The sequence below is a fragment of the Cydia amplana genome, chromosome Z (genome assembly GCF_948474715.1).
Source record: "Cydia amplana chromosome Z, ilCydAmpl1.1, whole genome shotgun sequence".
Taxonomy (NCBI): Eukaryota; Metazoa; Arthropoda; class Insecta; order Lepidoptera; family Tortricidae; genus Cydia; species Cydia amplana.
The window spans coordinates 29,485,477-29,629,655 of record NC_086096.1 but is presented as its reverse complement, the minus strand read 5'-3'; the positions used below and the strand labels follow the sequence as shown (position 1 = coordinate 29,629,655).

Below are 144,179 nucleotides of genomic sequence, written 5' to 3'. Positions count from 1 at the left end.
AAATACTACTACCTACATAAAATATTAATCATCAGGCCTTTAACATCTTGACAGATCATTTATGCAGCGTCTGTAAGCGAGGAACAACTTCTCTCGTGGCTGTATGAGCCAATGCGGGACCGACATTTGCGACCGCATTGGTGGCAGCTGAAGTAGGGAGTGTAGGGAGCCATGTCGGCAGTATTATCTGGATAACCCGGGAAAACTTATTACAATTACTTGCTTCACCCAAGCCAATACAACTCTGCGTTTAAAGAGCATTTTTATGTTACATATTTAGGGGAAAGAGACACTTGTATTAAGGTTAAAGCCAGACTAGCGTAATTTTTTGAGTTGTTAGTCGCATGTTTATGTGTATTAGCACTTGCGGTTCATGAAAAAACGCTGCAAATGGTGTTAAAGGTATGAAAATCGGTACGATTGATCTTTAGGACATCTGAAACAATTTGACCAGAAGCACCAACATATAAAAAAACGAGAGGAGTTATGACGTTATCTTTTTTTTTTGTATGGAATTAAAAAAAAATGTTTAGAAACCTACCGTGTGGGGTATTAAACGAAAGGGCTTTCTAAGCCAATTCTAAAAACATATCACATCATTACATTTCAGTCTTTTTTTTTAATTATAATAAAAATAATTTTCAAAACATACCAAGTTTGGGCTTCTCCAGATACAATACCGTTCAATATTTTTTATAAAATATACCTCAAATTATAGCTAATATCCTCATATCTAACCCTAATAAAGCAATTTTGAAAATATTTACATTTAGTATTTTTTTTTAATTTTTAAAATTTTACATGGTGGTTCAAATGTCCTAAAGATCTATCGTACTGATTTTCATACCTTTAACACCATTTGCAGCATTTGTGTGCTATATCGCGGCTAATTGTTAGTTACACAAGTATGTCCATTTTCCACATCTACATTAGACATAGGGACCAACTTCTGATCAAAGTCGAAGCTTATATCTAGCTTGATATGTTTTGGTGTTGAATACAATATCCGTAGGCAGTCAAATTAACCTAGTACATTCAGGTACGTGTACGTACCGTCAATGATGAATGCATTAATAGACTGAGTCCAAAGATTGAAGATAGGCCTCATAACGTTGTGTAAAATAATGTTACAACCTTACAACCATATCGACTTTGTTTGAACAGCCTTGAGGAGTACTTAGTTGATTGTAGGTACTTAAACTATATATATATATATATATATACTTGCAAGTTCATCACATCCATCATATCGTCGTCATGTTTTGTAAAATATTTTTGTAAATTTTACTTTCCTCGTATTCGCAATGAAAAGTAGAATGTTTAACTCTGATGAAAGGCACCTCATTCAGACTCGGACTATTGGCGTTTTTCATCTTCTAGTTAATAATCTACTATTAGTTGAACTTCAGAATTATATTACACATGTAGGTACTTAGATATATTGTGGTATTAATGTATGTTGCGCACAAGTCTGGTGTCCGTAGTAACAGGAATTTTATTGGGTAGCCTACGTCACGGGAACGTCTACCATTAAGAAACAATAATACTATTGAGTTAGCTTCCGGTTAATTCTTCGCTTCTAGTAATTAACTTTTGGTAAATCCCACAACCACACGTGATAAACACTTGTAACCACTAATTCCACTCGAATGTGGTTAATCTCAACATCTGGCTTGTTCTATGCCTGATCATAGTTAATTAAATAATTAACAATGTTTCCGTTTTAGTTTATTCATCCTTATAAAATTTGGGGTGGCATATTTAATGGTCTATACAGTTTCTTAGTCTATTAGTATCTATGTAGTTGTATCTTTGCCGGCATTCTGCCATCCTAATTACAAGAATTGGAATTAGTGTTTATATTTTTGATAAACCTAAATAAAATGTTACCCTAGATGTAGGTTTTAGTGCACTGAAAATAATTAGAAAATGCTGAATCCGTGGGGCCCAAACACTCGTCGGCTCTACGAAGTATTACCTACTAGACAAACTTCAAAATGATGCTGTCGTCACAAGACGACATCCGGCGTGTAAATATGTACTCGTAATTAAATTTTAAAATAAAATAAGCCCACATTTAAGCTCAAAGTGTAGGTGATTATTCATATTTTAGGGCGAAAATAATTAAACAAATCTAGGTATTTATTTTTAGCCCTCTACCAGCTACCTAATAAAAAAGCTTTATATCAATTTTTTTACTTTTATTCTTAACATTTATGACGTTCCACGGCAAAAGGTACCTTATGGCACTTGGCGCTTACGTCGCATAGTGCCGCAATAATAATAGCGCGCGGCGGCGGAGCGGCGTTAATAATAGCGTAAGCGCCAACGGCCATAAGGTACCTTTACTCGTAGGAGGTCACATTTAAGCTTTTTGCACTTTCTAAATTTTATTGATTATTGAACCTTGAACTATAAATAAGTTTTTTTAATATAAACTGGGGGCCGATTTTTAGGGTTCCGTAGCCAAATGGCAAAAAACGTAACCCTTATGGATTCGTCATGTCTGTCTGTCTGTCCGTCCATATGTCACAGCCACTTTTTTCCGAAATTATAAGAACTATACTGCTGAAACTTGGTAAGTAGATGTATTCTGTGAACCACATTAAGATTTTCACACAAAAATAGAAAAAAAAAAAGAATAAATTTTGGGGGTTCCCCATACCTAGAACTGAAACTCAAAAAAATTTTTTTTTTCATCGAACCCATACGTGTGGGGTATATGATAGGCCTTCAAAAATGATATTGAGGTTTCTAATATCATTTTTTTTTAACTGAATAGTTTGCGCGAAATCGAATGGTCGAGATTGCCCGAGAGGCCCCTGGGGGCCGATTTTCGAATTTCGATCGCTCGATTTCGTCCCTCGAAAATCGGTGGAAAACGGCGAAATGCTGATTTTTGAAATACGAGTGATAGAAATTGGGAATCTATTGGTATTGACCACTCGTTTTCAATTCTATTAGTAGAATTTACATTTACACTTCAAAATTATAATTTTTAAAGCAAATCTATATCTATCTATATATATCTATATATATAAATGCAAGTGTCCTGACTGACTGACTGACTGACTGACTGACTGATTCATCAACGCAGAGCCGAAACTACAAAAGCTAGAAAGTTGAAATTTGCACACTAGGTTGCATTTGTAAAGTGTACAAGAGATAAGAAGCGATTTTGAAAAATTCAACCCCTAAGGGGGTTAAAAAGGGGATGAAAGGTTGTATGGGGTTCAAGTTTTAGTTTAAGTTAGAAATGTGAAACTTTGTGAAAATGTATTATATTAAAAAACAAGAAAACTAATTTCAGCGATTTCGAAAATTCATCCCCCAAGGTGGTGAAAAAGGGGTTGAAAGTTTGTATGGAGATCAAATATTTTTGTGAGTGTGTGACTTTAAACTTTGTATATGGGTATATTATTATAAGACAGGAAAAGTAATTTCAGCGTTTTTGAAAATTCATCCCCTAACAGGGTTAAAAAGGGGTTGAAAGTTTGAATCCATTACAAATGCTTTAAAACTTCTTAGAAAGGCATAATAGCCGATTACAAAAAAAGTAATTGCGACGTTTTAGGAAATTCAACCCCTAAGGGGGTAAAAAAGGGGATGAAACTTTGTCTTGGGGTGCAAATTTTATTTTAAGCTAGGACCTTGAAACTTTGCAAAAAGGTATTAAATTAAAAAACAAGAAAACTAATTTCAGCGTTTTTAAAAATTCATCCCCCGAGGTGGTGAAAAAGGGGTTGAAAGTTTGTACGGAGATCAAATATTATTGAGAGTGCGGGATTTGAATCTTTGTATAAAGCCATATTATTAGAAATCAAGAAAAGTAATATCAGCGTTTTTAAAAATTCAACCCCTAACGGGGTTAAAAAGGGGATGAAAGGTTGTATGGGGTACAAGTTTTATTTTAAGCTAGAAATTTGAAACTTTGTAAAAATGTATTATATTAAAAAATAAGAAAACTAATTTCAGCGTTTTCGAAAATTCATCCCCCAAGGTGGTGAAAAAGGGGTTGAAAGTTTGTATGGAGATCAAATATTTTTGTGAGTGTGTGACTTTAAACTTTGTATATGGGTATATTATTATAAGACAGGAAAAGTAATTTCAGCGTTTTTAAAAATTCATCCCCTAACAGGGTTAAAAAGGGGTTGAAAATTTGAATCCATTACAAATGCTTTGAAACTTTTTAGAAAGGCATAATAGCCGATTGCAAATGACATATTATTAGAATACGAAAAAAGTGATTTCAGCGTTTTTAAAAATTCATACCCTATAAGGGTCCAAAAGGGGTTGAAAGTTTGTATAGGGTTCAAATTTTATTTAAAGCTAGGAACTTGAAACTTCGTAAAAAGGTATTTTATTAAAAAACAAAAAACCTATTCAGCGTTTTTAAAAATTCATCCCCCGAGGAGGTGAAAAAGGGGTTGAAATTTTGTATGGAGATCAAATATTTTTGAGAGTGCGAGACTTAAATCTTTGTATAAAGCCATAGTATTAGAACACAAGAAAACTTATTTCAGCGTTTTTAAAAATTCATCCCATAACAGGGTTAAAAAGGGGTTGAAAGATTGTATAGGTTATAATTTTATTTAAAGCTAGGAACTTGAAGCTTCGTAAAAAGGTATTTTATTAAGAGAAAAGAAAACTAATTTCAGAGTTTTTGATAATTCATCCCCCAAGGTGGTGAAGGGGGTCGAAAATTTGTATGGAACCCAAATATTTATCGGAGTGCGGGACTTGAATCGTTGTATAAAGGCATATTATTACAATACAAGAAAAGTAATTTCAGCGTTTTTAAAAATTCATCCCCTAAAAGTTTAAACAGGGGTTGAGAGTTGGTAGAGGGTTCAAATTTTATTTAAAGCTAGGAACTTCAAACTTCGTAAATAGGTAGTTAGGTAGTAGGTTTTATTAAATAGTGGACTTGAAAATCTTCTGGGGGTTGAGAGAGATTATATCGAGATTATCGAGAACAATTTTATACAGTTAGGGGCTTGAAACTTCGTAGCCAGGTTGTGAAAGACAAATCTCATGCGTTGTATAATAATTAACAAATGATTAACCGTCCCTACTGCTATCTTTTGCTGCATAATGTTCTAAGCTAATGTAGAATTTATAACCACCAATATACAAATCCACGCGTACGAAGTCGCGGGCAACAGCTAGTATATATATAAATGCAAGTGTCCTGACTGACTCATCAACGCAGAGCCCAAACTACAAATGTTAGAAAGTTGAAGTTTGGACACTAGGGGCCCGATTCGGATTTTGTAATAGACATCTGTTAGATATCTTTTAGACATCGCCAAGATACGATAACGATATGTTTAAGATCTAAACTGTCAAATTTGACATTTCCGCGATTCTGGAGATACTCTTGAACGATTTCCACAAGGTATTACTTAGAGATCTAATTCACATCTAATAGATATCTAACACGATCTATCGTACAAGTGACATTGGTTGCCCGAATTGCGCTGCAAAAGAGAACTAGTTGAAATCTAAACTATAACGTAACTAGAATGGATCTAGTACGTGTCGTCCTTTGTGAATATCTTGAAGTTCGAATAGGGCAGTACGTTGCATTTATAAAATGTATAAGAGCTAAGAAGCGATTTTGAGAAATTCAACCCCTAAGGGGTTTAAAAAGGGGATGAAAGTTTGTATGGGGTTCTAGTTTTATTTTAAGATAGGAATTTGAAACTTTGTAAAAAGGTATATTATTAAAAAACAAGGAAACTAATTTCAGCGTATTTGAAAATTCATCCCCCAAGGTGGTGAAAAAGGGGTTGAAATTTTGTATGGAGACCAAATATTTTTATGAGTGTGGGACTTGAATCTTTGCATAAGGGCATATTACTAAAATACAAGAAAAGTAATTTCAGCGTTTTTAAAAATTCATCCCCTAACAGGGTTAAAAAGGGGTTAAAAAATGGAATCCATTACAAATTCTTTGAAACTTCTGACATAAAATAAAAAAATAACATTAATTGAACATTATTAAAAATTCAACCACTAAGGGGGTTAAAAAGGGGATGAAAGTTTGTCTTAGGGTTCAAATTTTATTGTAAGCTAGGAACTTGAAACTTTGTACAAAGGTATTATAATAAAAGAAAAGAAAATAAATTTAAGCGTTTTTGAAAATTCATCCCCCAAGGTGGTGAAAAAGGGGTTGAAAGTTTGTATGCACCTCAAATATATTTTTGAGTGCGGGATTTGAATCTTTGTATAAGGGCACATTATAAGAATACAAGAAAAGTAATTTCAGCGTTTTTAAAAATTCATTCCCCAAGGTGGTGAAAAGGGGGTTGAAAGTTTGTATACACATTAAATATTTTTTTGAGTGCGGGACTTGAATCTTTGTATAAGGGCATATTATAAGGGCATATTATTCATCTCTTAAAAGGGTTAAATAGGGGTTGAAAGTTTGTATGGAGATCAATTTTTTTTTGTGTGCGGGACTTGAATCTTTGTATAAAGGCATATTATTAGAATACAAGAAAAGTAATTTCGGCATTTTTGAAAATTCATCCCTCAAGTTGGTAAAAAAGGGGTTGAAAATTAGTATTGAGGTCAAACATTTATTTTAGTGCGGGACTTGAATCGTTGTATAAAGGCATATTACATATTAGAATACATGGAAAGTAATTAAAGCTTTTTTAAAAATTCATTCCCTAAAAGGTTTAAGAAGGGGTTGAAAGTTGTTAGAGAGTTCAAATTTATTTAAAGCTAGGAACTTCAAACTTCGTAAATATTAGGTAGTTAGGTAGTAGGTTTTACTAAATAGTGGACTTGAAAATATGCTGGGGGCTGAGAGGGATTATATCGAGAACAATTTTATTCAGTTAGGGGCTTGAAACTTCGTAGCCAGGTTGTGTATAATAATTAACAAATGATTAACAGTCCCTACTGCTGTCTTTTGCCGCATAATGTTCTAAGCTAATGTAGAATATATAACCACCAATATACAAATCCACGCGTACGAAGTCGCGGGCAACAGCTAGTAAGTAATATGTGTAAAATCTCTATAAATATTCTCCAAAGTCTGCAAATTTCACCATGCATAATTAGTTAAATATTGATGATAGCCCTTTCCTTTAATTGATAACACACATCCAAAAAATATTTACAGGACAGAATTCATAACAACCAAATAAATTTTAAAAGCTAGGAAATGAAAAGGGGACAATAGATATTGCGCGCCGCATGAAACTCGCGACGGAAGAATGGCCATTTATTTAATAGATATTATTGGGTGGAAATATTCACCTAGTTATTTGAATTTCTGTCTGTCCGTGGACGAAAAGTAATTATTTTATGTTCTTGTCCATTAAATTTCTCTAAGGTTTCTACACAACTTCATGAAACTAATAATTTTTGGTTTAATTACACTTCATGAAGTTTTATTCGGCGCCGAGACCCCTATATATTTAGTTCAATTTCTCCGCTACCTTATTATACAGTAGAACCTCGATAGCACGATTCGTCTTAATTTTTAAGGTTTTTGTCCATCTTAAAGATGTTTCGAAGAAGTAAAATGAATGAAAAATTCATAATTTTACAAACACGTAAATCACAATCTTATTTCTTTTTGTGAGTTACCTATGTTATGAAATTACTTCGAGATTTAGAGATGATAAAAGAATGCATTTTTTTTTTTTCATTAATCCTATTAATTTGGCCCATATTCATTTTTCGAGTTATGGGCGTAATCATTGTACTGAATAGCCATGAAAGAAATTGTTGATTACTCATCTTAATGGGGTTAATAATTATTTATTTCGAGCTATGTATGCTTTGGGCTTTGAAGGGAAGCGATAGCATTTTATTTCGTGCTAAGAAGGATTTTGATTAATCTGTGTTCGAGTTATCGAGGTTCCACTGTATGCGAAAGTTCACCATAATCCTTTACTTTGACCATAGAGAAAAAGATACATAGAGTGCTCACTCCATACATCAGTTTTAGTACCAAAAAGACTATTAGCATCTAGTATCGAGTAGCGGAACTATCAGTACTGCTACTTGACAATAGATGTAGCACCGACCGGAAAGTCTTATGCTGTTGAGATAAGACTTTCCGGTCGGTGCTACATCTATTGTCAAGTAGCAGTACTGACAGTTCCGCTACTCGATGCTAGATGTAGACACTGAAATTAATAGTCCTAACTGATGTATGGAGTGAGCACTCTTGTCTTACTATATTTCTCTATGCTTTGACGGCGTGGAGGGCTAAAAGTAACTTTATTATTTTAAATCACCTTCAGAATCTACATGTCCAAACGGATGTCTTATGCTGTTGAGATAAGACTTTCCGGTCGGTGCTACATCTATTGTCAAGTAGCAGTACTGACAGTTCCGCTACTCGATGCTAGATGTAGACACTGAAATTAATAGTCCTAACTGATGTATGGAGTGAGCACTCTTGTCTTACTATATTTCTCTATGCTTTGACGGCGTGGAGGGCTAAAAGTAACTTTATTATTTTAAATCACCTTCAGAATCTACATGTCCAAACGGATTTTTTTTGCGATGTGAAATAAAACCCTTTCTATTTCTAACCATTGATCTCTATGCCGAAGCAAAGGTCTTAACGATGACTTACGCTGGACCGGGCCGTGGCCGGACCGGAGCTTCCAGCACTTCGTTTTCTATGGAAATTTAATCAATTTCTAAGTTTTTATATTAAAACCAAGCATTTGCATTTAAATAGTGCTAGTGGTGCAATTAAACTATTCATGAAGACCAAAATGGAACTCCTCTAAGACAAAAGACTTTTAAAAGTCAGGCTAATTATAATTATTATGAGATGCTCCATGATTGTGAATAAACTGTTTTGCGATTTCAGTTTTTTCTTTTAAAATTATTGTGTATAAATAAGTGTCCCATATGGTTTTTTATTTATTTTAGTGATCCATAATCTCATTGGACTGGACGGCAATTGGACGATACAGGTCCGGTCTAAAAATAATAGGTAGGTACTAAATGTTTAAAGCTTAGCACACATGGGGGATGGGGCACAAAGACCCTCTTACCAAAAACACCTACAACTCGTACTAAGACTTTTCGAGGATATTTTCGAGGCTGCCGTTGTTCTGTTTTCCTCAGAAACAAAAGAGCTTGTACATATTACGCTTTGAGTGGCGTTAACTGTAAATCTAATAACAGTTGCATAAATGCCAAAGCCCGACTGTGGGCCACTCGGTGACTAACTCGAACCGTTAATACAATCTGGAACAGCCTATAGATTAACGCCACACTACAGGAGCGATTGTAATCCTTAAGTAATTTAAGTTTTCTATAAACTGTGTCAATCCAATTCATAGTTCTTTCTTGCAATATTATTAGTTAGGTAGTGAATTGGGTTTGCGGTCAGCGCGTCAGACAGCGTACCCTACATCCATGTCACCCACATGCATGCGTCAATGTACTTATACAGTGAAAAGCTCTTAAATTCAACTGGCTATGATTCAGACATGAGTCATTGCACCAATTACTGACCGCGGCGTCGCTATGGGACTCCGGCTCGGGCTCGGGACGCTTCTTGGAACTTCAACTAGACCACTACTTGCGTACGCTCATCTGGGAATAACCCATTTCCTGCATCTGTAGATTCAGACGGAATACCAGGAATAACTATATTATAGATAGATGTTAAAAGTATGTATATTCAATTACTTGTTAACTCGAATTTGAGGATTTAAATTAAAGCTACAACAAATACATATAGGTACTCGTACCTAAAAAAAATAAACGAAAGCAGCGGTTTAAGTCGGACGACCATATACAGGGTGTTGCCTGTAATACGAGCAAATAATTAAAACATATATTATACTCCTCAAACTATAAAACATTTGTTAAACAACTTTTAAAATTATTAATCCTTTAGACTTCCTCTTTTTCATACAAATTAAATATTGCCTTCATTATACGCTGACATCAGTGTGTTTGACGTTGCTTAACAAAATTTGCAATAAAATTAAAAATAAAAATATTTTCAAAAAATATTTATTTTTAAAATACGTTTATAGGTGCCGAATCCTCCTTTTAAAGTTAAAAACTTGTGTAAGGGGGTATTCGCTCTTTTATACAGGGTTCAGCGGTAAAAATAAAAATAACATATAATTAAATATGATCTTAAAATGCTATTCTTAACTATTACATATATATTATGTAATAGGTAATTCATTTATTTAACTTAAAAACTAATAATAAAAAAAAAAACATTAAAACTAACTATGAATTTAAGACTTAAAAACGAAACTAAAATTAAAATAAACCTACTTAAAGTTAAACTAATACTTATAATATTATATAAAAACTAAAATACTTATAATATTATATACTAATAAAATAGATGAAAATAAAAAGAAGTTATAAAAAGAACACTCCTTCTAAGACCTCCGCCTGCGGCATTGAGCCCATAACGCTGGCTGCGTTACCTTTCTGTATTGCCAGCGATATGCGCTGGGAGAGGTAAGCGCCAGCCACAGACTTATTTAAGTCTGTGGCGCCAGCCCTATGGTCTCCCGAGGCGTCGACCAGCCGTGTCGACAGGTCCCCCATAGGTAATTTGCAACGCTAAGAAAATACATTGCGTCTTAAAATAAACTTTAATGTGTAATAAAAATCAAAACATGAGTTATTTTCAAAAGTTGTTGAATGTTGGTCAATTTGAGGAGTACAGCCTACATCTACAGTTTAATAATGTATTGCTCCTGTTACAGGAAACACCCTGTATATAGTTTAAATACTTTAAATTGATACTTCTTAACATAAGTCAAAGTTTTCCAAGTAGGCATATTACAATTTGCCACTTTTGAACATCAAATAAAGCTACACCGCTTTCACCCTACACCTCTGCTCGAGAAGATTTAAGTCCCTCCTAAATTGGAGGACGGTCTCCCAATATGGAACAGGCAAGAAACTCGACGGGACACATTTTTCAAAACATTACATCTTATAATTAACGAATGCATCGTTTACGTAATTTACCTGAACTGTGTCACAGAGTGTCAGGATTATTTAACAAAATAGTTGACGATTATTCACCTGCGTATATTATACGTATTAAAAACTATTTCCATACTAAATTTTATCTAAATAAATTCAGCGGTTTAAGCGTGAAGAGGAAATAGACAGATAAACAGATTATGTTACTTTCGCATTTATAATATTATACTATACTTATAGAGATATGGGGATAAATAGGAATATGTACATACATTTTTTACGTACCACTAGGGGATCGGACTGACTCGTCACTTTAGTTACTTTTTTCCAAATATGAAAACGGTCCGTTAATACTTTTTTCTACTCCCGTACTTTTATTTGTCATTTAAAGGGTTGTGCACACACGCTTTAACCTTATAGTTGTTAAGACAAGTTTTTAGTCTATTCCCCAAAAAAGAATTTGTGCATACACGCAGTATCTTTTTGGCGATTTTACGATACTACTTATATTGAATGAAATACAGTGTTGCCAACCTTATTTTAAATGTCATCTCTGACAAATAAGTGAACCATAGAAATGTTTTTTTTAATAATTTCATTCATCCATTCATTCTTTACCCGCCCATACCCTACTGCTACTTCTTGAATTAAAAAGATTTGTTAAAATTTCAATTTTATTTCAATGCTTGATCGTAGAAAAAGTATTGTATGCAACGTTGTTTAACAGAGTCAAAAAATACTCGTGGCGTCTTTATTAACAATTTTCGGCTTCGCCTCAAATTGTTACTCACGCCACTCGCCTTTTTTGACCTCTCTTACACAACGGTTGCATAAAATACTATTATGGATGACCTGCGTACCTACCTATTTTGTATGTCATATAAAAGTATGTTTCATGTGTAGGTAGGTATATTTTAGGGAGTGTATGTTAATGGTAAATTTATTTATTTTGATAACATACTGATGCCCTATGCTATAATCATATCTACTAAATCACAAAGAATATCTTGACATACCCGTTAGCATTTCCTGGGAAGGTAATGTAATTATCGTGACATGACGCATCCTTTCAATACTTAAACCATAAACTGATTATTTATCGACGCGCGGAACAAAGCCTACGGTGAAGAAGGATGAGTCGGTGCGTGGGCCTTTGGCAAGTGTACCCTACTGTAGGTACTTATATTGTAATAGAAGATGCATATTTGCATCCATTTGGTATCATTCCATCTAAAACATCAAACAAGAAATCATCTAAATCAAACATTTTATTTTTGGTAACTCGTGTTGATCATGTCCCCCGCGATACAGGCCTTGCCTTGTGCGGCGTTCACCGTAACGTTCCTGCTAAACTTTTATTATGAATAAAAATATTGTTATTGTTATTGTTAAACAAAAAACGAGAATACCTATTATGTTAAAATGTTCACATTTAGAAATCTGCGATTGTAATGTTTTTTAAAGTAATGAATTTTAATTCTAAGACGTATTACTTAACGTAACTCTTCACGAAGAAAATGAAAAACAAAACTCGAGAAGTTCAGCCTACCTACAATTCATGTTTCGTAACTGTTCAAAGTTTTGTAAGGCAATCGTCGTCAACATGTTGACTCCTAAAATCATAACCATTCAAAAGGGATTAATAATAATAATAAGCAGAGCTCCGACATGTTGTCGCAAAACCAAATACTGTTACAATTTTTTAATATTATTAATAATATAATATAACACTTCAATAGGAACCTCGTATGTTAGAACTGTGTTTTGCTGATGATCTCTCGCATCTGGTAAATAATAAGGTGCGATTGTACCATACAAAGGTTTTTCGAGAAAGTACTTATTAACATTTAACCTTTTGGACGCCAATGACCGATATATACGCGCCGCAGGTCCAACGCCAGACGTATTAATCGGTCATAGACCACAGAGCAACATAGACCTAGGTGCATATGCATGAAGTTCAATTTCAGTTTTGACACTTCGATGACGTGGCGTCTGAGAGACAGCTTTTGTTTGACACGGCGTCGAAAAGGTTAATTTGTCTGGTAAAGTAAAGTATGTAATCCAGACTTTCCGTAGACTGAGTGTATGCCTACACTAAAAAGCGCTGGTGGCCTAGCGGTAAGAGCGTGCGACTTGCAATCCGGAGGTCGCGGGTTCAAACCCCGGCTCGATCCAATGAGTTTTTTGGAACTTATGTACGAAATATCATTTGATATCTACCCGTCGCTTTTAGGTGAAGGAAAACATCGTGAGGAAACCGGACTAATCCCAATAAGGGCCTAGTTTACCCTCTGGGTTGGAAGGTCAGATAGCAGTCGCTTTCGTAAAAACTAGTGCCCACGCCAATTCCTGGGATTAGGTGCCAAGCGGACCCCAGGCTCCCATGAGCCGTGGCAAAATGCCGGCACAACGCGAGGAAGATGATGATGAGTGTATGCCTACACTACATGCAGTACCCTATTTCGAGTACTTACCTATAGGTAATTGTTAAGTATAGTTGAGGTAAAACACTGACTAGAGTACCTAATTGAGATTGCCTGTGGAAATATCAGCGACATCACGCAATCTGTTTGAAGTAAGTAATTATAAACACGACCATTATTTCTAACAGTCATGGGTAAACATTTGATATATCTGAGATAACCTTTTCGTTTGTTTTGAATTCACAGAAACCTAAATTTAACTTAATGGTTAGATAGGTTTTCTTATTTAAATAAACTAAGTTTGTATAATCACTTTACATGTGTTAACATTGTCGAAACTGAAACGATCGACTACTGAAACACCTTTAATTACATATTATAATTATAAAGACATTAAAACAAAGCTTTACAAAGTGTGTGCCATACTTGGCAATAGATGATAAGTTAATAAAATAATTAGCTGGACGAATGCCAGCCAAGGGAAGGCACCGGCCCAGCGCTTCCTAGTTACTGACAATATCAGATATCCTACCTCTACATTACGTTTGCAAATGCTTGATAATAAATAAACATCAAAGCAACACTTATTACCTAACCTACCTAACCTTAACCACTTTTCTTGCGTGACCACCTGATGCGTGACCTTCAATAACTTCACGCTTATGCCTCTTCTCTTTTTTGAGTTTCTTGAAAGTTCCCTGATAGCTATTTTTAAGACAAATAAATGGAATTTATTTTTCTCTGATAGTTCCCAGTGATATATGTAGACCTAGAACAATTTCTGGACCCGGGTATGTCCTTAAACTACGTCCAAAAGAGAGGTATGGGCATGGTGAGTGTCATCTCGCTTTGTGTGGTAGGGCGCAGCACAGCGGATGTTATTCCAGATCTAGAGCAGAGCCCAACTGGGGAAGTACCTCCACCTTACAGAAAACCGCAGCCAAATAACACTAGACCCTACTCTTGTGTTGTGTTCCTGCTGGTGAGTAAGGTTACCAGAGCTCAACGAGGGTGCCGTGTGTTGACGACGGGGGACCTACGGAACCCACGGTACTGTCATTGGTCTGTGTGGACGCGGGGTACAGGTGCGGCTATCAGGGAGACCCGGTGAAACGGCTGTCCGCTGGCCGCCCGCAGGTCAGTAGGGTTCCCGAACCCAGGGATTACTTAATCTCCGCCCTGGGAGGCTGAACCACCAACCTCGCGTAAAATCCTTGATGTAGTAGTCGTGCCGGAGAAGGAGACCGGAGTGGACCCGGCTGCTACACCAGGGGGGGACCGGGGGCCCTTCCGTACGCCGTGCCTGTAAACCGCACTACCCTACATATCCCTTTGGCTGATCTGTTCCGTTCTATTGTCCCTTAAGCCGTCAACACCCCGAACCCTCTTTGTACACTCAACAACACATGGCAAATAATAGTAGAGAAAGAAATGGTTTCTCGGCGGCATCCCCTTCCACGCAAGTGGACTTCTGCAATATCAGGGGACTGCACTCAAATTTGAGTGCAGTGCATTACCACCTGGAATCTGCGCAGCCGACCATCCTATTTCTAACGGAGACGCAGATATCCTGCCCGGCGGACACTGCATACCTACTATATCCCGGCTATACACTTGAACACAAGTTCATGAGACACGCTGGTGTATGCATGTATGCGCGGCAGGAGGTCTGCTGTCGCCGCCTCCATGCCTTTGAAGACAGGGACCTATCAGTTCTGTGGGTGCGTGTGGACTACAGCGGCCACACTCGTGTCTACGCGTGCCTATACAGGTCTCATAGCGGAAACACGGAGACAACCCGGCTTTTCGAGCACCTACAATTGACGGCTGACAAACTTCTAGAGCAGTACCCTTCCGCAGAGCTGGTGATTTTAGGGGACTTCAACGCCCACCACGTTGAGTGGCTTGGTTCCCGGTCCACCGACCACGCGGGGAGGTCTGCTCATGAATTTTCTCTGGCCTATGGACTCTCGCAACTGGTACATTCTCCCACGAGAATACCAGACATTGAGGATCATACGAGCTCTTTACTGGACCTCCTGCTGACCACACGTCCGGACGGATATTCCGTTTCAGTGAATGCTCCTCTCGGTTCGTCCGATCACTGTCTCGTCCGGACTCAGGCACCATGCGCGCGGCCCGATCCACCACGGCCAACTAGCTCGCGACGCGTGTGGCAATATAAGTCAGCAGATTGGGACGGACTGCGTGAATTCTACGCTTCGTACCCGTGGAGGCAGCTCTGCTTCGCATCAGAAGATCCTGATCCCTGCGCAGCGAATGTTGCCGAGACAATACTGCTGGGAATGGATTGTTTCATTCCCAACTCGGTAATAGCTGCGGGAGCAAAGCGACGTCCTTGGTTTAATCGGCCCTGTAAAGAAGCTACGATTCGTAAGCAAGCCGCTTACAGGGCTTGGACCAAGGCCGTAGCTAATAACGATCCGGAAGTTTCTGATGTGAAACGCAAATTAAACGCTGCCTCGAGGTTCAGTAAAAAAGCCATTGCCAGGGCCAAATACGATTTCGTCGGTAGAATTGGTGAGAAACTAGCGGGTTACCCCACTGGGAGTCGCGCGTTCTGGTCGCTCGCCAAAGCTGCCGAGGGAAATTTTTGTCAGTCGTCTCTACCACCACTGCGGAAAGCTGATGGTGATCTGGCCCACAGTGCAAAAGAGAAAGCCGATCTGCTTGGTACTCTTTTTGCCTCGAACTCGACCCTGAACGACGACGGTAGCGCCGTGCCGCCCACCACCCCGCGGTGCGCATACTCCATGCCAGAAATCTCATTCACGCAGAGGGATATTCGGCGGGAGTTGCTATCTCTGAACGTCCATAAGTCGAGCGGGCCAGACGGCATACCAGCTCTTGTGCTTAAGCGGTGTGCTCCTGAGTTGTGTCCCGTGTTGGCGCGTCTTTTCACACTCTCTAGCGACAAACGGCATGTTCCATCTTCGTGGAGGACGGCCCTTGTGCACCCTGTGCCTAAAAAGGGCGATAGATCGGACCCATCGAATTACAGGCCTATCGCTATTACCTCCCTTCTCTCCAAGGTCATGGAGCGTATAATTAACGCAAAGCTCCTGAGATACCTAGAAGAACACGATCTGATCAGCGACCGCCAGTATGGTTTTCGCCACGGTCGCTCGACTGGTGATCTTCTAGTGTATCTCACACACCGCTGGGCTTCGGCCATTGAGAGTCAAGGCGAGGCATTGGCAGTCAGCCTAGATATAGCGAAGGCATTCGATCGGGTCTGGCATCGGGGTCTCCTCTCGAAGTTACCATGTTATGGATTGCCGGAGGGACTGTGCAAGTGGATCGCTAGCTTTTTGTCCGGCAGACGCATACGAGCTGTAGTAGACGGAAGCTGCTCCGATAGCATGGGCATTAACGCTGGCGTCCCGCAAGGTTCTGTGCTATCCCCAACGCTGTTCTTGCTGCACATCAATGACATGTTGTCTATCGACGACATTCATTGCTATGCGGACGACAGTACTGGGGATGCCTTTTACACAGGCCGTGCCAACATCCCTCGTTCTGTGGTGCTTGAGAGTCGTGAAAAGCTTGTGTCGGATATTGAGAACACTCTATCCAGAGTTTCGGTGTGGGGTCGGGACAATTTAGTCCGATTCAACCCCACCAAGACACAAGTTTGCGCCTTCACCGCTAAGAAAACCCCATTTACTGTGGTCCCACAGTTCCAAGGCACAGCCCTTACCATGTCAGGGAGTATTGGGATCCTTGGTGTCGACATCTCCAGTGACGTCCAATTCCGTAGCCACCTGGAAGGTAAGGCTAAGCTGGCATCGAAAAAACTCGGTGTGCTCAATAAAGCGAGGCGATACTTTACTCCGGGGCAAAGACTGCTGCTTTATAAATCGCAAGTCAGACCCCATATGGAGTACTGCTGTCACCTTTGGGCAGGAGCACCTGGATGCCAGCTTGGACCCTTCGACTCAATCCAAAGGCGCGCTGTACGAATCGTCGATGATCCCAAACTCACAAGCGGTATTGAACCTTTAAGTCTGAGGAGAGACCTTGCCTCCTTATGTGTGTTCTACCGCTTGTACAATGGGCTGTGCTCTGAAGAATTGTTTGACATGATGCCAACGGCAGCTTTCTATCACCGCACCGCTCGCCATCGGCAGGGTGTTCATCCACACACCCTAGAACCTAAATGGTCGCGTACTGTGCGGTTTAAGAGGAATTTCCTCCCGCGGACGCTCCGGCTGTGGAATGAGCTCCCTTCCGAGGTTTTCCCGAGGGTCTACGATATGGGGTTCTTCAAAAAAGGAGTGTACAGGTTTTTAAAAAAAGGTCGGCAACGCGCATGTAACACCTCTGGAGTTGCAGGCGTCCATAGGCTACGGTGACTGCTTACCATCAGGCGGCCCGTATGCTTGTTTGCCACCTATGTGGTATAAAAAAAAAAAAAAAAAAAAATTCTAGAAAAAACGAGAGATTGACAAAATAAGTCATCAACAAACTTGTTATCGATACGCAATTTGCAACAATTTCGTAACGCAAAGCAAGTTAAAGACAAATGGGTTAAAAACCTTGAGTAGGTTATATAAAAAAAGTAAACTACTAGTTGTTCGCCAGCAAATGAAAAGCGGTTGAAATGTCGCGTTTCGCCAAATATTATAATTCATAATATTGAAGTAGATTCAAAGACAGACTTCTATTTATAGTATTTTCGATGCGATTGAATAAAAAATGTGCAAATCACAGACAGAAATTTTCACAGACGTATTTCCGTCGCCGCTAATTATAGCAACTATAATATTAATAACTATAACAACAAATAGGTACTAAAAAGTACGGAACCCTCGGTGGGCGAGTCCGACTCGCACTTGTTTTTTTTATAGCTTCGACTACGGATTTATGTTAAAGGGCCTTTCAGATCCTTATACTTACTAGTACATCAATTTTCATTACAGATCATCAGTTACCAATTTTCGTCATCATGATCAGACCAATGAATTCAAAAAAGGAGAAAATCAAAATTGTTGAGGTACCTACCGCGTATCGATAACGATATTTCATTTTGTTAATCCCTCGTATTACCTAGAAAGGGTAGCGGTCTATATATAGCCGAAAGCAAATGAAAACAATATCAACTGTTACCAGTGTCAATAATATGATCTTTTTTTTTATGTCATGAATAACTCCTTACCATGAAAAATGTAACTAGCTGAAACCTTGAAAAATGTAACTAGCTGGGAGTAACCCTCAATGCGCAATTTCAAGGAATCATGCTGCCTTGAAATTGCGCCTATAAGTGACCTCCCAAATTATATTTTTTTTTTTTTTTTACCTACTTATATATGGTAAACACCCCGATAATGGGCTTGGCACCGTGGACCTAAACGGGTGCCATTTTCGCCACGACTGGACAAACAAAAAACATAGTTTTAATATGAAACCAATTGCAATATATATTTATAGAAAATATTTGTATATAATATTTGTAGTTAATAATTGTTATCGACTATTTAACATCATCCTAGTTTGTCAAGTACTAGCATTTGTAAAGTTAATGTAATGTGCCAGACTGCCAGTACTCATATACTTAACAATAAGTTTAAGTTTACTGCACGTTCACTATTGTTCACAGGTACAAGACACTATAGTTATTTGTACAACAAGAGATCAAAGTTAAGAGTGCTTATTTTGAGTCCCGTGCAAGCGAAAGATTCTATAATATTAGATATAATTTATTATATAATTTAGAATCTTGAGCGTAGTAAGGGACTCAAAAGCAAACGAGATGTAAATAACTTTGATCTCGTGTAGTACACAAAAATTTTCACCGGAGCAGTGAGAACATAATACCTATTAGACAACTTGAAAAATGTAATCCTTCTTCATCACTTAATCTCACTCATGTTTTCTTAAGATATACAAACAATTAAGTTTAATTACCGCAATCGAACATAAAAACAAAACGTAATAAAAATTTTCAGTAAAATAATATGGAAATACCCAACATCAACTGACACTTCAATCGACAACTTTTTTTTATTAAAAAAAACTTTGTAAGATACGGGCAGAATTGCGGATAAGTACGTACTATTGTCAACTATGGTAGAAATTCTTAAAAGTAAAATAATTAATTTTACTGTGATAATCTGTGTAATTTTGAGTTAATTATTTTAATTGTACAATAAAATACCTAAAATATGGTATTTTATCAGTTTTTATTAAATCTTAAACTTTATTTTTATTAATTAATTATTAAAAATTCATACTCGTACGTGGTTTGGAACGATGCGGTCTGAAGTTTTTCGGGGGTCTATTATAAACCGTCAATTACAAGCAATTAAGTTTAATTACCGCAATCGAACATAAAAACAAAACGTAATAATAAATTTCAGTAAAATAATATGGAAATACCCAACATCAACTGACACTTCAATCGACAACTTTTTTTTTATTAAAAAAAACTTTGTAAGATACGGGCCGAATTGCGGATAAGTACGTACTATTTGTCAACTATAGTAGAAATTCTTAAAAGTAAAATAATTAATTTTACTGTGATAATCTGTGTATTTTTTGAGTTAATTATTTTAATTGTACAATAAAATACCTAAAACATGGTATTTTATCAGTTTTTATCAAATCTTAAACTTTATTTTTACTAATTAATTATTAAGAATATACTCGTACGTGGTTTGGAACGATGCGGTCGGAAGTTTTTCGGGGGTCTATTATAAACCGTCAATATACCGTTGAATGACGTTTTAACTATTTTTGTCTGTTTCTTTTTGCTAACAGTGTGAAAGGGACAGAGAAAATAGAACCCATGTATTTCCAACTTGTATTAGACCCCGCATGTTGAAATGACATTTGACTATAAAGGTCACTTGATTGTCATTTTGTCTCACTCAGTGAGCAAAATCGCATTTTGCTCACTGTTTTTAAGAAGCAAAGTACCCTTGTTCGAGCTGCTGAGGTGAAAATATATAAGTTGTGGTTACCTATAATTAGATAAGCATCAGTCATGATTGTTATATAGATTTAAGAGCATGTAAGATGTATTATCTATTGGTAATCGTAAATAAAGAAAAAGAAACCGGTTGCATTCCGGGAGTGCCGGCAGAAGTGAAAACTCAATGACTAGTGCAAAATGTCTGCAGCACTATGTATAATTGAGGTTAACGCCATCTAGCGTTATTTCGTCGCATTACTTGAAACCCCTAAGCACATCACTGTTAGTACTCGAGTTATATTATTACCAGTTAGAAGGAAACTCACTAGATGGCATTTAAATCAATAAAGAAGAACTCAATGACATTGTAACAGTTTTTCGATCAGGTCACGTGACCTGTCGCGAGTTTAACATTTTTCCCCACCTCAAAAAGTGCACAGCACCGCTAAAGAAGTTTTCACTTCAAAAATTAAACACGTCGAAAACAATACAAAATGAAGAGGAAATAATCTATTCTCTTAAATGTCTCATGATTGGTGCCGTATTTAACCATAGTATTAAATTAACTGTAGCGGCTACTCGTCTCTAGTCTACTTAAACTTCTCATGTTCAATTTATGTTGCGTTTTATGTGAATAGCATTCAAATAGGTGTTTATCGTTAAAATGACCCATAACTGCGTATACTTAGATATGCCGTTTTTATTAAAATGAGTTTTTATTAATATTAAACAATGTAATATGTACAGTATGACATAGACATAATATGGTACGTAATAGACGTGCCTACAGGTGACAGAGCCACTAGTACCAGCCAGCTACAGCCAGTAATATTAGTAGTAGTTAGTAGGTAGTAGTAGTGACCCTGCCTATGAAGCTGATGGGGGAGGGTTCGAATCCCGGTAAGGGCATTTAGTTGTGGTTGTTTTCTATGTATTTAAGTATTTATATACTACATATGTTGGGCCCCATACATTCCACGACTCTTCTATTTCCGGACAGACTCTATCGTTGTCTGAGTACCCACAACACAAGCTTTCTTGAGGGGGCACTAAGTGACTTCGTAAAAATGTCCTAGAGTCTGTGCGGAAACAGAAGAGTCGTGAAATGAATGGGGCCCAATACATTCCACGCGACAGGTAAGTACCTACATTTTAAGAACAAGAGTTTTCAGCTACTGGGTATTTCAAGCTATCGTGAAAGCGGGTCGATCTCAAAAGCATTGACGATTAATTACACATTGAGAGAAGAAAATAATTACACTACTTTTTGGCACACAAAAAAATTACGTGATATTTGTCAAATAAGACGTGAGATTTAGTGAGATTCGGCTTGACAACAACATGAGTGATCGACTGATCGCGAATAATACCTTTTAAGACGATTGGAAGGCCCAATGCCCTTGAGCGTCAGGGCGGAGCTAAGCGCTCTGTACCCGCACCACCCGCTTACCCCGCTCGCTGCGATCGTACGTGAATTTTGTATCGCTGCACCGCCACGAGGTTCAAAGAATAAGATACAGCCCAGAGGCGTGCAGTTGGCGCTATACTACCTTTTGTTTGCAGCCGTGCGATTGCCAAGTCATTATATGTATTACAAATTAAAGATATATATTTGATACAGTTTTAACACCCCCTGGCACTGATTAAAATAACCGACTTGGTTTCACATTACATCTCAAAACTTTTTTGTAGTAGAAGCGTTGCGAGACTTGCACCTTTTTACATGTAATGTTTTTGATGGGATCTCATCTCTTTTTGTAGACAGTCCTTCTTTTCGGGTACTCATACTATGTATACACATATCATAAAGAAACACATCTTCATTCATACTCACATCGTACATCGTAGTGTACCTTTACTTTACTACCTACTATTTGTAAGAACTGCAACAGTAACTTTGTAATAGCAAATATTTATATGGGATTACAAACTTACTTATGCAGTTCATAGATCTTTAAAACGTGACTGATATTGCAATATTTTTAGGTTTTAAAATTAAATTTAAAAACTACTTATATTTAAAATTTGAAGCTTGTGGATATACTAGAAGTACCTTAGAATTATGATGATCGTAGGTGAGTGAGTGAGTGAGTGAGTGTGTCAGTGTCGAAAATAAGGAACTTTGACGTACAATAATTCTTAAACTACTAGTTCAAATTGAATGTTTTTTAAGAATATATCTTAAGCATGTTTAGCCCTATATATTCAGGGTTTTAGCTTCAGCCAGCACAAAATTACAGGACGTCGAAAATGGCCTGAATCGCTTCGAGAAAAGGATGGTACGGCCTCTTTTTTTGCTCGACTTGGCGGGGGCACTGCCGTGCCCCCAGATTTACTTAATAAACTAACATCATTTTAATGGGTAACAATCCTAAAAATGTAATGGTTTCTGAATCAAACTATATAGTATATACCTACAACATAAATTGCCAATGTTGATCAATTTTTTTTAGAAATTGAACTTTATTAATAACGTTAAATTTTAATGGCAATATCTCGGCGCATGTTCGAAAACATGTTTTATATATTTAAAATGAAGCTTTCTCAAACATAAGTGGAAATATTGTCATTATGTTCGTAATAATAGGCTGCGAAACACCGTGTTGCGCGCGATAAAGCGCGTCACAACCAAATCAACATTCTGCAGTTATTTAATCTTTGGCCACAATAACTCCAATTTTATTGCACCTCGGCTCAGAACAAGCATGCAGAATACAAAGAAGGCACGGAGCGACGAGCGACACAGCCTCCTCGTCTCAAAGCTAGCACACGACTGCCGGCCACGCCTTTTTCGAGCTACATACGCACAAAATGTTGAAAAATATTCGATTTCTTAAAAAAAAAATTATTTATTAACATTATTCTACGTTGCATTTGTAGTATCTGTTAAAACAATTATTCTAGTTTAAAAATAACTTGAATCGAATAAACCGTTTACTAGAAATAGGCAAAGTTAGTCGCAAAACGTCCTGTCGTAATGTTCCTTTTTTAGAAAAACTATAAGTCATAGGGAACAAGTCAAACGTTGGAAATGTTGTACATAAAACGTAAAATCATATATATTTTTTTCATATTTTTTTGTTGAACCGTTAAGAAGATATAGACTCTAGAATGTTAGTTTTCGGCCAAAAACTGCGTCTAGCGCCTTAAAGTTTTGGGCAAAAAGAAACTATGTATTATGTAATAATCTCAACAAAAATGTACCTATACCTATGTATTTGTATTCGCGCAAATAAATGACCATGATTGACCGTATTTCTAAGTAATAATAGGACTAAGTTCCCTAGGGTTTAGTAGGTATGGCATTTTACCTGGGCACATTCACATTAAGTAAAGAAACATTGTGCCGCTAGTGAGAAATTGGAGAAGACGATATACCTAATGAAAACGTAGGAGGAAGCGTCGCGCTCGCACGGCTAGAGCGGCGGCGCGGTGCGCAGCATCTCGGATGTCGCGAGCTAATTCCGCACGCCCGCGCTGAATCGCTAATGAGCCTCCACCATCTGTATTCCGTGCCACCGCCACTGCCACACGCGCTATATGTACCTAACAAATCGCTAAAAATACAAAATACCACAAGGGCATCTCATGGTCGTCATGACCTCACTTTAATTACATAAAAAGGAGCCATAGTTGTTCCTCCTGGATTGAGCACGTTTCCGCGACTTTAATCTATAATGATAACAATAATGACAAATCTGACCGATCGATATACTATCAGAATCTTATACCTTTAAACGAACAATTCTTGTTTGTTTATTTATTTATATATATATTTCGGGGATCTCGGAAACGGCTCTAACGATTTCGATGAAATTTGGTATATGGGGGTTTTCGGGGGGCGAAAAATCGATCTAGCTAGGTCTTATCTCTGGGAAAACGCTAACTTTTAAGATTTCATATGTTTTCCGAGCAAAGCTCGGTCTCCCAGATATTTATAGATTAAAGATGATCTTGGGCCTTAACATGTGCTTATTGCGATGTGGGTTTCTGTTTAGGAACTAAACTGAGTCGCTAAAGGACGGAGCTATACATGTCGCATAACTCCGTCCCTTAACAATTCAATTTAAGTCCTAAACAAAATCTCAATAAGGACATCATGGTAAGGCCCCAGTCAGTGACTTGTTAGTAACCGTAATGTTTTCGATTTATACCAAAGTTCATAAATATGGAGCTTCATCAACTTTTACGGCCTCGTCAAGTGCTTTCGGTGACAACCTACGGAGTTGTTTTGTTAACTTGATAGGTAGGTACTCATTTTTAAACACCTATTTTTTCTTTTGTTATAGATACTATCAATTATTATTGACCGAGCGTTAGCAAAGGTCTCCGTTTCGGCTTGGGCAAAAATGCTATCGTACTCCGGATGTTCTCCTCCACAGGTCGCAATTTTCATATAGGAAACCTATACAGAATTATACTCGTTTATAGGAGGTGCAAGCACGAACTGCTCGCCCATAGAGTTGGCCAAGGACGCCTAGTCTTTCTAAGATGGCATATGTCGAGAAATTGGGACCAGTTCCGCCGCGGCGGAGTGGCCTAGGGTTCATGGCGTTAGCCGCGTTAGCTAAAGACCGTTAGCGTTCGAACCGGCCTTCGAACGCGACGCGGCTTCGTCACTTTTTCTTTAATTATGACATCTATTTCAGTTTATAAGTTGGTAAGCCTTCACGGTTTAGTGTTTTTCTTCACTCTTGTAGGGATTTATCCAAATGTTAATGCTTCTTATTAATAATTATAAAAGTTGACAAAATTGGCCCGAAGGCCTGCCACCTCTTTTTCCTCTGTTTAGTGATATATCTGGTCAGCCTCTAAAGCATGAGTCCAAGTTATGACCGACGAGGTCTGCCGGATCCCCGTTTAGACTCGTGGGACTCTGTGGTTAACTTAGCCCGCAAGTCGTCCGGCATTCGGCAGACATGACCAGCCAGACCCATTTCAACTTAGCCGCTTTACGTCTATTATTCTATATGAGTCTTAGAGCGCAACGTCACGCTGCTGTTTCGGACTCGATCCCTTAATTTTACAACCAAGATTTTATCATACATAAACAGAAAAGAGATATATGAAAGTTTGCCAAAAGCCAACCAACAGACAACCCTTCTGGCCTAGTGGGTCACTAGTTAATACCCTGCCTATGAAGCAGATGGTCCCATTCAAATACTGGTAGGGGCAATTATTTGTGTGATGAGCACGAATATTTGTTCCTGAGTTAGGTATCGGTCTTTCCTATCCCTCTTATTCATAAAACTTTACGAGCCTGAATTATTTAAATTATGTTTTATATACAAAGGATACGGATAAATATGTATATCCCCAGCCATATTTTGTAATTTCAGCGACTAAGTGTGATATGGGAGCCAAGAAAATGGGGTTGGAAGGTTTTTAATCGAAAATAAAGCTTAATTTTATAGATAACTGAATTATCCGAACTGAACCCATATCCGCACCTACTCCGACATATCGTATGTCAAACGAAAATGACGTAATAGCCACGTAAAGCAATAACAAACCAAGAAGTGAATGGTGCCATTACAGCGACGATCCCAATTATATTTAGGTATAACACATTTTATTATACCTAACCTAACAATGTCAAGTCTGTAAAGTGGTTCCTTTTCAGGAGAAGCCATCAAAATGTTCGTAAAACAGAACAAATGAGTGGGAGCTAATGTTTAAAAAAAGAATATTGTTGTGAAACTTGGCATGTTTATTTAGTATAACGTTCTTTTGTTGCTCTGTTTAATCTTATACCTTTAAACGAGCAATTCTTGTATAGCCTGTACTTTTATATAACAATTATGTCCTTTGTTCCATTGAAACTTAAACTTTTATATCCATTCATTATATTAAATGTCAAAAAACGTGTGCTATTACGTAACAAACTTATTTAAGTACCTATAAAACATTACAAATATAATTCAAATTAACGTTACGAAATATTTATCATTCAACTAGCGACCCGCCCTAGCTTCGCACGGGTTAACAAATTAATACATAAACCTTCCTCTTGAATCACTATATCTATTAAAAGAAACCGCATCAAAATCCGTTGCGTAGTTTTAAAGATCTAAGCATACATACAGACAGACAGACATACAGCGGGAAGCGACTTTGTTTCATACTATATGTAGTGAAGTCTTGTCTTAACTTAAAGTCTATTCTACCAGCCACCATGAGGAAACAACTCAACCTTTCCATCAGATGACTTTGCCACTCTTATGGATAAAATCGTCAGATGACAAACAAAAGTCACAAATTATGTACTATAAAATATTTAAACAAAAATCAACCTTCTTTTCGTACTAATATGGTTCACTATGGCTATGAACTTGTGGAGGTACTTAGTGACTTTTGCTTGTCACCTGACGAAATGCAAGTTTCTCATCAGTTTTTGGAGTAGGTACGCCTAGCCTTTACGAACTGGTGCGATGAAAATAAAATTTCAGATTTAATAAGTAAGTAAAATAGTTACATACTTAAGACATAGGTAAGGCATATATAGGTACGCAAAAAACGCGTAGTTATCATTGTAAAGATTAAATTTCATAATTAACAATTCCAAAAAATGTATCAGGCAAACACATTCCAATTAAATGCATATCGCTGTCAGTTGACATACTCGGTACTTAATAGCAAAGCGCGACCTAAGATGTAGGTAAAGTCTTTATAAAAATCTTCTTCCTCGCGTTGTCCCGGCATTTTTGGCCACGGCTCATGGGAGCCTGGGGTCTGCTTGGCAACTAATCCCAGGGGGTGCGTATCATAATGAATACGCACTTTTGGTATAATTTCAGTTTACAAACGTTCAAAACGTATACTAATCTTGTGTATAATGCACTAAATCTATATTTTCAATAAGTATAACATAAAAATAATATAACATACAATATACATACCGCTGTTTGGTATTGTATGTTACAAATAAACTAATTACATTGAATATAACATTCATTATGCATATAAATCAAAATAATGAATAACATCTCATATAAGTATCTGAACATAACATTAGTAAAACTAGTGGCTCTGTGAGCTGTAGACCTCGCGAGCAGAGCTTAAAACTGAATAAATGTATGGCAAAAATATTTATTAAAATATAGGTATAGTACATGTAATATAAACAAAAAATTTAAAACTACATAAAGCTACAAACAAAAATTAAACGAATACGCTTAACCCGCGCTTGATAAATAAAAAATACGAAATTTTGAATTTTTTCAAAATAAAAAAATTAAATAAAAATAACTACTTATACGAAATTTAAGTATAAAAAAAATACAAAAAGTTATGTAGCAGTATACAATTACTGGGGATGGAACCAGGGTCCTCCCGATGCAAACAAAAAAAGCGAACGTTTGCAAAATACGCCATTATAGTTCTTACTAAAGCTGACGAAATTTAGCTACTCAATTTCAAGTAAAAACTAAATATCTAAATACCGCCAAAACCAGCGATACAAATTTTCTGAATTTTTGGCCATTTAATCTATAAACATACCTATCTCAAAAAGAAAAAACTCTTATGATACCGATACGACTATTTGTTTAGGCGGGAGCTATCACGACTCCGCCATTTTGAAAAATTTCCAAAAACCGGATCGACAAAAAATTTTTATTTAGTCATAGAATTCGGTCACAAAATTTCACGAAAATCGGTTAAGAATTGCGACCTGTAGAGGAGAACATCCGGACATACAAAAGCAAAATGCCCGAGTCAAAACGTAGACCTTCACTACGCTTCGGTCAATTATTTGGATAGCTCAGTATTTCATAGGTCATCGAAACCATTCGAAACTAATTATTGTCGGAAAAGTAGGTTAGGTTAGGTTAGAACTGTGACTCCCCAGAAAAAAAACTGCTACCAGAAAAGTAGGTTAGGTTAGGTTAGAACTGTGACCCCTCAGAGAAAGAAACTGCTACCAGAAAAGTAGGTTAGGTTGAGAAAGAAACTGTTACCAGAAAAGTAGGTTAGGTTAGGTTAGAACTGTTCCCCCCCGCAGGTTGCTCACCTTGTCGTGGTGGAGGGGCTTAGTAACCGTGGCTTGGTCACCCACGGTGAAGCGAAGAGGCAACCAGGGCCGGCCTGTTTGAGGTGCGGATTGGCCCGAGGAGGACGCTCCAAGTGGGCTTGTTAAGCCCGCTTGTGACGCGTTGGAGGTGGACTGTCGAGGAAGAGGAGTGTCGGTATTGCGGTGAGCCGTTCTCCCTATCTTCGGCGGCCGAGGTGGGATCGCAGGGGAAGAGGCGTGATGGTATTACGATACGCCACTCTCCCTATCCCCTGCGAACTTGGCGGGGCCGTTCCGCTGTAGCGGCGTTGGTGGGGCTGCAGAGGAAGAGGAGTGTCGGTGTTACGATGTGCCGTTCTCCCTATCCTCTGCAGCCGAGTTGTGGTTTTGCGGCAGAACCATAGACCTGATCTGTCGCCGGGCGCCGGGGAATTTTCTGGCGTCCGTGGCTTCCTTGTGGCGGGCTCGGGGGGGTCCGCTACAGTGCAGAACGGAGGCCGAGGAGGAAGGCGCGTCGAACCATCTGGCGCGCCTAACGTGAAGGGCCTTCGGGCATTCGCGAAGGAGCCGCTCGTAGGCGGCTGCCGCCGGTGGGGTCGCGGATGCGTACGCAAGCGTTCCCGTAACCCCACCAATAGGGCGGCGAGGTGGCATATGGGGGGTTTTTAGTGGGTATACCGTGGGCCTCATTAGCCTAGACGGGAGTCCCACATAACCACTCGGGTCACCCCTCGCACCCGTGTGGTATGGAATGCATTTTCCCCCCTAAAAAAAAAAAAAAGGTTAGAACTGTTACCCTACAGAAAAAGAAACTGCTACCATAAAAATAGGTTAGGTTAGGTTAGAACTGTGACCCCCCACAGAAAAAACTGCTACCAGAAAAGTAGGTTAGGTTAGGTTAGAACTGTGAACCCTCGGAGAAAGAAACAGCTACCAGAAAAGTAGGTTAGGTTAGGTTAGAACTGTTACCCCCAGAAAAATAAAAGGTTAGGTTTATTGCGTGGTATTGGTTTTGTATATTATATTATTTCAACGTTATATCTTTTTATACTTATCATAAACGATATTATATGTAAAGTTCATTATACGTTATAAAATTATAGAATTCATTGTTATACGTATCACACGTTATACTTATTGCTTAAGCGACTGGTAAATATCAAATGATATTTCGTACATAAGTTCGGAAAAACTCATTGGTACGAGCCGGGGTTTGAACCCGCGTAGTCTTTATAAAAATACGAAAAGCGCTGGTGGCCTAGCGATAAGAGCGTGCGACTTGCAATCCGGAGGTCGCGAGTTCGAACCCCGGCTCGTGCTCGTGAGTTTTTCGGAACTTATGTACGAACAATGATATTATATATAGGTTTATATAGGTATTATTATAGATAGGTTATACTCATACATGAGGAGCACAAAAAATACTTATTTCTGTACCTACGAAGAAACCTGTTATTTTTGATTATTTTTCTCATTGCATCCATCTTTGTCACACTCGTTGTTAAACATAAGGTCGTCTCTTTCTCTTTCGGTATGCGGGAGCTCGTTGGCACGTGCACGTTTCTCGCTTGTCCAGCCACGTCTAAAAGCAACTTGTCCAATTTGTCACAAGTTAAGCGCTTCAATTTTGAAACGCCTATAGGTAACCTATCTTGAGTTATAAATCATTGTGTACGAAATATCATTTTCACCTCAGCAGCTCGAACAAGGGTACTTTGATTCTTAAAAACAGTGAGCAAAATGCGATTTTGCTCACTGAGTGAGACAAAATGACATTCAAGTGACCTTTATAGTCAAATGTCATTTCAACATGCTAGGTCTAATAAAAGTTCGAAATACTTGGGTTCTATTATCTCTGTCCCTTTCACACTGTTAGCAAAAAGAAACAGACAAAAAAAAGTTAAAACGACATTCAACGGTATATTCACGGTTTATAATAGACCCCCGAAAAACTTCAGACCGCATCGTTCCAAACCACGTACGAGTATGAATTCTTAATAATTAATTAATAAAAATAAAGTTTAAGATTTGATAAAAACTGATAAAATACTATATTTTAGGTATTTTATTGTACAATTAAAATAATGAACTTAAAAAATATCACGATCATCACGCAAAATTAATTATTTTACTTTTAAGAATTTCTACCATAGTTGACAAATAGTACGTATCCGCAATTCGGACCGTAGATACAAAGAAAGATTACAAAGATTTTTTTTACACAAAAAAAGTTGTCGATTGAAGTGTCAGTTAATATTTGTTATTTCTATATTATTTTACTGGAATTTATTATTACGTTTTGTTTTTGTGTTCCATTGCGGTAATTAAATTTAATTGTTTGTATATCTTAAGTAAACATGAGAGATGAAGAAGGATTACATTTTTCAAGTTGTCTAATAGGTATGTTCTCACTGCTTAGGTGAAAAATGTTGTGTACTACAAGAGATCAAAGTTATTTACATCCCGTGCGCTTTTGAGTCCCTTACTTCGCTTGCACGGGACTCAAAATAAGCACTCGAAGAAATATCAAACTTTGATCACTTGTTGTACAAATAACTATTGATATTTACCAGTCGCTTTTCGGTGAAGGAAAACATCGCGAGGAAACCGGACCGGACTAATCACAATCAATAGTTTACCCTCTGGGTTGGAAGGTCAGATGGCAGTCGCTTTCGTAAAAAACTAGTGCCCACGCCAATTACTGGGATTAGTTGCCAAGCGGCCCCAGGCTCCCATGAGCCGTGGCAAAAATGTCGGGACAACGCGAGGAAGATGATGTACAGTTATTTCATCAATAACGTACTGCAAGATAGGCTACAATAATTAGGAAAACACCATTTCCTTATCAGTTTGCCTAAAAGTAAGAGCGTAACACCTCTAATCAAATCAATCCGGGCAGTCAAAAGACTGTACTCCCGGTATATTAATAAATCCTCGTTGATAGGTATCGAAATCTGAGTTATTACGCATCAGATTAGCAAGAATTTTCTCTTGAGCCAGCGGGTGCCAAGAGCCTAGCGTGCAATGGCGGTCCTTGTGCGCCGAGTAGTAGTGGCAGCGTGTTGTGGCGCGCGAGCTAGGCACGTACTCGAACACATGAACGTTCGCACAACGGTGCAGTGCGAACCATATTCCTGGAAACAGAAACATAGTTATCATATACGAGGGGTGTTCAAAATATTCTCGGTATGAGAATGAAAACAAACAAGTACGAAAAGTTTGATATTTTTATTTTTCAATATACTCCCCCCCTATGTTCATACACTTAAAAGATCGATCAATTATTTTTTTTAATCCTGCATAAAAATATTTTTTATCTTTGGTGTAAAAATGCTCCTCCACTGCCGCCTTCAATGCTTCATCATCGGAAAATTTATTTCCACGCAGATCCTTTTTAAGATTGGGGAACAAAAAGAAGTCGCTGGGGGCTAAGTCCGGACTATACGGTGGGTGAGTAATAGTTTCAAACCCACATTCAACAATAGCTGCCTTGGCAATATGAGCAGTATGGACGGGGGCGTTGTCATGCAGAAGCATAACACCTTTGGTTAACTTTCCTCGCCTCTTTTCTTTGATTGCATCCTTTAATTGACGTAGAATGTTAGCGTAGTACTGTCCTGTGATATTTACACCTTTTTCTTTATAATCGATCAGTAATACTCCTTCACAATCCCAAAATATCGTGGCCATGACCTTGCCAGCTGAAGGGATGACCTTGAACTTCTTGGGATGAGCTGAACCCTTAATGTGCCACTGCATGGACTCTTGTTTACTCTCTGGGTCATAATGATGAACCCAGGTTTCATCTCCAGTAACTATTCTTTGCAGCACCTCATCAGGATTTTCACCGCACAGGTCAATAAAATCGGAACAACAAGCTACACGCATGTCTTTTTGAAGCCGAGTCAGCATTCGCGGAACCCATCTTGCACTTACTTTTGACATATTAAGATGGTCATGGATAATATCATGTACGGTACCAATAGAGAGATTGGTTACTTGTGCTATAGATTTTACCTTCACTCGACCATCTTCCAATATAAGTTTTTCCACTTTATCAATATTTTCTTGTGAAGTAGCTACTACAGGCCGGCCAGGTCTAGGGTCGTCTTCAACACTCTCCCTTCCACGTTTAAACTCGCTTGACCACTTTTGAATGGTAGATAAAGAAGGAGCAGACTCACGGTAAACACAATCCATTTCCTCTTTTATGGTTTTTTGATTTTTACCCTGTTTTGTCAAGAATTTTATCACGCATCGATGTTCTAATTTAGTTAACATTGCCAATTCCCACATGATGTTCATGTTTGTTCAGCAATTGCAGAAAAACAAAAGAACATCTCGGTTCGAATTATACTTTTTTTTAATGTCAATGAATAAACCTTAGCGGCCAGTAACGAAAGAAATTTTAGAAGAGGTTGTAAGATATCAATACCGAGAATATTTTGAACGCCCCTCGTATTTACGTGGTAAACCGAATTCTAAGGCTGGCAAATAGTCAAATTGTATCTCTATCCTCACTATCACAAATCCTAAACGAAAGTGACGCAACCATATTTCCGCATAGGCATATAACAAGTTCAGTCTGCTGCTGCAGTAATGAAAAGACCTACACATAAGCACAACACACGCATGCATACCCTAAACACAATTATTAAGTAGCACATATCGCTTTATAAACAAATACAAATGTACATTAAAGACTTCTTAATTAACAAATACCTATGAAGCCAGACGATGGAGGATTTTTTCGAATTCGGTTAGGTGCGGAACTTTGTAACAAAGTCCATATTTCCCATAGTACTTGTGGATTCAACATGTGGACATCAGCATCTGGATTTAACTCCAAAAACCTGCAACAGGACAAACGCAAATTCTTCAATTGGTCTAAATATGTAAATGGCCCTGTTTTAAAGAAGTAATTACTTATCTTTCTGTAACTTGTTGACAAACATAGGAAAAATATAATAATAATAACAGCCATAAAATATACCATTCAATAAACAAAATTTATATTATATATTATTATGTTATTGTATCTTAATAACATAATAATATTATGTATTTAAAATACATCCTTAGACCTAACGCAACTTACCATGTTATACTGTAAACTACGCTCAGCGTATGCATGCCGCATCTAGTTTTAACCTTTCCGTGTACCCAATTGTAAACTTGTTTTGCATAGATACTGTGCATTACCGCTGCCCGCCTGGCGGGCGGTCGGTTATTATAAGGACTATTGTAAAACTACCTGTTTTAGTTAAGTTAAATTAAGTATTTATGTATTTGTGCGCTCTAAACGAAATTTAATATACTGTTCTGTATTTATCTCGTCAAGTGAATTGTAAAATTAAACCTAAAATTTTATTTTTGAAATTTGATACTTTTTATCATATCGTATATATATTTTTAAATGTATACTTACTTACTGTATAAAATTCAATTCAAGTCATGATCTTAAAAATCACAAATATATACAATACCTACATGTAAGTACATACCTCTTATACACTTGAAACAGAGGGTAGTCAGGTGACCGGTACCAGTCATCCAGGTTCGAAGAGTAATTGGCAGGATCCCATATTATGATCGAGATGTTGCAATACAGAGGATCCTCGAGGAAGTTGTATTCAGTCTTGGCCACAACCTGATACAAACCACCAAACACATAAGTAATAACAGTCTATGGTATACAGCTAAACTCAGATGGGTCGTGTGTATACCTTATAATAATGGTTAAATACAGTATCGCCGAACCTTCGGCTTTGGGTTTTGCTCTTCTAGAAAACCACCACGTTACTAAGGTAGGTACCTCACAACAAGCACAAGATGCCTTACGGCAGTTTTGTTGTAATTTATCCATCGGTGTCGAAAACACAAATTTTGGCATTTTTTAGTTCCAATTTTATCTTCTTTAGGAAAACTTTTTTAGAAAACTTCGTAAGATCGACATATTTCCATAACCATTGGTAAGTATTCTTAAATTAATAGTTAATTTGCCACCAAGGAGACCGTCCATTTCCTTAAGCACTTGGGCCTGAAATAAACTGAAGCATATAAATGTTTGAAACGGACCTCTAATGAAGTCTAATGAATCGTCATAATCTCTAGTGGAAACAGAATCACGATTTTCAACGGGAATCCTGCAATGTTAAAAACATGAACCTGGCAAGAAAACATATGCGCATACCTACCATGGGTACCTACTATTCCGCAATATTAGTGCGTAAAAAAAATAGACATAGTCTGACATGTAAATACAGGGTGGCCAATTTAGATCGGTCAGTATGGGAAAATCTGAAACTATAAGACATACGACGATCTCTTCTTAGGAACCGTCATCGATTTTAGTAACAAGAAAAACTGCATTGATACATTAAAAAAAAAATGTGTACTCAGCTCGGGAATCGAACCCGGACGTTTTGAAAAAAAATATCTAAAATTATTTCTATTTAGATATCGATTGTGTAGGTCTTAAGCAGTAAATGTTACTATGAAACATGATGTCTGAAATGAATAAAATGCATTGTATTCATATCCTTTAATTTATTTTAGTATGTTTTCGAAATGGCCACCATTTTTTTCAATACATTTTACATAAAAAAAATTAAATGTATGAATGCAGTTTTTCTTGTTACTAAAATCGATGACATGGTTCCTAAGAAGAGATCGTCGTATGTCTTATAGTTTCAGATTTTCCCATGCTGGCAGATCTAAATGGGCCACCCTGTATAAAACTGAAATCATGTTCTCATATAATATAATTAATGTTTTGATCTTGCTCGTGGTTCATTTGTATTTTCTAAGCCATACAGCCGTGCTATGTCCTTATAGCTCATATCATATCACATCGCAGTGTAACCACATATACAAATATACTTACTTGTGAATTAACGATACGAAATGTTGTTTTGGAACCGACATCTTCAGTGTAGTTTTCTGTAGGTGCATTGTTGAAACGTACGACCATATCGTGCGAGTCTAAATAAAAGAAATGCATTAATAATATCAAATATGGCATGCGGTAAGGCGGGTAAGGGAAAAAATCGCAACAAAAATAACAAGATTGGTGCCCTTAAAAGAGTTTTTATGACTAAGTAACCTGATTTCACCTGATTTGCGTCAACCTATTTATTGTGTCTTAGTCAATTTGTATAAGAATGTAAGTATGTACTACATTACTGGAACGAAGTTCCTTTTCGGATGGTACGGACTTGTTTCACGAAAACCCGTCACGGCCCTTTCTTAACTTCTTCCCAACCGAGTGTTACATGATAATGGATATGGCCACGGACACGTGTACCTACACGGACACATGGTCACGGACACGAACACGAACATGAACGTGAAAAGGATTTCCTCATATGAGATGTGAAAAGCAGGCAAGTCAACTTCCTTTCTTAACTTCGTTCCAACCAAGTGTTCCACGATCCTCACTATTCATTTTATTTACTTATTTATATGAGGTATATACCTACTTAACCTTTTGGACGCCAATGACCGATATATCCGCACCGTAGGTTCAACGCCAGACCGATTAATCGGTCACATATTACAGAGCAACATCGACCTACGTGCTTATACATAAAGTTCAACTTCAGTTTTAACACTTCAATGATGTGGCTGCTGAGTGAAGCTTTTGTGTTTGACACGGAGTGGAAAAGGTTAAGTGCTACTGAATTCATGAAATGGCCATTAAATGTGCATTAGGGCGTTTTTTTTTTGTTGTCCCCTACACTTTTTTTTCAAATTTGGGATTTTTTATGTTATTTCTACTCAGAATCACGAGCTCTTTCTATCCTAACAGGAGAAAAAAAGTGTCCCAAAATTTCCATACATTTTTCGATCTTTCCATTCCGCGACCGCCATACAAAGTCTATGAAAAATAGTGACGTAATAGAAATAAAAACCTTAGGACACTTTTTTCTCCTATTAGGATAGAAAGAGCTCGTGATTTTGAGTAGAAATAACATAAAAAATCCCAAATTTAAAAAAAAGTGTAGGGGACAACAAAATAAAACGCCCATTACCAATATAAAATAAACCTATTACTTGTATATTAAATACATTCCCTGAATAAAGATTATTTGTGATTATATGAAGACTTATTAATCAAACACATATATATAAGTTGTACAGTCCACTTCAAGAATATGTTTAAATAGGTACACTTTTGCACCATAGTACTTCTTTGTAATAAGCCGAAAAATGTAAGTATATATAGGTACCTAAATATCTTTGACGTGGACTGCATAGATTAATATATGTTATGGACGACTGTACACAGTCGTGTTACAGATGCGGTAAAACTGCAATGTTAACTATTGAATCAATCGGATTTCCCCTATCGGTGGTTTCACTTCCGCTATACAATAAAAATACCATCTTAAAAGGGCATATGTACCGTTCAAACCTTTATACTAATAAGACCTTTAGATGTTATTAATACAGGAGTATTATAAACTTCCGAGTATTGCTGACTAATTTCTCTGTCATCCGCCAGAACCATTTCCAATCACGACGATCGTGACAATCGAAAATCTAGTTGTAGTCAATGCAAGGCCCAATCAGTTTAAAACTATGCTTATAAGTACCTTATAAGCGTAAAGCCCTTGCTACACGGTCGCCGACAAGCCCCTCAGACCGCGTGGCCTTGGTCTGGACGGACCGTGTAGACAGTTGTTTCCAACAAAATTTGACCAAAACTGACCAAGGGCAGACCAAGGTCAGACGGTTAGAAGGCTTGTTGGCGACCGTGTAGCAAGGGCTATAATTGCAAAACTCGAATTCAGAGCAGACCCAAAAAAATAAAACATAATAATAGAGATGCATTGTTATTTATCGCGACGAACCTTGAAATGTGAGGCACTGAATGTCTTAATTTTCCCTTTGAGATTAGGAAATTTTAACCTACTTGCTTTTTATAACAACCTATCAAAAGGTCTCGTCTTTATTAAGTTTGTTTCAAAATACATGCGCATTAAATGTACCTAGTTATTTGTTTTACTAAGGCCTACTTGCACCATTTCACTAACCCGGGGTTAACCGGTTAAACCTGGAGTTACCATGTTTACCAGTACAATTTGACACTCGGTTAACGGTTTAATCACTTAACTCCGGGTTTGTGAGATGGTGCAAGTGGGCCTAAGGGGCAAAGTGGTTGTTTAACCTCTCGTGCTAATATTGAGACCCTGAGTCTAAAATGATACAAAATGAGCGCTATTAAATATCATATTAAGAATATTAATATTCAAAATCATTAATTCATTATTTAAGAGTCAATTCTACCAGCCATCATGAGGAAACAACTCAAATTTGCATCAACTTACTATGTTATTTTTGTGGATAAATAGAAACCAGACCAACTCGGTGAAATAGTATTTTATACAATCGTGATATAATGGAGAGCTTTTCAGTCGAGTACCGTGTTTAGGCAACGAAGCTTGCTGAGTTGCCTAAGGAAGGTACGAGATTGAAAAGCTTGATTATATCACTATTGTATACAATACTTTTTCTACGAGTCAACAAAAAAAATACTTAAAACTAGTAGAAGAATCATATATGTAGGTAAAAAAAACCAAAAGTATAGAGCTAAGATGCGCGAGCAGCCGCGATACCTTCATACTCGTACGCGACCCGGCCTCGCGCCCCGCGCCCCCGGCCGGTTGGTCAACGACACCTTCTCGTAACTCATGAGGCCCTGGTACTTGCTCCGCGCATTCGATTGTCAATTTCATTATAGTTGACTAAACTATATCGAAATAAATATTATAGTTGCCTAAACAGTATCGAAATGAATATTATAGTTGCCTAAACAGTATCGAAATGAATATTATAGTTGAGTTGGGGTCCCATAGTGAAAAAAAGTATGCGATTTAACTTTGGTATACGAAGTCTTAATTCAAGCATTGCAGTCGACGAGTAGAAAAACATAATTTTACAATCAATTATAACTAGTGGTTCTGTGAGATGTAGACCTTGCGAGCAGAGCTTAAAACTGAATAAATCATAAATGTATGGCAAAAATATTTATTAAAATATAGGTATAGTACTACATGTACTATATAAACAAAAAATTAAAAACTACATAAAGCTACAAACAAAAATTAAACGAATACGCTTAACCCGCGCTTGATAAATAAAAAATACGCATTTTTTCATTTTTTCAAAATAAAAAACAACTATACGAAATGTAAGTATAAAAAAATACAAAAAGTTATGTAGCAGTATACAATTACTGGGGATGGAACGAGGGACCTGCCAATGCAAACAAAAAAAGCGATTTGCAAAATACGTCATTATAGTTCTTACTAAAGCTGACGAAATTTAGCTACTCATTCTCAAGTAAAAACTAAATATCTAAATACCGCCAAAACCAGCGATACAAATTTTCTGAATTTTTGGCCATTTAATCTATAAACATATCTCAAAAAGAAAAATCTCTTATGATACCGATACGACTATTTGTTTAGGCGGGAGCTATCATGACTCCGCCATTTTCGAAAAACCGGATCGACAAAAAATTTTTATTTAGTCATAGAATTCGGTCACAAAATTTCATGAAAATCGGTTAAGAATTGCGACCTGTAGAGGAGAACATCCGGACATACAAAAGCAAAATGCCCGAGTCAAAATGTAGACCTTCGCTACGCTTCGGTCAATAAAAAATTATAAAATAACAAAAAATAATAAAAGAAAATCACTGAAGTCTTTCGTATGGTAGGTATAAGGTTCAACTAAATCTGTATATTTACTTAAAACCTACTTGCTACTAGATAGCTAATAATAATAATATGCTCATTGTTCATGGCAGAGGTCCACAACGGAACTTGAGTCACAAGAACCTAGGCGCCGACATAGAACGGAAGTTACGCTCTCATTTTAAAACAACATTCTGAAATAACATTTAATTTGACATGAAGATTCAAGCAATATATTATACTAGCTTTTGCCCGCGACTTCATTTGGGTGAAATTAGTAATTTAGATAGCTATTATTTTATCCATACTGCGTTTTGTTAATTCCCCATACAAACTTCGACTCCATTTTCACCCCAGGGTGATTTGTTGAATGAAACCTACCCTTTCTCCTTCCCCGGGACTGAAACTATCTCTATACCAAATTTCAACTAAATCGTGCACCAGCGCCGGTGCTACACCTCGCGGGCGGTATAGTTCCTATCGACAAAGTTTGTTATGCAGTTGTTGTTAAGTCGCCATACAAAATTTCACCCATTTAAGGGATGATTTATGAGATAAAAACTATCCTATGTCCTTCCTCGGGACAAATAACAATCTAAATGCCAAATATCATCTAAATCGGTTCAGCGGTTTAAGCGTGAAGAGGTAACAGACAGACAGACAGACTTCCTTTTATAATATTAGTATGGATCTATCTGGTACTAGTTTGCGTTACTAGAAATTGGAATACTAAGGAAATAAAGCGAGTAGAAGTTTTACATATATTACTTTCTAAAACCTAATTGAAAGAGACAGACACTGTCATTATCACCATGTTACGTAGAGAACAGCTATCCGTACAGCACAACTACCGACCAAGCTAACCGTCAAGCCAAAAAAGTGGAAGTATCACTATAACCAAATCTCATAATTTTTAAAAAAAAAAATAACGTTTATTGTGACACTAAAACTCTTTGTCACATCAAAGTTGGTGCGAAATTAGCTTACTTATAGTACCTAGTAAGTATAAAAATCTCTTCGTAAATTATGCTGAATGAAGTTCTATTATTATAGTACCTACTCCTATTAAGTTTATTTGTTTAGGATAGAGTACGGCAGCTTATAATCCTTTTGACCACTAAGCTTGTAACTACAAAAATTTAATGCTTGTCTGGTGAATTTAAGCGTGTAAAGACTATGTTTTAACAAGTAGCCCAGGATAATGTGGATAATGAGAAGAAAAAGTCGAACTATGATACACTGCTGGTTAATCCTAAAAAACTGGTTTTATATGTAGGTACATGTTTTTGGCGGTGAGTTCGTGAAAGAGGCGATCGACTGAAAAATAAAACCACCTTCTAAATACAGCAACCAAATAACACTAAATTCAGCCGACTTTAGATGGGTTCTGGTTTCAAGGAGACGTAACCATGGTAAAATTGATTCGCCTACAATCTGGGGGCACGGCAGTGCCCCCGCCAAGTCGAGCAAAACAATGTTATACCTACAGGAAAAATACTGTTTACCTTCGATGACAATGGTAGGTATAAAGCTTGAATACAGTTGATAAAATCATATATTTAACAGACAAAAGTACATATAAAAGCTTGTAAAAATAACTTTAAATGGTTATGGTACACTGTAAAGGTTTTATTGTTCGTACATCAGCAGGGCCAGTCACGCGCTCGTCGCCACGAAAGCAAAGAAAATGCCGAGACAATCCAGCACAATTTAATGGAAAATAAAACTGTTCAATTATGTATGTGGTGCGTGGAAGCCGCACTTATTCTATTGTCTGACGGCAATTTACAGCGTGTCGCGATTGCAACACGCCTGCGTACTTATCATAATATTACCCGTGATGTGTCATTGGTCAACTAATTTATAGCAGAAAGATGTATTGTACCTACCGACAATTATTGCTAGCAATAAATGCATGTAATGCATTGATACACGCTTAAATATGCAAACCCTACCACGATCTTATTATTTTGCATAAAAAATGGATTAAGAATCATTTCATTTCTTTAAATGCGTATTTGATACGCCAATGTGGATACCGCATCCATAACAAGACCTGTTGATTCTACGAGTAGGTACTAAATAATAAGGTACTTACATACAATGATATTATATGTATACCATATTTGAAAAATAAATAAAAAAGAATAAAAAAATTATAAATAAACAAAAATAAACCCAAAATAAAATAACTTAATATAATATCTTTTTTAAAAAAAGGGAACCGCCTTCAAAAAACCAACCCACTGAAAAGCACAAAATAATTTATATATGGCACTCCTCTACGTGTCCAGTCCCTATCCCGTCAAAAGCAAATTTCTGCCAAAAAGTAATTAATACCTAATAATAAGAAAATTAATAATCATCCGGGTAATTACTTAGTTTTTGAAGTCGGTGCCAAACCAAAATTTTTGAGAACCGATATTTTAGACAACGAAGAACGAACGCTTCACTTACTTGCATTATAAAGACATAGTTGGTTTACTCATTAATTTAGTTCTTGTAGGTACTACAACGTACTCGTATTTTTTTTCTGATTGGTAGTAAAGAATGTTTTTGTTGGTTTGGCACCGCCTTCAAAAACTAAGTAATTACCCGGATGATTATTAATTTTCTTATTATTAGGTATTAATTACTTTTTGGCAGAAATTTGCTTTTGACGGGATAGGGACTGGACACGTAGAGGAGTGCCATATATAAATTATTTTGTGCTTTTCAGTGGGTTGGTTTTTTGAAGGCGGTTCCCTTTTTTTAAAAAAGATATTATATTAAGTTATTTTATTTTGGGTTTATTTTTGTTTATTTATAATTTTTTTATTCTTTTTTATTTATTTTATTTTATTTTTTACTTTTTAGTGATAGGTAGGTACTTCATTTATTTTAGGTTTTGGGCTAAAATACTAGTTTTTTAGGCTCTCCATTTTGGGCTAGTAACTACCTACTAATGTTGGGGATGGCCTAACTCGATGATAATTGCGTCACAACATAATATGACGTTTCGGTGCTAAACGATTTGTATGTATATTGCTCCCACTCCCACTATTTTATCTAAATCGGTTTCAGCAACTTAAATTTGTTGGTAGGTATACCGATAGCATGGCCACCTACCGGGTCCAATTGGTTTTTCAAACCATCCATGTACTGTACACTAAAACTTTTTCCAGAATGTGTAACAAACACTTTTCTGAAAACCGCATCAAAATCGGTTCAGCCAAACGCGAGATAATCACGAACACACATACATACATACATACATACGGGTCAAACTGAGAACGTCCTTTTTTTAAAGGCAGTTAGAAAAAAGTTCATCGACCCACCTAGTGGAACTCTGCAACATAGGCACACGACGACAAGTCGGATAACCAAAACAAAGTGTGTATGTTGCACCAAACCTGAGTTCCACTAGGTACAGCAAGGGTTCAGCATCAGCTCTATCTTGGGTACTGCTCTCCCAAGTGCTCATCAAGATGTGACGGATGACCAAAATAGCGTGGGTCTATGTTGCACCAAACCTGAGTTCCACTAGGTACAGCCAGGGTTCAGCATCAGCTCTATCTTGGGTACTGCTTTCCCAAGTGCTAATCAAGATGTAACGGATGACCAAAATAGCGTGGGCCTATGTTGCACCAAACCTGAGTTCCACTAGGTACATCCTGAGTTCCATTAGGTACAGCAAGGGTTCAGCATCAGCTCTATTTTGGGTACTGCTCTCCCAAGTGCTCATCAAGATGTGACGGATGGCCAAAATAGCGTGGGCCTATGGTGCACCAAACCTGAGTTCCACTAGGTACAGCCAGGGTTCAGCATCAGCTCTATCTTGGGTACTGCTCTCCCAAGTGCTCATCAAGATGTGACGGATGACCAAAATAGCGTGGGTCTATGTTGCACCAAACCTGAGTTCCACTAGGTACAGCCAGGGTTCTCCAGCTTTTAGTGATAGGTAGGTACTTCTATGCAATGAAGTACCTACCTATCACTAAAAAGGTACAGCCAGGGTTCAGCATCAGCTCTATCTTGGGTACTGCTCTCCCAAGTGCTCATCAAGATGTGACGGATGACCAAAATAGCGTGGGCCTATGTAGCAACAAAACCTGAGTTACACTACAGTACACAACCTGAATAGTACCGTTCTATGCAATGAAGTACCTACCTATCACTAAAAAGGTACAGCCAGGGTTCAGCATCAGCTCTATCTTGGGTACTGCTCTCCCAAGTGCTCATCAAGATGTGACGGATGACCAAAACAGCGTGAGCCTATGTTGCACCAAACCTGAGTTCCACTAGGTACAGCCAGGGTTCAGCATCAGCTCTATCTTGGGTACTGCTCTCCCAAGTGCTCATAAAGATGTGACGGATGACCAAAACAGCGTGAGCCTATGTTGCACCAAACCTGAGTTCCACTAGGTACAGCCAGGGTTCAGCATCAGCTCAGATCTATGTATACTAAAACCTTCTCCAGAATGTAAGAAACACTTTTTTGAAAACCGCATCAAAATCGGTTCAGCCAAACGCGAGATAATCGCGAACAAATATACATACATACATACATGCATACATACATACATGCATACATACATACATACATACGGGTCAAACTGAGAACCTCCTTTTTTTTTTGAAGTCGGTTAAAAACTTCCATATTTATTTCTGTGCCTACGAAGAAATCTGTTGTTTTTGATTAATTTTCTCATTCCATCCATCTTTGTCACACTCGTTGTTAAACATAAGGTCGTCTCTTTCTCTTTCGGTGTGCTCCTGCACGTTGGCACGTGCACATTTCTCGCTTGTCCAGCCGCGACTAAAGGAAACTTGTCCAATTTGTCACAAGTTAAGCGCTTCAATTTTGGAACGCCTATAACCTATCATTGCTTACATAGGAAATACCTATCATCTATGAACAATTATCCGTGTTTTTCACACAAATAAATACCACGTCAAATCAAACTGGAATTAACAATACCTATCACGTCGAACTGAAAGATTTAACTTTCAATACCCAAGTAGTGATGTGGTAGCCAATATTTTTATCGTGTAGAATGCGGTTATTATTCGTAATACTGGTTGAATATAGACGCAGACGTGCACATACATGAACGCCATAATTCTGCTTTCGCCTGTGATCACACAGTAAATCGCAGCAGCGGTCTAAGCAACTCAGCGCAGCACAATAGAACCAGCGCCTCGTATGAATAATGCACGGCCCTTGCACGCGTGGGTTGATGACTCCGCGGCGCGGGCGCGCGGGCCCCGCAGCGCAAACAATACTATTACGATTCTACTGATTCTATAATTAGCTCTATTTAGTATTAGTTAACCACCCATATCTGTTCAAGAACGGTAATTCCCAACATTTCAGACTTCCAGTTTCACAGTGTAGGAGATTCTACAAGATTATGCTACAAGAACCTATGGTGTTTGTTTGTCCACTCTCATTTAACTCCTTTATCGCCCCTGGGCTGCCAAGATACCTTGAACGAGATTTAATATAACAATTTTTAGATTCAGGCTTTGTTACTTTCAAGGATTGTGAGAATAATACAAGCAAACAGGAAAGGTGCTGTGGAAACATAGCATGTTTGAACAAAAAGTAAAGCACAAGAGACTAACAAGAACTGTAAGCTGATGTTTTGACACCGGCCCAGGAACGCAGAACTTGTTCTTCATTATTAGTAGCCAGAATCGCAGTACAGTTAGTACAGTTAGCTACCAAGATTAAACCTGATACGAAACGACAAGCATCATGCCAGTATGTGCCAAATTTCTGTTTCATAAGTGTCAGTATTTTATTGACATATCTTTGACTATTAAAACGTCTGTGACAAACATACTCGTAAGTATTCCTTTTTTACAAATTTTGGTAAGAGGTAACAACTTATCCAGGATCAGAATATCTACCCTACCCGTATCAGAATTCTGACTATATTATACGAGGTATACTTCGAACTATATAATAGACTGTCGAGGTTTTAGGTACCTCCTTACGTTACGTTGCATAAAAAAACTGGACCATTTCATTACTTTCGCTCTGTGTCATACGGTATAATAAGCACAGGGTAAATCCACGGTGACTCACGTTACTTTGAAGTCACTATTCCTAACAATCTTGTCGTATATTTGAGATCAAGAGCTTTCTACATCGAAAACTTGATAATAATATCATAGAGTACATTACTGCGAATCATTTATCGAAGTACTTTTTCTCCAACAAATTATAATAATTGGAGAATAGTGGAAAATAACTCCATGACTCACGTTACAAGAAATGGACACGGAGTTTTACGTCTTTTGTGTTTATTGATTTCCCTTTGATTATTGAATGAATTAGTTTTAACAAAATAACAAAACAATGACATAAATAATCAAGCTTCTTTAATAGTTAACCAAATGAAACCAAAGATATACACTTATTTAAATAAAATATAAAACCTTACGAACTCACGTTACAGCGATTTCGTGAATCACGTTACTTGCGACTACCCAGAATATTTTGATATTTTTTTATCATTTCTAGCAAACAAATAGCATATTTTTTACTTATTATTATTAGAATTAGACAAAATAAATTGTATAAAGGCTATAAATTATATTTTTTTATTCAGCTAGTGGGGTTTATGTATAACCTTGTTTTTCTTTTACCCCTTTGTCGAATGCTTGAGATATTTGTGCTTTCTCCAACTTACCACACTGCCAATACATTATATGACACTTTGATATGCCAGTAACTGTTGGAGCCTTAGAAAATATTTTATCCAAATCAGTTTCATTTGAGACAGCTTCAATTTCCTGAGGAGAGAGGTTGATGACTTGTACAGAAGACTCCTTTGCCGCATTGGCAAACTGTTCTGCATTAAATACAACCGCCTTTCTGGTCATCACTTGAAGTCTCACAGTTCTCTTAAGAGAGCCACCAATTCCATCGACAGGACCCTTTCCGTGGGAGGTAGCAAAATAATTCCAGATGATGTGTACTCCATTTCGTTTTTCCAAGAGTTTTATTGCTTCAACAATAAACCGATTTTTAAATTGTGAAGCAGGGCCGTCTGACCACAGGTGGACTTCTTTAATGTTATTTGGTAGCTTTTGAAGAATGCGATCTATAAAGATGGTCGCCGTATTTTTATCATGGTGCCGATTATCAGACACGATAACAATGGGATGTTGCTTTCCAGAATACCAGGCAGAAGCAGTGAACAAAGTAACCTGAGGTTGAACCCAATGAAAACTTTGTACTTCGTCTTGGGCAATGCATGTATAGTTTTCAGAATAATCTACCTGTAGCAAGCAGACATCTGGGTCATAGTTCAGTGATGATACGGCTTTTTTGTCAGCTTCATAAGAATCAGCTTGATGTCTTTTAATGTATGCATGTTCATAAAAAGTTGATGACATATCCGTCACATGTTCTATAAGATCTTCAATCGTGCCCGTTTCTTGTACCTTCCTCAATTTTTTCTCAACATCTTTCCATGTGTACCAAGTCACCTCGTTCGGCAAATCATTACAAATAAGCTCACACTCAAGCAGTTTGGTTTTCAGCAAATCTTTGCAGCTGTCGCATTTCTTTAACCAACATTCTGGTTTAGCTGGATTGCAGATAAACATTTCTATAAACTCGTGATTATACTTGGGGCTCCCTATGGCTGAATGGAGGCTGTTCACAGCCATGGAAAAATTCTCGTGATATTTACAGAGGCAAACATTGTGAGGTAATTTGTTTGACAAGTAAACGTGTTTTGGTCGGAGCGAAGCGAATTTGGTCTTTCCTACAATTGCCCCATGTTCTTTGAAGAATAGGGCATAGGTTTCAGTAATCGATTGGTATAAATATCGGGTTTGTTTTTTTTCGCTTTCGCCATTATCATTGCGGATAGTGATGCAGTCTTTTAGACCAGGAGACTGGCGGCTGATGTCATCTCGCTTGTAAAACTCCTCTATTTTCAAAACTACTTCGGGATCCAATCGTGTCGCACGTGTTTTTGACAAAACGGTTGATTCAGACGTCTGGGAAAAATCAGTACCACACTCTTCTAACAATTGTTGTAATGCTACTTGTTTTTTTAATTCGTCCTTTGGCAAAACTTTTCTGATACGTGATTTAGCTCTACCCAAAGCTTGGCGATTAATTAACATCGAAGATGACGATGCAATTGAACCATCTAAGGCTCTTGCTTGTTCAGCTTTTTTCTTTGATCTATGTTTTTCAACTCTTTTTCTGGTTTTTTCTCTTTCATCCTTTATAAATTGGTTTTTCTTTTTTTGAGTCATGTTATCTAGCAACTTCTTCTTCTTTTGCCTGCTTTTTTTGGCGGCAAGCCTATGTTTTTTCTTATACTCTTCGTACTTTCCTTCGTCTTTCAGCTTCTGTCTTCTTCTTTTTGCCCTTTCTGCCGCTGATAGAGGCATTGTAGCTACAAAATACATTAAAATATTTAGTTACTCGCTTTACAGTTGCAACAACGCGATTCACTGTGACTCACGTTACAAGTATCTCAAGTCATGTATTTCTTTAAAATAACACTTTTGCGGAGAAATAAACCGCGAGAATGACACCATCTCAGCCCAATCTTACATAGTTCAATATAAGTTCATTTGTCCAAAACTTCAGTACAGTATATGAAAAATATTGTTTTTCGCGTTACTCATGTTACTCAACGACATGCAATTTTCATTCACCTCTTACATAATTTTCTTTCAACTTATGATAATTGTAATCAAAGTAACGCGTGAATAATTTAACAGACAACAAATAAATATAGGTTACTTACCTCTTCTTTGCGTAAAAATCAATTAAAGTCGTAATATTTATAATCACTTATTTTACGTTCGTAGTTGATTCCGCAAGCCGCACTTACAATGTCGGAAATTATGACAACCGTTGACTTATTATTGACTTAAGGTTATAAAATTTGTTCTGCTACCCTCATTTGTTTATTCTACATTCAAACACATTCTAAATTCAATAGTTTATTTTTTCGTTGTCATGTCCGAGTTACGCGGAAAGACCCACAGATAAAAAGCTCTCCGCAAAATGCACTGTTACCCACAATACAAAAATTCAATAAGTGTGTACTTATATACAGTCGCTATCAAATATATAGGAGCGGCCAAGTTGTTCGCAAATATCTGAACGTATTAGCCTCTATTATAAAGACATTATAGCGTATGTTCAGATATTTAAGAGTACCATGGCCGCTCCGATATATGTGATGGCGACTATACTCTCCATGTGTCAGAGGTTTGGCAATTTCTGGATTTGCTTTTTATTGTTAGACTTTTGTTTCGTTTGCAATGAACATATACAAAACATCGAATCTTAAATATTTTAAACATTATTATTATTTACACTTTCGCATGTAAAAATGTTTTTCTTGGTTAAAGCACCTGTTTTATCACCGTAGGTAGGTACATTTTCGAAAAAGGACAATGACATTACTTGCGGTTACTGCATGACTAACAGTCTCCGTCCATTTTGTTTGTTTTATGAATCATCTTAACTTTTACCTTTGGTCTGCCGCACAGTGGGCTCTAAAACTATATCAGCAATACAACTATTGTAATTAAATAACCTAGTAATTTATTTATTTATTTATTTATTTAAACTTTATTGCACAATACACAAAAATAATGTACAAATGGCGGACTTAATGCCTAATGGCATTCTCTACCAGTCAACCATCGGGCCAAACAGAGACATGTAAAATTGGTGCAAGGAGAAAAAGGAATTTAATTATTAGAACTTAGTAAACAACTAAACAATTAATAATTCTGATAAACTACATGTAGAATACACAAATAAAAACACTAGAATATATATAAATAATATACTACTACATATTTCATACATACTCATAATATATAATATAATGATGAACGCTACTCGAACTCTTGTTTCAGCAGATACTTATGTAGCAACCGCTTGAAAGCTAACTTGCTCGGGGCTTGTCTTATATTGAGAGGGAGTGAATTCCAGAGACGACTCGCCTGGACAGCAAAGGAGTTAGTCATAAACCCAGTGCGGTGAGCGGGAATTGATAGTTTGAGAACACGAGATGTACGCAACTCAACTCCAGGGCGAGGGGTATCAAACGGGAACTTATTTCTTAGATATCCAGGAGCAGAAGGCTCAAACAAGATTGAAAATAGGGTACAAAGTATTCGAAGTGATCTACGGCGACGGATGGAGAGCCAATTGAGCTGGCGACGGTAATAGGAAACATGATCGTATTTACGCAAACCAAAGATAAATCTTATGCCGTTGTTGAGGAGACGTTCAAGTTTGTTGAGGGACTCTTGAGTGGCATTCGTTGTACACACATCACCATAATCAATAATTGGCAAAATCAACGCCTGTACCAACATCTTTTTTGTACTTACTGGGAGAAAATTCTTGAATTTATACAGAGTTCTTAGTGTGCCTGAAACCTTACGACTTACATCACCTAGCTGGCCGCTCCAGGAAAGGGTAGAATCAAAAATTAATCCTAAGTTCTTAGCCTTAGTGCACACGGGAATGACAGACTCATCAAACAGGATTGGTGTGATAGCGACTGAACTGAGCTTTGAGATTTGGCGCTGGCTGCCCAGAATTACGGCTTGACACTTGGCTGGATTAACACTAATACCAAAACTGCTAGACCATTCAGCGATGTGTTCTAGATCAGCGTTTAGCAATGAAATGGCAGAGTTAACATCGTTCACATCAGCTTGAGCATACAACTGCAGGTCATCCGCATACAAATGGTAAGAGCTACGAATATTGGTGGTAATCAAATTAATAAATACGGAGAACAAAAAGGGCGATAGAATACCACCTTGAGGAACTCCAGTGTTCAGTGCACACCAATCAGATAGCGAACGGTTAGCTCGGACTGCCTGAACACGATCCGATAAATAAGAGGAGAACCACTTTGTCGCCTCAACAGACACCCGCAAGTGAGTCAGAGCAGCGAGGAGTAGGTCATGGTCAACCACATTGAAGGCGTTCGAGAAGTCTATAAGCACCAGCACCGTGACCTTGGATGCTTCCATCCCAAGCCGAATGTCCTCTGTAACTTTAAGTAGGGCAGTGGTGGTGCTGTGACCGGGACGGAACCCAGACTGAAGGGGAGAAAGAAGATTGTTTCGGTGTATAAATTGTGAAATCTGTTTATGGGCCGCCGCCTCGAGAATTTTGGAAAGAAATGGAAGAATAGAGATCGGCCGAAAGTTATTGAGAGAACTGGGGTTATTAACTTTAGGAAGAGGAATGACAAAGGCCTTACGCCAGCAAGATGGAAAAACCCCTGTACATAAAGATGTATTAATGATGTGCGAAACTACTGGCAGTATTTCATCAAGAATGTGGATGACCATGACTCGACTCACGTTGTCATGCCCTACAGCCTTAGATTTAATTGACAGAATAATTTTGCGGATCTCTTCAAGAGAGACAGGACTAAAGGTAAATGGGTCAATATCAGGAGAAGAGAGAGAGGCAATAAGGCATACAGTTTTAAATTTTACTAGCGAGGTAAGGGGAGTAGTTTTAGCGAAATGACAATTTAATTGATCTAGAGTGAAAGAGGTAGAGTCCACAACACCATTAGATTTACCTATACCGAGTGACCTTAGGAATTTCCATGTGTCAGCAAGAGAGGAAGACATAACATTTTCATGGATGTATCGGCGCTTCGCAGCTCTTACCATTTGGTTGCATCGGTTTCTCGCAGCCTTGAACAAATCCCAGTTCGCATCACACCGATCCCGCTTGTAACAGCGAAAAGCTTTATCACGCCTAGCCATTGCCGTTCGAACACCCTTCGTAATCCATGGAGCAGGTGGCCGCTTCAGCCTCACAGCACGAACCGGGGCATGAGTATCGAAAAGATTTAACAGAACGGAATTAAAGTTAGCTAACTTTTCGTCTACCGTCGATGCGTCATAGGTGGCTGCCCAGTCAGCCGAAGCAGCGTCTCGTTTAAGTGACTCAGGATCGAGTCGGGCAAAGCTCCGCAAATATAACACGATTGGCTTTTGCTTGGGAGGTTTAATCTTGTACGTCAGATAAATGAGGTCGTGATGCGAGAACCCAGGAGCAATAAATTGGCCTGACTTGACGACGTTATCCATTGAAGACGTCAGGATCACGTCCAGCCACGAGTCCGGTGAGTCAGTGTTATGATGCGTCGCCTGCAAAGGCACTAAAGAAAAATCAGCAGCCTCGACAATCGATCTTAGTTGAATTGATCTAGAGTTGTCCCTCAGTAAGTCCGTGTTAAAATCGCCCATGATTATATGATGTGTGCACTCGGAACCCACATCCGACAAAAGGTCATCAAAGACAGAAAAATAATCAATTGTCGGTGGACAGTAAATCACACCAAGAATAATGCAGACGCCGAGTAACTTCACTTCTATGACCAAAAACTCCATAGTAATGTTGACAGTTGTCAAATAGTGCGAAATCTTGGGCCCCTTAATTCAAAATTAATATAGAAAAAAAGCAAGTTGTTACAAAGTATTACTAATCGTAAGGTATACTACATACGTCAAACATTTTCTGAGAACAATATATCCCACAATTATTGATTTAATAATTTTAATTGAATTACTAATATTATACAGAATGACATAGAGTAACCGTGACCAATGATGAAACTACCTTTTATGACTTTGTAATTGACTACAATGTTAACGCAACATTAAATGATGGTAAAAGTTATTACTATTTTTAACCTACTTTAAAAGAGAAAGAGGTTGTCAATTCGACCGTATTTTTTTGTATGTATGTTACCTCACAACTCCGTCATTTCTGAACTGAACCGATTTGGAAAATTATTTTTTATTTTAATTTAGCTATGAAAATACAATGCATATCTTTATAAAGGCGCAGGTCGTTTTTTTTTCGATTAGTATTTACCTAGTATTGTGCGTCATTTATCGTACGATATACAGGATAACGATTTGTAAACTGACTATGAGTAATATGTATGACCTATTAGAGAGTTAAAACAAAAAGTTGACAGTTCCGAACAACTGACAGGCCGATACCTACCGCCCGGCGGACTGCTAATCAGTGGGCCGCTTTAAATGTAATAATTTTAAGGGTAATGCATAGGTATTTTTGTTTTGGGATATTATATGTATGTCGCAGTCGGATCGTATAATCCGCCGTATTACATTACGGCTAGCCGTTTTCTAAAACAGGGGCGTTTTGAAATGCGGCGGTTTAACGATTAGCCGGATTGAATGCGGCTGAATGAGAATCCGCCGGAATGTATTCGGCGTCATACGTTCTTCAACACGGCTAGCCGTAGTCATAGAGAAAAAAATACATAGAGTGCTCACCCCATACATCAGTTTTAGTACCAAAAAGACTATTAGCATCTAGCATCGAGTAGCGGAACTATCAGTACTGCTATTTGACAATAGATGTAGCACCGACCGGAAAGTCTTATGCTGTTGAGATAAGACTTTCCGGTCGGTGCTACATCTATTGTCAAGTAGCAGTACTGATAGTTCCGCTACTCGATGCTAAATGTAGTCACTGAAATTAATAGTCTGAACTGATGTATGGAGTGAGCACTCTTGTCTTACTATATTTCTCTATGCCGTAATGTAATACAGCGAGTCATTAGCCGCCGCTTTGACAGTTTTTAGTTCCCATTTTTAACACTCGTGGCGCTGCCTGACATAACAACAACAAACTATGAAAAACGCTGGGGTGTCCATCAAATCTGGAGTTCGTCAGACTGTTTCTTTTCAAAAAACATTTCCTTCGCAACTTAACTACGCTTCGCGGGGCTCCTATTTCTGGCCTGTTTGCCCTTCGGACATCTGAAGCTACCTAACGAACCTAACCTATACCTACCTATTGATTTAGTGAGACGTCCGTGGAAACATTACACTTTGGGGAAAAAAGCGAAGGTAGGTAAGTAGGTTAGGTTCGTTAGATAGCTTCAGATGCCCGAAGGGCAAAGCGCCCAGAAATAGAAGTCCCGCAAAGCGGGGCTCCGTCTATTTAAGTTGCGAAGGAAATGTTTTGAATAAGAAACACATGTAGTGCGGTGGGACCATGGTAAAAATAAATTAAATTGCAAACATTGTCAAACTCCGGTTACGTAGGCGACCGAAAGAACTGGTCACTCTACAATCTAAATAGTATTACGATGCGGCTAAACGTGGCGAGTCGAACGCTACAGAACCAGTCTAAAATGTGTCATCGAGATGCGTAACAAAGGCGCGTTATCGACTTATCGGAGAGCGCACCTACACAGGTTTGTCGAGCGTTGGACTAGGCCGCGCTCAGGTGCCAAATAGAAGAATTAAGATCCTTTTTTGCAGGTAAGTAGCACGTGCGGTTTTACTTAAGAATAGACAATAGGATTATCCGTCGGGCTCTACTAGAAAGCTACAAACTATAGTACCTGTCACTTAAACGGGTTAATTATGTCAGTTTAAATATCTACCTTTTTTAAATCCCTCTACTTCAGCTTAGCAAAGCATGTACAGCGAGCTGCAGAGAAAGAGTACCCACCAGCATACAAATTTGTATGCAAGGTGCTAAGCATATAGTATTGCCGACTGTACACTGTACACATTTTACGAGTAAATTGTATTCATCGAACTGTAATATAACATATTATTATATAACTATTTAGTAGGTAGGTGTAGTCTGAGATTCTATCACATGATTAGCCTTATTACTTTATACATCCTTTTATCGGCAGAATATCTTCGCCCCATTAAATGGATTTCCCTTGCGATACGCGAAGGTTTTACAGAAAAGTGAAGGCGCCACGGCATTTGTTTATAAACTGCCGGTACATAATCAACTACCATATCAGCATAATATCGAGCTGACGCGCATTTCAGAGCAGTACGAGCCTAGTAGAGCAGAGCATGAATAAACCATCGCAGATTCCACATCGGCGCTGATAGATAACGACTCTACATACGATATCGGCATTAACAGAGACTAAGACGCAACTTGAACGCAAACCAGGATAAGTCATTCGTTTGACGCGTGAGATAATAACATGGATTGTTTCCTTTTCGACTGAGTAATCGCTCGGTGAAGCCCTTTGAACATTAATAATTCAAGTATTTCGTGTTACGATTTGGGCCGTTCGGCGAAGAGGCTTGGTCGCGCATGTCAATGTGGCCACAAAGCACACGCACGCGCAGATCCGATGATAAGTGCACAATGCTCGGTCGATCACCTGGCGCTCCTGCCACCTCCTACCACTATAACACCACACCGACACTAGACATGTTGGTAAATAGCACTGCTAACACCATTTACATATATACAAGTTGATGTAACAGGTAGATACATCTATACTCTTGTAAAGCCCACCATACAAGGTTTTCTTATTTTTAATTTGAACCTTGTTGTATAGTAGATATAAGGTGACATTAGTTTGTTTTATAAGTAAAACAATGAAACAAAAGAAACGCTACACACGTAGTTTTCGAAACTTCAAATTAGATTGAAACAGAGAGTACAACGTAATGCACATTGGGCCTTAGATAAGAGGATACAGGTAGCAAACTTATTTAAACTCAATGTTTAGCAACTGATAATTGACATTATATCAGAACTAGCTGTTGCCCGCGACTTCGTACGCGTGGATTTGTATATTGGTGGTTATATATTCTACATTAGCTTAGAACATTATGCAGCAAAATATTGCAGTAGGACGGTTAATCATTTGTTAATTATTAATATTATACAACGCATGAGACTTGTCTTTCACAACCTACAAAGTTTCTAGCCCCTAACTAAATAAAATTGTTCTCGACATAATCCCTCTCAACCCCCTTAGAAGAATTTCATGTCCTCTATTTAATAAAACCTACTACCTAACTACCTATTTACGAAGTTTGAAGTAAATAAAATTTGAACCCTATATAAACTTTCAACCCCTTTTTAACCATTTTAGGGGATGAATTTTTAAAAACGCTGAAATTACTTTTCTTGTATTCTAATAATATGCCTCTGTACAAAGATTCAAGCCCCGTTCTCACAAAAATGTTTGAACTCCATACAAACCACCACCTTGAGATATAAATTTTCAAAAACGCTGAAATTATTTTTTTTCCTTTTTAAAATAATACCTTTTTATGAAGTTTCAAGTTCCTAGCTTAAAATAAAATTTGAACCCCGTACAAACTTTCAACCCCTTTTTAAACCTGTTAGGGGATGAATTTTAGAAAACGCTGAAATTACTTGTATTGTCTTATAATAATATCCCCAAATACAAAGATTCAAGTCCCGCGCTCGAAAAAATGTTTGATATCCATACAAACTTTCAACCCTTTTTTCACCACCTTAGGGGATGAATTTTCAAAAACTCTGAATTTAGTTTTCTTGTATTTAAATTTAATATCTATTTGCAAAGTTTCAAGTTCCTAGCTTAAAATGAAATTTGCACCCCAAGGCGAACTTTCATCCCTTTTTTAACCCCCTAAGGGGTTGAATTTCCAAAAACGTCGCAATTATAATAAATAATAATAATAAAAGACGTTTATTCAAAGAGTTTGAACATAGGTACATAATAAAAGTACACAATAATGCTTACAAACTAATTGAAAGGGAAGGTGGCTCAGCTAATGTCTGTGCCAAAAGACTACGGGGCATAGCGGCCCTAAAGACTTCCAGCAACGGACGCTGTTATTCTGCCACCGCCGAATTTATATCTAGCTAAGGACAGTAGAAACATTTACACTATTACACATAGGACAGGATAGCAAAACCGAACAATGCGCAGTGGATAAAAAAGTGCTAACTTAATTAAAATTAAATATCTATAAGGTCACTCAACCAAAAGTATACGTTAATTCCTTTTGGACGTCCAGTAAATAAGCCTTGCAACGTAGTTTGAATTACTTTATTTTGTGATCGGCTATTATGCCTTTCTAAGAAGTTTCAAAGCATTTGTAATGGATTCAAACTTTCGACCCCTTTTTAACCCTGTTAGGGGATGAATTTTACAAAACGCTGAAATTACTTTTCCTGTATTTTAATAATATCCCCAAATACAAAGATTCAAGTCCCGCGCTCGGAAAAATGTTTGATATCCATACAAACTTTCAACCCCTTTATCATCACCTTAGGGGATGAATTTTCAAAAACGCTGAAATTAGTTTTCTTGTGTTTAAATTTAATATCTTTTTGCAAATTTTCAAGTTCCTACCTAATATAAAATTTGCATCCCAAGACGAACGAACTTTCATCCCCTTTTTAACTCCCTTAGAGGTTGAATTTCCAAAAACGTTGCAATTACTTTATTTTCTAATCGGCTATTATGCCTTTCTAAGAAGTTTTAAAGCATTTGTTATGGATTCAAACTTTCAACTCCTTTTTAACCCTGTTAGGGGATGAATTTTACAAAACGCTGAAATTACTTTTCCTGTCTTTTAATAATATCCCCACATACAAAGATTCAAGACCCGCGTTCGAAAAAATGTTTGATATCCATACAAACTTTCAACCCCTTTTTCACCACCTTACAGGATGAATTTTCAAAAATGCTGAAATGAGTTTTCTTGTATTTTAATAATATATCTTTTTCCGAAGTTTCAAGTACCTAGCTTAAAATAAAATTTGAACCACATACAAACTTTCAACCCCTTTTTAACCCTGTTATGGGATGAATTTTACAAAACGCTGAAATTACTTTTCCTGTCTTTTAATAATATCCCCAAATACAAAGATTCAAGTCCCGCGCTCGAAAAAATGTTTGATATCCATACAAACTTTCAACCCTTTTTTCACCACCTTAGGGGATAAAATTTCAAAAACGCTAAAATTAGTTTTCTTGTATTTAAATTTAATATCTATTTGCAAAGTTTCAAGTTCCTAGCTTAAAATGAAATTTGCACCCCAAGACGAACTTTCATCCCCTTTTTAACCCCCTTAGGGGTTGAATTTCCAAAAACGTCCCAATTACTTTATTTTGTAATCGGCTACTGTGCCTTTCTAAGAAGTTTCAAAGCATTTGTAATGGATTCAAATTTTCAACCCCTTTTTAACCCTATTAGGGGATGAATTTTCAAAAACGCTGAAATTACTTTTCCTGTCTTATAATAATATACCCATATACAAAGTTTCAAGTCCCACACTCACAAAAATATTTGATCTCCATACAAACTTTCAACCCCTTTTTCACCACCTTGGGGGATGAATTTTCGAAAACACTGAAATTACTTTTCTTGTTTTTTAATATAATACATTTTTACAAAGTTTTAAATTCCTAGCTTAAAATAAAACTTGAACCCCATACAACCTTTCATCCCCTTTTTAACCCCCTTAGGGGTTGAATTTTTCAAAATCGCTTCTTATCTCTTGTACACTTTATAAATGCAACCTAGTGTGCAAATTTCAACTTTCTAGCTTTTGTAGTTTCGGCTCTGCGTTGATGAATCAGTCAGTCAGTCAGTCAGTCAGGACACTTGCATTTATATATATAGATTATTATTTTAAATACGGTCTCTGCTGTCGGCTCCAGAGTTGGGTCACTGCATAGGCGCGTGTTCATAGGATGTAGGTAGGTACGAGTAGGTTACCTAGAAGTAAGACATTTAACCCTTTGTTTAAGTACCTGTTTGTGTCCACGTTCAATATTAACTTTAGTCAATTGGCTAATAGGTGACCTACTTAAAATTTCTGCAATTATAATAAAACTAATAGGCATCTCGGGATCCATCTCTCCTTAAGTAGGTAAAGGTATCAAGTTAGCGTGTACTCCTTGTAGTCTAAGATCCGGGTTATATAGTCGACCTTCACCGATACGTCTGACGGATGAAACTTATATTTTATGAAAGAAAATATGTTCCAGAACATAAATAAATAGGGTTGCCTAGAGAAATATGGTCAAGTCTATTTTTAATTAATTTTTGAAAAAATATTTTTTCGTCTAATTTCAGCGATTTGTCTGACGAACGAAATAAGTTTCGATGGAAAGTATACAACTTGTACAACATGAATCAACTAGGTTGCCTATCTTTTTCCGGTCACTATTATGTGGTTGCCGTGTTTAAACAGGTGATTTTATATCGATAATTGTTTATATCGATGTTGGGTTGGAGTGGACGAATTCGGAAGTGGACAAGTTTGGAAAGAGACAAATTAGGAAGTGGCCAAAGTCGACCGGAGGGGTCCATTTGCCACTAGAGGCGAAAGACTATAATATCATACTTTGACTGTAATTCTGTATGTGAAGATTACGGCTCTGTCGAACGCGGATTGTTCCCGTGTAACGTCGTCTTTGTGAGTAATAAATTTGCGCTAATTGCGGGCTATTGCCCCAACAAAAACGAGTCAAGTAAGTAATGCCTACACAGATTAGTTACCTACTAAAATATATTGAGGACACTAACTGTATACAAACATAGAAGTGTCTAAAGAAATACTTACATATACCTACTCAAACAGCGCTGCACATACGTAACTTACGGTTATTACTAAATTGAAAACACGATGATTCATTATTAAATTATACAACGGGACTTAATCGCGTATCTAAGTTTTAAGATTTACCTCCGACGTTTCGAGGACGGCGTTGTCCCCGTGGTCTCGGAGAAGACTCAAAACTTAAAACTTAAAAGAGGTAAATCTTAAAACTTAGATACGCGATTAAGTCCCGTTGTATAATTTAATAATGTGTAAAAATCGTGAAAGTTTAAATCACGATGATTCACTTGGTAATAGGTAGTATACCTACTCGTAGTATCTAATGGCGATGATCAGTGATTCAAAAACACAGGGCAAACCGACAAGAAGACTTATTCGAAACGCATGTGACTTAAACCTACTTATTTGATATCTAGGTACGTAAATAGTTACACTTATTGCTATACAGTTAATTTCATACCTACTATGTACCCGCATACCTTCTGATGCAGTAGGTACCTGTGTTCTTCAGTATCAGTTTCTCGAGACTAAGATTTTCTATTAAAAGACCAATACGAGTAGCCAAGCTAGGCAACAAATAACTCTTTAAATATATTTTTTTAAACGAAAGTATTAGTGACCACTTCTCCATACAAATGCTTTCTGGATATTGACATTATTGAAAATATTTTTAGGCAATTTGATATAGATATAATATCATTATCCAGGGAGAAAAATGGGGACTACGCATAGGTACACATATATGCAGTTTTTAATTTCTAATTTTAGAACGTGTATTGACGTCATGGCGCTGATCACACAGCTATCCTTAGGCGTATATACATAAAGGCGTCCTTGGCGCTCAAATGGTTTATTAGTCACTTTCTCTTGCTCATTCAGGTACTTCCTCATTCTAGCGCCCAGAAGGTTAACATATAGGTAAGTCGCAAATATACTCGTCATACAAGTATGACCTTGCTGATACCGTACATCGTATACGCCTATCACAAGCATGTTAGTACTTAACTTAATACCTATTTTTTTGTTCAATTAACGCAAGCGTTTTTTGCTCACCAGTTAGCGCCACTGTTGATGGAGGTCCAGAAAAACAGATGTCAAAATTCATCTATGCTTATTTTTATAAAATTAATACGTTAATATCTGGGTGACCGAGCTTCGCTCGGAAAACATAAAAAAACTCGAAAATACGCGTTTTCCCAGAGATACGACCTAGCTAGATCGATTTTTCGCCCCCAAAAACCCCCATATAGCAAATTTCATCGAAATCGTTAGAGCAGTTTCCGAGATCCCCGAAATATATATATATATATATATAAATAAATAAATAAACAAGAATTGCTCGTTTAAAGGTATTAGATAGATAAATACACAAAGGTATTTTAACCTATAAATTTGCCGTTTTTTCAACCAGTTTAATTTTACATATATTTTAGTTGGAACTTTTTTAAACCACTAACATTTATTGAGCTATATCGATTGTTTACCATGATTATAATCAAAAATGGACAAAGATTTACTACGATTATGAATAAGTAGTGAAAAAAGCGATAAAAAAGCTTGAAACCTCCAAAACTTCGTTCCTCCAAAGATACTTAGTTTTTTTTTCCTACGATTGAAAATCAAAGAAATATACGCTCGTGCACGGAATAGGCCCTATGACGGAATAAGCCATAATAACCTTACTATAATTTTCACCTACCGTTAAAATTAAACCTTACCTGTGTGTCGGTGTGACCTGCGACAGTAAAATGCCGATAAAAATGAAAGGCCTCGTGAACAAGACCATCATAAGGCCGGTCCTCACTTATGGCAGGTAAATATGGCCAGTGACCCAGCGACATGTCCAAGCCATCCATGTGGCAGAGATGAAAATGTTGAGGTGGATGTCAGGCATTTCCAGGATTGATAGGGTTCGTAACGAACACATCCGTGGTAGCCTAGGAGTGAGAGACGTCGCCGATAAGCTCCAAGAAAGTCGTCTGAGGTGGTTTGGGCATGTCAAAAGAAGGTCGCCTGAATACGTAGGCAACAGAGCCCTTAGCTTCGCCTTACCAGGCCCGAACAGGAGGGGCAAACCAAGGCAGCGGTGGCGTAATGTCATCGCCAAAAATTTATATTTTAAACGCCTGTGGGTTAGCAGAAACCGATGTCCAGGATAGAGCTAAGTGGAAGGAGAAAAGTAGGAAAGCGAACCCCGTCACAGTACAGGACAAACGCTAGGAGGATGATGATTACAATTAAACCTTACATTAGGAACAGTCAGCTGCAGAGAAAAAGTACGCCCTATACGAAAATAAATTTTGTATACAAAGGTATATATGCAATATAAATATTTATAAATTAGCATTGCTGGATAACTTTTCTGAACTAAATGGTATACCAGCGAGCGAATAACAACTAAGGGCATAGGCACAACGCTATTTTTAATGCCCTACGATCGACTGCGATATGATATGATGCATGTTTGACCGTTGTGTTAAGGGTCATGAAAGATAGAAGCTATCATAATTACCAATGAAGCGTCCGAGGCGTGAGCCAAGCAGTGCACCAGCGCTGGACACCACGGCGCACTTCGAGTAGCGGCGACCGCGCTGTAGCGGCTCGGGCGGCGCCACCAGCCCGTGCTGCGCCAGCGGCTTCTCCTGCCCAGTCACCGTACGCACGCGCACCCGGCCCAGAGCGCACGCCACCTCATCTCGCGACCGCAGCTGCCCGTATGACCCATTAAATCGCACATGGTAAGTGTTCAGCTTCTCCACCCCAGAGCGGAAAACATTGCTGTCATAGGACAAAACTCTGGTCAACTCCTTCTGAATCGATTCCCCGAATATAGATGTGAGAGTGGCACATTCCGCAGATTCCGAATCGTTGCAAAAGTACTTGGTGCTATCTAGTTCTAATACAACATCATGAATGTTTGGAAATCTAGGGCTGCCCTCTATCTTCCTGATCACGTTAGTCGGAGCAGTTGATCTGTTTTGACCGGTTTCCTTTGCCATTTTGTTTCTTATATAAGGAGCGACAGCTGACCGGCGTTTCTTATCGGCGTTTAGCTTGTTAACGTTCAGAGCTGTTCTTGAAACAATTTGATCACCATGGTTCGACAAAGATGATATATTCACAGGCATGTGTTTAGAGGTTCTCCAGGAGTTGATGATGAGTATATTTACGTAACCTATTATAACAATTAATGAAATTATAAAAACTACAATCAAAATTATCACTTTCATTCTAATTGTTCACGGAAAGTAGTAAGACGAGACAGGATGAGCACGTGTGAAGATGACACGCGAAATAAAAGACTTTGAGACAAGATCAGGGTTTGATGAGCTGGGCGCTGGGCGCCGGTCAGCGGGCACCTCCCACCGGGGACAGAGCGCATGGCGCGCCTGCGCGTCAGAGCTGTCAAATCGTGTGAATGACCTAGTTTGCTCCACTGACCCCAATAATTCGGCAAATATTACCTATTCGTTCAAAATAAAATTAATATTAAACCAATTTAATAATCATAATCAATAGAATATATTATAGGTTCATATTAAAGGGATTCAAAAATTACAACCAACCTAGAGTTATGTCGTAACGTAAACAAGTTATGCACCGAATTGTGTTCAACAATTGACATACCGACAATAAGAATCATGACGCCTATTCAGTAAACGTAATACAATAGTATACATAAAGAATTTTTATTTTTATTTCCATTTTTTTGGATATTAAAGAAAAGTACCTGGCATACAATTATTATTTTTGACTACGTAGAACATTATTTCATGCACCCCATTTCCAATACAAAATGAACACACCTAGCGTGTTCTTGGCAGTGAATGTGTTAAGTATACTTACTCTACTTTAAACTTGAAGTATGTAAAATAAAATAAATTACATCAGATAGGTAACACAATAACTAATATTAGGCACCACCTTACACATACTTGAATGAAACTACTTCCAAAACAAGCTCTAAAACACTTGTGTTTTAGGTATACTTCGCTTCTCGGATTAAATATGCGCAGAAGTAGGTAAGCACTTTATGCGGTAAAATGAATGATGAAATTGATGAAATTGCCTATATCGTTATTACCTCGTGGTAAAATCCTCATGCATACTTTTGTTAAGTTATTATTAACGCTGAAAATACAAAATATAGGCAAGTAAATAATAAATTTATGATATGTATTACTAAGTGTCACTAATTGGAGGTATTTTGATTATTAGCGTGTTTAGGGTTAAAATAGTATACGGACTTTCAACTAATGTATTATTTTAGTTAAAAAAAAATACAAAACTTAAAAGCCAACGAATAAACTAAGATTTTAAAACAATGGCAGCCTTTTTTTATTTAGGTACTAATACTCCGCCCCGAACCATTATAATAATATATTTATGTTATATTCTATACTTAATTACTAGGTAATTATGAACATAGAATTTTATATTTTAATATACATGGTAGAACTAGACATGTTAATGTTAATATTAAGTTAATCCTCATAATGACTAGATATTCATAACAGCTTCAAACTGCATATTAACTTATAAAAAAAAATAACTTTTCGGACACTACATCAGGATATTGTATCATTTGAGTGTGATGCGCATTTATTTTTAATTATAATAAAATGGTTATACTTGGTCAAGCAGATCTTGTCAGTAGAAAAAGGCGGCAAAATTGAAAAATGTAGACGTTAAGGGATATCGTCACATAGAAAATTTAAATTTCGCGCCATTTTTTACTGACAAGATTTGCTTGACCAGCTATAGATACTATTTATCGATTAGGGGTAAGTGCCGCGCCACACGAAACAATTTGTCGTGCTTGCTTCTTTGTTATTCGAAGAACACGAAAGAAAATAAAAAAATGTTCTTCATTTAAGTACATATTGCACCATGTGTAAAACTCACATACACATGTGTACACTGTACACATGCAACCGTGACGCCACTTCTCGGTATTAATTAGTTCGAGGGATTTGTTGACTTTTGTATTGCATTAATAGCTTAATGCATTTTGTTCCAAATAAACATATTATCCATTGAAGAATATTTTGATGAATTAGAGTGATATCTTTTTTATCGATCGGACTTTTTATTTAAGTAAGTATTTAATATACGTGCTTTGAATTGAAAGGAGTATGTTAGCCCGCAAAATGATTCACTTATAAAACCGACCAAGGGCATGTCGGGCCACGCATAATTGAGGGTACCGTACCTTGTTGTCAATGTTTATTAACAGAGCCCGGAATTTTCGCGGCAAAACAAAATACTGTCGCAATCTTGCTAGAGTTAGAAACATTTATTGTCGAGTGTGTTGTCTAATAGAAGAAAAAACGGTCCACTGAATAAAAAAAATATTTATTAAGAAAATTTACGGCATCGTTCATATTTTACATGCCATTTTGGCTACGGAACCCTAAAAAGGAGTATTTTATTAGTATATTTTTTCTACTCCAGCACTTAAATGTGTCAATTAAATGACTGACAGTGATATCTAAAGCAATGTCATTTGAATGCTTTGTCTATAGGCTCATAAGATGACTGCTAGCAGTCATCTTATGAGTATAATACAACTGCTTTATTTTTTTTAAAGATACAAGTTCCGATCATCTTGATTGAAAGAGGTATGTTTTCATTTACAATAATAACTCTTTTTTTTTTTAAATAATAACTCAATTTTTTTTAAATAATAACTCTTCTTTTTTAATAATAACTCTTTTTTTTAATAATAACTCTTTTTTTTAATAATAACTTTTTTTTTTTTTTTTTTTTTTTTTTTTTTTTTTTTTTTTTTTTTTTTTTTTTTTGCTGCAGCTGTCATAGAAAAAGTAATGTATGCAACAGCTCATAATTGGTTCTTAAAATTCTCGGGTCTTTTTTTACAAAACTCGACTACGTCTCGTTTTGTAACTTCGACCCTTGAATTTTAAGAACCCTTATTATATCACTGTTGCATAAACTACTATTAAATTATTCGCGAATATAAGAAAATAGTTCTTCTTTCGTGGTTATTTTATAATTGTTTTATTTGTTTAGTAGCAATTGACACTTTTTGAAAGATAAGGATTACACAGTTAAAGCAAAAAAATTACACAGTTAAAGCTTTAAGACTTGAAATTAGTCTGAAGTTAATTAATTCCAGTTACGAAAATTAAGCATGTAAAATGTATTGAATTGTACATACATATTGTATTTCTTATTTTATCATGTTTAACTTCGGAATTAAACTAGCACTTTGGCCCGTGCTGAAGGCCCACGCTCAAATATTTCGCAACAAAATGAACAAATCTGCAGTTTAAAGTAAAACTGTGACACAAGCCTATTGATATCAACAGCACATCTCGACAACGTGCTGAGTTGAAACACTTTGGCTATATGGCTCGCGCTTAACAAATATACAGATATGTTTCAACATTCAGTACCGTCTTTACCATAAGGGCATACGGGGCCCGTGCCCAGGGCCCACATCCTCAGGGGGCCCCCAAGAACAGACAGTAACAGTATATTTGATTACCCATAATAAATAGAAGATCATAGTAGAAAAATGTTAGTTTAATTAGCTTTCTTTACTTTCCAACAGGGCCCCAAATTCTTTAAGATGGCCCTGTCAACATTTAATTCAACTAACCAGCTGTCTTGTGGTCCACTGACATAAAGCAATCCCTGTAAAGTTACTACAACATGGGATGTCCATGTACCAATTTGCTTTTTTTCGCTCAGCTTTGCTAGACCTTACGGGCGGCGGGCAAGCAGAGTAGAGTAGTGTAGTATCGGAAGCATGGCTCCACCAAGCATTATAGCCCCAAAGGAAGGTTTATGCACTAACCTGTAAAGACGGAAACGGACATAAAAATATCGTCAGTTACCTAGACACACTGCATACTAGAAAAAATGGAAAGTTAAACTCCCTCGGGTGGGAATAGCCAATTTTAACCCAGCTATTTCCATTTGAAAAGTTAACTTTCCGAACAGAAGAGATGATGAAAAGTTCAAAAGTGTCCTTAATCGTATTATTAAGTATACACATGACAATAGGAGTGCAACAAGACTCACCATGGGATAGAAGTGACGAGCAGAGTGTACGAGAAGGACAGCACCAGGTTGACCCACACCCTGGTGCAGCGTCGAAGGCTGCTTGATATCCACGCCCACTGCAAGACTGCAACAAGTCACGTCTGTCAACTTAACATCTGGTAACTACTTAATAATACAAACCAGTGACGCAGGACAAAGGAATTTTTCACACCACCTATCAGAAAAGAGCGTTTCTTCCCTGCTAGGAAGGATCAAAGTGGCACTTTTCCTCCCTGCTAGGAGTGATCAAAGTAACACTTTTCTGTTCTAGCACACTATTTATACATTTTTTGCACATTATTTTTTTAGCTTAAATAATCTGTTTAAGCATCAGATTGTGTCAACACTAAGATTTTTTTATTTTCCTTATAGTTGATGTGAAAAGCAGTATGTGTCACACGGTATCAAAATTATTTCGTCTTGGGCGTTAACACTTGAATCCCTCATTACGCTCAGGATTCAATGTACGCCCTTGACGGAAATATATCATTTTGATCCCTTGTAACACAAACTACTATTAGGCGCACCCCACCGGGGCTGAAATTATGAGAAATGCGCTGGAATCTTTTTGGTCAATAGGACCTCTTTTGCGCCTGAATGCGGCGTACGGCGTACGCGCTGCACGCGAGCTGCCTGAGCGCATTTTAGTTTAAGATTGATCATTAATAAAGAGGTTTGCGGGAGTTGCGCTCATTAGGCGCGTAATCTAAAGCAGAGCTGCTTAAGTGGCGCTGCCAATCATAATTTTTAACCCCTGACGCAAAAAGAGGGGTGTTACGGTGACTGCTATAATTGGGTACTTTCCTCTACTTAAAATAAATTATTTCACACCGTGCACGAAATAAAGCACCAAATAATTATTAGGAAAACATAGATAGCAGTTATTTTTATTTAAACACAATTTCTATTTAATAAATCGGATGGAAGTATAAAAAGTAGGTGACTGGCCTGTGACGTCACTACACACGATTTCATGTGAATTCCATGCTAATCGTTTTGACAGTTCTAAAAAAGAAGCTGATTTGACTATTAGGAAAGTAGCCAATTATTGACCACTACATAGTAATTGGCCACTCCTAGCAAATCAGAAAGAAACAATCCAAAAGAAGTCTTATTGTTTAAGAGTCGCGACTTACTATAATAGTGGCTAGGACCTATATGACGCCAAGTCTGTCTGTCTGTGGCATAGTACCTTTCCAACGGATAGACCGATTTCGATGCGCTTTTGTTAACGTGCAAGCTAGATTCCTTGCGGTGGTTCTTTGGTTGCGGTTGAGAAAAATCGATCCAGCAGTTTGCAGAGTATCAGCTCTTTTCCAAAATAATGTAAAGCATTTTTGGCATAGAATTGATTTTTGTGCATAAATAAAGCATGGGAGTTTTTTATTTTTTATTTAGTAGTTATTACTAATGACTTCCTGAGTTTATTATTATTCTCTTTATTTATTTTTGTCTTAAGTTAGGGTTTTTATAACATATAAAAACACTTACAACACAATAAAAAATACATATAAACACATTATAAAAAACCTAACCTAGGGTGCCGCCGCTAGGGGCAAGGCCCAGCCTGCCGGTGGTCAGGGCCGCAGAGAGAGGAACCGACGGACTATCCGCGCCGTGTCCAAGATCACCGCCTTCTGCATCTTATTATTATTATTTCATAGAGGAGTGTAGACTGTAGTTTACTTACACAGAGTGACCCAGTCCGGGTGCAGCGTCATGGCGGACGCGAACACCTGCACGAAGCCGAGCACGCGGTACTTCCATGTGTTGGCGTGGGCGGCGCGGCTCTCGAGCTCGTGCAGCTGCTTGAGGCTGAACGAGCCCTTCCGGAGCACCGAGATGGGGTCGGCGGCGGGGAACCCCGCCGGGCTGTATGACTGCAGCACCCCATTCTCTACTACCCCGATGGCTGTGTACTGTAATCATTTTGGATACTTTTAGCGATCGAACCAAATAGGTGAACATTCAAGTACCTAATATAGTTCTTATACAATGCCGACCATGTCAAATATTTCCTAGTGAAAAACGACCATTAATAGTATTATATACATAATCAGCTGTTTTGTAGAGAATCAATATTTTCAAGCAGTATTTCCTTCTATTATGAAGCATAGTCGGGGATCGGAACCGGTTTTTTGCAAAAACTTAGAAATAACCATATTTTTCGAATTATTTTATACTTGAAATATAGGACTCAGTTGTGTTTGTAGGTTACGACTTCGTATTATTAGATTGCTCAATTAGAAATGAAGTAATTAGCAAAGAACGAAAAAATACCGTTTCCGTTCCCATACAAAAACTACCGATATCCGATCCCTGACCATAGTTGTTACCGAACAGGTACATCTTAAGGTTGTTGACACAATTAAATAGTAGCCATTCCGTAACCTAATTTATTGTTTACAATAGTGATTGCCATCTATCCTTCCACGAGGACACTAGACCTTATTAGGGCAGGTATTTAGTGTATTTACCAAGTGAAACAACTTGCCTAAACACACCTTAAGTTCATTACAGCTCGTTACGTAAACAAAACGACAATCGTCAATTGACTTTTCCCAATACAAAAGTGAAAAATATATAGGATTGAAAGAAAAAATGTACGTGATCAATTCTTATTTACGCTTTTCGATTTCGTTAAGGATCACCGATTGGTATCTATTGTCTACGGCCCCAGACCTTATTGTTGTAAATGTTAACTGAGACGGTAGTATATCGGTGCGTGTCACACTCACGATGTCGTCCTCCCGGCCCGCGTAGGAGAAGTGCACGCGCAGGTCGCCGACCTCGTGGTGGAGCGCGCTCTCGCCGTGGTAGTAGAAGCCAGAGTGTAACTTTATGTCGCCGCGGTCGGGCCGCGAGTCTGACCAGATCTCATAGTAATCGTTCACTTTTCTCTTTACATCTACGCCTGAAAAACCATACGCACAAAATAGTTATTTTCGATACAAGTGCGAAAAAGAGGAAATTCGAAACGAGTGACGATAAATTAAAACACAACCGAAGGGAGTGTTCTAAATGACACGAGTTGCGAATTACCTATTCGCACGTGTATCGAACAACGTTTTACAGTACATATGGCACTTTAAAGTTCCGACATACGCACGAATAGTGCTATTTTACGCACTAGTACTGTAATAGTAACATATTTTTTTTTTTTGTTCTGGTTTGAACTGCCATCAGTCGGTAACGACTATAATCAGTTTTGCTGTATATAGTTATTAAACAATAGTAACATATTGTTTAATTATCAATTAAGTACCAGCACCTTCAGTGGCTATTTGGAATAATTGGCCCTTATAACCTATTTTAATGGCAAGTGGTGACTTTCTCATGAGAATAGGGATTAATACATCTCATGAGAATATTCAAGGATCAATTGTCACATAGTTTTCTTTGATATAAAACGAAAAAATATTAATACCTAAGGATAACCAGCCGATTTTAACAGTTTCAGCAATATGTGTCTCACTGAACAGCGGCATAGAAGTTGGGTTTTGATGGCCAGGCCTTATGTAGAACAGGTTGGAGTCAACCACAAAGTCTCTCCAGTCTTTGTGATACCAATAGGTTTTCTGTGACTCCTCTGCTGGTTCGCTAAGAAAATTATCTTGTTCCCTGAAATAAAAAATTGCTGTTAACCAGACTAAAAAATCTAGGTATGCAAGAGTTGGGGATTACCATCATTTTGATATATTATAAAAGACTAAGCTAAGATGTAAATTATACTTGTACAAAATGTATTTTAGTACTTTGACACTTACGTGGCTTCTTCAATCCATTGGTACATCTGGACCCTTTTCCTTAGCTTCACAGCTTGGACTTGGATGTTGTAGTCAGGCTCGGATATGGGCTCCAACACCCGCAGAGGCCCAACAATGTGCACAACTCTACCTTCATACCGTGCTGCCTCATCGGCAGTGTGCACATCAATGCTTACAGCTGATGACACTAGCTCCTCCAGCATCAAACTGCTTTGGATAGTATGGCTCTAGAAATAATTAAAAAAAAATCACATAGTAATAAATGACAATACATCAAATTCATCAAAATGACTTCTATTTAAAGGATTTGAGATGGATGAGAAATAGCATCAAGATGAGATCAGTCATGCACAGGAATAGTGGCACACTAGGTACTGGATTAAAATTATTTATTAACTTATTATGTATTTACCAAATAAATAAATATTTAGGGGACAATCTTACACAGATCAACCTTGCCCCAAAGAAAGCAAAGCTAGTACTAAAGGAGAACAAATATTTCAAATAAAAATATTAGGATCTAAATAAATATTATATGGAAATAATAAAGATATCAGATTTGCTAGCAATTTATTTAAAGATGATTTACCTCTGCCCATAACAGAAAGTATGTAACACCTGCAAAAAGAACTACACTCAAGAGAGTAGTCAGCCATGTCTGCTTAAACTGATTCTTGACTGCATGAAAATCCAGCTATAAATTTAAAAAAATGTGTTATCACATATACAAACGAAAATAATGTTTAATTAATTATTAATTAGGCAGAAACCTACTAGAGTACATTCTGTTTTTAAGCAAAACCTACTCTTTGGCTAATGTCACACATTCCCGCACCTAAAACCCCGATGTATGGTTATTAACCTAGAGATTGTGGGTTCAAAGTGTTCAAACTACAACTCAACCAATGAGTGTTTTGACATATATGTATGAAATATATCTCAGTAGTGACGGAAAATATCATCAAAAACCTAACAAATCCCAATATTTAGATTCTTGTCTGGATTGTTACAGTTAGATGTCAGTATTGGCAGTCAGTTTTGTAAACACTAGCACCTGAGCCAACTACTGATATTAGATAGCTAAGAAACCCTGCAGCCCCCTTTTGGATGTAATAGGATGCAATGCTGGAAACAGGAGATGCAGGCAGTTGAATCCACAACAAACTGTCTCAATAAAACAGCTTCAATAAAAATACCCTTGAAATTAACGATGTTTAAAAAAGCATGGTGTATAACATCCAGTGTGTTCAGCTCATTTCGAACACCTCACCTGCTTAGCTACTTCTACCGCAGTTCCACAACATTTTACCCTATTAAAAATAGATTGTACAAGTGCAAAAGAGATAGTCATTATTACCACATAAAAGTGCATTAACAAAACAGTTTCTTTTACCTATATTGGAGATAGTTGCAAAGCTACCCGGTCACCCGGTGTCATAGTGTATGGCATCAATTGGTAAATAAACACAAGAAAAGCTCTCACCTTCACAACACATACTTTGTGGAGGTGAGAGCAAAATATTTCATAGTTATGCTTACCGGCATTATTTTAACTAACTGAATTTATTTTTACTGGAGTTATTTTGATGCAACCAAAGTGTCGATCGCTGTAATAACCTGCTATGTACACACTACACACATGATATGTAGTACAAAACGAAAATAACTGATATGAAAATGAACCGACCGCGCAAAACAAGAAAAGATAAATTACAAATTAATATAAATTCTTCCTATTCGGATCTCGGATCGTATCTCGCCGTTTTCGACGGAGCTAGACTTTTTCTAATTTTTCTATTATAGTGTAGTTCCAAAATGGTTCCAAAACTAACCCCTTAACAGGAGTTATAGAGTAAAAACGTACATCAAATTCCAACTAGACTGTAAACTAAACACTAAGCTGATATTTTAGCCTTTTAGCGTTTTTTCTTAAACAAAAACAGTTAATTAGATCCAATCTATTTTTATGTACAATATTTTTAATTATGGTAAAAATTTTGCTAATGATAGTGTAAGCCGAATGTATAACTTGGACCTTTCGTTACTACAGGTAAAGTCATTTGATCTCGTTCCAATACCATGAACAAAGCTACTTCAAACTTCAAAGTCAATTAAGTTTACGCTACGGGCTATATTGTGACAAAATTGTAAGTTATTTAATTTCGAGTTAATTATATGTTATTTAACCATATTTCAACTTTAAGCCTATCTAATGTCTAGGAAATGTCTTTACATGCTTTACATGTATATGTAAAATTGAATCAGATGTTTAAACTGCGACATTTTAAACGCATTCTATAAGTGTGACCATAGTGTGACTGACACTGACAATTAATTTGACAGTGACACTATCAAGTACCGAAAGTTTCTGTTTATCATTATTTGTATGGAATTTTGGAATTATTGCTTTTGTAATTTCCACTTGTTGCTAGATTTCTAGATCAAAATTCTGTGTATTCAATTGCCGATGCGGATATCTCGATCATTTATTGTTTTGCACAAAATATTTACTTTAGCTAACCGGCCAATACAATTAGAACGGTTTTGATCACAATGACCATTAACACTAAAAGTGTAAAGAGTTTAGCACCTCTACTCTGCTATAATTTAAAAAGATACTACCATGGGATTCCATTTTACGACTTTTATCAATACACTACTGGTGAGCTGCACTTGTAGATATTATTTAGAAATTTTAGCCACACAGATTTCATATTTATATCATTTAGTATTATTCATGAAATATAATTATGTATAATTCATAATATAAAGCGATAATAACTTTTTTTAATGTATATTTTTATTTCTTCTCAGGTGAATCATTGTCACAATACATGATAAACAAACTAAGGACTAAGAATCCTTCTTTAGATAAACTGAGTCGAGAGCAACTGCATTGCTCACTTCAAATACTTAAAAAGTTTGGTGTAGACCCACTAGACGCCTGTTCCAACCCACATGTGTTCTGTATGAATCCAATATCATTAGACAACTATGGGGAAATACTGAAAGAATGTAGATTTGCCCATATTGCACCTATACATCTAATAAGGTAGACATTCTAATATATTTATTTTACTATGATGATTATAAAGTTTTTTCCAAAATTAATATTACTGTTGTTTGAATTCCAAATACTGTGAAGAAATAATGTAAGTGTGGTGTGTATTATGATCAAATGTCTTTCTTTAACTTAATGAAGTTTTAGACAAAAAATAATTAATTGATATTATTTTACTGGCCAAAACATAAGACACTCCAACATAGCAACATTGCTTGTTTTGTATATTTATTTTAATACATAATGTATATTCATACACACAATTGTTTAATATAACTATTTAAATTAGGTATCACACACTAGTCAGATCCCGAACAATAGCACACCACAAAAAGGAGGGGCTAATGAGAGATGACATCCAACTGGAGGAAGTCTTACTAAACTGTTTCCAAGATTGGCCGTCTAGTCAAAAGAAAACACATGGTTTTGATGATTCTACTACATCTATTTGTAAGTAAATCAAGTTTTTCAGTTATTGGCAATGTGCGAAGTCGGTGGAGGGGGAAGTGGTGCTGATCGTCACAAACACAGGTAATCTTACGGAATGTCCGATATTAGTACTAGCGGCAGCCGCTTGAACTAATTTTACTACATAAGATTTAACGTAGAAAGTCCGACAAAATGAGGGCAGCACCAGTCATGCATGTAGCGAATTAGTGTTTGAGTATGCCATTTCAAAACTAGTAAAGAAGCAGTGTTTGACCAGGTTGTTTTTGTTTGCTGTCACACAACCTAAAGTCTATTTTTTTATTCGATAGACTGAAATGACATTTCATACTATGAACATCATCTGTCATTTCATACTATGAAATGTCATTTTAGTCTACCGAATAAAAAAAATAGACTTTACTATTTATTCAAATTGGCAAACTTTTGAAGTGAACACCCAACCACAGTAGAAATCTACAGTTTTAGGAATGTTAAAGAAGCCAAAAAGTTGTTTTGATAGGTTTGAGTCTTCTAAGTGTTTGTTTGGGTATCTTGAAGAGCTTCAATTGCAGGTCCAAAGAGTTGCATGCTGTTCTTGAGCTGCAGTTTGGCAACCCCTAATGGATATACAAGTTTTTATAGTAATTCTTTTATATTATAACTTTCAGTATCTGTTAGATTGAGTGTCTTGGAAAGCTATCTCACCTGGAAGCTGTCTATAACACCTGAGGAGTTCAAGAAATATTGCAGAAACTATTTGCCATTAAAACACAAGCCAATGAGTGACATACAAGAAGCATTGCACATAGCAGAGAAAGAAATCAATTTCGACCTCCAAACAATAAGAAGAAATGGTTTTGTCATATCAGCAGATCCTATAAACACTAAACTGATTTTAGAAAATGTTACATCTTTGGCTGGCTTAGACATCCGAGATGCAATCCACATAGAACCTGCTATACTGAAGAATAATTACAATGCTCTGTTGGAAATCAGAGATGTTCTGGAAGTAAGTATGCAACACACTTTATGTTATTTTGTTTTTATAAGCCTTTTTATTATAATTTCAATTGTTTAATAATAATTAAGACAGGGTGGCACGAAAATATGTTTACATTTTTTTAATTTTAACAAACATTTATGTTTGTGTGTCAAAGCTAATGGTAAATATTTTGAAAATAAATCGGTTCGTTTTTGTTAAATTGTAAATTGTATTTTGTAAAAGACATGGCAATGTAGGTAAAAAAAATATTCCTATAAATTATTTGAGACCGATTTTTTAGGCCAACCCATATAATAATACTAGACGTGAACCATAATTAGCATAAAGTATTCTGAATAATATATGTAGGTACTTGGTTTGTCTGTATGTATTTCTAATGGATTATACTGCATTTAGGAGTATAGAATAGGACAAGAGGCTCAACAAAGATGTTTGAAGGTGTTCTGCATGCGGCCATCCACTGTGCGCGAGAGGTTGGACGACTTACAAAACCAAAAGGAATACAATATTTTGTCAACCAACCCAAGAGTGAGTCATATACCTATGTATATTAAGTCTAGTGAACTATTTTTTACATATTTAATTGCCATTATATTTGTTCTCTTCTGTCATAATTACAGGTGCTATCGATGGTGATACACAAACGTAAAATGATGAGCCGACTTAGTAAAATACAGACAGCTAAGAAACAGTGTTTTAGTCTCAATCATCTGGTTTCCTCTAGCAAAGTATTCAATGAGTAAGTGGCTCACAGTGATTTATTTTATAATCATATCTAACCATCCAAACTTTATTTTAAAATTACGTAAGCACTTGGGTGAGATAAGTTGCGGGTATGTGGGAGTGTTAGGTACCTACTTCAAAAATAGGAAGTTCACGCTCCAACTTTTCCAGTGTAATACTTATACAACTCGCGATCCAAACGACCTGTCTCACTACTTCGCTAGGTTGGCCTAATACGTTATACTGAAATAGAATTGTATTACAGGTACATAAGCAGCTTTGGAAACAAAGTATGCGGCCGAGACATCGCAGTACTGATAGTAGCCTCCCTAACTGGAGGCAATGGAATGTCGCAAATATCGGCAGAACCGTTGAAATTTGTTTTAAATCAACTACGAAGGCACAAGTTTCGGCTACATGCTGCGTTAAATATTGTTGATGAAAATATTAAATTTCTGCAGCAAAGATTCCAAAACAAATTCATCATTAATAATTGTCAGTTGTTATTATATCCTGTGTAAGTAGTAAATATTAGATCGAACTTGTTAATAATTTAGTGATGCCAAATCAATTTGCCTTATTTGCTTACCTGCTCGTGTTGTATCTCTTCCTCGTATAGCAAAACGGAAGAGATGCGGAGCCGTAGATGTGCATCATAGACAAATCCTCTAGACTGAGCATAGTAACGCTATACTACCCCCTCTGCTACTTATACGGTAGTTTTACTCCATCTTCGAGTCAATCCCGTGCCGTGATTGGTCCGTGTCTTTGAACGGACCAATCACGGCACGGGATTCGCTCACCTCGTCCCCCCGCACACCCGTATTTTTGGCAGCATCGGTTTCATGAAATAATTGCTCTAAACTCTGTCTAGAGGATTCCTAGTCTATGAAGTGCATAAAAGCCGAGCGAGTTGAGAGGCTGAACTTTTTTGCACTTGCTACATGAACAATATATCATTTATACCTTCTCTATAAATAATGAAAAGGAATAATCCGAATAATACATTAGTGGCATAATCGCAATTAATTAAACAAAAACTTCTTCTTTGTATTGATCAATGTTTTAAAATCGAGAAGCCCACGGGTGCCCTACATGCATTTCTATGATTAAATCTTAGTATAAAACTATTCCCTTGAATGAGTAAGTAATTCACTAATGTCTTCAGGTTGGATATAGAACAATACGTAGAACTGCTGCTGGCGTTGCGCAGCGGCGCCCCGGCCAAAGGCGCCGTGAAACTGGACGGGTTCTACAACCACCTGAGGTGCGAAGAGCTCACTGATGACCAAATACTCAGCTTGGCACTCTACGAGATAGAGAAAAAGTACCACTTTAGTGGAGATGGCATCTGGGCTCCCCAAGACGGTGTCAGGATAGAGACCACATCCGCCAGCTGACCATTGCCTGTTAGTATGTACATTTATTTAATTTATTATGTTAAGAGTTATTTGAATGACCTGAAAGATTGTGCCTTGTTTAATTTGGCAAATAAGTAATAATTTCGGGTCATTGGCGTCAAAAATATAATATCTTAATACGATCTGTTTTTGAATGTTATTTTATTACAGCTATGGGTAGATACTAAATAATTATATTGACCACCAGGTACCATTTTTAGCATGATACCTTTCTTTTAAAGAACGAGCAGCAATTATTATAAAATGAAGTTTTTAAAAATATTATGGCAATTACAAAAAACAAATAGATGTCGAAAACGAAAATAATAAGCGTTTTGTAACAAAACTGATGTATGGAATGAGCGCTCTATGCTTCTCTATGGCTGTACCTAGCTAGACCTCGCGAAACCCCATGGCTCCGCAATTTTCAAAGGATTCCAAAAACTATAGACAAAAAAATATAAGTATCAAACCTGCTTACAAAATTTCACGAGGATCGGTTGAAAAATACGCCCTGTAGAGAAAAAAATATTTTATAGGCCAACCTATAATTTCAAGTTCTTTGTTTTTTATTTAGTAGGCTTGATTTCGCGGTCGCTTATGTAGATTAATTGGAGCTAGAATATCAATAAACAGCTAAATTATAGTATTACGTGCCTTTGCCTAATAGTAATAAATAATGGTGTTTCATATTTTGGATGCCCGAAAAATAATAAGCCATATTTTATCAGGGAGATATAATTGTATTTATAAATAAAAGACTCGTTTAAGCACATCATTAATATTATTGAACATTCCTGTTTATATACGTCCTGGCGTCACCATTTGCGATTTCTCAAACGTCGTGCATTACATCCATTATTGCTTTCAAAATCTTAAGCTATAAAAATATTTATGAATGTAAACATAGACATGCTGAAGGTAAAAACGTAATAATAATGTATAGATTGTATAGCTAAGGTTACATAATCTTCCCTTAAATATATTTTTTACCCTACTTAACTACGTCGTTTAAAGTATTTTTTTTTGTATAAAAGTACTAACAATATACCTACCTATTATTACCTTTTCTTCATCATTAACAATTCGTCAATTAATTAACTACATCAAACAAGGAGATCTGTTTTATATTTTTTGAGTGTATTTGTATTTATAATGATTTTTTTACGCTGCCACTTTTACTTGAATTAATATAAATGATTTAAACTGAACCTAGGTATATAACTTACAAATACATTTCTTTATATATAATCTTCTAAAATTGCTAAATATCTTTGCATAATTGTAAATATGCATTTGATTGATACATCAATGTCATTAGGTAGATCTTAAACGGTTGGCACACTTTATTCACGTAATTTCCTAATATTTACATTTACGACTCTTATCTACAATTACATCATTACGGTTCTTTGGCTCTGTTAGCTGTAAACTTGTTAAAAAGGTAAGTTAAAGAAAAAAAGTTACATTTTAATTCAAATATTAGGTAAACAACTAATAATCCCATAACTGTACGTCCTACTTATTTGGCAGCACCCGCCACTACACCCCTCAACACCATCATTACATAAAGGCTATGTAACTGTTTTATCTAAACATTTACTGGGACTGAAAACAAAAGAAGTTAGAAAATATATAATGTATGTTTGCTAAGTCAGCTACTCGTGACAATAAAACAATGCAACAATAGTAAACTGCCTTAGTCAGTTGTTCAAGCAAAAAACGGTTAACTTACAATAGTCAAAGTGATATAATATCTATATTAGCCGGAGCCTTTTGCCACCTAACTAATGATAAGTTTAACCTAGAGCAATAAGGCACAAGGAATGCACGAGGATATTTCGTATTACAAAATATAAACAATATCCAAAACTAATCACCTATTCAATTTTATAGCTGTTTATATGAAATAAATGTACCTAGATTCAATTGCACAAGCGAGCTTAATAGTAGAGGACAAAAAATACTATACTAATTAATGTCATTAACTTTGTGTGATGAATCTAAGTAAATATTTGATAACATTTCATTCATAATAAATCGCAGCCATATAATAATTTAATTTTATGTCTTAACTTACATAACTGTCGAGTGCTTATACTTTTATACTAAGATATAAGGAAATAAAATGCTTTCTCATAATTATATACATAACACGAGAACTGGGCCTAATCTAAATAAAATCGTTTTTCATTGCCGATGATAAGCCGATTATGGTTCTATCAGAAGGCTCGGCTGCTAACCCGCGAACTACCCTGTCAACTCGCGGCGCCATAACGATATCATCGTACTCTTCGTCTTAATTAATACTCCTTTTCGAAATTATTCTTGTGTCATGGATATTTTCGAAAAGGAGTATTTCAATTCAAAAAAGGGGGAAGTGCGGTGTAAGGCTGGTGAGAGGTGGGCTCCACCTTGACGACGACGGGCTGTGCGAGGTCCGCGTGGCGCTCCGGCTCGTAGCCGGCGTGCTTGTCCGGGAAGTGTTCGGGCGCGGCGTAGCGCGGCGCCTCCTCGTGCAGCGCGCACGGCGGGTACTTGTCCTCGTGCTCGTGCGCGCGATACTCCAGCTTGTCCTCCTGCGGCTCGAGCTGCGGCGAGTGCGCCGCCATCATCGGGTAGTCGCGCACGCCCAGCGGTGGCGGGCTGCCCTCGCCGTACTCGTAGTGGCGCGGTGCGAACATTTGTCCGTCGTGCCCGTTCAGTACCGTGGTGTACGAGTACGCCGGCTGCGCGTTAAAGCCCGGGTAGCCGCCGCCGCCCGACGACAGCAGGTGGTGCGAGGGCAGCTCGTACGAGTGCTGGTAAGACCAGGAGTCGGCCGGCGCCGGCATGCCGTTCTGCGGGAAGGCGGGCAGGTTGCCGCCGATGCCGGAGAAGCCGCCACCGAGGGTCGTGGAGCTCGGCGAACTTGAACCTATGTACCCAGTTTTCCGCGGAGGTTCGCGCTTTCGCCACTTCGCTCTTCTATTTTGGAACCATACCTAAAAGGTAAATAAAAGTTTAGATAATTGTCGAGTTATAATTATAAATAACAGTTTTATGACCGTTATTTTTGGTATACCTAAGCAATAAAACTCGTATATACCTGTACTCTTGATTCAGACAAGCTAAGCTTAAGCGCGAGCTCCTCTCGCGCGAACACATCCGGGTAGGGCGCTCGCTCGAACGCTCGCTCTAGCTCCTCCAGTTGGTATGCCGTAAATGTTGTCCTGAGAACAATCATAAAAATAAATTAAAATTAGGTACTGGTTTGCAGTACCTACGTAAGTAGTCGGTACCTGTAGGTACTTACGACTACAAGTCGTTTTGTTGATAACCGCCATAGAATGTAATTAAGTAATCACATAACTCGTGCAGTCGCAGAATGGTAGTTAATTAATATGTAGAAAGAGTTAAATAGTTCAGCGTTAAAATAAAAATGCATTACGCCAGCATTTAAACAGCCAACAGGTCAACACGCACGAAACGTGGCCAATTAAAGGACCTGCATAAATATGAGCTCAATTAGATATTCACAAATAAATGGATGTTATCAGCGCATCCACCATCTGACGCGTGCAATATGGCTGCGGGCGCACGCGACGCGCGGAAATTGATTGAGCGTGAAACGAAATGTATACCCCACAGAGAACACTAATTGCCTGCCAATAAAATGGAGAGTATAGCTATGCTATTAAATTTTACCACCCATATTAGGTACCTACTCGTCGTAGTCGCCTTTTTGCGAGGGATGATGCGAAACCCATGCGATGCGATGTATACCAGCATATTTAGGCACGTTACGATGTTTCTTTGAAATGAGAAGAAGAGAAGATCACTCAAAAACAAAACAACTGTATCGTATTCTGTCCCCTTCAATCATCTCTCTCAGGTCACTCTGAGAATTACTATCTAAAGCAATTCCGACACTTATATCTACATAAAATATCAACATACCCTTATGTTCTGGACCGGGGTTAGAGGAATGCGTGCATTACCCTATTAAGCTGGCCGGGCCGCAGCAGCCGAGATGGCCGGCGCGATAGAGCAATTGCCCTCCCGTCGACATACGGGTAATTAATTGCTCAGACAGTGTTGGCTACTGGACTGGGGTGTTGATCCGATCCAACGCCAAACACGCTGACGGCGTACCAGTATTAGTGTTCTCAAGCCCGTAACAACTGCTTAATCGGAGATCTTACTGGCTCGCAATAATAAGTATATACAAAACGCCTGCATAGGAGTATTGTTGGTGCGCGTTAATATTATAAGTTATCTTAGTCTTGGATCTTTTTGATTGTGCTATTGATACTCATACTCTCTTTCTTTGGCACCCCTTCAACAACGTGTAACATTTCATAACACCAACAGTTTTTATTCATATAATGGTTTCCGTATTCGTATATATCCCGATGCAGGATTAGAACTGACTTGCCATTCAAACTGTTCCTTTACTTAGCCCGCACTTGCAGTTACCCGTTCCTTAGGGTTCCGTAGTCCACTAGGAAGCCTTATAGGGACCTACTAGTCAATGTCACGAGAATAATATAAAACAGCATGAAGACCGACAAAACCAATTAGGTATTCTAAGAGGCTATGCTTTCTAATGTGCTTCTGTCGTATTTATGATAAACCCGATGTGATAAAACCGTAAAAATAGCCCTGGCTAAGCATTAAGAGGATAGTTGACGACCGCATCGTCTACAAACGTAGCCTCCGTTTTCCTCCCTAGATATTGACGTTTTAGAAAATATTTTTAGGTACACAATTTATTGTGGGTATATTAACTATGAAACAAGAGAGAGTTTGATTTTATTTCGTTGTGGGGTTCCGTAACCCAAGAGGAAAAAACGGAACCCTTATAGGATCACTTTGTTGTCCATCCGTCTGTCTGTCAGGACCCTTTATCTCGGGAACGCGTACCTATCTAGTTGAAATTAAAACCAGCCCCTAAGGTCTACAGCCCCTTAACGTAAAAAAGCTACTGCTGTTGACGCCGCAAAAAACGTATATTTCGACACTCAAGGGAATCAAAATTTATAGGGTACTTCCCGTTGACCTAAATATCCAGAGAAGTAAATGAGGCCTACATTTGTATGGAGAATGGAGAAGCGGACACGTTACTTCGTCCGCTTTCGTATTAATGTATTTATTTACGCAAAAAAATATGTTGCCTACTTAAAGAGCGATAATGCACGTACCTATTTACCTACAAATTATTAATTTTCATCCACCCCGTTTTATCCTTATGTTGTCCAGTTTATAAGTTATTATTGAGTCAATAAAATTTAGATGCAAAAGAATCCACCTACCATATGTTCTCATAATATGAAAATCATTGAATTAGCTATGCAAATAATATTGGGGTGCGTTGCGATGAGTTGAACATTTAAACAGGGGTCGCACGCGCCGCCACCTGTGATCGCGCGTGCCATCACTTCACCGGCACTGCAATTTCTATCGTGCTCTACCTATTAGTCGTCAGATATATCAAGGCGATCAATGTGCTCACGAATATCTGAAGAACCATTTATTGGGAAGGCATTAGCGTGAATTTTGACTACTTATTATTCTTTTACTAAATGCGTATTTTGTTGCAAGTTTTTTGATTTGCAGCATTTTTGCTCTACTATATACATTGCATTTTGTACGTGATTCTGTATAATTAAAGTCTATTTTTTTATTCCGTAGACTGAAATGACATTTCTTAGTATGAACATCATGTGTCATCTCATACTATGAAATGTCATTTTAGTCTACCGAATAAAAAAATAGACTTTACGTACAAAGTAATTGTGTGATTAAAGAAAACAGAAAAATGTATGCCCTACTTTCTAAAAACTTGCATAAAATTAAATTGCAATGAAAACCGCATGATAGAGACAGTTTTTAAATATCATATCACGGCCCATTCTCTGATTACGATCGATAGAAGTAAGATAGTAGAATAAAGGTATTCTACTTAAATAGGTACAGTCAGCATCAATAGTCGAATGAAACAACGTACCAAAATAATTTGACACCCTAGAATACTTTTATAAATAGAAATATATCGCTACAGTACTCGTTCAAAAATATATGTCACAATCGAATTGCTCTAAGTATATATAAATACACATATATTTTTCTTAAGCTATTAGAGAATCAATAAGAGAGAGTTTTTTTAGAGACGAACTACTTTTGATGCTGACTGTACCTAAGTACTTGGCACTCTAACATGAATACTACCCCGGTGGCATATTACCTATCCTTAATTAGTCGTATAAAATTAATATAAAAATTGATTGCGTGCGCTCACTGGCTCTAATGCTGCACGTGCACGTATTGGATGCAATTATATTTGTATTGAATTGCTATTTATTGGGTTTTCGTCGCTGAAATACGGGTTTTAACTCGAGCCCAAGATAATTGTCTTGTTCGTAGCGCGTAGCATGCTACGAAGACGCTTGTAACAGTTGTAACCTGCACCGCGCTTCCCTAACCACATCATATGGAAGTTATAAACTTAATTTTTTTACAATCTTAAAATAGGTACACACAATTATTTACTAATTGTGTACAGCATATGCTATAGTTAGGTACATACCTAATTCGTTAAGGTACCTACCTACTTATAGCTTTCATATTCGCAATACTCGCAAAAGCAAAAACAAAAAAAACAAAATCGCGGCGCTTGGCAAAGTAAATACGAAATGCATAAATAATAAATTGAAAAGCAATGGATAGTTACAAACAAGATAGCATATGGAAATCAGATTTGGTAAGGCAAGAGAAAGTTATGAAATTCATATGTGACTGAGAGGCTCACCTTGTTTTTTTTTTCTTGATGCCATTGTTATCGTTTTTCTTCTTGTCGCTCTTTTTGGTGGCGGTAGAGGGTGCGGGCGGGGGCGGGGGCGCGGGCGCCGGCGGGTGCGGCAGCGGCAGCGGGTGCTGCGGCGCGTGCTCAGAGCCCTGCAGCAGCAGCGGCTCGTCCTTCCGCTTAGGATCGCCGAACACGGGCAGGTCGTCGCGGTACTGCAACTCGCCGCCGGCGCCCACCACCACCTGCAGGTGCCGCTCCTTGCCGAACTCGCCGAACATGTGCTCCTCGAAGCTGGGCTGTTCCATGGCTCCCCCGGGCTCGAAGGCGCACTCGTAGCGCGCGCTGTCCCCGCACACGTACATGTAGCCGTCGGCTGGCGGCGGGTGCGGGCCCGCTACCTCCGTTCCCACCTCGCTGGGCTCCGTCGCGGCGAGCTACCTGCCGCACCTCTAGCGTCCGCGTCTCCGACACCCGACACCGAGCTGCGACCGATTTATCGACTGCTATATTAAACAATTTGACTTCATTTAGTCGGGCCCTCGGGATCGACGAACGCGCGCGCCGTTCGTTTCGTCGCGTCCGTCCCGGTTAAGTGACTTTAATCAACTTTAACGAACTAACCGAATTTGCTCTACGGTTGGTCAATTTATATTATCATAATATGTCGCTCCGCACGGCTTTTAGGCCAATGAGTAGGGCGACGGAGACGCACTGTGTGCGCGCGGGTGCGGCATATTCGTTCTTAATGTTAAGTAGTAAGGGAGGGATTGCGTTGCACATGCCGGGCGGTTAAGACCGTGGGTCGGAGACGAGCGGGAGCCAATAGCGGACCGGCGGAGCCACTCCCCCGGCCGGTCCCCCTCGAGCGCCGGCTGCGGGCTCGGCGCTGCCGCCGCGGCCGAGGCGCACCATGCGGGATTCCCACAAGCTCACCCGATATATTTGTTTGTCTCGATGGTATTGTGGGGCGCGAACACCCACATCATTATTGTAAAAGTCCATAGCACTTCATTGTAAATCCGTATCAGCGCAACTCATATGTCTCTTACATGATTTATAGCCGTGGGAACAGCGTTTAAGCAGCTACATAATAATAGGTACCAATGCCTAAAAAAGGTTTTTTTGCAATTTTGTGTTTACCTATTCGTCTCATACTAGTTACCTAAATAACATAATTAATTTAATTAATTTTAAGTACACAAACTTTTCGGAAGCTGTCTCCATTATGAACATCCAGAATCAGAAATGGAACAATGGTAATACCTTCTTTTTACTTGAATAAAGGAAAAAAAGGTGTTATGGTAAGAAAGATTTGTAACCTAGGCGAGGTAAGACAAGGCTGCGAAGCGGTCGGCAACGGCGCGCGGCCGCCGCGGCGCGGGCGCACTGGGCCGTCCGCCGCCGCAGCCACCGCTTTAATTATTCATTAACAGTTATTATTACTGGGGATTATTAATAAAACATCCGCCCTGACTATTGGCACTTAGATTAACGTCGAGGGAGTAATGGCGCATTTCAGCAATTTCGGTTGTTATTTAATTGAAGTCAATTTAGATGATCAGAGTCTATTTAGGTTGGTGCTGGCGCTCGCCAGCGGGATCTCGGCTTCATTGGGCTTATTGGTGACTTTCAGACAACACGAATTGCACTCGCTGATGCACTTTGTCGCATACGAACTCGCGGAGTTCGTGGAAAGTGGGTCGACGTGACTGCGTGTAGTGGCTCACCTCCGTACCTGTGTATTTTACATGAGTGACCTTGTGTTCCCGTGGATTATGATTGCGTCAAGTTGTGGTGTACCTACGTGCTATAGGAACGGTTGACTCGAATGTGCATTGCATCCTGTGCGTGCATGGCGGCTCCGGGACATTTTGATGGATGTATGTGTCATGCGCGAGACGATGTTACCGGAAGTACCTACTGAGTCAGAAATCACAGGAAAAAACAAGTCCCTGCCTCTGATCTAGTGTAAAACAAGACAAATAGGTACGAGGTATGTATGTATATATGTGATTAGTACCAAAACATATGGATTTAAAGACGTTATGTCAAAGTAGTAGGTATATGTTGAAGCTTCTTTTCCTAAACGAATATAGATACGCACAACTGTTTTGTTTGAATTCCATATATTACGTTTAAAAAAAACATCACACTTGCTCGAAAAAGATCTTATTTCATGCAGTTGCATTTCTCTAGGAGTAGGTGGGCGTTTTTTTTTTGTTGTCCCCTACACTTTTTTTTTAAATTTGGGATTTATTATGTTATTTCTACTCAGAATCATGAGCTCTTTCAATCCTAATAGGAGAAAAATGTGTCCCAAAATATCCATACATTTTTCGATTTTTCCATTCCGCGACCGCCATACAAAGTCTATGAAAAATGGTGACATAATGGAAATAAAAACCTTAAGACACTTTTTAGGGTTCCGTAGCCAAATGGCAAAAAACGGAACCCTTATAGATTCGTCATGTCTGTCTGTCTGTCCGTCTGTCTGTCCGTCCGTATGTCACAGCCACTTTTCTCCGAAACTATAAGAACTATACTGTTGAAACTTGGTAAGTAGATGTATTCTGTGAACCGCATTAAGATTTTCACACAAAAATAGAAAAAAAAAACAATAAATTTTTGGGGTTCCCCATACTTCGAACTGAAACTCAAAAATTTTTTTTTCATCAATCCCATACGTGTGGGGTATCTATTGAGGTTTCTAATATCATTTTTTTCTAAACTGAATAGTTTGCGCGAGAGACACTTCCAAAGTGGTAAAATGTGTGTCCCCCCCCCCCCGTAACTTCTAAAATAAGAGAATGATAAAACTAAAAAAAATATATGATGTACATTACCATGTAAACTTCCACCGAAAATTGGTTTGAACGAGATCTAGTAAGTAGTTTTTTTTTTATACGTCATAAATCGCCTAAATACGGAACCCTTCATGGGCGAGTCCGACTCGCACTTGGCCGCTTTTTTTCTCCTATTAGGATAGAAAGAGCTCGTGATTCTGAGTAGAAATAACATAAAAAATCCCAAATTTGAAAAAAAAGTGTAGGCGACAACAAAAAAAAACGCCCAGGTACAGGTTCCGCCGGAGTTCTGGATTGTGAAAAAAATCTATAACTCCCAAGGGATATAACTATTTTTTTATTGGCGGACGAATGTCTGAAACGTACTTAAGAATTATTTCGTTTAAAATTTTGTTATTTCTTCGCAAGTCTGATGAAAAATATTGTAACTACGGCTGTCGTGAATTAGCAGTATTAGCACCCTCGTTTCCAATATTTCACTTACCTTCCTCGTTGCACAATGTACTATTAATGTACGGACATGCACTGTCGCATAAGAAATATTGCCTATGAGTACGTTTCCGACGGTCTTAATATGCCTTAGCTTATTTTTATCGTCAAATATTGTTATGTATGAATGTTTATTCATTCATTTATATTATTTTTTGTAAAACTAACTTTTTGATAATGTTATGGCGTTAGTAAAACTCCAACAAGTGGCCCCAGCGGAAGAACATGAGTTTCGTAGCAAAATATCGTTAAAACATTATTTTTGTAGAAATTTTTCGCTAAACCAGCGCTAGTCACAACAAATTGTCGTTACGCCTCTACGAAGCATGTTCGCTAAATATGTACATATATGCTACGACACGTACGACGTAGCCACACTAGCTCAACAGTGAATCACTTAAGTAGATAGACCCTGTTTCCTTAATGTTTGCATATAACATATCTAATACCTTTAAACGAGCAATTCTTGTTTATTTATTTATTTATTTATATATATATATATATTTCGGGGATCTCGGAAACGGCTCTAACGATTTCGATGAAATTTGGTATATAGGGGTTTTCGGGGGCGAAAAATCGATCTAGCTAGGTCTTATCTCTGGGAAAACGCGCATTTCCGAGTTATTATATGTTTTCCGAGCGAAGCTCGGTCACCCAGATATTATTATTAATGTAACAGCTTGAAAGTTAGAGGAGAATGGAAACCTTGCGTCGTATAATGTATCTTCCGAAAATAATAATCTTTTATATTATTTTTAATTTACAAAATTATCTGGAATTATCCCTCAAATAAGTTTAGCTACCAAGGTAGTGAGTTTTAAGGCATTTGAAAGACATAAAGTTTTATAGATTCGAAAAAGAAAGAAAGATTGACCGATATTCATAAATTTCATAATACTCAATCATACAGGATGTTTCCTGTAACACGAGCAAATAATTAAAACGTATATTATACTCCTCAAACTTTAAAACTTTTGTTAAACAACTTTTAAAATCATGAATCCTTTACACTTCCTCTTTTTCATCAATAGTTATTTGTACAACAAGAGATCAAAGTTTGATATTTCTTCGAGTGCTTATTTTGAGTCCCGTGCAAGCGAAAGATTCTATAATAGATTCACGAGCGTAGCGAGTGAATCTAATTTAGAATCTTGAGCGTAGTAAGGGACTCAAAAGCGCACGAGATGTAAATAACTTTGATCTCGTGTAGTACACAACATTTTTCACCTCAGCAGTGAGAACATATTAGAGAACCCGAAAAATGTATTCCTTCTTCATCACTTACCTCTATTCACTCATGTTTTCTTAAGATATACCAACAATTAAATTTTCACCTCAGCAGCTCGAACAAGGGTACTTTGCTACTTAAAAACAGTGAGCAAAATCGAATTTTGCTCACTGAGTGAGCAAAATCGCATTTTGCTCATTTTGTCTCACTCAGTGAGCAAAATGCGATTTTGCTCACTGTTTTTAAGTAGCAAAGTACCCTTGTTCGAGCTGCTGAGGTGAAAAATAAATATTGCCTTCAATGTACGCGGACATCAGTGTGTTTGACGTTGCTTGTCACGCTTTAAACAAAACAAAATTTGCAATACATCGTCTTAGAATAAACTTTAAAGTGTAATAAATTTCAAAACATAAGTTATTTTTAAAAGTTGCCGAACACCCTGTATACCTACGACTACGACTAGGTAGACATAAAATCGTGAATGATATTAACTTATTCTAGCCATTTTCATTACGGTACAGTCAGCCAAGAAAGTGGTCTACCACTTTTCGACTCTATCATCTGATTGATAGAGTCGAAAAGTGGTAGACCACTTTCTTGGGTGACTGTACCTATCCTATCCATGTATAAAACAAATAACTGTCGAAGAATTTTAAATTGAAAAAAAAATTGTTTATTCAATCAAGAGTACATTACAGATAACATTATACAGCGTTATTCATAAACGTCTGCTATGTTAATCAGCTGATGATCGTCGTTCATCCCTCTCTATGGCATAACGACAGATAGGGACAAACGACGATCATCAACTGATTAAGTTAGTAGCCGTTTATAAATAACCGCCAATAGTATTTATTTTGCTGTTCTCTTATTTTAACAAAAACTCGTAATTATATAATAAAATTTAATGAAATAAGTACACGCTTTTATTGCTGACTGTCTTTTGCGTCTCTTGAACTGTTAAATGCTTGCATAGCCCGATACTTTCCCTTAGCAAATATCTTGGAAGAAAAGAGCGTACCTACTCCCATCTTAAAGGCCGGCCACGCACTTCCCCTCTGGTGTTGCGGATCTCCATGGGCGGCGGTAATCGCTTACCATCAGGCGATCCGTCTGCTCGTTTGCCTCCTATTAAATTAAAAAAATGATATTTAAGTAATGATCCAACCCCGTTATCACTTTTTTTCTCCTATTAGGATCAAAAGAGCTCGTGATTCTGAGAAGAAATAACATAGAAATACAGATAAAAAAAAGTGTAGGACAACTTTAAATAAAATGGCCTAATTATTTAAAAATTAGGGTTGGCAAAACTACGACTATCTACCGCAGGGTCCGTAGGGAACCCCAACTTTGCCCAAGTAAAATATTAATATAATATGTTTTACCAAGAACTATTACGTAGAGGGACCTCATACTATTATCACTCTGACAAGGTACGATATGGTACTGAAATTAAATTCCTTGACCGTACATGACCTTAGCAGCTTATGTCATCACATTGGTTTAGATAGGGTTGGTTGTACAAATAATAAGACGCTTTAGCAAAAAAACCGACTCATTAAAAACCATAATGGGGCGAAGATATGGCAATGGCAACGTACCTAAAGACTAAGTCTATTTTTTATTCGGTAGACTAAAATGACATTTCATAGTATGAAATGACATTTTATGTTCATACTATGAAATGTCATTTTAGTCTACCGAATAAAAAAATAGACTTTATCTAACCCGGGGTGCTTAGCCAAAAGCCAATGTACCACATATTTCTCTATCACTCTTCCATATTAGTGCGACGGTGACAGTTGCGTTTCGTTCGCGTTGCCTACGCACCCAGTAGACATATTAGGAGACACTGATTTCCCTGTTTATAATTTCGAGTTTACAAATAGCAATAGGTACATACATTCTTATTTTGTAGCTCATTATCAGGGGAGCAGTGAGTGGTTAGGTAAAGAGTAATATCCTAATATATCTCAGTTCGTAGCTGATTATCAATAGGGAAATAGTGGTTAAGCGAAGGACACTAATGTATATTTTAATTTGTCACTACTTAGGGTTCCTAGTCTACTAACCTAACCTACCGTGTACCTACCTAACGAAATTCAAATTATTTATTTGTGGCAGTTACAAATAATTCGCATTTCGTAGCTTGTTACAAGACTCAACTCATCAGCTACATACCTATATTTAGCACAGCAGTTGTTGATTTATACTAAAGTAAAAAAAAATTAGCTTTAAAAATTGTGACGTCAGGGGTGACTTAACTAGTATAAATATCGATTTTTAGTAGATGCATAAGCACCTACACAAACTTCTCAATAGGAAAGGCTAAGTAATTTCACCTTGCAATTGATGTCCATAGACATACATATACTATACAGATAGGTACACTAAGTTGCTATCGGCAAGAATGATTTTTATGGTATATATATGTAATGTATGTTCTCATAGGTATAGGCGTCTATGTGAAGAATCATGTGACGGGGCGTAGGCGTCGCACATAAAATCTCTCTGGCGACGTAGCGAGCACAGAATCTGCCGCTCGCTCAATTGGACTCAATTGCTTTAATTGACTTCAATTGAAATGACCTCGCACGCACCGACTGTAACCCACCACTAGCCTGACATTTATCTTTTTTTGGAACTGACATAAAGTCATGTTAGATGAATATTTGTATACCTATTACCTACCCATAATAAGAATGTTATGTTCGTAGTTTGTAATTCGTGGTGTCATTTTAGATCTATTATTCAGATTTATAAATTATAACGAAACCATAGCAGGCGTGTCTCACTCCGCGATTTCGTCGCTTTGCTACAGGTAGCTAAAAGTACATCCGTTCGGCCCCAATTTTGGGGAAAGCCATAAGCCGCGCGTGGCGCTGTCGCCACCTAGCGGCCATATCTGTGCTGATCGTAACAGACGCGTTTTGTTAGAGAGTGAGTCTTCTGTACTTAGTACTATTATTTATTCTGTGACCATAGGTAAATCCAGCTACGGGGTAAAAAGCATTAACCTTTTTAGGTATAGCTAAATTAGTGTCAACACTTCTGAAAATATATCTGTAAGTTTACAATCTCGCTAGTTAAATTATAAACTAGGTAGGAATATTATAATCTAACCTAACCTACGTTAGATTCTAAACTAACGGGTGCACAATCTTATACTGTCATATCATATCCATTCCAGTTAAAACTATAAACCTAGAAGCCTAGAACCCGATTCTGATTTTAATATCTTGTCCTGAAACTGTTTTGGATGTTATCCGTCCGTGGCACGAAAGTGACATTTGGGACTATTTTATATTATTACCTATGCAAAATCAAAATTTTAATATTTAGAATACCTGAGTAATTTGATATTTCCACTAGCTTTTTGTAAAGATAAGCATCGTGAGGCCAGCTGTAGTTATAAGTCCATTTTTGCTCGAAACGTATCATATAATTTTCTTAAAAAATAAATTACGTGCCGTTTACGCGTATGTATTGGTCCACGATTCGTTATCGTTGTTCAGATATAACGCCGTTTATTTACCGAAATTAAACTTAATCCTTTTTCTCGTTAAATTTGCTCAATGATGCTAACTAAAGTACATGTAGGTAGTTATTCTAGTTCTATGTAAACATGATATTTATATTTAAAACCACTCAAAAACGATAGCGGGTCAATAGTTTCTCGGTTATAAGGACTGATCTTAATATGCTGGCATAACAAAATATTTCAAAAACTGCAACGCTTCCACAAATCGTTTCATTAAATACCTCCTCCTGTTTCAAAATGTTCAAAAATGTAGCTTAATGTTGTTAAAAACGCATAAATTGACACCTCATTAACCAGGGGGGCGATTTTTGAATTTCGATCGCTCGATTTCGTCACTCGAAAACCGGTGGAAAACGGCGAAATGCTAATTTTTGAAATACGAGTGATAGAAATTTGGAATCGAGTGGTATTTACCACTCGTTTTCAATTCTATTAGTAGAATTTATAGGCCTAGTAGTGGAGATATTATTGAACGAAATACACGAAATCGAGCGGTCGAAATTCAAAAATCGGCCCCCAGAATCGGATTGGTACCTAGTCTTGGTGGAACATTCGACGCAAACATACCCACATAAGTATACATAGACTGCTAAAATAATTAGATCAGAGATAGTTGGGCAAACATTGAAAATAAACCAATCCTTTATTAGCCTGTCCACAAAGAAAATAGTTTCATCTGCTAATGTGTTTTTTATTACAAATGTACAATGACGTAAGAGGCACGACATTTTGGCACGTGTCCTATCCGGTCCACAATTGCTCTTAATTAGGAAACAGCGGTGCGGGACGTGCGAGTCTTGCATCAGTTTGCCGTCTTTCCTACATAAATACGTGCACTATAATGGAATTCGTGGGCCACCACGAAAACCTTGTCAAAAGTGGCATTATAATTCCAGTATAGATGTTCAGATATATTAAGGTGTCATAGACGATGTTTTTTTAAACTCTTTTAATTTTAAAGGTGCACTCCTGCGCAACGTCTCTATGAACGCGTACACTTGCCTTAAGGCTTGTTTACATATTAATTAGTATTTAGTACCTTTGAGTTTATGCATTTACTACAAAACGCAAGTAGGTACTAATATCTATATATACTAACTATATACATAAATCAACTAGATACTACATATTGTATAAGTTATTATTTATGATCTTTCTTCTTTCTAAAGAAATTTCTGAAATCTGAACCTCCATGTTCTGTATTATTATCATCATTTTTTTTATGTGATCGTTTTCCCGTCAACAATTCTTCCGTCTCCGTGGGATCGTCGCCCTCCTCGTCGTCCCGGGGTATGAAAGTAGCGTGTTCATTAAATCTCAAACACTTTCTACCCCGTTTTGCTCCACTACCCGAAGATTTTATTTTCTCTGGGTTTGAACTCTTACTTGTGCCGGGATCATATAAAGTGCTATGAATTTCTTTTTCTTCTAAACCGGGTACAGACGCAAGGACCGCGCTCCTTCCAGACGGACCGGGTGAACCTAGACTCGTATCCAAAGAACTAGATAATTTGGCTTTTAATAAATCTCTTAATACTACATTATGTACTGAAGGTAGGCGTTCTTTGGTTGGCCTCTTGTCAGATTCTCTTTCTTTCAAGCAGTTTATCACTTTTAAATATGCCATTTCTAAGCTCTCTCCTGTTTGTACTTCTTGATCTCTTCCGTCGCTCATCATGCTGAGCAGTTCGGACTCAGTAAATGAGTTATTTCGAGGCACTTCTGTAGATAACGATCTTCCGGCTCCATGCACTTCTTCTAATTTAATCGACGGTCCCCGTTGCCTAAATAAGTTCATTTTGTGGAAAAAAGAAAACGCGCGCTGAAAAATATTTGTGGATTTTTTTGTGTTTTGGGAATATAACATATTCTCTTCGTCAAAAAGAGCGCTATTGTACATATATTGGTCGCGATCAGTATCCATCGGAGAGCGCATAATTGAGTCCAAATACAACCTGAAAAGAAAATAAAATTCCTAAGCGACATTATTTTTAGCAATATAGCATCAATCATTTCTTATTGTTAATGAGCAAAAGATTGTAGTAAATTAATCGCAAGTTAAATTTAAATAAAAGTTTAAACATTACCTCATTTAAGAGTATAAACCAATGTTTATTTAACCTGGGTAGATCATTATCATCGATACTCTTAATTACCTATATAAAACAAAAAATAAATAATTTAATAAAAAAACCTGTCTGGATCTTATTTACCTGTCCACTAAACAACCATATTAAAATTACTTAGTTACCTTCATTGGCTCAGTGAAAATTAACTAGTGAACTTTACTGCGACTGCGATGTGACAAGGTCTACTGGTGGTCAGTTAGATGTGTTTGCGTTTAGTACATGTACTATGATGTACTATACTAAATCTTATACCTTTAAACGAGCAATTCTTGTACATTTATTTATTTATATGTAGGTATATATATTTCGGGGATCTCGGGAACGGCTCTAACGATTTCGATTAAATTGGCTCTATGGGGGTTTTCGAGGGCGAAAAATCGATCTAGCTAGGTTTTAAAAAATAAAACGCTTACTCATTGTCGGCGCTATCGTAGTAGACGAAGAATGCCTCCGCTACTTTGGGCACGCATATGCGAAGCCAGTAGTGTGTGATGTAGAGCATCGTGACCAACACCGCCAGGCAGGTGGCCGCGGCGAGGTACACGCTGCGCTGCCGGTCGATTACGCCACATAACACGCGGTCTTCGTCGTAGGCATCTAGATGTCAACAGTTGGCGGTTCATTGTAGGTACATAAACACTTAACTGACCAATAATAGTGCTTGTTTGGTCGCAATATGGCTTATTAATGGGCAGTTAACTGTGGCAACAATGGTACCACACTACATCGCAAGTTCTGTAATTGTATTACAATGAGCTGCATTAGTACCATGAATATGAATACTTATAGGAAGATGTATTCTTGAAATTTTTGCGTTATATGAGTAATTGATTGATTATTCTCTAGATATGTACTTGTAGACATTTAATAATTAGAATTGGTGAGCTCAGCAAGGAGTGTCGTCCGTAGGTACTAAATTAAAAGTGATAATTGCAATAGATGTGTTGATTGCCGCAGGTACGACGTCCGCACGACTACGGCACGCAGACTCCACCGTCAAGTGAAGAATAATAGAGCATGTTCAAGTTTTCGACGGAGAACACTTTGTAATGCCGTACCATCCATGCCATGTTACACGCGACACGTCCATGTTCACCTTCCTAGCGAGATGGTTGCGAATGCATCAAACTGCCTATGAAGTAAGTAGTTCGGCGGCACTATCTATAACAGCTCCTATGCTTCTGCGGGCAAAGCAACATGTACTTCGCATGGATCCAATGAAAAGATGAAAAACACTCATGTACCACGTTATGCCCGTATTTGCTTCATCAAAACCAGACGTCGGGCAACGCCTGTCCATCCTTGCCAACCATCGACTCGAGTCGAGAAGCTGCTAGCCAGGATGAAACAGAAAAACAATCACATGCGGATCCACAGTTCGGTATGCCGTCGCAGGCGTTGGTGCTGTCGATACAGAGGCGGGTGCCCTCCACCTGGCACTCCACCAGGTTCTGCGGACACTGCGGCTCCAGCAGCGCCAGCGGCCGCGCCGTCGTCAGAGCCACCATGACGTGCGCCATCTAAACATATATAATATACGGTATTATAGGTACAAAGTATGATCTTTCTTTTAAACACTCAAGTCATCTTTGCTTCGATTTGTTGTTGTTGCATTTGTTCACGCGCGTTACATGTTATCAAAAGTATTAAGGTTACATTCAGATGGCAACTGCAGCTGCATTACTGTTCCGGCATTACTGCTGCGACCTTGGCTGGGCGCTGTCACTGTCAATTTCCTTAATGAAATGAGTGACAGTCGCAGCCGCAGTTAGGTATGTCGTAGGTATCGGTAATGCAGATGCAGTTGTCAGCTTCTTCTTCGTCTTGTCTGGTCGGTTCTTCAAAATCGAAATTTATGAATTAAGGTTTGTTTATTTTCTTGTTTTAACTTTTCAATCAATCCCTGAACGATACATGTTACCCGAAATCATTTCCCTTTCGCACAAACAGAACCATATCGATATAAGAACATGAAGAGTTATTGACATGATGATTGGCAGAGCGCTGGAGTATCGATCCAGAGGCCGTGAGTTCAAGTCTCACCCAAGACAGTAATTATTCCACTTTTAAATTTATTCTAAGCTTTATAGCATCGTTCGCAAACGTTTCTGCTTAATAAAAATTATTTAAGAATGATAAATACCCTTTTTTTGGTATGTTAAAGAATGTAAAATAATACGTACCGTAAAGTTGTCAATGCTCAGTATTACCCTCGACGAGTTGAACACGACCATGAATCTGGTTTTAGTTCCGTTGTACGCGCTGCACATATCGAACAACTGGGCACTCGTTTTGGGATTCAGTTTTATCGTCACGTGGTTATTCATCTGTAAAATAACACAAAAATGCACCTAACTAACTAAAACACCATAAACCGAAAAACCTATCTATTTAGCCAAAAAATCACGTTAATCGTCGGATTAGTAGTAAGCCGCAACACTTTGTTTACGGATTACCTACTTATGGGATTATAGTTCGGTCTTGCAAATCGGTTATTAACCGACTTCTAAATTCTAAAAGGGGGGGGTTCCGATTCGGTTGTTTGTTTATTTTTGTTACCTCAGAACTCGGCCATTTCTCAACCGATTTCGAGGGAACTCCTCAACTCTTATATGTTACGCATACTTTATAGCGATTATTTTTTCCTAAAATCCAAGCATTGGCATTTAAACAGTGCTAAATAGCACAGATGAAACGGAACTAACTGCTCATGAAGACCAGATTGGAACTCCTCCACGACAAGTATTCTACGTCTTGTGGTTATTTGTAATGGCTATGAGATGCACTATGGTCGTAAATAACTTAAATGGTTCTTCAAACTGTTTTGTGAAGTTGGTTTTATTCTATTACATAGGCCGCTAAAGATTATTTTTAAAAGCATCATCAGCATAATATTGAAAAGGGACATTCTTAGTAGGCTTATGTTACAACGTGCGGGAAGTCGTAGTGCAAAGCAAGTTGGCACATAAATTGCATCGCAAATGCGTTATTGCATATTTACTTTCTATTGATTTTATTTAATAACAACCTTCCCTGTACATAATAAAGTTCAATTCCCTAGGCAAACCCTCATGCAGAAAATCGTTAGGTACTATTATAACAATTTTCCACACATGCCCGGAGTCGTGAGTGACAGAGCTAAAGCTCGGATCATAAAATAATAAACAAGTTAAGTGAATAAGTGCCTGGTCATCCGGGAGCTCGATGAGTCGCGCGAATTCGTGCATATCTATGGCGTTGAACGCGCTCGGCTGCAGCAACGGCGTGCTCGTGGTGACGCGGCGGTGCGGACGAGCGTCGTCCACCATGATGGCCGAGATGTGCCGCCTCCGCCGTAAGCTGTGAGCCATTGTAAGCAGGCATAAAATATGCCTGTGTTTTTTTTTTCTTTCAAACATAACGACATCTATTGAATGAATGAAAATGTTGACAAAACAATGTTTCAGTGAGGGCAGATTCCGGTTTTGCGACTGAAGCTAGTCAATAATGATTAATGTGGTTAAGAAGTACGAGTACCTAATACATATAATAAAGTTACAAATAGCAAAACGTGTACGTTTCTAAAATACTCATATTCGTCAACTCTAATTAGGTACATAAATGAACATCCGCTTGTGCTATATCCATGTTCGGCATGTTGACGTTATATAGTGATTAAGTACCCGTGGCAAAATATGAATATATGGACCAACAAAGAATAATTGCAACTTGGTCACTGCTGAATCTACCGACAACCGGGGGTTCGAACCTGTCCTGAGCTAGTCAAACAATACCGTGGTGGCCGAGGTCGTCGTTACGTCATTTGACATCGAAATCGTATAGATTCATTATTCGATTTTTTATGCGAAAAGATCATAATGCCTAAATTTACCTACTACTATATTACTGTCAGCTATCAGAGTGCAGTAGCCTGAGTTAAAATACCTGGGGGCCTACCGCAAAAACCGAAATTCGCAAATTGCGGGGATCTATCTCTTTTACTCTTATTAAGACGTAATTAGAGTGACAGAGAAAAATGCCCGCAATTGACGAACTGCGATTTTCGCGGTTATAGCCCTACTTCGCTACATATTTCATACCTACGCTTGGCCTGTGGTTTTAAAAGTTCAGAACCGTGTTGATTCAGCAGTCCGGCCATCACTGGCGCTGATTGCACCACATTTTCCCACGATTCGTGATCCACCAACGTCCCCGACAAAGATCGTCTAGAAATTATTTAAGTACAGTCAGTAGCATTAACTATATAAAGACTTTAAAAAAATAAGTATTTGAGATTGGTAGGTATATGCACATTTTACAACATTATTGCTGGAAAATGTACTTAGGTATAACCTGTTTTCTTCTTACTTCCTTTACAGTGTTAGTCAACTGATGACTTTATAATAATTAAGTACTTAATGATTAGTTCGTACCTACTTTATATACGTAAACATTATACATATTATTAAACTACCCATTACGTACTCTGTAGTGATAACAGGAACTAGGGCATCATCTGTTAAAGGTTGTGTTAAACTACTTCGTTTCTCTTGTTGTTCTAAAAATAATAACACGTTAATATTAGCACGTGCACTTTACACACTGTTCCCAAAATCATCAAAAATTCAAAAACTTTATCCTTGTGGCTGTATTTCGCGATTTAAGACGTGTTCTCGTTACTTTTTTGGAACATCCTGTATAGCCTGTATAGGCGTACACATCAGTGACCAATACGCTAATGAATAATGATTGCCGATTAGTATGTTTTAATTCTTATTTCGGCACAAACGGTACAACAATTCTTACATATAATATCAAATTAATAATATGTGATGGTGGTATTAATTGCCCTATATCATTCGAGGCTAAAAATTCTAAATACCTAAACTAAACTAAATCAAAAATCATTTTCTATTACACTATTACATCCGATTCTACCTTCAACCGAATATCCTTTTTATAGAGCTCACGGACTGTATGACTATTGAGCGGCGGGTAACAATAGCGTCCATAGAGATAATCTACCCATTTAGTATAAGGGCCAGTTGCTCCAATCACACTTGACAGACTGATCAACCTCACTCAGAAGAGAACTATGAAAATTCCCATTGAATAAAATTTAGCGAAGTCTTTAACGGTGACAGACGGTTTGGTGCCACCGACCCTAAGAAGTTAGTAAGTTCCTACAGTATTCATATTAAAAGCCAACGTACCATGGACGCTTGTTTCAAATCTCGTACTGCTGATTGTTCCAATTATTAGACTGCTCGCAGTTTGGACACTTTCGGCAGTAAGTGGTAAAAATGGCACTTTATCCATTACGGTTGTCGACTTTGTGATTCCTTCCTTCGTTAAGGACTCAACTTGAATTGTGTCCTTGGGATTTTCAGGTCTCTGCTTTTTGTATGCCAATACTGACGATATGTTTCCAGTGTTTTCTAGCATGTCCTGTGATTTAGTACTAAGCACGTTCGTAACAAGAAAATGTAAGTTAAATTACGAAGAAATTAAAATATTAGTTTTGTCAACTATATTTAGTATTAAGTAGTATATTTAGTAGATAACTATAATTTTGTATTAAGTTTCGTAATAATTACCTACTAATTAATTCATAACATAAAGGGTCTACCAGTCTAAGTTACATGAATGTATTTAGGTACCTACTTACTTTCTTAAAACACTTTCCGTTGTGCCTCGAATAGGAATCTCAGTTATATTAGGATACGGGTCCAAATATACTAAAATTGGGAAAAAAATGTTAATATTTTAAGATCCGGACCTATCAGTTTCTTTTTCTATTTAATATATATATATATATATATATATATATATATATATATATATATATATTTATATATATTTAATGGCATTCATAAATATAGTTTGCACTGACATGTAGTGTTAACATAACACAAAAGAAGCGATTAATATACCAGTTTTAATCCGGAACATTTAACATTTAATGAAGGCCAATTCGAACTTCATAAATCTCACAATAATCTTTTATTGGTATATATTCATACAGATTCATACTGTATAAATATTTAATTGATCAGATTAAGAAGGAAATCCTAAATAAGTACCTTGGTAAAAACACAAGTAGTTAATTAAACATGTAAGAAAATAATTATCAGGAAAATTACGTTTCCCATAAAATAAGACTAAAACGTACATACCACTCAAGTTTCGGTAACTATTATCCCACTTATTTAATAATGTAAAAACATCGCTGTCGTTGGTTAGTTCCTGTGGTTTCAAACCCCCACTTTCGTTTAGTGATTGTATGACATCATCTACCAGATTGATTGGTTTCTTTTCTTTAGTGTCCTCATATTTGTTTTCTAGTTCTTGGGGAAGAATAGCGTCGTTGGACGGCCTATGGCTAGTGGTTGGGAGTGAGTATTCTTTTCTGAAACTTTAAAAACTATTATAAATAGATCATTCTATTTCGATTAAATATTTGTATAGCAATATTACATGCCTAATGGTAGAGATAAATAAATTATAAAGATTGTTAATCTCAATACAGACTGCCGTATTCGAACTTCAATATATTCACAAGAGACGACACGTACTAGATCCATTCTAGATACGTTATAGTTTAGATATCAACTAGTTCTCTTTTGCAGCGCAATTCGGGCAACCAATGTCACTTTTACGACTTTTACGATAGATCGTGTTAGATATCTATTAGATGTGAATTAGATCTCTATGTAATATCTAGTGGACATCGTTCAAGAGTATCTCCAGAATCGCGGAAATGTCTAATTTGACAGGTTAGATCTTAAACATATCGTTATCGTATTTTGGCGATGTCTAAAAGATATCTAATAGATGTCTATTACAAAATCCGAATCGGGCCCAGAGTTTCTTGTAATTAGCGAGGCTATTTTTGAATGGTGCTAAATATGTTCCCTTGTAGTTCAACCAACGATGGTTTAAATAATGTGAACTATAACAAATTATTTAAACTTATTTACAAGAACGGTTTCCACTAATTACACTCCACATATATGTATTTTTCGGAGTAATGCAACTTTGTATGGAGACAGTTCTATGTAATGTATTGGCCTCCACGCATGAATATCCATACAATTTACGGGAGTCGACAGGTTCTCTCGTACGCGGCGAGTTGTTTGTTTTTGGTTCCACGCGCTTGTTCTGCAACTTCTTCTTTTTCCATCTGTTACTGTTTCTATTTGTATTGATGTGCGTTGATGTCATTGACAGTGCAGGTGTCGTCAGTCTGAACATAAGGTTATAGTTTATTAATAGTTATTTACGATACAAGTGCGGAAAAAAGAGGAAATTCGAAACGAGTGGCGATAAATTAAAACTCGACCGAAGGGAATGTTTTAAATCGACACGAGTTGCGAATTACCTATTCGCACGTGTATCGTACAACGTTTTTCAGTACATATGGTACTTTCAACTTTCGACATACGCACGGAAAGTGCTATTTTCCGCACTAGTTCGGGAAAATAGCATAGCACCAAGTACTGTAAACTTATTTTATGAAACGTTGTAAGTAATTATAATAATTTGTAAACCTTATTGTAACGAGGCAAGATAAACAATGTTTGGGTAAGGTCCCCGTATGGTAAGGTTGGCTAACCTTCACATTTATTAGTGTTTATTTCGATTTGCTACTTGCTACTTTCGTTTAGTGGCAAAAGTCTGAACTCGCATTAAACACTAATCAATGTGTAAACCCAATGTGAAGGCCAGTCACATCCGTATTGACCTTAATCAGTATTTACATACATTTACCTACACTATCTCTACTAACCTTTGATCTGGCGTAAATGGTCCCACGGCATAATCAAGTTCGTATCTGGGTTCTCCGTCGCCTTCCTGTTCCTTCACTGCTATTTGTACCAACGGCAAAATACTGGTCTTGTATGGCTGCCCAGGCCTGCACAGATCGTAGTTAAGTACTTATGTACTTTCTAACACTACTCACACGCAGTGCGAAACTCAACAGTTTGCTATACTATCCTTATTACTAGATTCAGGCGTTTGGCAGCTGCTCATTGGTGGAGGTCAGAGAATATACTTTGAAAGAAGAAACACTTGAAATATGCAAGTTTTAGAGTTCTGGCTGTGTTAAATATTAAGGGGAATAATGTATTTAATTCGAATATAACATGGCCAGAAGTTTCTATCGGGGGAAACAAATGCCAAGTGATGTCTAAAGTTATTCATATTTATAATTATACGCTAATTTTATAAATTTTATAGGTCCGGCCCTCTACAAACGAGACAAGTAGACAACTTCGGGACTCTTCTCGTACTTTGGCATTCCTTTTTTCCCACAGAAAAGTTTTGCTGGCCTGTCATTCTGGTCACCGCCAATGTACAGCCGCCTGACGCGGAATTAATTATAAACTAACTGTAAAGTTTCATTGATCTCATTATCATGTTCCATTTCCCGGGGCTAACTATTAATCCGTTTGTAATTCTACCTACCTACACCTACTAGCAAAACTTTATCTCTATACTCACACCCCTTTAAAACGGTTTTCAACCTAAAGAACTTATCGCCAATAAGGCACTCTTGCCACTGAGATGAAATTAAAAATCAAACTTATCAAACAACCGACAGTAGGTCTAACCTAAAAATCAGAGAAACCCACCTCTCTACCTCTATTATTATAATTATTATATGTATAATATGTATAAGATCTACGTTTTTAAAGGTTGCTACGGGCTACGTTTGCTACGGCGTAGCGAAGTTCTACACTTGCACCTTTAAAGAGCAAACGCTTTCGGATTGACATTTTAAAAAGTCCTTGATGCCATTTTGACATAAAAATGATGTCATTTTGTTATCATTTGCCCGTGCGTCTCGCTAGCGCCAACACTTGTACGGACAATTAAGTACCTACCTACGAGCGAAATGCACGCGCGATTGAGAACTAAATGAAATAATTTAGATATAAAATGTACGTCCGAATTGGCCTCCTAACATTGATTTAAGATTAATCGCAGCGTATCTCGCTCGGACTTATTCGTGCACGCGAGATCCTTTGAAATTTTTAGAGTTCGAATGATTTCGAATGCGGTTATGTGCCTACGTAATTTGATTACTAAATTAAGCATCTTGAATAAGTAGGTTCTATATCATCTAGCTATACCCAACCGATTATCTAAGAAACACTGAGGCGGGAGGGACAGAGAGAGACGATCTCTGAGTGACATAGCGATTTAAATTTGAAGGATATGCTTTAAATACCTACACAATGAAATGAACCTACTGCTCGTAACTCGATGTATTTATACAAACCTCGGCACCACATCATAAAATTGATCAAAAAACTCGTCTACATCAAACGGTTTTTGGTCTTGAGGGTCTATAGGTACCAAAGTAGCAGAGAGGTTGACCAACGGCACTTCTATTGTGATAAAATCCTGCGTTACAGCTGTAGGTTTACTAGAGGTTGATAATGTCGTTTTAGGAATGCTGAAAAGAAAATTATATTTAAGCCTTTGAGACGATTGAGAACTTTAACTGTAAGATAAGATATTCATATTCATTTTATTTGTATTAATCATACATTGTCAGTTTTATAATTAGGTACATAGGTATGCGAGATGGGTGTCAAACATAAATACATTAATACAGAAAAAATGTAACAATAAAATTCTAACAATGTCATTAAGAAATTAATAACAATAAGTAGTTAATCGTCGAGCTATTCATCCAAGAATTCAGCAACGGAATAATAGGCCTTTTGGATTAAAAACGACTTAAGTTTTAATGTAAATCCTAAGTTGGTGCGAACGTCTTTTATACTCGTCGGGATCTTATTATAAAGTTTAGGTCCTAATACATGTAAGGAGAGAGCGGATTTTCTCAATCTATGTTTAGGCAGTTCTAGGTCGTGTCGCCTCTGGTCCTGGAAGCGATTGCTGGTCCATATTTTCCTCGGGAACTTTTCTAAATTTAGCCTAACATATTTAACTACCTCTAGAATTAACAAAGAAGGTAACGTTAGAATATGGAAGTCTATAAATAACTGACGAGCTGGCGCGTCAGGGGCCACCCGTGCCATTTTCCTTATAATTTTCTTTTGTATGAGGAATGGTCTGTCCCTGTCAGCAGCCAGGCCCCATAAATCTACTCCATACGACAAAACAGAATGACAGTATGCATGGTAGGCTATCATTAGGTTCTCTTTAGACAGGATAGGCAAGAGCCGAGATATTATATAGTAGGCTGAGTTGAGTTTGCTGCATATCCTGTCAATATGTTCCTGCCATTGTAGACCGGAGTCCAGAGTGAAGCCCAAGAACTTAGCATGCGTGGCAAAAGTGACTGCAGTATTATTATATAATTAAGGCTTAGGTATGGCGTAGGCAAATATTTACACTGGCAAAGTGACCTTCATACTTTCAACTAAAGTTTATATGTGGCTTTCCATTACAGAAGGGTCCTTATGCTTCAAGTGCAATGTGGACCGTTTTATCCGAAATTACAACAGAAATTGTGTAAAAATAGAAAGCTACATACTCGTATTTTAATAGTTTGTATCAATCGCGTTAGGGTGTAATAAAGTGTTATTCAAGAGATATTAGTTATTTGTTTAACAAGGGGGCAAAGTTATTGTTTAACCCCCCACCCTTATATTGATATGTATATATACATATAATATCCAAGCAAGCGAAAGATACCAAAATTGACGCCACGCTCGTGGTTCGAAAGTTGAATCACAAGCGCTGCGAGGGTTACTATGGCACGAGAGTTAAAGAAACTTTGCTCCCGAGTGAAACAAAATTGTTCTCCACACCAACGCGAGGAAAATACTAACAGTAAAACATTACAAATCAAATTCACTTGAACGTTACTATATTTATCATTCAAAATCATCACTTAAAAGTGAATTCTATCTGCTAAAATGAGCAAACAACTCAAAATTCGCATCAGAATACCTACTTTGTCACACATGTGTGACATGTGGATAAAATGCAACTTTCTTATCAGTTTTTGATACATATAAAAAGAGCCTTTACGAGCTGGTGTAGTGAAAATAGGTAAATATGCTGTCTTGGACCAGAGTCGATCAAGTGATCAGCCATGTCCCCCAAAATACTTATTTTGGACGTGGATGCTAATACATGGCTGTCGATTTTAAAATTTGACACTTCCGCCGTAATATCACCGCTTATCAATAGGTACTTGTTAACCGTTACCTAACTGTACTTTCTGTAGTCCGGGGTGTGACAGGCGTCGTCGACTTAGTCGCCAGGGTATACTGCTTAGTGTACACCGGGTCTTGCGGGTCCCGTTTAAGAACGGCGTCCGGTATCGGGCCCCAGTACCCGCCGAACGTTTCAGTGTACTCGAACACTCCAAGCTGATATCCGTCAGTACAGAACTCTTGCTGCAATTGGCCAGGCGACAATTCTACCACCATGATTATGCTATGGCCGGGCTCCGTTCTGAAGAGTGAACGATAGTTCGACTTGTTACGCATTGAAGAACATTTCTATAAATTATTAAAAAAAAAAAAGTTTTTATGGTGTATTCAGTTCAGACCTAGCGAAGATGCGCTGATGTGCCAATGCGATGATGTGAGTACACATATATGGCGGCCAACGTAGGCCGATTTAAGGGACGCGGTTCACGCGGTTATGCGTTAAAAGGAGAAGGAGCATTCGATATTGTTAACTCATTCCTCCGTATAGCTGCGTCCCTTAGATTGGCGTACGTTGGCACAACATGTGTAGGTACTCGGTATTACGTAGTAGGTATTACATAAAGATGGGTCCAGATTGATAATTAGCGCAACTCCTGCATGGCTCGCTGCAAGGTCAAGCAGTGTACGCGTAGTAGGTAGTACATAAATCACGTATCTGAACGTATCACGGATAGGGTTTGCTCGACGGATCCGAAATGTATGGCAATATCCGCGGATCCGGATCCAGATCCGGATAATTTCATACATTTCGGATCCGGATTGCAAACCCTAATCACGGAGTATCTGAACAAACATCATTATAACTACATATAAGGTAAATTATGTAAATCTTCGATTCCTCAATCCCTGCAGTACCTTACAGTAGTAAAACAGCTATAAGGCACGTCCAGCCTGGAGAAGTGGAGCACCTGCGCGTCGGCGTCCATGACCCTGCGGCTGAGGAACACCGAGGGCAGCGCGTCGCGCCGCTTGCAGTGCTCCGACACGTCCCGCGCGTACTGCGGGACGCTGCGCAGCCCGTGCGTCGGTGTCAAACACCACAATATCACCATAATGTGAAACAAATTAAACATTGCAAGCAAATCTCGACATAGCCACGTAGATTAGTAACGTAGGCTTTTTATACTCCATAGTATAATTACAGTTGATTGTCACAATTTGTCCAACCGGTTCAACCGATCTGTCATTTTAGTAGGTAAGCATTAGGTACCTACTAAATTTGTACGAAAGCAGGTAACTCATAAGACTCATAACTCATAGTCATAGGTAACTGTATAGTAAATTGGTCAATCGAACTGACATGGATAGAACTGAGTATAGTATTAATTCGTTTTTATGGCAAAGAAACTTAATTATGTTAGTAGTACCCAGGTCTACCGTAAAACAAAAGCTTAATTACCTATAGGTAGGTAATCTATGCAAAAATTTCTAAAGACGGCAAGTTACATTTTATATGCTTGTTATTGTTACTTCAGCTACCGTCTACTATAAAACTGACTTAAGTGGTAGGGCTATAGGTATACGTAGTTTAGAAGTTGACCGTACAGTTACAGCCGCGATGTTGTAATAATAAATTAACCCGTGGCATGACGTCGACGCGGGAACGATAGGGGTCGCGTGACCCGCACGGCGCGCATCAAACATTTTTTAATATAAGTAAGCTGTTCTCATATCAACAGGGGACTCTATTGTTCGTAGGCATAAAACTTTCCGACTACAGTTAAATACGCTATGGCACTTATTAGAATCACAATAATGCGGCTTCGTTCTACTCGTATTCCTTCGCTTTTATGATTCTTGTCTGATATACTTACACTATGCACTCGACCAACACTAGCGGTATAAAATGTTTTCGGATTAGGATTCCGGTGGGAGACACAGACGAATAAACCGGCCAAGTGCGAGTCGGACTCGCGCACAGAGGGTTCCGCACCATCAACAAAAAATAGAGCAAAACAAGCAAAAAACGGTCACCCATCCAAGTACTGACCCCGCCCGACGTTGCTTAACTTCGGTCAAAAATCACGTTTGTTGTATGGGAGCTAGGGCTTCCAAATACCGGACTTCTCACAATACCGGTATTAATACCGAAACTGTCTTCATCAATCCCGGGATCCCGGTATTGGATATGAATCGCTTAAAAATGTATAGTTTTATTAAAAAGGGGACTTAGAAAAGCTCACTGGAATACCAGATATGTCCTAAAAGCTATTACAACAATAAACAATCAATGCCGCCATCTGCAATAATTTTATTTCACACTCCGGCAATCATCTTATCCAATTTGTTGACTTTACCTCACCAGTCACATTTGTAGTCCAACTTAACCAAATTCCCGTCAAAATTGGTTTGCCATTATTACAGTTATCCTTGCTCTTTCGTTTTATTTTTTGATAAAATTATAAGAAATAATTATGTTATGTTAATGTCACTATCATCATATTCATCACTCACATAACTTCAGGATTCATCCACCACCAACCACCAAATATTTATCTGACGCATTAGGCAAAGATCTTGTTTCAATAATAAAACGCGGGCAACGATTTTGATAGCAAACGCAGTACGCAGTGCAAGTGTTATTTGTACGTCATAATTTCATAGAAGTTTGACGTTTAATATAACACTTGGACTGCGCGTGCTATCAAAATCGTTGCATACTTTTCTTAGTCTAACTCTAGATGCGTCTGACGTTTAGTAAGCTTTTTGATACAGCCGAATATAATGGGTTTAAAGGGTTTATACTGCGCATTTCCCTCATTTTTTTAAATACCGGGATCCTGGTATTGCCTTTAAAAATACCGGTATTGAAAAATGCGTTTAAAACAACGGGATCCCGGTATCCCGAAATACCGGGATCCCGGTATTGGAAGCCCTAATGGGAGCCCCACTTAAATCTTTATTTTATTCTGTTTTTAGTATTTGTTGTTATAGCGGCAACAGAAATACATCATCTGTGAAAATTTCAACTGTCTAGCTATCACGGTTCGTGAGATACAGCCTGGTGACAGACGGACGGACGGACGGACGGATGGACGGACGGACGGACGGACGGACAGCGGAGTCTTAGTAATAGGGTCCCGTTTTTACCCTTTGGGTACGGAACCCTAAAAAGGTGGGAGAGTAGGAACTTGGTAGGAACCATCTTTGATATTATGGTAATATTAAGATGATACAAAAATAATCTCATCTAATAAATCATTAAAACTTGAGTCTTAAGACGAAAGGAGACGACCGCCCGCCTTTGCATACAAATGTAGTCCCAATTTTCCTCTCTGGGTTATATTCGATGTATTTTAATCATATAACTTGGTCAAGCAGATCTTGTCAGTAGATAAAGGCGGCAAATTTGAAAAATGTAGGCACGAAGGGATATCGTCCCATATAAACTTTTATTTCGCGCCTTTTTTTACTGACAAGGTTTGCTTGACCAGCAGTTATTAGCCCCTTTGATACTGCACGCCGTTGTGACACGTTAACAGTTAGTAAACTTAGAAGACATAGATAGGGAACAAAGAGAATATAAGCACTACGATAGGGAGTTGTTTTTGATATCTTCAAATTTGTTCATCATTTTGATTAACATTGTTTTACCATCGCTTTTAAATTGTCCGTCCATGTTTCAAATTTTTTCAATAAACCGCGAGTGACAATTTGAATTGACGTACGCAGGGCGCGCCAAGGCCCCAACGTGTCTGTTCTCTTTGACGGCGCAGGAACTAGTATCACTTCTCTCTCCTCCCTCTTGTGAAAATGCCACTTGTCAAAAAAGGACAACTATACTGTTAACAAGACGAACTTCAAATCCAGTTGCCGTTTTGGTGGTTACAAAGTTGTGTATGTGTGCGTAAAAACGTCTATGTGTGCATTTTTAGGGACGTCAAAAGTCGATTTTAATCATGTTATATATCGATAAACGCTACACAGCGGAATGAAAAAGCGATTAATTAAAGCTTCAATTTCTTCGTTAAAAATAAACAAGATTGAAATGCTAATGGATTATGAATATATTATAATGTAATAAAATGATTCAATTATTGCGGAACACATATTTTAGTACGTATTTATGTATTGTAATTAAAAATCTGAACTTTCCCAGCTTTCCCTTCGTTCCCTGCTGTGGCGTGACGATAAAATCGTGATCTGATAACCACGATAAAGAGTAAAAGCGTTTTTTGTTCATTTTAGGTATCGGTAAACTTTTCAAGTAAAATTCAAATTGCAAGAAATGTCGATAGTTTATCGATATGACTTTATCGACATGGCTACAGCAAGGTGGTTACATATTGTTAATCGTACATAAAAACAAAGTGGCAACAGTGACAGCTCGCACAGGGTCCATCTTTACAAATATTATATCTTTTGATTCGATGTACATTGCTGCTTTTCTTAGCGCAATACTGCTCTTTGAGTGTTGCCCTACTTTAGTTTGCTTTATAGGCAGATTAGACTGCGAGCCACGAGACGAGCCGCGAGCCGCGCCACGAGACGCGAGTGTAAGCGGTGGGCTCGCGGCTCGTCTCGTGGCTCCTTCGTGGCTCGCAAGCTCGTCGAGCTAATATAATTTAAACACTAAGTACACTAACGGCACAGCATAAGGTTTATAACCGAATGACAAGCCGAACGCGAGTGTAAGCGGTGGACTCGCGTCTCGTGGCGCGGCTCACGGCTCGTCTCGTGGCTCTCGCGAGAGTCTAATCTGCGTATTACATTGCTACTGACAAGATTTGGTTGACGGACTATATATGCCGACTTTGATTTTTTTCGATTGTTTCATTATTCTATTAGAGTTAGGAGCAAATATAGTTTGTCAAAGGACTGTCTCATTTCATACATAGAAAGAAATAATCATACTATAGCTGGTCAACCAAATCTTGTCAGTAAAAAAAGGCGCGAAATTCAAATTTTCTATAGGACTATATCCCTTCGCGCCTACATTTTTCAAATTTGCCGCCTTTTTCTACTGTCAAGATCTGGTTGACCAAGTATATATTTGTCTTACAAAAGAAAAGGATGGGTATAGTTTTCCTGGTTCTTACTGATTGACAAATTTGACCAACTATAATTAAAAAAACTAAAAAAATCATACGGTCGGGCATAGAGTCTGTGCGGAAAGAGAAGAGGCGTAAAATATATGGAGCCCAATACATTCAACGACTCTTCTCTTTCCGCACTGACTCTGACGAAAATACTTATAGTGTGTCAAATGACTGTCTTATTTCAAACATAGACAGAGGGGCTCATACTATCTTTGTCTTACACTACTACACTAGTACTAGCACCCAAAAGAAAAGGATGAGTATAGTTTTTTTTGTTCCTATTTACTGACAAGATCTGGTTGACCCAGTATACATTGGGTGCGGCGCAACGTTGCCTTGGTGCGGTGCGGTAGTGTGTTATGGCTTTAAAACTGAATGATTTTTGCAGGTGACATAAAGCAAAGAGTAGTATAATATATAGTGTGTCAAAGGACTGTCTTATTTCAAACATAGACAGAGAGAGTCATACTATCTTTGTCTTACACTTGTACTAGCACCCAAAAGAAAAGGATGAGTATAGTTTTTTTGTTCCTATTTACTGACAAATGGGTTTGACCATCTATATATAGCCGGTCAACCAAATCTTGTCAGTAAAAAAAGGCGCGAAATTCAAATTTTCAATGGGACTATATCCCTTCGCGCCTACATTTTTCAAATTTGCCGCCTTTTTCTACTGTCAAGATCTGGTTGACCAAGTATATATGAGACCATATGAGACACAAAGTTGACATAAAGTAACAATAGTATAATTTTTAGTACGTATTTATGTATTGTAATTAAAAATCTGAACTTTCCCTTCTAGGCGGGTCAGCACAGTTCATAATGTATGAGAGCTTTACATGAATTCTCACACTAGAAATTTTTTGAGATGTGATAACCTATGTTGCAAATACTATATTTAAAAAAAAATCTCCACAAAATATGTCACATGGTTTTAATAAATCCAAACTATTATTAAAATAGAAAAAATATATCAAAACATGAATCCGACACTCGAGATTTTTTAATATGCAGTTCTCAAACATATACTCATTATGTATTTATATTTTCTCCCAGCTTGACACCAAAACCAGCTCCCAATAATTTTCTTTATTAAAAATATTTTTTTATATAAAAATAACAACTATGTGTACATAACAATTACATGTTAATTAAGCTCTGTATATTTACTATATCCTACAAAAAAATCTCTCACGTAAATTAATCCATTTAATTACTATTAACCATTTTTGTTTTGAAAATGTTTTCGTTGCTTCGAGAAAATGGACAGTGGGTTTGTTTTTCACTTTCTCAAATCTCTTTCTCATGTTAGTGTAACAACAAAAAATCTCCCACGTATATGTAATATTGTATGGAATAAAACCATTATTAAATCATCCAAGCTATTTAAATTACCCTAAATGGCGGGTACTGATTCACTGTAGAGAACGTTTTATCGACTTCCATATCTCCGTCTCACTTCAATGTTCGCGGCAGACGATTGTTCCGCTTCAACAGCCGAGAGTTCGCGATCCGGTCGACCGTTAATTCTCCCATGACTATCTTACCCAGTTTCATCGGTATGCGTTGCGCGCTTACTTAACACACCTCAGGCCAAGCTCCTATAAAACGCGCAATGCATGCATGCATTGCGGTATCTCCTATACGTCACATATGTCAGCTATGAGGCTATGACATGGCTATGACAGACTGTGGCAGTTAGTTCCAAAGAAGTATACAGACTTGTCTACCCACCATAAAGTTTAGCGTAAAGAGAATATATCACTCCTTAGTGAAAAACCATACGGTTTGTGCGAAGTTGAGCGTTATGTCAATGCTAATAAAGATGATGGTTTGACTTACGGAAATGAATAATATAATATCATTTTATTTTATATTTCCAATTCCCGTTTCATTTACACCCAATATTAAATCTTTTTCCGTAATAAAATGCGTATATAATTACTGTCATCATCTGTATTTATTTTATTTCTTTAACCCCCGTTATTCATAAACGCGCTACAAACCTCAATTAGCTAATAATAGTAATAATCGTTTGTCCTTATCTGTCACTTTAACTTATGTATTTGTAAGTAAGGGATAAACATAATTAAACTAAATCAGGCCCGTAAAGTTTATGAATAAAGTGGTTAATCTTTATTGCACAAAAGAAAAACCTTATAGTACAAGAGGCGGACTTAATGCCATAAGGAATTCTCTACCAGTTAACGATGGCTTGTCCTCCGGCCCATTTGATCGATGACCTCCTTTGATTATTTATTTTTAATGGACGCCAAAATCTAGACAGGAACTTCGATTTTGACATTTACCACAGTAATGCAGTCGGTAGCAATGTTGCGCTTCAAAATTGCTGCAGTCGACTGCATTGCTGTAGAAAACGTGAAAAAGGTCATTCAAAGGGTAATAGGGTTATATACACCGCGGGATTTAATAACCCGAAAGATTTAAACCAACGATTTTAGAGCCTAATTAGAGTATATAAAGTTATATAACACATAGTCCAAAAACCCTTAATTTAAGAGATATTAATTATTTAAAACAAATCACAAGTAAAAAAATCTCAATTCTAACACACCCTTATGCGTGACGTAGCCACCAACTAATTTTACACGCAGACGCACTAACTACATGGTTATTAGCCAGTTTCACTTAATTAAGTTTGAGATCCTACAAAAAGGTTTCACTACCGAATTTTTGTTCTGTTCTCAATCACGAGAGTACAAACTATTTACCTTTACGATAACTGGCTGATAGTTTGACGAAAATGACGAAATTGATGTCAATAAAATGACATATTTCATATGTCACACAAGATATGCGCAAGATAACATCTCATCCAGCCATTCTAACAAAAAAAAAAAAAAAATAACATCTTTAAATTTGATTGACTGTAATAAATAAAATTCATTTAGCTGATATTCACTTTGTGTACGGATTTGGAAACCCGAAGAACTATGTGCTTCCGGCACGACGGACCCACTTCAGCCTAGAAGTTCGTAAATTGGCTAGACGAACAATACCCTGAGAGGTGGATTGGCCGTGGAAGCAACGTCCTAACCTGGCCCGCCCGGTCACCCGACTTAACGCCATTGGTTTTTTTCTATGGGGAACTCTGAAAGATAAGGAAGGAATACTCAACACCAGTGAACTCTGGAGAAGAATTATTAATAAAAATTCGAACGGCTTCCGAAGAAATAAAGAACACTTTTGTAAACCTAAATAATGAAATCCGTTTAAAATTAAATCTTTGTGCTGAAAACGGTGGTACACACTTCGAAAACCTAATTCATTAAATTAATAAAAAAGCGTAATTGTTTAACATAGTTGTTTATTTTACTTTACTCAGTATAAATCAACACATCGAGAATTTAAAATACGTACTGATAAGCATGATCGATATTTTAACAAAAGGTCATTCAAGTAATCATCCCTTTCCAGCTGTAGTATGAGTTAAAACAATAAGAGGCATGATTTCTTTCGGATATAATCATGGTTAATGGCTTTGGTTACCTCACTCAAAGGAAAAGATTTTATCGCAAAGTTTCAACAATAATAACTGCACTATACCTACTGTTGTAGTAATTAATAAAGTTTTGATACAATTTGTGGTATTTTGAGGTGCCAATCAATTGAAATAATTTCAACGTAAACATGATCCTAGACATAACTTGACACTTCTTGTCATGGAACACATGTCACTGCATTCGCCGTGCATCGTATGATATCGGAGTGATTCATGAAATGTCATGCTCGCTCTCTGTTTCTCTACTTGAGATTAATTAAACTCGCTCACTCTCTGAATAAAGGTTTGTTCACAAAGAAGCGATAAATTAATATGATTTAATTTGTACTGAAATAGTAGTTTAATTAAAATATATAATTGGACCCATGTTGATATAACATTATTTACTCGTACTGTCGTCAAAAATACGTGATTTAAATCTTTCGGGTTATTAAATCCCGCGGTGTATAAAATGAAATGATGCATTAATAAAACTTTAGTTAATTAACAATATTATATTAAATCATTAACAACTTTGACAGCACGATCTCTTCGCAGGTAGGTGCTCTACAAGGAGTTTATATTACAACATTATTTCCAAGAAATAATCTCTCATTGTTACGAAAATGTTGGTAGGGTGGCTTTAGGTTACTTTTCGTTCATATCGTCTTGGATATGGGTGAACATGGTGTTAATACACTCAGTATCAATCAACCTGTAAAGATATTGTAGCCTGGCCTTTTCTCGAAAAGTCTTCTAGAAAAATTTACGCTCATGTCGTCTCGGATATGAGTATATTTGGTATCAGTGCATTCAGTATAATATCCTGAACACAAATATATGAGATGACAAGTGCGAAAGTGGTGAGGGTAGTTGCTATGACGCAAAGTTTTTACCATTTTTCTTTTAAACATACCATGTGGGGTACCAAATGAAAGGGCCTTGTAAGTAGATCACAAATATATAACACACTGTAACACTTTTACTACTTAATCCAACAAATTATTTGAAAACGTTCAAAAATTTCACAATGAGTTGAATTCCAACTGCTCTAAATTGACTAAGATAACTTGATCCCAAGTTTCCTTGCAATTATACGTAATCGAGGGCCAGGCTCATACTAGTTCTCATGTCGCGATGCGCTAACGCTAACAAAAACTAAGCGTTACGAATTGCTGACATTTGCTTCTTTTAGTTTCACTCTACTCAAGCATCGGATGACAGGATCGTTGAAAAGGACAAACATATCCTTTGACGTTACGTTACTCTTCTCGTGAATTGTCAAATTTTAAAATTCGAAATTAGCTTTGGAATTTGTCCGGGTGGCTATTCGAAGTATAACTTGGTGGACGGTACTTACTAACCAAATAAGCTTGAGATCCAGTATCATAGATAGTTGTAAGACTTCAAGGGTCTATTTATATCTGACTGTGCATCCTATATTCTAAACGTTTTGTGAATAGATATAAAAATTGACACCTATCATTTTTCACATAAACACAGACACTTTATGCATTGAATTATTAAACCTTAACGCAATGCCATAAGTCATAAGGTATATTTTCCTAATATACCTTGATGCTAATTCGAACTTTGTTATAAAAGATGTCATTTTATATCATTCGCGCGTGCATTTCACTCGTACTAGATGAAATATGTATTGGTGCGAGCGAGACGGTTGGGCGAATGATAACAAAATGATATCTTTTTGACATCTTAAACAAAGTTTGACTTGGCCTCTGTGGAAGCCTGGAAATACAGCATACTTCATTGACTTTTTATGCTGGAAATTGATTTAATAATTGCGAGAAAAATAAGTATGTTATTCTTCAATAACTTGTACACTTACTGTCAAAAAACTAGAAGTGTCCATTAACTGTGTAGAACATTATTTGCTGTTTGTTTCCAATATCATGCTGCTATTCTGCGAATATAGCAGTTCCTCAGGCAGATAAATTAAACATGATCGAAACAAATACTATTAACCACAATAGTAAACTTTTCTCTCAGTGTGGGATATTCTCGGTCATAAAAAACTTACAAAGTTATTGTTTTTTTCATTAAATCTATAACTAATATTATTGTCGGGAGAAATTCTGACCGTGTAGTCGTGTAAGCTTCATAGCCCATTCTTCAAAAAATCTCTAGTGTGAAATTACTGTTTAGGTAGTATAAAATATAAAATAAAAAAAATGTTATTTCTCAAAAACGGGAACAGATATCAAGTTGTTAATTCGCAGCCGGGTATTCAATATGATATATAATTCACCCGTGTAGAAACATTTGACTGTGCAATTAATGTAACTTTAACTTTATATTGACTCCACTATTCGTTCCCGCTGTGGCGTGACGATAAAATCGTGATCTGATAACCACGATAAAGAGTAAAAGCGTTTTTTGTTCATTTTAGGTATCGGTAAACTTTTCAAGTAAAATTCAAATTGCAAGAAATGTCGATAGTTTATCGATATGACTTTATCGACATGGCCACAGCAAGGTGGTTACATATTGTTAATCGTACATAAAAACAAAGTGGCAACAGTGACAGCTCGCTTAGGGTCCATCTTTACAAATATTATATCTTTTGATTCGATGTACATTGCTGCTTTTCTTAGCGCAATACTGCTCTTTGAGTGTTGCCCTACTTTAGTTTGCTTTATAGGCAGATTAGACCGGTAAATGTGACTTGTGTAATAAACTTTTGAATTTTAAATTATGAAATATCAACTATCTTTTCTTTCCCATTTATACTTACCTTGTTATTTTATTTTATCCGGTATGTAATAAGCTACTTTATTATAATTTTCTTGTTAAAATCATTCTTGGATATCATTGTATCGTACTTACGTTACCTGTTGGACTTTAAAATATCTGCTTGCCAATATTTCCACAGCAAGCAAATATTATAATAAAGTTGTTGATTAATGGGTAAGAAGAGCAAAACTCTTGATATAACAAATTATATATGACCCTGTTTACACATTGATTAATGTTTAGTGTGAGTTTATACATTTGTAGCAAATGTATGAACTCATATTAAACATTAATCAATGTGTAAACAGGCCCTGTAGGTATGAATATTGACGTTAATATTGTGTGTTCAGATTTACAGATGGCGCTTCAAAATGGATACAAAAAAGTTCCACGAGAGGGCTCTCTTTCTCATATATATATTATACTACTCTTTGGATTAGACTCTCGCGCGAGCCACGAGACGAGCCCAAACCATCCCTGAACGCTCCCCTGTGACATGACAGCTGACTGTTCTGTCAATGTCATCGGCGACACTAGTGAAGATTCATTTATAACCTAGAAAAATCAAAGAAGTACATTGTACTACACAAAAACTATTGCAATAATATTATTTAAAAATATTGAATTGGTGTTAACAGTTCCTTTCAAACATGACCATCGTAGAATATGTGACTTCGCTAGCCCAAAACCCTTATTTCGGGGCGGGTTTTGGATTGTTCGGCGTTGGAGCGAGTGCTGCAATTTTACGGAAAGGATTTCAAACCTCTATGATATTATTTCGACGGCACTGCATGATCACACTTGAAGTGCCATGCAGAGACAAGTCTTACCAATGGTTACTACAGTGGATAACTCAGAAAGGCGCCAAACAGACGCAACATTTAAGTGTAGAAACATCTTTCCTCCAGAAGGACACCGGACAAATCAAAACTAAATACGACTTTATTCCTAGTGTAGGTCAGCATTTTTTCAGGTAAATCATATCCAGAAGTAACGTGCACTCATGGTACTTCACTGTTGTCTCTAGAAAGCTATCAATTTGGAATGTAACTTTAAATCAAAAGTTCCCAGAATAAATGGCTAAAATTTATATTAAAGAAAAAAAGTATATTTAATATTTGCCTTTAACTTCAAATTGATCATAGCCAAGAGTTAACATGGACAGATGACAAAGCCAGAAATTTCATCTCAAGATCTTGTTATATAATGATATTGTTTTTCCCTTTAATTAACTACTCCAATGTTTATTACACTAATCCTGATTGCAGATATCGTGGAGCCTGGATCAAAGTAGACCGCACCAGGGAACAACATACTCTGGATTTACATATGGGTGTTCCATGGGAAACTGTCACCTTGACATCCTTTGGCAGCAATAAGCAGCTATATTATGACATTCTTGAGGAAGGTAAACCGTAACAACCTTTGATGAAATATTCATACTTTAACAAAGTCCTTTATATTGATTTCTATAAACGAATATAGTTGTTTCAAATGAAACAATAAACAAAAAAGTTGGGATACCCTTAAAAAATCCAACTATACCTAAATTTTTATGAAAAAGCTCATGTTTAGGTATCTGAATTTTATTGAAATCATTACCAATAATCTTAAATTTGACAATAACATGAAACAAAGGAATTAAACTGTACTTACAGGTTTAACTTTTTCATTTACAGCTCGGACAATGGCGCTGAAGCAGCATGAAGGCATGACCATCATGTACACAGCGATGGGGGCAGAGTGGCGACCATTCGGGCACCCGCGGCGCAGGCGCCCTTTGCACAGTGTAGTCTTACGCGCGGGCTTGACAGACAGAATCCTGGAGGACTGTCTGGACTTCATCAACCATCCACAATGGTATACGGAAAGAGGGATACCTTACAGAAGAGGTAACTATTGCAGTTCATTAACAATAACAAGTTGTTAGTTCATATTATTGGCAACAAAGCCCTTATTGCCAACAGTATACATTAATTAATAGTTACTGCCAATCTGCTAGTGATCATTTTGTGACTAAATATGTCCCTGTTGCTAATATTACTAAGGCTGTTTTTAAAAACTCAGCTTGACCAATTTGTATTTTAACAACGCACAGATAAGCTTTGGTAAGAAAACAGAAAAATCCCATTTATTTTATGTTTTCTTCTTCTTACATTATAACATTACTATCTCTATATTTTCAGGTTATCTGCTGTATGGTCCACCTGGTTGTGGAAAGTCATCATTCATTATGGCCTTAGCTGGAGAATTGGAGTATAACATCTGTGTACTTAATTTATCTGAAAGGGGACTTACCGATGACAGACTAAACCATCTACTGAGGTTTGACTTCTTTGATCTAACATAATTAAATATAATAATTATAAGTGTGATGATGCTCTTATTTTTACATGTAACATGCTGATATGTTCTTGAGAATTTCTTCCTATGCATGTATGCACTAACCTAGATTAGCTCAACACTATTTTACATGTGCGCCACAATGGAGACATCTAATCATTGTGTGGACGTCAACTTTTCTCAGTCCAGGTGGAATTAAATCTAATGTGAACATCAAAAAGATGACCACACATTTTGTTTGTATATAGGAACTAGTTACATCTGTGATACAATTTGCAGCGTTGCCCCACAACAGTCGATAATCCTACTGGAAGACATCGACGCGGCATTCGTGTCGCGCGAGGAGACGCCCTCGCAGAAGGCGGCGTACGACGGTCTCAACCGCGTCACCTTCAGCGGACTGCTCAACTGCCTGGATGGCGTTGCTTCCACGGAGGCGAGGATAGTCTTCATGACCACTAATTACTTGGAAAGGTATTCAATAAGTCTACGACATCGAAGGGGCCGATTATTTTGGTCGTTACAACCGATAGTGGCTATACTTACCCAACATTATGCTCATATTATACTAATCTTGAAGGTTTCGTCATTATAAACGGTTTTGAATTAGTAACCTTTAGTGTCCTTTAGTACTATTTACGCTATGCGATTAACAAGCAATATTTGTGTATGTAGAGTACTCGTACATTCTTTAAATTTTTAATTAATAACAAATTATCTTAAAATACAAGGGGGCAATTATTGAGAGGGGCTGACATTAGAACCCTGTAGGTACCCTATTTATAATTTCTTCTTTAAATCACTTGTCATAAAATCGATGTTTATACAATATAGTAGTTAGATCTATTTTAGGTAGGTACCTATTTGACGAGCCGTGATACGTGATAACAGAATGATCCTAATATGTTTTTACATGTAGAACATTAGGTAGGTTAAGTAAGGACAGGGAGGTATCCCTGACTTAATATTGATACCAGATCAAGAAAAAAATTCCAAATTGAACTAAGAGATTTCGAAAAGTTGGGATATTACGCGTTAAAGCAACTTTGCTACCGAGTGAAACACATACTCGTAAATATTCAGCACCAACGCGAGGAAAATACTAAGTGTAAAACATTACAAACCAAATGAACACTATTAAATATTTATTATCAATCAAAATCATCGTTTTGAAAGCAAATTCTACCAATAGTGCCACTTAAACAAGAAACAAGTCAAACTTATTTGCCTTGCCACTCTTGTGGATAAAATGCAACTCTCTCATCAATCTTTGAAGAATAAAGAACCTTTACAAGCTGGTGTAGTAAAAAAAATATGCACATCTCGACCAGTGTCTTTATGCGGTACTGTCGGTTCTACATGGAATTGAAACTGAATTTTCCTTTCAGGTTGGACCCTGCGCTAATTAGGCCCGGCAGAGTCGACATGAAAGAGTACGTGGGCTACTGCGACCAGCAACAAGTTGAACTCATGTTCTTGAGGTTTTACAAAGGGGATGGAGCTGAAGAGCATGCGAGGATCTTTGCCGAGAAGTAAGATATGCATATGATAAAGTAACATAGTAGAAAAATATTGTGCTAACCCGAACTAGAGTCTGTCACACAGAGTTTGCACTGATTTGAATAGGAACAAAGCGAGGAGGTGTCAATGTTAATAATAATAAAAAAATAAACCGGCATATTTTCATAGAAATTTAACATTGTCGCACTTTTTCATAGCAAATGTCATGCAGACCTGGCTTGGTCCGGCACTACCTAGTCTACCTACTCAAAAAAAGAAATGGAACTAAGTATACTATCTTTTAACACATTCAGTGCCGAAAAGCCGACTATCGGGTATTTTATAATTTGGTTCCCAGGCCGAACGACCCGATAGTCGGGATCGTGGTCTACAGCTTTATGACGATTTTTTTGTGACCTGGCGCGGATGTCTTGACTGTCTTGTTTTGCTGCGTGGCAATGAATGTGTTAATGTACGCAGTCATCATTTTACGAAACATTCTAATAATTATTATTTCAGTACATGGGGCTACTTTTACGCACTAGTGTGTAAAATAGCACTTTTCGTGCGTATGTCGAAACTTTAAAGTGCCCTTCTCCCTTCGGTCGTGTTTTAATTTATCGCCACTCGTTTCGAATTTCCTCTTTTTCGCACTTGTATCGAAAATAACTATTAATTGTATTCTTATTTCTTTCAGTGTGATGAGAAATAACAAGAAAGTCAGCCCCGCACAGATCCAAGGCTACTTTATGTTTCACAAGCATTCGCCTCCAACCGAAGTGGTCAAAGATTTCGAGTCGATTTGGACCCTTGGCTAAAATGTACCTACCAACTTGATAAGCTCCAGAAGATCGCTTTGGCCGCTGTCAATCCACTGATCTTATTGGAATCGACAGATTCAAGACGGGACAGGAGGTTTGCCATCGCTCTCGAAGTAGCTCGCTCTTGTCGAATCGAAAAACGCTACGTGCCCAATTTGTAATGCACACGGTCTCTTTTTAACCTCATTAGTTAGAAAGAGATGTTGGTATATATTTTTCAAATTTGCCGCTTTGACCTTGGTGGATACAGGTATACTTGGTGGAACACACCGTGTGTTATGACGCCGTAGTACTTTCCACATGTCGCCACCGTAAAGACGGCCGTCTTTTGCTGCCGCTATATGACGGCCGTCATATGACGGCACCGTTTTCGGAGGAATCCAAAGCTTTATGTACAAAGAGAATCACACACAGTTGTGAAAACAGTATGAAGATTAAAAAAAAAAATTAAAACGAGACTTAATTTTATGGGTGACCTCTCTCCTCGATGCAGATCTACTCTAGCAGAATCTACTGATTTAGAATTAGTTTCGTCAATCGTCAATTCGAATTAATCGATCAATCGTCAATTCGAATTGATTTTTTGCCAACACTGATCCAGACAAGACAATTTTTCGCCAATCCGATCGAATCAGCAGGTGCAGACGACTGGTCTGGCCTGGTGGGTAGTGACCCTGCCTGTTAAGCCGCGGTCCTGGGTTCGAATCCTGGTAAGAGCATTTATTTGTGTGATTAACACAGATATTTGTTCCTGAGTCTTGGGTGTTTTCTATGTATTTGTATATTATATATATCGTTGTCTGAGTACCCACAACACAAGCCTTCTTGAGCTTACTGTGGGACTTAGTCAATCTGTGTAAGAATGTCCTATAATATTTATTTATTTTATTTTATAAATGCCAATTTTCATAGTAATTATCTATGGAATGCAAATTTCCTGATCAAATCGACTGATTTGATCAGTCCCGTCTGGATACCACTTTAATTAAGTAAGTCAGTTATAAAAGCTGTTACAGATGGGATGAGCGTATTGGATCGCGATCATTGTTATACTTGGTCAACCAGATCTTGACAGTAGAAAAAGGGCGGCAAATTTGAAAAAATTAGGCGCGAAGGGATATCGTCCCATAGAAAATTTGAATTTCGCGCCTTTTTTTACTGACAAGATTTGGTTGACCAGCTATAATTGTGACGAAGGTGGTCCGCCGTACGTCCATCAAAAACACAGCTATATGTGAGAGCGAGACAGATATCCAGGGTCGCGGAACGGTATGCCCGTCTATTATAGTTTTTAACTAAGGCGCTTGTCACTAAGATAAGCATATTAGAGTTAGATCAAAGAGAATTCTAAATTCTCTTTAGCCCCCTCTAGCCCCCGCGCCGCGAATCGCGCACGGGTGTGGAGGGCCCTTTTGATTCACTATTTATGCTCTTAATAATTTTACAAACTACCTATCACTATCAATATCATAATCATGGTGTGTTTATATACGTGATGGCTTCCCTTTTGCACACTTCAGCTATTCATTAAGCGTAAGCGTTCACCGTACTCATCGTAGATCTGTGATTGCAACAAAATTTTCAAATTTGCCGCCTTTGTCTACAGACGGAAATGTGTGTTCAGTCTAGTCTATATTGAATCTATTACATATATGTAAATAGTTTGAACCAACGTTTCAGTAATTAAATATTATGTTTAAATCACATAAATATGAATCTGTAATGTTTAAGGACTTTGGATTTAAATTTTGGCAATTATATAGCTCTCATTACGTCACTCAAATAATTAAGACGAAACAGGAGCTGAGATTTAAATATTTTAGGTAAATATACCCATCTCGCTAACGGAAGCGGCTCCTAAAACTAGTGCGATAAGGACAAGGCGAAAAATCCTGCGTAAAAATCTAAAAATCGAGGTTTCGTACTCGACTGTTTCCTCCTCCAAAACTTAACCAATCGTAACCAAATTTGGAAATCTAAATTATTATCTGGGGGCACGGCAGTGCCCCCGCCAAGTCGAGCGCGAAGCAAACACTGCCGTACCATCCTTTACTGGAACCATTTCGCCGCATTTTCAGGCCCCTATTTGAGAACCTCTGGATAAGACCAGAACGCAGAAATTTTCGTCATCCAGTAAGCTATAATCACATACTTCAAATGCAAAATTTCAAGTCTGTAGGTCATTTAGTTCCGAAGTTAAGCGAAAGCAAAGTTTCGCATTTATGACACTCACTCACTCACTCATGATCATCAGAATGGAACTAGTACTTCCCATAAACTCAGAGAGCTGAAATTTGGTACAGAGTTAGGGTTCAATGGCCACATAAAGGGAAAACCTAAAACTATTGCAATATCAGTCACGTTTTAAAGATCTAAGAACTGCATAAGTAAGTTTGTAATCCCATATAAATATATGATATTACAAAGTTACTGTTGCAGTTCTTACAAATAGCAGGTATAGTAAAGGTACACTACGATGTACGATGTGAGTATGAATGAAGATATGTTTAGTTATGATAAGTATGTGTATACATAGTATGGGTATGAGTACCCGAAAAGAAGGACTGCCTACAAAAAGAGATGAGATCCCATCAAAAACATTACATGTAAAAAGGTGCAAGTCTCGCAACGCTTTTACTACAAAAAAGTTTTGAGATGTAATGTGAAACCAAGTCGGTTATTTTAATCAGAGCCAGGGGGTGTTAAAACCGTATCAATAAGATATCTTTAATTTGTAATACATATAATGACTTGGCAATCGCACATAATGCTTTACTCGTACCGTACTCGTAAATATGTGTATTGCTCAAACTGCAATTAGCGCTAGCGTTATGTTCAATTAGAATTATTTATAATATTTGACGATGATCCTTTTGTCATTATGCAGCCGTGCGATGGCCAAGTCATTATACGTATTACAAATTAAAGATATCTTATTGATACGGTTTTAACACCCCCTGGCACTGATTAAAATAACCGACTTGGTTTCACATTACATCTCAAAACTTTTTTGTAGTAAAAGCGTTGCGTGACTTGCACCTTTTTACATGTAATGTTTTTGATGGGATGAAATTATCTGTGTCGGACCGTTTTGCTTTTTTGGCTAATTGATATCAGTTTTGAATACCACGCCTCTCATTGCGGCATAGTCAATTAGGCCATTTTTGAAGGGCTCTAGCGCCTTAAAAAACAAAAATATCAAAAAAAGCAAAACGGTCCGACACAGATATTGACAATATTAATCTGTGTTGAAAAAATCATTGCTCTAGCTTCAAAATCCACGGAGGAAACAGTCGAGTACGTTTGTATGGAGAAATGACCACTCCTGTTGCCTCTTAAACATGCCGAAATAAAGATATACCTATTTATGTAAACTTTTTTTACATTAAGTACGTAATAATAATTCTGCAAGATCGATCCACATCGTGCCGACATCATAGTCACCCTAATGAGTTTGACAATATCGTTTTGTATTTTCGAACGAGCGAGCGAAGCGAAGTGAAGTTCTTACATTCGACTTGGAGCACACGGCTGGCTAGGGGCACGTCCCGGCATTTCGATGTTTTTAAGCTGAGCTATCAGAGGATAGTTTGATACTCAATAACTTAAGTAAATTTGTTCTAATTTAAATGAAATTGGGTGAACGTATAGTTGAGGGCATTATATTTTAGTCATTAAATTTTGAGCAGGCTACAACAAGAGGTTATTTATTGAGCTAGAAGAGCTTAAAATGCTAAAAAGCCATTTATGAGGGGTCTTGCTATTCTGGTAATTTTAATTGCAAGAAAGTATGGTCGAGTTTGGTATTCAATGAAAGTGCTTGGTTTGTTACACATTTTACACATTTTTTTGTTTATCAATAAAAACCCTGAAAATTAAAAAAAAGATTTACACATTTATAATATTGTTTTTTTTTTTATTTAAGATTTTTTTCAAAAATTATGACTATTTTGGAATCCAAGATGGCGGCCATGCACTATGTGTGTATGCAGATTTAAAACTAGACTTACAGTTTCCTTAATGAAAATATTTTAAAATCATGTTTTATAGGTTTTAGGGAGTGCAGATTTCGAAAATGATGACAAATTTGGAATCCAAGATGGCGGCCATGCACTATGTCATAAAAGTCGTCATGGATGTCGTTTTATAGGTTTTGGGGGGCGCAGATTTCGAAAATGATGACCATTTTGGATTCCAAAATGGCGGCCATGCACTATGTGATAAAAGTCGTCATGGATGTCGTTCTATAGGTTTTGGGGGGCACAGATTTCGAAAATGATGACCATTTTGGATTCCAAAATGGCGGCCATGCACTATGTCATAAAAGTCGTCATGGATGTCGTTTTATAGGTTTTAGGGGGCGCAGATTTCGAAAATGATGACCATTTTGGATTCCAAAATGGCGGCCATGCACTATGTCATAAAAGTCGTCATGGATGTCGTTTTATAGGTTTTAGGGGGCGCAGATTTCGAAAATGATGACCATTTTGGATTCCAAAATGGCGGCCATGCACTATGTCATAAAAGTCGTCATGGATGTCGTTTTATAGGTTTTAGGGGGCGCTGATTTCGAAAATGATGACCAATTTGGATTCCAAGATGGCGGCCATGCAGTATGTCATAAAAGTCCGCATGGATGTCGTTTTATTGGTCATGGTCAAGGTATAGGTATAGGACTCAAGGAGAAGTTGAAAAAGTTGTGGTTATTAGACTCCTGATGTAGTTAGAAATTAATACTTTGTATATATATATCATTATGTGTTTCATCCAAATATAGGCAAAATAGTTTTCTGATTCGAGCCAGTCGTTGCTTAAATAATGTGACAAGAGAGCTAGATATTGACATATTCAACTGTTCCATTCCTTCTGCGAGGCGTAAATTGATGACAAGTTGCTTTAAGTGAAATGACTGACAGGTGGTAGGTACGTATGCCCGAGCCCGAAGTAGATGTAGTTTATATAGATACTAGCTGTTGCCCGCGACTTCGTACGCGTGGATTTGTATATTGGTGGTTATATATTCTACATTAGCTTAGAACATTATGCAGCAAAAGATAGCAGTAGGGACGGTTAATTAAGTATTATACAACTTAATTATTAGATTTATCTTTCACAACCTGGCTACGAAGTTTCAAGCCCCAAACTGAATAAAATTGTTCTCGATATAATCCCTCTCAACCCTCTTAAGTCCACTATGTAATAAATCCTACTACGTATGTAACTACCTATTTACGAAGCTTGAAGTTCCTAATTTTAAATAAAATTTGAACCCTCTACCAACTTTCAACCCCTTTTTAAACCGTTTAGGGGATGATTTTTTAAAAACGCTGAAATCACTTTTCTTGTATTCTAATAATATTCCTTTATACAACGATTCAAGTCCCGAACTCAAATAAATGTTTGACCTCCAAACAAATTTTCAACCCCTTGTTCACCACCTTGGGGGATGAATTATCAAAAATTCTGAAATTAGTTTTCTTTTCTTTTTATAAAATACCTTTTACGAAGTTTCAAGTTCCTAGCTTTAAATAAAATTTGAACCCTACACAAACTTTCAACCGTTTTTAACAGTTTTAAGGGATGAATCTTTATAAACGCTGAAATTACTTTTCTTGTATTCAATAATATGGCTTTGTACAAAGACTCAAGTCCAGCACTCTCAAAAATATTTGATTTCCATACAAACTTTCAAAAAAATCATACAAAATTCTCATATTGCTATTTGTCCATATTAAATTGTCTTTCACCTGTTAGTGTTTGATCCTTTCGCATTTTCTCAAAGGTTAGCTGGAAGAGATCCCTTTTAGGGATAAGTTCGCCTTTGTACATAACATTCTTATTTTTGTTTTGTTTTTGTCCGTTTTATGTAAACCTGTTTATGTGCAATAAAGTGACATACATACAACATACATACTTTCAACCCCCTTTTCACCACCTCAGGGGATGAATTTTAAAAAACGCTGAAAAGTAGTTTTCTTCTCTTTTAATGAAATAACTTTTCATGAAGTTTCAAGTTCCTAGCTTTAAATAAAATTTGAACCCTATACAAACTTTCATCCCCTATTGGACCCTTTTAGGAGATTAATTTTTAAAAACGCTGAAAACACTCTTCTTGTATTCTAAAAATATGTCATTATACAAAGATTCAAGTCCCGTACTTAAAAAAATGTTTGACCTCCATACAAATTTTCAACCCCTTTTTCACCACCGTAAAGGATGAATTTTGAAAAACGCTGAAATTAGTTTTCTTCTCTTTTAATGAAATAACTTTTTATGAAATTACAAATTCGTAGCTTAAAATAAAATTTAAACACTTTACAATCTTTCAACCCCTTTTTAACCCTTTTAAGGGACGAATTTAAAAAAACGTGAAATTACTTTTCTTAAGTTCTAATAATATGGCTTTATACAAAGATTCAAGTCCCGCACTTTCAAAAATATTTGATCTCCATACAAACTTTCAACCCATTTTTCACCACCTTGTGGGATGAATTTTTAAAAACGCTGAAAGTATTTTTCTTGAGTTCTAATAATATGGCTTTATACAAAGATTCAAGTCCCGCACTTAAAAAAGTGTTTGACCTCCATACAAATTTTCAACCCCTTTTTCACCACCGTAAAGAATGAATTTTGAAAAACACTGAAATTGGTTTTCTTCTCTTTTAATGAAATAACTTTTTGCGAAGTTACAAATTCGTAGCTTAAAATAAAATTTAAACCCTTTATAATCTTTCAACCCCTTTTTAACACTTTTAAGGGGCGAATTTTAAAAAATGCTGAAATAACTTTTCTTGCGTTCTAATAATATGGCTTTATACAAAGATTCAAGTCCCGCACTCTCAAAAATATTTGATCTCCATACAAACTTTCAACCCCTTTTTCACCACCTTGTGGGATGAATTTTTAAAAACGCTGAAATTATTTTTCTTGAGTTCTAATAATATGGCTTTATACAAAGATTCAAGTCCCGCACTCTCAAAAATATTTGATCTCCATACAAACTTTCAACCCCTTTTTCACCACCTCGGGGGATGAATTTTTAAAAACGCAGAAAATATGAGTTTGATTTACTTCCTAGTTTGATTTTTAATTTCATCTCAGTGGCAAGAGTGCCTTATTGGCGATAAGTTCTTTAGGTTGAAAACCGTTTTAAAGGGGTGTGAGTATAGAGATATTAGGTATATGTCATTCACGTATTACGAATAATAAAGTTTTGCTAGTAGGTATCTAGAATTACAAACGGATTAATAGTTAGCCCCGGGAAATGGAACATGATAATGAGATCAATGAAACTTTACAGTTAGTTTATAATTAATTCCGCGTCAGGCGGCTGTACATTGGCGGTGACCAGAATGACAGGCCAGCAAAACTTTTCTGTGGGAAAAAAGGAATGCCAAAGTACGAGAAGAGTCCCGAAGTTGTCTACTTGTCTCGTTTGTAGAGGGCCGGACCTATAAAATTTATAAAATTACGCATTAAGTACTAGCTGTTGCCCGCGACTTCGTACGCGTGGATTTGTATATTGGTGGTTATAAATTCTACATTCGCTTAGAACATTATGCAGCAAAAGATAGCAGTAGGGGCGGTTAATCATTCATTTGTTAATTATTATACAACGCATGAGATTTGTCTTTCACAACCTGGCTACGAAGTTTCAAGCCCTTAACTGAATAAAATTGTTCTCGATATAATCTCTCTCAACCCCCAGAAGATTTTCAAGTCCACTATTTAATAAAATCTACTACCTAACAATGACAGGCCAGCAAAACTTTTCTGTGGGAAAAAAGGAATGCCAAAGTACGAGAAGAGTCCCGAAGTTGTCTACTTGTCTCGTTTGTAGAGGGCCGGACCTATAAAATTTATAAAATTACGCATTAAGTACTAGCTGTTGCCCGCGACTTCGTACGCGTGGATTTGTATATTGGTGGTTATAAATTCTACATTCGCTTAGAACATTATGCAGCAAAAGATAGCAGTAGGGGCGGTTAATCATTCATTTGTTAATTATTATACAACGCATGAGATTTGTCTTTCACAACCTGGCTACGAAGTTTCAAGCCCTTAACTGAATAAAATTGTTCTCGATATAATCTCTCTCAACCCCCAGAAGATTTTCAAGTCCACTATTTAATAAAATCTACTACCTAACTACCTATACCCTCCTCCAATTGAGGGGGGATTTAAATCTTCTCGGGGCAGAGGTGTAGGGTTGGAGCCGGTCTACCTAGCTTTATTTGACGTTCATAAGCGCATTATAACGTATACCTACTTGAATAAACTATCTTTTATCTTTATCTTATCTTTATTTACGAAATTTGAAGTTCATAGCTTTAAATAAAATTTGAACCCTCTACCAACTCTCAACCCCTGTTTTTAACTTTTAGGGGATAAATTTTTTTAAACGCTGAAATTACTTTTCTTGTATTGTAATAATATGCCTTTATACAACGATTCAAGTCCCGCACTCAAATAAATATTTTGGTTCCATACAAATTTTCGACCCCCGTTTCACCACCTTGGGGGATGAATTATCAAAGACTCTGAAATTAATTTTCTTTTCTCTTAATAAATTACCTTTTTACGAAGCTTCAGCTTCAAGTTCCTAGCTTTAAATAAAATTATAACCTATACAATCTTTCAACCCCTTTATAACCCTGTCATGGGATGAATTTTTTAAAACGCTGAAATTAGTTTTCTTGTGTTCTAATAATATGGCTTTATACAAAGATTTAAGTCCCTCTCAAAAATATTTCATCTCCATACAATCTTTCAACCCCTTTTTCACCTCCTCGAGGGATGAATTTTTAAAAACGCTGAATAGGTTTTCTTGTTTTTTAATAAAATACCTTTTTACGAAGTTTCAAGTTCCTAGCTTTAAATCAAATTTGAACCCTATACAAACTTTCAACCTCTTTTGGACCCTTATAGGGGATGAATTTTTAAAAACGCTGAAATGACTTTTTACGTATTCTAATAATATGTCATTATACAAAGATTCAAGTCCCGCACTTACAAAAAATTTTGACCTCCATACAAATTTTCAACCCCTTTTTCACCACCTTAAATGTTGAATGTTGAAAAACGCTGACATTAGTTTTCTTCTCTTTTAATGAAATAACTTTTATACGAAGTTACAAATTCATAGCTTAAAATAAAATCTAAACCCTATACAATCTTTCAACCCCTTTTTAACCCTTTTAAGGGATGAATTTTTAAAAACGCTGAAATGACTTTTCTTAAGTTCTAATAATATGGCTTTATACAAAGATTCAAGTCCCGCACTCTAAAAAATATTTGATCTCCGTACAAACTTTCAACCCCTTTTTCACCACCTCGGGGGATGAATTTTTAAATACGCTGAAATTAGTTTTATTGTTTTTTTAATTTAATACCTTTTTGCGAAGTTTCAAGGTCCTAGCTTAAAATAAAATTTGCACCTTAAGACAAAGTTTCATCCCCTTTTTTACTCCCTTATGGGTTGAATGTCCTAAAACGTCGCAATTCCTTTTTTTTGCAATCGGCTATTATGCCTTTCTAAAACGTTTCAAAGCATTTGTAATGGATTCAATCTTTCAAGCCATTTTTAACCCTGTTAGGGGATGAATTTTTAAAAACGCTGAAATTACTTTTCCTGTCTTATAATAATATACCCATATACAAAGTTTAAAGTCCCACACTCACCAAAATATTTGACCTCCATACAAACTTTCAACCCCTTTTTCACCTCCTTGGGGGATGAATTTTCAAAAACGCTGAAATTAGTTTTCTTATTTTTTATATAATACATTTTTACAAAGTTTCAAATTCCTAGCTTAAAATAAATCTTGAACCCCATACAACCTCTCATCCCCTTTTTAACCCTTTTAAGGGATGAATTTTTAAAAACGCTGGAATTACTTTTCTTGAGTTCTAATTATATGGCTTTATACAAAGATTCAAGTCCCGCACTTTCAAAAATATTTTATCTACGTACAAACTTTCAACCACTTTTTCACCACCTCGGGGGATGAATTTTTAAAAACGCTGAAATTAGTTTCCTTTTTTTTAATTTAATACCTTTTTGCAAAGTTTCAAGGTCCTAGCTTAAAATAAAATTTGCACCCCAAGACAAAGTTTCATCCCCTTTTTTACCCCCTTAGGGGTTGAATTTCCTAAAACGTCGCAATTACTTTTTTTTGTAATCGGCTATTATGCCTTTCTAAGAAGTTTCAAAGCATTTGTAATGGATTCAAACTTTCAACCCCTTTTTAACCCTGTTAGGGGACGAATTTTCATAAACGCTGAAATTACTTTTCCTGTCTTATAATAATATACCCATATATAAAGTTTCAAGTCCCACACTCACAAAAATATTTGATCTCCATACAAACTTTCAACCCCTTTTTCACCACCTTGGGGGATGAATTTTCGAAAACGCTGAAATTAGTTTTCTTGTTTTTTAATTTAATACCTTTTTACGAAGTTTCAAGGTCCTAGCTTAAAATAAAATTTGGACCCCAGGACAAAGTTTCATCCCCTTTTTTACCCCCTTAGGGGTTGAATTACCTAAAATGTCGCAATTACTTTTTTTTGTCATCGGCTATTATGCCTTTCTAAGAAGTTTCAAAGCATTTGTAATGGATTCAAATTTTTAACCCTGTTAGGGGATGAATTTTCAAAAACGCTGAAATTACTTTTCCCGTCTTATAATAATATCCCCATATACAAAGTTTCAAGTCCAACACTCACAAAAATATTTGATCTCCATACAAACTTTCAACCCCTTTTTCACCACCTTGGGGGATGAATTTTCGAAAACGCAGAAATTAGTTTTCTTATTTTTTAATATACTACATTTTTACTAGCTTAAAATAAAACTTGCACCCCATACAACCTTTCATCCCCTTTTTAACCCCCTTAGGGGTTGAATTTTTCAAAATCGCTTCTTATCTCTTGTACACTTTATAAATTCAACCTAGTGTGCAAATTTCAACTTTCTAGCTTTTGTAGTTTCGGCTCTGCGTTGATGAAGTCAGTCAGGACACTTGCATTTATATATATAGATATTATCCAAGTGCTAGTTTTTAAGTCCAACATACTCACTATAAGTTGTTTAATTGGTCATAGTAACTGCAGTTGCTGTTTGCTACTCGTATGTATAAGTATAAATTGTTAGGTAGTCATTGAATTATTGATTGTAAAACTTGATCCAACTTAAGTAATTAGTTTTAGTATTTAATACATAATGTTGCCAATATACATATTATTGCATGTGCCCATGTAACATTGTGCGTGCTATTTAACTTAATGTTAAATATTAACATGTTGCTATATGTGAGATCCTACAATTGGCTGTGTGTTACTATTGATGTTGTTATTAGCATAGTTATAGCTGTTGGTTCTCCATGTAAAAAAAAATATATATATAGATTATATGTTTATGTAGTTAGTAAACAGCGGTATGTTTATGTATACGTATATGTATATGTGTATATAGGTTTATATATAAGTATGTTTATAGTTGATGCGTATTTATGAGTAGGTAGTACTGGTTTTCTCTTTATTTATTGCTCTCGTCTTTCTTTGTGTATCCAAAATTCTCATATTGCTATTTGTCCATATTAAATTGTCTTTCACCTGTTAGTGTTTGATCCTTTCGCATTTTCTCAAAGGTTAGCTGGAAGAGATCCCTTTTAGGGATAAGTTCGCCTTTGTACATAACATTCTTATTTTTGTTTTGTTTTTGTCCGTTTTATGTAAACCTGTTTATGTGCAATAAAGTGACATACATACATACCTACATACATATAGGTAAATGCATCCGCGAGTTCACAGTTCGGGGCGAACTACTAGTTATCGTAAAATTGAATAATTGTGACTTAGCTGTGAAAAGATATTCCACAATCAGCATAGCTTTCACTTCTACAACCCCTCACACAACATTTTTTTAACCATTTTTTTAAATATTTTACGAATAAATTCTGAGCGGCGCCATTTACGTATTTTGAAAATACACGAAAAGTTTGAGATACCAATTAATATTCAAAGTTACTACAATTTATACCATGTTAAATTTAAATGCTTTATTTGTTGTGCGCATGTTTGGTTTAATCAGTTAATAATATTGACATCATAATTATACTTGGTCAACCAGATCTTGACAGTAGAAAAAGGCGGCAAATTTGAAAAATGTAGGCGCGAAGGGATATAGTCCTATAGAAAATTTGAATTTCGCGCCTTTTTCTACTGACAAGATTTGGTTGACCAGCTATATTTACAAATTACTTAAAAGTTATCAGAACTGTAATCGGAATATAGCACTAAAATTGTATAAGAAGGTAATTAATTTCAGTAGTATATTGATATGATTTCTACCACAGTGGTATTTTTTTAACATTGGCAACATGTGCGAGTGAGACACAGGGCTCTGGTTTTTCTATCTCAAGTGGACCGTTTTCTCTAGTCTAGTACGAACAACTTTCTGTCTCGGTGATAAGGTTCAAATTAGTATGGCAAAAAAAGTGACAGTTCCCTCCAGTTTAAAACATTATAACTTCATGCACTCATGTTGTCACTATTTCACACTGTCAATTCTGAAAGTACCCGTCGTAACGTAAACTGCTTACAATACAGTTTTCTTACTTACAATTCTCTATAACTGATGTTGATAGTGCGTATATTAACAATTGAATCTCTGTTGGATAAAGTGAGCAGAAATAAAACGACAACGGTTGGTTTTCTTGGACGTAATAAGGTACTAATATAGTAAAAGGTAAAAGTAAACATAAAAGTAACCCTAATCTAAAGGTAGTACCTTTAGATTAGGGTTATCTGATTGTACCTACATAATATTCGAAGTTACTTTTTATACAAAACTACTAAAACTAAAGTGAACTTGGTGAAAGATTCAGAAGCAGACAAATACAGTTTGCATCACATGAGTGGTGCTGTTAAAATTGGAAATGACTGGAGAATACGTGAGAAAGGTACAAGTATTTACGTTTATTATTACTGGTAACGTTGTTTTCGAAATTTATATGACCTATGAACTAGGTATACCTAAATCCTAATACAATTTTTAATATTGCTAAAATTTAAAAACATTTTAAACCGTACACCAATGTTGACGCTGTGTGTACAAAATATTTGAAATGGTTTTACCTGGAAATAACTGGGTCATTAATCATTAGGTACTATTGGAGTTTGTTCTTAATCACTTTCGTAGACACATTTCTCCGGTCATGTACAATCAGCTACAGAGACAACTGACAACCCCCCCCCCCCCTCCTCCATAGAAACTTGTTTGCAGGGGGGTCAACAATCTCTGAGCTGATAGAGAGATTCACGGATCAATATTTTCTATTTTCCGGCTCTTGTGAATCGCACTTTCCAAACGAACGTAGTTTTAAAACATGTTTTATACATATTTCAGGTAAACGAAGCATACAGCAACTGCATTCTGTGCAACCAGAATATCAACAACCTAAACGTAACAAAACACAAGCAATCACATCACCACAATTTACGAAAAACCAACAATATCAGAAGCGGCAAACCGAAAGAAGCGCCCACGACCGAGAGAAACAACGAAAACACAAGCAAAACGACCACAACTGAAAGAAATGATAAAAATAATGTAACAGTTGATGTAAATGAGCCTTATGAAGAAATAAAAGGAGAACTGCGGTGTCTGGTATGCGAATGCAGAGTACCAAAGGATGTACGCAATAGAGAAGACCATTTAAAAGGATTTAGACACTTGAATAACCTGAAATTGAAGTCTCTGCTGTAAAAGTCATTTGAATTATTAGAAATACCGGTATTGTTATAAGTTTTTTCTCAAACATGCAATGAAATGTCGTCGCTCCGGGCGTTATATCAGGCTTCGAAGTATCACGTTTAGGGCGGAGCAACTCCAGAGAACTGTAAAGGAATTTCATACGAAATTGAAGGCCTAGGCCGGGAAGTAATTTTTTTTTAAATTCTAATGTAAACATGGGGTCTGTGTCCATGAACAGGCTAAACAGCCGAATTATATTTTTTTTTAAATATTTTTAGTGAATGAATGGTTATCGGACCAAAATATCCGTGTTAACGCCTGTTATACACGAACGTACTGATATTAAGAATACGAATCTGTATGATTCAATGTGTTGATGAATAAATTTAAAATTTTGTCTATACGTAAGTCACCAGAGACCATAGACAATATTTAAAATCCTCTGCATTTATTTTATTTATAGAAATTGAGATTCTTATTATCAGATTGTGTATAATGGCCCTAATAAGGTCTATTCGAACACGACACACGCGAAATACGGACGACTTCCGTAAAAAAAAAAATATGGCGGGATTGGAAGGAAAATTAAAAAACTTTTGTTGTGAAGTTGGATTTTTATTATAAAGATTATAAATTTGTTTTTTTTTAGTGGTGTATTTTTTTATTTCATTGCATGTTTGAGAAAAGCACTATACATGCCTAGCCGTGAAAAGGTCTTGCCGGCTTCCCTACGGTCGGCCGGCTATACCTACTCACCCGGCAAGCCCTTCTTTCCCGGCGTCTGCAGTAATGTACTATTATTTCTAAAATAATCCTTCGTGACCAATAAATTGCTCGTATAACTAATACCATATTTAATTTTGTTCTTATCACTTTTAATCATAGACTAGAGCAATTCTACATTATGAGGTAATACAGTATGATTCATGTTGGTGTGCAAGCACATTATTCTGTAGGTAGAGTCTGTGCGGAAAGAGAAGAGTCGTGGAATGTATGGGGCCCAATACATTTCACGACTCTTCTCTTTCCGCACAGACTCTAGCTACTTGCTATATGTTTATATAGGCTTTATGTACATATAGCCCATTAAATTTTCGACGTATAGTTTATTAAAGGACTGTTTCATTTCAAACATAGACAGAGATAATCATCTTTGACTTAAGCTTTGGTTTCCTCCGATAGCTGTGCCATCATATAGCGGCCGTCTCCATACAAATACTACGACATCCATATTTAGCCGTATTATTTAGTATGCAGACGGCCGCTATATGACGGCACCACTATCCTAGGAAAACCGATCTTAACAGTACTAGCACCCAAAAGAAAAGGATGAGTATAGTTTTCCTGGTTCTTACTGACTGACAAATTGGTTTCACCAACTATAGTAACGTAATGTGCTAATTTTATTATCGCACTGGTGCAAAATTAATTAAAGTCCGTCAACCAAATCTTGTCAGTAGTAAAAGGCGGCAAATTTGAAAAATCGCGGGTTAGCAACACTGTGTTCGAATAATTCCAAAATGCGTGTCATCTCTGTTTTATCTGTGGAATGTGGATCGTGAACGACAGCCGTCACCTTATTTGTTTTCATTTGGTTTTCATTCTGAATCGTTTCTGTTTCAAGAGATATTTCTGCTGTCACCATTAAATACCAATACATTAAATAAGAATAAGCAAAGCTAAGGGGCCTACAATGTACAATCATGCTCGTTGATGGTAAACATTACTAAAAATTGAGGTTATGACAAGTACACACTGGAAGAACTCTTTCGAACTTTTAAGATTATGTTCAGTTTTTTTGTTTTAGGGTTGAAAGGCATAAATAAAATTAAAACGTATGCCTAAATCTATCCAACAAGACCATAAATTGTGTCCTGGAAACCGTCCATAGGCCCACATGTCTAATATTTTCAGCAATCAGTTGTGACTATTTACAAAGATGCAATAGAATACTACAGAGTATTATGCTTGGTTGAAGTGACCCGGTAACATTGGTAACTTCATTATATTTTTTCAATTAATGACCTGAATTATAGTGTAAGCTAAAGTGACCCTTATCTTATTTACCTTTAAATTAAATAAACACCCAAATATCAGTTGTTTTATTTTTAATATGTAATCCTATTGTACAATATATACCAATCAAAAAAATTACACAGGTATGTCATATTCATCCAGAAGAGTACACTAATTTACATTAACAAGTGGCATATTATATTGTAAATAACAAATATATGCACTATCTAATTATCTGCATTTTGATATGATTTTATTTTAGTAAACTTAGAAGACATAGATAGGGAACAAAGAGAATATAAGCACTACGATAGGGAGTTGTTTTTGATATCTTCAAATTTGTTCATCATTTTGATTAACATTGTTTTAACATCGCTTTTAAATTGTCCGTCCATTTCAAATTTTTTCAATAAACCGCGAGTGACAATTTGAATTGACGTACGCAGGGCGCGCTCAGCGGAAAAAAAAAATCTTTTGGTTCGATGTACATTGCTGCTTTTCTTAGCGCAATACTGCTCTTTGAGTGTTGCCCTACTTTAGTTTGCTTTACATTGCTACTGACAAGATTTGGTTGACGGACTATATTTAATACTTAGTAGAAAATATAGCTCTTTGGTAGATTTACTACCAAAGTATGGCAACATTAGCAAATGTCACCGTTATCTGTCATGTTCGTTATCAGTGTCAAAATCACGGCTAACTTCAAAATCAAATTAGATTACCGGTCGAGCACTGTGCAATCTTCTTTTGTTTTATTTAGTAATTGTATTATTTATGTGTAACAAGAAAATATAAACCAAAAGGTATCTTCATATGTTTCTGCACAAAGTAAGTAGAATAAACACACTCATCAATGTGTTTTATTTAATAGCTTAATTTTAGTTGAGTAAGGTAGTATTTTATTTTTATTTCTCTGGAAATCGTTTATAAAATACTTTAGTTAGATGATATGTGACGTCCCACGGATAAAGGTACCTTTTGGCACTTGGCGCTTACGCTATTATTAACGCCGCTCCGCCGCCGCGCGCTATTATTATTGCGGCGCTATGCGACGTAAGCGCCAAGTGCCATAAGGTACCTTTTGCCGTGGAACGTCACATATTTTCAGAGTACCACTGAATTAATACTAAACGAATTTAACAATAATTTTAACAAAAAACATAATATGATGTTACTCGATTGAATTTAAACATTTTCGTAATATATTTTACTAAAGTGACGAAATAGGTACTCTTTCTAGAGTATGTCAGTTTGTAATATGTACCTATTAATATCTGAGAGACCAAGCTTTGCTCAGAAAATATACAAAAACTCAAGAATGCTAGTTTCCCCAGAGATAAGACCTAGCTAGTAGCTAGATCGATTTTTATCCCCCGAAAACCCCCTATATAGCAAATTTCATCGAAATCTTTAGAGCCGGTTCCGAGATCCCCGAAGTATATAAATCAGGGATGTTGCGAACATCCGCATCCGCAACCGCGGAACTTCCGCATTATTTTCAACATCCGCATCTGCATCCGCATCCGCATAAAATCGATGCGGAGCTTATGCGGATGCGGATGCCGAACAAGTCGGTACAGGAACGTCTTAGCGGCGGCGTAAAAGTGCTAGGTAATTTCGTCATTATAAAATAAATAAAAATAAAAAAAGCCTTTATTGCCATGTAACTACATAGTTAAAACATACTTAAACACATAAAATAAATACAATTTAAACAATTAAACAGTTATATAACAATTAATTTGCGCTTTCAAGATCCAGTCTCTACCAGCTTTCTTTTGAATTTCGTCTATCCAGCGTTCTTTTGGCTTCCCTCTGCTCCTCTTACCAGTGGGGCCCATCCACTCGGTTACCCGTTTCGTCCATCTTTGGTCTGTGATTCGCGCTACGTGTCCCACCCATCGCCATTTTAATTGTAGTGCGTGTTGTCCGGCGTCTATCAGTTTGGTTTTTCTGCGGATATCTTCACTTCTATATCTGTCTGTAAGTTTAACACCAAGAATGCTTCGCTCCATAGCGCGCTGGCAAGAGCGTATTTTTGTTTTAGTTCTCTTTTGGAAGATCCAAGTTTGTGCTCCATATGACAGACAAGGTAGCAAGCACGAATCTATTACCTTCTTTTTGAGCTTTAGGGGAAGTTTAGATTTTAAAATTTCTTTAAAGCTCCAGAACCTCTTCCAAGTCATGTTGATACGGCATTCTATCTCGTCCTCATGTCTTGATTTCTCGAAGGAAATTTCATTACCAAGATATATATAGCTGTCGGCGTATTCTATATTTGTATTATTTATCGTTATAGGGTCTTTATACACTATTGGTAGCGACTTTAGTTTTGGACGTATTAAGTTGTAATCCTATATTTCCGCTGACTTGGCTTAGTTCTGATCTGATCTGATCGGATGACCCCTTACCTATAACGAAATCGTCTAGATCCAGAAAAGTCGGCGAAGTTACTGTTTATTAAATATAACGCACCTATATTCTTGCTCAAATACTAAACGTTTCGTTTTTTTAATAAAAAAAATACTGAAAATGTAATATTTGACGTTTTCTAAGTACCTAATCTTGACATCCGCATCCGCGGATGTGAGCCTTTAAATATCCGCATCCGCATCCGCGGATGTCAAAAAATCTGCATCCGCAACATCCCTGATATAAATATATAGACATATACAAGAGTTGCTCGTTTAAAGGTATAAGATATGTTTATTTGTAAGGCATACCCTGCACAGCATATGCAACTTAGTGATTTTTCATAAGTTATATGTTTAATAGGTATGTTAATCTTAAGTTTCATGGCGCATTGGATCTGTCTGTAAGGTCATGTAAACATATGTTTAAATAAAATAAAATGAGGGCTACAGCACAGAATAACTAATAGTACGCTACAGTAACAAAGATTCCACTAAAACTAAAATGTAGAATTAACAAACAGGGTTAATGCTTTATTTGCTAGGTTCATATCAATAAAATAAAAGGAATAAAAGGTACTACTAACATTCGAATGTTTGACAGTTTTATAAATAACTAGCTGTGTTAAGCTTTTAGTTTCAGCAATCAAAGGCAGATGGTTTTTTTCCTACGATTGAAAATCAAAGAAATATACGCTCGTGGACGGAATAGTCCCTATGACGGAATTAGCCACATTGACCTAAACCTACGCACATTTCTAGGACATCATTTTTCATTACCAAATTGTGCATACTTAACAATAAGTAACAGCTTTAGATGTAAATGCAATGCACTCAACCTTAAGGGGAAAGGGGACAACAGGTCCTCCATACAAACATAGTCCTCATTTTCCTCTCTGGATATTAACATTGTGAAAAAACAATTTACACAATTTGTTGTATTTTAAAAATAGTTATGCCTTTTCGTTTGGCTTATGCTTGCTATGTTTCATACAATGATAAAATGTAATATTTAATAATATAAATAAATAAATGACTGTTTATTATGATTTTGCTTGCTATAAAATTTAGGAGAGAAAAACAATTTATAAATATCTAAGGAGGAAAATGGGGACAATTTTTTATGAAAATGCAGATTTGGAGCGTTCGTCCACTTTCACCGTTTAGTACTACCTAAAAAAAAGACTATTTACTTTCTCATATATAAATCTATATATATAAACGTGAAAGACCTGACTGACTGACTTAAATCAACGCCCAGCCCAAACCGCTGGGACTGGAAAGTCCAAATTTGGCAAGTAGGTTCCTTATAAGGTCTAGGGGTCCACTAAGAAAGGATTTTTCAAAATTCATCCCCTAAAGGGGTGAAATGAGGGTCCAAAATTAAAAAAAAACTCCTGCGCGTGTGAAGCCGCGGGCAAAAGCTAGTGTTATTATAATTTTATATAGGTAATTAACATAACTAAAAAAATATTATTGCAGGTGACTGTACAATAACCCACACGCGCACACACACATACAACAACTTTTTGAAGAAAGAAATTTACCAGTTCCAAGTGATGAAGACTGCAACATCTGAAGGTATGCATTGAGGACCTAGTAGTCATACAAACTGAAACTCATGGGTTCAATGATACGAAATTTACTAAATACATTTTTGTCCTAAAATTATATTAAGTCTAGATCTGGCCAGGACTATTTAATTTATACATATTTAATTCTTTTCTGGATCAAGAGTGCTAACGATTGTAAGACACATCCAAATCAATATATCACTTCACTTGATATTTTATATCGGCTTTACTGTCTGTCAAGTAGTTAATCAGGCAAAAAAGGGCCTTTTGTGTCATTTGTACATTACTAATTAAATACCTCTGATTTGCTTTACGAATAAATAATATATTATTTAATATCTTAAGTTACAGCGCCAGAGCCCCCTATTCTCTACACGTGCCACATATGTGCAATCGAAGTACCGGCAGCGTTCGCGAGCGAGCACGCCGCGAGCCAAAAACATCAAGCGAACGTTCGCATAGCGAGCGTAGCGGCGGAACGAATGCGCGCGTTCATTTCCACTCTCCCCCCAACATACGCTACTAAACCATGTGCACGTTTCTGCGTAAACTGCTCGAAGGAGGCTGACGAGGGGCACGAAAAGACAAATGAACATCGAGTCGCTGTGATGCTTGATAGCTTGCTATGGGATCTGATGAAAGCATACGTTCAAGGTCATAATGAATCAAAATTTATTGCGATACCTAGTGAACAAACAAATGTAAGTAATGACAGCAAAATTAACGAGCAACAGGATGAAGTAAATACTAATCAAATAGAGGGAAACGATAAAAATAATGACGATTTAGATGACAACCACAGTCAACCAAGTGAAGTAATAGAAGAGTTAGTAGAACAAGAGGGAAAAGTAATTGACAAAAATTGTGAAGTCAATGATAATTCGGAGAAATCTAGTGAAGATAATGTTACAGTTAACATCGCCGAAAATATCTACACAAACAACAAAATTGAAGAAAAAACAAGTAAGGAACATATTTTGAGACACGAAAAAGATGATTATGGAGAAAAGTTACGCAAATTTATAAATGATAAAAATTCATTTGAGTATAAGGAGTTAGTTAAAATTAGTATCAAGTTAAACGAGTATATAATAAACAACATTGATAGTGATCATTATCACAGCTATGACAGAACGTGCGACGATGGCAGTTTACACTGCATAGTGTGCGATTGCGTTCTCAATGATAAAGACGCTGAAGACCATAAATATGATTTGGAACATGTGCGTCGAGTTGCTAACTTGGGAAACGATGGACATTACATAAGACAGGTAACATATTTATATTTTAATATTTAATTATGATCCAAACAGAATTAACATTTTGTTGTGTCGTAACATAGGTTAAATAAATATTTTTCAGATAAACGAATTCTACAGTCATTGTATTCTATGTAATCTAAAAATACAAAACATAGACTTGGAATCACACAGTCAATCAGCTACTCACAACGTAAAAGAATTTTTGTACACGAACACTCGTTCTGGTATTATCAAGGAACACAGAGAAGCCGAAGTGTGCAATGTAAAACTGGAAGCACTCATTGAAAACGAGGAACTCGACTATTATGAGGAATACAGTAAAAATAGCCTTGATGAATACTTTATAGTCGGTGTCCATAATAACTCGGAGGAATATAGTGAAAATGGAGAAGCCGATGATAGCATGGAGAGATACTGTGAAAATAACGAACTCAAAATGTTATTCGAGGAACACAGTGAAGATGAAGAACTCGAAGATAACCTGGAAGAACACAGTGAAAATGAAGAACCAAATGATAACTTGCAGGAATACTGTAATCATGAAAAATGTAATGCTTGTCTGAACTTCAACTTCAACTTCAACATTTATTCAGCAAATAGGCCACAAGGGCACTTTTACACGTCAACATTGAATTTACATACAAGCAAGAAAGAACTCGTTGAGGAATACAGTGAAGATGAAGATCCTGATAATAATGCAAAGGAATATAGCGAAACTGAAGAACTTGGTGATAATGAAGAGGATTACAGTGACAATGAAGAACCCATACATAATCTGGAGCAATACTCTGAAAATGAACCCCATGACAGACTAGGATCAGACAGAGAACAAGGAAACCACGATAACAATGAACTCAGTGATAACTTGGATGAACACAATATAAAAGAAGAATCTGATGATAACTCAAAGGACTACAGTGAAAATGAAGAGCTTAATTATAATCTAGAGACGAAGGAATACAATGAAAATGAAGACTCCGAAGGTAGCTGGGAGGATGAGCTCATTGACATTGTGAAATTACCAGATGGCATCACTAACAATATTATGGTAAGTACTTCTCAAACTAAAGCCAATGATGCTGCTCTCACAACAACAAGTGATAGATCAGCATATTAAAGGGAGAAGACATTTTTTTTGTCCACATGTTGGTTTTGCCTAATAAATACTTAAAGTAAAGTATATATCAAAGTGCTTAACACTGTCCCAAAAGCATTACTTGTAATACGAGTAGAGCTGTCAAACATACTATCAATAATTGGAATAAGTTTCTAATACAATACATTTTAATTATTGCACAGGCAAAAATCGCACAACTAACAACAGAACCGGAAGAAGACAACATAGAAAGCAAACAAGAGGAAATGAAGAAAAATATAGTAAAATATGACTCACAGCAATATGCAGAAGAACTACGCAAATATATAGAGGATAAAGACTCTTTCGAATTCAAAGAAACTTATATTATGGCTCAAATAAAAATAAAAGACAGTATTTTAAAAACGTATAGTGACCGTTTTCACGGTTATAACAGACTGAGCGACAAAGGCACAATAAAATGTATGGTTTGCGATTCGGTTTTCGATGAAGAACATGGTGATGATCATAAATTTGAATCGAAACATATGCAGAAAATCGCGAACTTAGGAGAAGATGGCCATTATATCAGAGAGGTAATAGATTTTATTGATACGTCGAGTGTTTTTAGTTTTTTAAGATAAATGTAATTTTTTATACCTACGTGTCTACGTGTCGTGTTATACCTACCTACTCGCAACAAAATTATTATATTTTAAATAACAATATAAATTTTAAATATCACCCAGGTCTTGAGACATTTAAGATAAGTAGATTGAGTAAATTTAGAATGTAAAAAACTAAACTCCTTACAAGTTACAAATCAAAAACATAATAGTAAAATTTAATTTTCAGATCAACGAAAGACACAGCCACTGTATTTTGTGCAATTTGAAAATTGAAAACATAAACGTGGCAACACACAAGCAGTTATTTTCTCATGAATTTGGTAAAAGATTGTTTACTAGGAGCACTACTACAAAAGTTATTGAAGATGAAGACGTCATTGCAAGAGACAGCACCGAAATACAACACAGCCCCTCAGTAATCAATCAATCAATCAAGGATTATGAATCTGATTGTCATTCCGAAAATCATGATGCGGATCAAGAGTTAAATGTTGATAATGTTGAAATCAACCAAGTTAACATAAGCACAATAAGCGCTGACGAACCTAATAGTATTCAATTAACGAAAGATCAGAACGTTCTAGTTACTAACAATGTAGAAACTGTCGAAGCTAAAGTTGTGATAGAAAATTGCACCAGCCCCTATGACCTAATCAAAGCAGTAAAAAATTTTGAAACTAACGATCATCATGAACATGATACAAAAGATTATGGAAATAAACTTCGTAAATTTATAGATAGCAAATGTCATTTCGAGTTCAACGAAAGGTCAAACGTGATACGTATAATGATGAATGATGAAATAATAAGTATTTACAGTGATCATTTTCACAGTTTTGATAGGACGTACTACGGCGGAAGATTGAATTGCATAGTTTGTGATTGTATTTTAAATTTCGAAGAGGCTGAGGTACACAAATACGATTCAAAACATATGCGTAGAGTCGTAGACTTAGGAAATGATCAACATTATCTAAGAAAGGTAATGCATTTTAATTCTTATGTATTTTGTAGTATTTTAAGCAGTTTGGGATAATCTACACAATTGATCGAAAAAAAAAGATTTATGATTATAAAAAACTCAAAAGAAATTAGCAAATGTAGTTTCCGTCCATTTATTTACCCATTCCATTATCTAGTTAGGTACTTCCACAATAGTAAAATGAAATATTTTAAATCTGTGCATCACTAATATTTGTTATATATTTTTAGATAGACGAATCGTACCGCCATTGCATTCTATGCAACTTGAAGATTAAAAACGAAAACCTGGATAAACACAAGCAGGTCCTACTTCACACTATAAAAAAAGATCTCTACACCAGCAAGACTGAAAAATGTAAAAAAAGAAGTCACAACTGAGAAACCCGATAGTGAGATTCAAGATGGCGATTGAGTATCTAATGATAAAAATGTAACTAATGCTGTAGGTGCGATAAAAAAGATTGATACAATCGTT

The 144,179-nt window shown here is 37.0% G+C and overlaps 7 protein-coding genes across 8 annotated transcripts; 3 read left to right on the top strand and 4 right to left on the bottom strand.

Moving 5' to 3' along the window:
* Positions 1-31,175: 31,175 nt before the first annotated feature.
* On the bottom strand, positions 31,176-61,716 carry LOC134660995 (beta-galactoside alpha-2,6-sialyltransferase 2). Its single transcript, XM_063516890.1, has 5 exons — positions 60,936-61,716; positions 35,211-35,308; positions 33,829-33,974; positions 33,047-33,177; positions 31,176-31,458 (listed from the first exon to the last, which is right to left on the bottom strand). The coding sequence occupies exons 1-5, from the start codon at positions 61,651-61,653 to the stop codon at positions 31,211-31,213; spliced, it is 1,341 nt and encodes a 446-aa protein (XP_063372960.1). The 5' UTR covers positions 61,654-61,716; the 3' UTR covers positions 31,176-31,210.
* Positions 61,717-65,073: 3,357 nt separating this feature from the next.
* LOC134660787 (transmembrane protein 43 homolog) lies at positions 65,074-70,818 on the bottom strand. The gene is made up of 8 exons (XM_063516576.1): positions 70,801-70,818; positions 69,851-69,955; positions 69,262-69,488; positions 68,922-69,115; positions 68,233-68,408; positions 67,185-67,413; positions 65,474-65,579; positions 65,074-65,246 (listed from the first exon to the last, which is right to left on the bottom strand). Exons 1-8 carry the CDS (start codon positions 70,804-70,806, stop codon positions 65,153-65,155), a joined length of 1,137 nt encoding a protein of 378 aa, XP_063372646.1. The 5' UTR covers positions 70,807-70,818; the 3' UTR covers positions 65,074-65,152.
* A 988-nt stretch (positions 70,819-71,806) lies between these two features.
* Positions 71,807-75,916, top strand: LOC134661026 (transcription termination factor 5, mitochondrial-like). Its single transcript, XM_063516927.1, has 8 exons — positions 71,807-71,923; positions 72,076-72,313; positions 72,612-72,772; positions 73,420-73,760; positions 74,151-74,282; positions 74,375-74,493; positions 74,743-74,994; positions 75,646-75,916. Exons 1-8 carry the CDS (start codon positions 71,815-71,817, stop codon positions 75,875-75,877), a joined length of 1,584 nt encoding a protein of 527 aa, XP_063372997.1. The 5' UTR covers positions 71,807-71,814; the 3' UTR covers positions 75,878-75,916.
* A 2,201-nt stretch (positions 75,917-78,117) lies between these two features.
* LOC134661507 (retinal homeobox protein Rx1-like) lies at positions 78,118-83,754 on the bottom strand. The gene is made up of 3 exons (XM_063517625.1): positions 82,668-83,754; positions 78,966-79,089; positions 78,118-78,861 (listed from the first exon to the last, which is right to left on the bottom strand). The coding sequence occupies exons 1-3, from the start codon at positions 83,024-83,026 to the stop codon at positions 78,238-78,240; spliced, it is 1,107 nt and encodes a 368-aa protein (XP_063373695.1). The 5' UTR covers positions 83,027-83,754; the 3' UTR covers positions 78,118-78,237.
* An 8,088-nt stretch (positions 83,755-91,842) lies between these two features.
* On the bottom strand, positions 91,843-105,143 carry LOC134661494 (uncharacterized). 2 transcript variants are annotated; one of them, XM_063517603.1, is made up of 13 exons: positions 104,891-105,143; positions 104,028-104,276; positions 102,121-102,297; positions 100,624-100,749; positions 99,928-100,080; positions 99,011-99,249; positions 98,503-98,572; positions 96,935-97,060; positions 96,041-96,194; positions 95,039-95,182; positions 94,219-94,375; positions 93,269-93,452; positions 91,843-92,681 (listed from the first exon to the last, which is right to left on the bottom strand). In XM_063517603.1, the coding sequence occupies exons 1-13, from the start codon at positions 105,106-105,108 to the stop codon at positions 91,868-91,870; spliced, it is 2,811 nt and encodes a 936-aa protein (XP_063373673.1). In that variant the 5' UTR covers positions 105,109-105,143; the 3' UTR covers positions 91,843-91,867. The 2 variants fall into 2 exon arrangements, with proteins under 2 accessions (XP_063373673.1, XP_063373674.1); XM_063517604.1 differs by having other exon boundaries at positions 99,011-99,243.
* A 10,722-nt stretch (positions 105,144-115,865) lies between these two features.
* LOC134661877 (mitochondrial chaperone BCS1-like) lies at positions 115,866-120,088 on the top strand. Its single transcript, XM_063518102.1, has 7 exons — positions 115,866-116,303; positions 116,599-116,738; positions 117,010-117,222; positions 117,517-117,655; positions 117,953-118,147; positions 119,062-119,205; positions 119,871-120,088. The coding sequence occupies exons 1-7, from the start codon at positions 115,981-115,983 to the stop codon at positions 119,989-119,991; spliced, it is 1,275 nt and encodes a 424-aa protein (XP_063374172.1). The 5' UTR covers positions 115,866-115,980; the 3' UTR covers positions 119,992-120,088.
* Positions 120,089-132,933: 12,845 nt separating this feature from the next.
* LOC134661646 (uncharacterized) lies at positions 132,934-133,765 on the top strand. The gene is made up of 2 exons (XM_063517793.1): positions 132,934-132,959; positions 133,406-133,765. The coding sequence occupies exons 1-2, from the start codon at positions 132,936-132,938 to the stop codon at positions 133,763-133,765; spliced, it is 384 nt and encodes a 127-aa protein (XP_063373863.1). The 5' UTR covers positions 132,934-132,935.
* Positions 133,766-144,179: the final 10,414 nt, after the last annotated feature.

Coding starts and splice junctions, on each gene's coding strand:
- LOC134660995 (XM_063516890.1), bottom strand. CDS start 61,653: ATGAAAGTGATAATTTTGATTGTAGTTTTTATAATTTCATTAATTGTT. Junction 35,309..60,935: donor ACGCCTCGGACGCTTCATTG/GTAATTATGATA, acceptor TCTTTTATTTAG/ACTCGCACGATATGGTCGTA. Junction 31,459..33,046: donor TCCATCGTCTGGCTTCATAG/GTATTTGTTAAT, acceptor TTCTGTTTCCAG/GAATATGGTTCGCACTGCAC.
- LOC134660787 (XM_063516576.1), bottom strand. Junction 67,414..68,232: donor CGGGCCGGGAGGACGACATC/GTGAGTGTGACA, acceptor AAATGATTACAG/TACACAGCCATCGGGGTAGT. Junction 65,580..67,184: donor CCCGGACTGGGTCACTCTGT/GTAAGTAAACTA, acceptor GACTTGTTGCAG/TCTTGCAGTGGGCGTGGATA.
- LOC134661026 (XM_063516927.1), top strand. CDS start 71,815: ATGACCATTAACACTAAAAGTGTAAAGAGTTTAGCACCTCTACTCTGC. Junction 72,314..72,611: donor GCACCTATACATCTAATAAG/GTAGACATTCTA, acceptor TATTTAAATTAG/GTATCACACACTAGTCAGAT. Junction 74,283..74,374: donor TTTTGTCAACCAACCCAAGA/GTGAGTCATATA, acceptor TCATAATTACAG/GTGCTATCGATGGTGATACA.
- LOC134661507 (XM_063517625.1), bottom strand. CDS start 83,026: ATGTACGTGTGCGGGGACAGCGCGCGCTACGAGTGCGCCTTCGAGCCC. Junction 79,090..82,667: donor ATCAAGAAAAAAAAAACAAG/GTGAGCCTCTCA, acceptor GATTGTTCTCAG/GACAACATTTACGGCATACC. Junction 78,862..78,965: donor TGTCTGAATCAAGAGTACAG/GTATATACGAGT, acceptor TTTACCTTTTAG/GTATGGTTCCAAAATAGAAG.
- LOC134661494 (XM_063517603.1), bottom strand. CDS start 105,108: ATGTTTAATTTGTTTCACATTATGGTGATATTGTGGTGTTTGACACCG. Junction 102,298..104,027: donor ACTACAGAAAGTACAGTTAG/GTAACGGTTAAC, acceptor TTTTCTTTTCAG/CATTCCTAAAACGACATTAT. Junction 97,061..98,502: donor ACGGAAAGTGTTTTAAGAAA/GTAAGTAGGTAC, acceptor AATAATTTCTAG/ACGATCTTTGTCGGGGACGT.
- LOC134661877 (XM_063518102.1), top strand. CDS start 115,981: ATGACCATCGTAGAATATGTGACTTCGCTAGCCCAAAACCCTTATTTC. Junction 116,304..116,598: donor GTAGGTCAGCATTTTTTCAG/GTAAATCATATC, acceptor TCCTGATTGCAG/ATATCGTGGAGCCTGGATCA. Junction 118,148..119,061: donor ACCACTAATTACTTGGAAAG/GTATTCAATAAG, acceptor TTTTCCTTTCAG/GTTGGACCCTGCGCTAATTA.
- LOC134661646 (XM_063517793.1), top strand. CDS start 132,936: ATGACTGGAGAATACGTGAGAAAG. Junction 132,960..133,405: donor CTGGAGAATACGTGAGAAAG/GTACAAGTATTT, acceptor TACATATTTCAG/GTAAACGAAGCATACAGCAA.